General features: G+C 45.7%; 3 protein-coding genes and 1 long non-coding RNA gene across 7 annotated transcripts in view; all 4 read left to right on the forward strand.

Moving 5' to 3' along the window:
• The window catches only part of LOC144111078 (uncharacterized), a 19374-nt gene extending 13477 nt beyond the window's left edge, over window positions 1-5897 (forward strand). Inside the window, exon 3 of one of the 2 annotated variants that reach the window (XM_077644217.1) lies at window positions 2671-5897. In XM_077644217.1, the coding sequence (XP_077500343.1) occupies window positions 2671-2741 (71 nt within the window). In that variant the 3' untranslated portion in view covers window positions 2742-5897. The remainder of the gene's footprint in view (window positions 1-2670) is intronic. The other variant, XM_077644216.1, reaches the window with a different exon arrangement.
• A 26629-nt stretch (window positions 5898-32526) lies between these two features.
• Window positions 32527-80464, forward strand: LOC144109659 (uncharacterized). Its single transcript, XM_077642468.1, has 6 exons — window positions 32527-36626; window positions 43164-44013; window positions 49896-49932; window positions 53553-53810; window positions 53922-54024; window positions 74540-80464. Exons 1-6 carry the CDS (start codon window positions 36494-36496, stop codon window positions 75955-75957), a joined length of 2799 nt encoding a protein of 932 aa, XP_077498594.1. The 5' UTR covers window positions 32527-36493; the 3' UTR covers window positions 75958-80464.
• On the forward strand, window positions 59786-71621 carry LOC144111080 (uncharacterized). Its single transcript, XR_013309977.1, has 2 exons — window positions 59786-60608; window positions 67299-71621. It is a non-coding gene; the product is annotated as an uncharacterized LOC144111080 (long non-coding RNA).
• Window positions 80465-80706: 242 nt separating the features above from the next.
• On the forward strand, window positions 80707-97300 carry LOC144111081 (uncharacterized). Of its 3 annotated transcripts, none has more exons than XM_077644219.1 (3): window positions 80707-81488; window positions 84839-85108; window positions 90822-97300. In XM_077644219.1, the coding sequence occupies exon 3, from the start codon at window positions 95192-95194 to the stop codon at window positions 96056-96058; it is 867 nt and encodes a 288-aa protein (XP_077500345.1). In that variant the 5' UTR covers window positions 80707-81488; window positions 84839-85108; window positions 90822-95191; the 3' UTR covers window positions 96059-97300. The 3 variants fall into 3 exon arrangements, with proteins under 3 accessions (XP_077500345.1, XP_077500347.1, XP_077500346.1); XM_077644221.1 differs by having other exon boundaries at window positions 95145-97300; XM_077644220.1 differs by lacking the exons at window positions 80707-81488; window positions 84839-85108 and adding an exon at window positions 85148-89510.
• The last annotated feature ends 46879 nt before the right edge of the window (window positions 97301-144179 follow it).

The following is a 144179-nucleotide window of genomic DNA, read 5'->3' on the forward strand; positions in this document are numbered from 1 at the left end:
ATGTCCACTCTGGATTAGGCAGTATGGTGAGAATAGTAAACTCAGGTGAACTTGCAAATCAGCAGTAGCAAAGCTACAAACTTTCACCGTTTACGACTCTAATATGCATCTAAATTCATTGTAATCATTGGGCACATCTCTTTTCTGGCTGCTGAGCTCTTATTTATGGAAGTGGGCTTTCTGCGGTTGAGAACAGTGAATCCAGGTGAACTCGCAATCAGTGGTAGCAAAGCTAAAAACTAATATTATTTGTGAATCTAATATATATTAAATTTATTTTAATCATTGGGTGCATCTTTATTTTGGCCTCTGAGCACTTATTTACAGATATGGCCTTTCCTGTCAAATAGGCTTCAACCTATCTTTTTTCAAACAAGGGGAATGGATTAAACAAACATTACCGGGACTAATATACGCGGGCGATATAGTGATAATGGCTGACAACAAGGAAGACCTGCAGAAGTTGTTAGACATATGCAGTACAGAGGGAGATAGATTAGGCTTCAAATATAGTAAGGAAAAATCTGCAGTCATGATATTTAATGAAGAGGGCGGCGAGCATAGAATACAGGAGTTCGTGCTAAAAGTAGTGAATGAGTACAAGTATCTTGGGGTGTGGATAAATAACAGTGCTGAGTATCTGAGAGAGCATGAAAAATATGTAGGGAATAAAGCTAGTAGGAATGCAGCTGTCATGAAAAATAGGGCACTGTGGAATTACAATAGGTATGAGGTGGTAAGAGGGATCTGGAAAGGGTGATGGTCCCTAGCCTGACCTTCGGTAATGTGGTCCTGTGTATGAGGCCAGATGTTCAAGCAAGGCTAGAAATCAAACAACGGGGAGTAGGGAGGTTAGCTTTGGGAGCACATGGCAATACACCAAATCAGGGGGTACAGGGTGATATGGGATTGGCGTCATTCGAGAGCAGAGAGGCTAGCAGTAAGATAGCATTTGAGGAACGATTGAGAAAGATGGAGGAAAAGCAGCGGGCTAGGAAAGTTTTCAGATACCTGCATATAAAGAATGTTGACACGAAATGGAGAAAGCGAGCTAGAAAATTGAGAAGCAAATATCTGGACAGCAGTAAGGGGGCAAATCAGCAATTATCGGTTATGAAAAAGGTTAAAGAAACAGAGAGAGCTCTGTGGAAAACTGGGATGCTGACGAAATCGGCACTGGGAACATACCGGACATTTAAACAGGAAATTGTCAAAGAAATTATCTATGATAATTGTAGGGGAAGCTCTTTGTTGTTTGAGGCCAAGACTGGAGGTTTGCGGACTAAGACTATAGAGTCAGGTACCATGAGATATACACTTTGTGCATTTGTGCGGAGAGGAGGAGGAAACGGCTGAACACTTGATACTTTTCTGTAAAGGGCTTCACCCTACAGTGGAAAGCAGCGTGGCTGACTTACCCAAGGCATTGGGGTTTAGGGATAGTGAAGGGAAAGTGGATTTTAGAGGTTAGAAGCGCTGCCTAGCGGCCAGTCTGCGCAATTTCATGGCGATTGAAATCGAGGTGACGCTTCAGGCATGTTCTTCAGGAGAATTTTCACCAATTGGAGCAAAGCTCTGCAAACGTCTAGCCACAGATGCAAATAATTTTGCCGCGGTCAGAGCTACCCGGGTAACCAGACTTAAGGCAGTTGACTTTGATGCAGGTTGTGTTAGGTACATAATTCCAATCAAAATGGATAATTCATATCGCGTGCACCAGGGGACAAGTAAACGCAACAAGTGCTAAGGCACTGATTGCACTGGCGCCTGGCCGCTAAGAATTGAAAGCATCTTTGTGTTCTTCTGTGACAGTCTTGCTGACACAGTCGTGAATGAGCTTTCCGTTGCTGCTTTCAGCTCTGGCGGCCGTGACTATCGATGCACCATTTACTTTGCTTATGCGGTCCCTTCTGCCTTTCATCGCACAGCTAGCGCAATGCTCCGACTGTCGCGCTGTTTGCTTTTGTGCGGTGGCCGTAAAAAGCGTGGTACACATAGGGGGGGGGGGGGGGGGAGGTATCTAGGTATCAAGGGTGCTTAGGCACGCATACATTTGGGGTTTTTTAAACTAAATTGTTAAGCTTACCTGCTGTGTTGGATCCGGGATGTGTCACGTGGTGGGTTGGTGCGTTTAAAAGGAATGCTCGAAAGCGTTTTTCGAATAAAAGTTGGAAGTCTACGCTCTGTGTGTGTACGTGTTTTCCTGTCTTTGTCCCTGTTTCTTTCGCGCAGTTTAATCATGAACGAGAAGCACCAACTAGCCCGCCAGAAAACCCTTCGTGGTACGCATGCGCCGAGCAATTGTCGTAACTGTCATTGAAAGCACTGCTGTCTCTTCTGGGGCCCGATGGAGGCAATGCATCCGGCGGTACTAGTAGCCAGCTGATCGCGCCGAAAAGTTGAAAGAGCATAGCTTATTAACATTGCTGTTTCAGCGAAGAAACCACCGCACTCTGCTGTAATGGATTCATGCAATGATTAACGATTAAGTGTTTTAATAGCCAGAACAAATCTTTGATACCTTTCCATTGGGGCACTTATATTTCCTTCTATGTGCCTTCGGAGCATCTCTGGTAATTTTGTTAAATGCACGAGGCATATAAACGTTGCTGATAGGGGCCTTGGAATTTTATTTTGATTTGGACTGCTTTGCTTTGTTTCATTTTGCAGGTATCCTAACTGATGGTGAAAAGACGAGGCCTGCGAATTGCCAGCATAATCTTAATGGACTCACTGGTTGATGCTTGTATCCTGTAAAACAGTGTATCCTTTGATCTATGTGTTGAGCATAGTCCAGTGCAGTAGTAGTAGTAATAGTATTTTATTTGGCCATATAATACAAGATGCTCTCGAGTAGAGGCTACAGGAGGAAGACGAAGCATGCCTCCTGACGAGGCCTACACCCCGAATGATACATCTGGAACAACGGTGGCCGTATGAACAACAGAAAAACACTTTAACAACAATAAACAAAATTTATCACAATTTAAACAGTGAACAATGATAAACAATGCAAAACATGCTGAACAACAATTAGCAGTAAATGAAAACACTTTCTTGATATGCACATTCGGGTAGAAAAGTAAACAACACACAAAAACTAAGTATACAGTATACAGAGATAGTTGAATTTTATACAGGAGTAAAAAGAATCTAGGTATTTATTAAATACAGATACGCTATGATTTTCTGCAAGAATCTACAAGAGACTGATTGTACATAAGGTTACAATATCGTTATCTATAGCTTGTTTTCCATAGTTTGTTCCAGGTCTTGCAGTGGATGGGGCAACTGCATGTAAACCGTACTTAATGTTTCTTGAATTATAAGCATTTTGGAAAGAACTGAAATTATGCAAAACTGAAATTGTCGGGTTGAAAAAAATTGCAAACATGAAGTGTTTCGAAAAGATTTCCTTCGACAGCTGGGCTTGAAAATAATGAACATAAACCTCTTTTCTGAAGTGAAAACAATTTATACGACTCGGTTTTGTTGCAGTTACCCCATGCCAGGTACAAGGCCAAAATATAATTGTTTTTTAACCTGTTGTAGGAGCGGACGCTTAATATGACAGATAACACGAACAGACCTGGCCATTTTCAGTCTAATGTAGTTTACCTGATCTGTCCACCTCATATCACTGTGAAAATATACAGCTAGAAACCGACAACTATGGACTTGCTCAATGTTCAAGTCGGTACACGCTAATGTGATGTGATAATCTAATGGTTTGTTTTTTGGATGGAAGAGCAATAAATTTGTTTTGTTCATGTTTTATTGAAGTTTGTTAAAAGAGAGTCAAACCGCTAACTCGTTAAGCCAGGCATTAGATTGTTCTTCAAGTACCTGAAGACTGGAGCCAGAAAAAAAGACAAAAATATCGTCTGCATACAACGTAATATTAGGAATGAATGTAACGTTGACAATGTCATTGATGCCTATAATAAATAAAAATGGCCCCAAAATTGAACACCGAGGGACACTGAGATTTATCGTACCAAGACTGGATTGAATTTTACACCATCAGTCTGAATATACTGAGCTGCACTACGGGAATATTCTGTGAGTGCATAAAAAAAAATGTATTGTATTGTCACGTAGTGGTGACGGCAGTCGAAGCAGCGATGAAGACGGACGAAAGGGTCTTCTAAAAGAAAACTGTCTATTGGGCTGACTTGCACCCAAAATGGACTGAATCACTCGGCGGCAGCGAAGCGACAAGCGTGCTCGGCGGTCCTCGAACAGAATGCTCGCCGCTGTCGGCCGTGCTCAATTTAAAGCTGATAGCGAACTTTCGAGATAAAGAGCGCATAGCTACTAGAACATTCCGGAACAACGTAGAATCAGCTCTGCCTGGCTGCGATTAATCGAGATAAATCTAGTCGCGTCTTGCGTCGCCAACAAAGCGATAAAGTGGTGTGGCGGCAGATTTGAAAAACGAACAAACTCTGCAAATATTCGCGGCATTACTGCCCTCTCAAAGAAGCATCGACCCGATGCATTAAAACAAATAATGCGACTAGTAAGGAAAAAAAACGGATCTTGCGAAAATAGAGCATGGAAATGCAGTGGCCTTTAGCGCGCATAATACGGCTTCAGACGGACTACACGGACAACTTCTGGTCATACGCGGCGTCGCTGGGATGCAGTCATTGCGTCAGGGATGACTTCATAATCCAGTTCACCCAGCCGACGAAGAACCTTGTACGGGCCGAAATAGCGGCGCAAAAGCTTTTCACTCAATCCACAGCGGCGAATGGGCGTCCACACCCAGACTTGGTCTCCTGGCTTGTATTCCGAGTTGCGTCTTCGTAGGTTGTAGCGTCTGGCGTCGGACCGCTGCTGATCTTTGACCCGTAATCGGGCAAGCCTTCGAGCTTCTTCTGCTCGTTGAAGGTAGGCGGCAACGTCGACGTTCTTTTCTTCTGTAACGTTGGGCAGCATGGCGTCTAGCGTGGTCGTGGCCTCCCTGCCATGGACGAGCCTAAAAGGCGTCATCTGGGTGGTCTCCTGCACTGCGGTGTTGTAGGTGAAGACGACATAAGGCAGGATGACATCCCAGGTTTTATGTTCGGCATCGACATACATAGCGAGCATATCTGCGATGGTTTTGTTCAGGCGCTTGGTCAGTCCGTTGGTCTGCGGATGGTATGCAGTTGTCCTCCGGTGGCTGGTTTGGCTGTAGCGCAGGATGGCTTGCGTTAGTTCCGCTGTAAATGCTGTTCCTCTGTCTGTGATGAGCACATCAGGGGCGCCGTGTCGAAGAAGAATGCACTCCACGAAAAATTTGGCGACTTCTGCTGCTGTTCCGTTCGGTAGGGCTTTCGCCTCGGCGTAGCGGGTCAGGTAGTTGGTCGCTATGATGATCCACTTATTTCCAGATGTTGACGTTGGAAAAGGGCCAAGCAAGTCCATGCCAATCTGCTGAAAGGGCCTTGAGGGAGGTTCAATGGGGTTCAGAAATCCTGCTGGTCGTGTGGGAGGAGTCTTTCGTTGCTGACAATCTCGGCATGTTTTCACATAGTGTGCGACATCGGCAGACAGTCGGGGCCAGTAATACTTGTCTTGAATGCGGCGGAGGGTGCGAGTAAACCCGAGATGTCCAGCTGTCAGCTCGTCGTGTGAAGCCTGTAGAACTTCTTCGCGGAGACAAGTAGGTACAACAAGGAGGTAGGCTGTTTTGTTCGCTGTAAAGTTCTTCTTCACAAGGACCTCATTCTGCACACAGAAGGAAGACAGTCCTCGCTTGAATGAAGCGGGGGGTGAAGAAACCTTGCCTTCCAGGTACTCGATGAGGCCTTTTAGGTTGGGGTCCGAGCGTTGCTGCCGAGCAAAAAGAGCTTGCGCTGATGGGTCCCAGGAAGGCGTCCTCATCGTCGTCCGGCGGCGGTGCATCTACAGGGGCTCGTGAGAGGCAATCGGCGTCAGAGTGCTTGCGTCCGGACTTGTATACGACGGTGACGTCAAACTACTGGAGACGCAGACTCCATCGAGCGAGTTGGCCAGAGGGATCCTTCAAATTGGCAAGCCAGCAGAGCGCGTGGTGGTCGCTGACCACCTTGAACGGCCGTCCGTAGAGGTAGGGGCGGAATTTCGACGTAGCCCAGATGATGGCAAGGCACTCCTTCTCAGTTGTCGAATAGTTAGCCTCGGCCTTGGAAAGGGAACGGCTAGCGTATGCGATGACCTTCTCCAGCTTGTCATTTCTTTGAACGAGAATGGCACCTAGGCACACGCTGCTAGCGTCGGTATGAACTTCAGTATCGGCGTTTTCATCAAAATGCGCGAGGATCGGTGGGGACTGTAAACGACGCTGAAGTTCCTTGAAGGCTTCTGCTTGCGGCGCTTCCCATTTAAATGGCACGTCTGTTTTCGTCAGTTGGGTCAGGGGCTCGGCGATGCGCGAAAAGTTTTTCACAAATCGTCGGTAATATGCGCACAGTCCGAGAAATCTGTGCACTGCTTTCTTATCGGCCGGCGGTGGAAACTGTTCAATAGCAGCTGTTTTCTGCGGGTCCGGGCGTACTCCCTCCTTGCTAACGATGTGGCCTAGAAACAGTAGCTCTTCGTAGGCAAAGTGGCACTTCTCTGCCTTCAAGGTTAGGCCAGACGACTTGATGGCGTCTAGTACTGTTCGAAGCCTTTTGAGGTGCTCTTCAAAGTTCGAGGCAAAGACAACGACGTCATCTAAATATACCAGACAAATTTGCGACTTCAGACCTGCCAGCACTGTATCCATTACTCGCTGAAACGTCGCCGGTGCAGAACAGAGACCAAATGGCATCACCTCGAACTCAAACAGCCCATCCGGAGTTATGAATGCTGTCTTCTCGCGATCTCTTTCGTCGACCTCAATTTGCCAGTAGCCGCTCTTGAGGTCCATTGATGAGAAATATTTGGCGTTGCAGAGGCGGTCCAGTGTGTCGTCGATGCGGGGGAGGGGGTAGACGTCCTTCTTTGTTATGTTGTTCAAGCGGCGGTAATCCACGCAGAATCGAAGTGCGCCATATTTCTTTCTCACTAGAACAACCGGTGCCGCCCATGGGCTGTTTGAAGGCTGGATGACGTCGTCGCGAAGCATTTCTTCGACTTGGTCCCGGTTGGCTTGTCGTTCTCGCCGTGACACACGGTAGGGGCTTTGACGGAGAGGTCGGACGTGTCGATCCGTTATAATGCGATGCTTGCAATTGGCGTCTGTCGCACCTTCGGCGGTGTTGAAAAACACTCACTGTAACTTTGAAGCAGATTGCGGATCTGGTCTTGTCTGTTCCGGTGCAGGGCTGGGTTGATGTCGAAAGTGGGCGAGTTCTCTTGCTCAGGCGAATCTTCTGCGGAGGGGTCGGAGAGGGCGAAGGAGTCTCGGACGTCAGATATTTCGTCGAAGAAAGCAATCGTCGTTCCTCTGTTAATGTGCCGGTATTCTTCGCTGAAGTTAGTCAGCAGTGCTTCGGCCTGGCCATTGCGGAAATGTGCGATGCCTCTTGCGATGCTGATTCCTCGGTCTAGAAGCAACTGCATGTTCCCCTCGATGATGGCTTCAGCGTTAATGGCTTTCGCTGCGCCTACGGTCACGATAACGCTTGAACGGGGTGGGACGCTCAGTTCTTCCTCCAGGACACTTAGGGCAACGAGATTTTCCCGAGTTTTCATCGAGGCGATGGCTTCGTCCGTCGAAAGCGTGATCAGCTTGGATCGCAGGTCGATGATCGCTTGATGCTCATCAAGGAAATCCATACCCAAGATCACTTCGCGGGAGCATTGCGGTAGCACAACAAAGGTCGCAGGATATGCATGTCCTTTGACAGTCACTCGCGCTGTACATCGTCCTGATGGCGTAATGAGGTGGCCCCCTGCGGTGCGAATTTGTGGGCCGTCCCAAGCCGTTGTGACTTTTTTCAGATGCGCAGCGAATGTTCCATTCATCACGGTGTAATCGGCTCCTGTGTCGACTAGAGCGGTAACTTTCCGGCCGTCGATAGTCACTTCTAGGTCAGAGGTCCTGGCTCTTGCATTGCATGTCGCTCTCGGCGTCGGGTCACGGCTTCGTCGCGTATGCGAGTCACGGTGGGCGTGTGGTCGAAGCTCTTCTGGGTGGCGGCGTCGATTTCAAGGTAGCTTGCGTCGTGGTCGAGGTTCTCATTGTGTGCGGCGTCGGTGCAGCGAGTGTCGGTTCTTCATGCGGCGTCGCGGGTGCAGCGTCTTCATGGGGCGTGGTCGGGGGAGGATCTTCGGCGTTTCGCTCTTGAGCAACCTCACCTCCAGAGGTTGCTGCCTTCAGTTTCCCCTACGGGGGCTGGGAGACCTTCCTCATACCGCGGCTGCGTAGCTGCGGCGTGGCGACGCAAAGCACGAGGTTGACGGCGATGGTGAGCGCGAAAAGCGGTTCGGCGTGTACTCTTCTCGACGCAGGTACTCGTCGATTTCCTGCGGACGTTGCCTGAAGCGTGGTCATGGGGCGTTAATGGAAAATCCTCGAAGACCGATACGTCGGTACGGGCAGTGACGAAGAATATGGCCGGCCTCACCGCAATGGAAGCACAACGGCCGGTTGTCGGAAGTCCTCCAGGCGTCGCATTTCCTGGGGCTTGAGCGTCGGTCATAGGCTGGGCGGGCGGGGGCTGGGAGGCGGCATTGTGGAACAATTGGCTCATCTCGGGGAGGACGTGGGGGTTGTTGCTGGGGCTGAGCAGTCCTTACTGCAGCGGCGTAGGTCATGGCCTGGGGTTCTGTTGCCGTCGGGGTATCAAGTGCCTGTTGCACTTCTTCCCGTACCACATCCATCAGAGTCGCTGCTTGTGGCTGTGGGGAAGATGGCAGTAATCGGCGTAGCTCCTCTCGGACGATTTCGCGGATAACTTCCCGCAAGCTGTCGCTGGTGGTGGCCGGCGTGTCCGAACGGATTGCAGAGGCAGAGGAAGGGCGATTGTACTGCCGAGCTCGGACGTCGAGGGTCCTCTCAATCGTGCAGGCTTCTTGCATAAACTCCTCGACTGTTTTTGGCGGCTGGTGGACGAGGCTTGCAAAGAGTTGTTTTTTTACGCCGCGCATTAAAAACTGAACTTTCTTTTCCTCAGTCATCCCGGGATCGGCGCGGCGAAATAGGCGCTTCATCTCCTCGACATAACTGCGGACGGGCTCATTCGGAAGCTGGATCCTGGACTCGAGGAGTCGTTCGGCTCTTTCTTTTCTCACGACACTGGTGAATACCTTCAATAGTTCTCTCTTGAATAACTCCCATGTCGTAAGGGACGACTCGTAGTTTTCGTACCACGTGCGTGCGGAGCCATCCAATGAGAAAAACACGTGTCCAATCTTTGCCGCATCATCCCACTTGTTGAATGACGCCACACGCTCAAATTGGTCCAACTATTCTTCAGGGTCTTCGCCTAGGGATCCATTGAAAGTTGGCGGCACCCGCGGCTGCTGCAGTATGATCGGTGTTGACATCTTCGGCGAGGTTGCGGTGCTCGTAGCAGCGTCTTTTCGCTGTCTGGTGCGGTCCGGCAGTTTCCCGAACTCAGGCTCCTCTCCCTGGAGACGTCGGCTGGCTCGCTGAGCTGCTGGTTCGTCCTCGGGTGTGAAGCGCTTAGGGCTGGGTTCACGACTTGAAGGGGGCGTTCGGAACTTGGAAGGCAACCCAGCACCTCCACCAGATGCCACGTAGTGGTGACGGCAGTCGAAGCAGCGATGAAGACGGACGAAATGGTCTTCTAAAAGAAAACTGTTTATTGGGCTGACTTGCACCCAAAATGGACTGAATCACTCGGCGGCGGCGAAGCGACAAGCGTGCTCGGCGGTCGTCGAACAGAATGCTCGCCGCTGTCGGCCGTGCTCAATTTAAAGCTGATAGCAAACTTTCGAGATAAAGAGCGCAAAGCTACTAGAACATTCCGGAACAACGTAGAATCAGCTCTGCCTGGCTGCGATCAATCGAGATAAATCTAGTCGCGTCTTGCGTCGCAAACAAAGCGATAAAGTAGTGTGGCGGCAGATTTGAAAAGCGAAAAAACGCTGCAAATATTCGCGGCAGTATACTAGCCTTGTCACCTGTCACCCTCTAAGTGATCTATGTACATTGCTCTCTGTTTTCTTTTATTTAACTTTTGCCAGTCGGACCTACTCTTAATTACAATTGTTGTACTTTGCTATTACGGCCACGCACCTTTTGTTCTCCACGTTGCACCACAGCTGTTGACGTTTTTGTGCGCTATTCAAATATTTTCTTTTTTTTTCCTGCCGTCAGTGACGTGCAAAAATTGCTAATGTTCAAAGAGTTTCCTTTTCTGTTTTTGATTGTATTTTACATGCAAAAGTTTTAACAAGATGTGTACTTTGCAAAACTGCAACTCCTGCCTTGGCCTGTGCCGGCAGTATGAATAAATAAATAAAAAATAAAAATACTGGATCCGTGCAGTTAGATAACTCTCCAAAAAACTCTCCAAAAGTGCGCTTGCAACTCCACGGATCCCATAAGTCTCTTATTTATAAAGTAGTACTGGATGCTTCACAAAACTTAAGACGTCGCACAAATCAAAGAAAAATTCCAACAGAAAGAAGCCTTTTTTCAAAATTATTAATTATAGCATTTTTAATATCAAACAGTGATGATTGGGTTGATTTCCCGGCCCGAAAGCCATACTGTTGGGGCAGATTAGATGCTTAGCTTGTAAGAAGTTATTTATTGGCAAGAAAAGTACACACTAAGTTTATTTTGGAAACAAAGGCAATATCGAATTAGGACGACAATTGTTTGTGTTATTTTTGTCGGCCCCTCAGAGTAGCGCAGCAACATGCACAACTTTTAATTTGCTGGGGAATACACTAGAGAGCAGCATTCTATTACAAATATGAGTAAAGATTGCAGTGATAAATTAAGAGCACTTTTTATGGAAAAAACAGCAACTTCATCATCTCCAGGTGAGCACGTGCTTCCAAAAGCGTTAATGATAGAAACGTCTACTAATATAGGGGACAAAAATATAAAATCATTATTGCAGCAACGCAAGTATGAGTATGCAGTCAGAGTTATGTGACAGCTAACAGAAGATTGGTATGCTCTGGCAGCTAAAAAGTGTTTGCTGAGTATATTAGCAAATCAGTCTCCGGCACAATTCACCCCACTGATTTTTAGCTCGGAAGGAAGACCATTTTTCCTCTTCCCTATGATGGCGTTAATACCTTGACAAAGTAACTTAGGGTTGTGTAGCACAAAGACTTGTTAATATATAAATTTTTACTGAGAATTTTTAAATCAATGCATGCACCCTTTTTCATGTATCCTTATGCTGGAAACCATGATCAGCGAGCGTGATGGCAATTACGTGTCGGCAAAAGGGCTGTAACAAAAAATAAATATTAATCTTACCTGCCAGGCAGTAGTACGACATTTTTAGTATGTGGAGTAGCATCTATTTCAGTTTCCACATCATAGATACACGTCAGAGAGGTTACCTGATTTGAAGATTGGTGCTGTTTTAGCTTTTTTCCGGTTAGGCACAGTTTGTACCGTGTCAGAAAATTAGGAAAATATTAGGCAAGGGATTTGGCTTGATGAGGATACTGTGCTGTGTTGCAGTTGACATAAGTAAGGTTAACAGGTGTGAAAACAGAAGCGAAAGAGTGTCGGCTCAGTTGTTGGGGTTAATAGGCTCACCACTGGGATCGATTTTTGCAGTTTGGCAAGGTCAAAATGCATTCATTAGATGACGCTAGAACTCTTTGCAGTAAGATTTGAAAGCAAGTCAGGAGACTGGAATTTGGTTTTTGCCTCAGTTTTTAGGCACTGTTTCATGTATAAGCGGTATCGTTCATGTTGCGGGGTTCCACACTTTTACTGCCACTGGCCATTTTTCGCTCTGTTTTTGTTTTTGCGGTAGTCCTCCCACTTTTAACTGAAAAACATGTACAATTATTAAGAAAAAAAATTTACTTACGCTTTAATGGTGTGCGTTGTTAATAGCAATAATTGTTGTTTGTGAGTACACTGAGCAAGACACATAGTGCATCAAATAATACTTTTGCTTGATTTGCCTGCTTGTGTGAGGTTTTTTGAAGAATCCACTGCACCAGAATTATATAAGGTTGCTGCTGCAGCCTTTTAATCAAATGCTAATATCCATATATGCCAAGCAGTTTTTGGCTCCTGTTGATATACAATAATTTATAACGGGTGCTCTAAAAAAGTCTAAAAACACAAAACGTAATATATATGTCTGTAATATACCATAACTTGAGATCTGTTACTCACTATCAGTCTTTGCAGTCTGACTTCTAAACAAAGTTGATGTCTCTGTCTTGCAATTGTTTTTCCTTGCCAACAACTAATTTCATCAAGTTGAGCACTTAATATGTATGTCTGTAATATACCATAACTTGAGATCTGTTACTCACTATCAGTCTTTGCAGTCTGACTTGTAAACAAAGTTGATGTCTCTGACTTGCAATTGTTTTTGCTTGCCAACAACTAATTTCATCAAGTTGATCACTTAATTCGAGCCTCTTTAAAATGCACTAAGAATTGCAGAAAAATGCATTAATTATATGTGACATTCTTCTTAGAATTAGGCACTTAAATTTATGTTAACAAGTCTGCTGGCAAGCCTGAGGTTAATTTGCTCTAAAATGGAGAATGCAAAGCTACAAAGAAGTGCTTTTGAAACCTTTAAAACTTACCTTGCTGTCTGTGATGGTGAGAGAAAAATGTGCACTTTTAATGCCAGCAGCAACAATAATTGCCAATTGCACAATGTAGTTTTCTTAAGAAGTGATATTATCTTGGTTTGGTGGTACTTCAGGGCATTAGAAAGTGTAAACATTTCCACATATTCAATGCAACAAATGTCTGCTTGTGGCACAGGTACTTGCAGCACAATGTCTGGCAATGGTTTATGTATGAGCTTACAGAGGTATCAACAAGACTGTTTATTAGGCCTCGTGCCACATTGCCTGTCGCAGCTGCTTGCACAGGGCTTCCTCGGTCAGCTATGGACCTGAGCTACAGCAGTCCCAAATTTAAATCACTGTGTCGTTCCACTTTGTCGGCGAAACAAGAACTGGCGTTGCCCGTCTCCACTTGTAGCAGCTGCACCTTTTTGCCATCGGCTTCGCATCAGCGGGAGAAGAGGTGGATGAAGAGACAGGTTTGAATATACCTTCTCTCGGGTTCTTCTGAGTTTCCGTGTCTGATTATTTTATGGCTTATTGTTTTGTATATGCTTCTGCATACAGTTGCACGTTACAATATTTTTTAAAGACAGCTCTGCAAACCAGTAGTAATACCTTTTTGTTATGCTATCGGATGTTCTGGGGTGAATATTAATCTATACTGTTTTACCTGATGTCTACAGGAGCTTGTATTGAATGGACTTCAGTTTCATTTGCTGTTGGGAAATATTTATCTAGTCTGGTTCATTGTGGTTTGTTATTAATGGTTCCTGCTTATTTTTAGTTGGTGACACTGCTGACATAATTTGTTTTGTCCTTGTGGTTTCTACTGTAACTGCTTCCATTCTGATATTTAAGGCGAAAGCCTTACTAACCTCAATAGAAGAAAAGCCAGCGGCGTGTATGTGTTAGTGTACTTGCAGATGGTACAGAAAATTCCAGCATTGGCAAGGAACTAAACATCTGAGCAATCGTTTGTTGCACAGCATTCTGGGTAGTGTTAAACAATTTCTCCTTGCATATAGCTTACGTGTTGTAGTCAAGCTGGAGGCTAGCCTACGAACAGGATTCGAACAGACGACGTATGCAGCTTCAGTTGTATGCCTTCCCAGACTTTACCTCTTACCTTAAGATGTGTCCACTGAGATGTGCGAGAGAGAGAATGCGCCATTCCCTTTTCTGAAAAACGTATCTTCTCATTGAAATTTTGACACAACCATTCATAGTACATTATTGCAGCAGTGTTACATGATTTCTCATTTCATATAGCTTGTGTGTCTTAGTCAGGTTGGAGGCTAGCTTGCGACAGGTATTCGAACCGAGTGTTGAAATGTTTCACTTGGAGATTAGTGGATTCGGCGTTTGTTGAATGACCGTTCTGAGCCTCGTCTGTTTTTCATTGCTCAGTGCGCAACCCGAGTTGCACTCAAACGCTCACAATGACGCACTAATGCTTTCGCCTTCACAGCGCGTAAGCAGCCTTAAGTGCGCTCTGAATTTTTTTTTTTTCAGATCATGAGGCCTCATTATGCTAGACTAGCCGCCGCGGTGGCTGAGTGGTTACGGCGCTCGGCTGCTGGCCCGAAATACGCGGGTTGGATCCCAGCCGCAGCGGTCTAATTTCGATGGAGGCGAAATTCTAGAGGCTGTTGTACCGTGCGATGTCAGTGCAAGTTAAGAACCCCAGGTGGTCGAAATTTCCGGAGCCCTTCACTACAGCATCTCTCATAGCCTGAGTCGCTTTGGGATGTTAAACCCTGTAAACCAAACAGCTAAACATCATTATGCTAGACTGAGTAGAAAAGTTTTCTCTGTGTATTTGTTTTGTATTATTTTTCTGCCTTAGCATTCACAGCTGGTTTGTATGTTTTAGTTATTTATTCATTACAATTCAGTTTGCTAATATATCACCCTACACCTATTTTTTTTCAGGAAGCTGTTTTTTCCGAAGCTGTATGATGAAAGTTGCTTCCTGATGATTTCGGCATAATAGCTGAAGAGGTTGCTTTGTTGGTACAACAAGCTAACAAGGCAGCTGTCACGTGTGCATACTGTGAAATGATACCCGAAGTGGTGCAGTATGCAGAAGCTTAATGGGTTAATCGCTATGTTATTTTTCGTTGTGATAGCTTAGCTCAGATGTATATATTGAGCATTTGGACACATTTAGCAGAAGGGAAGTAGTCGTTCAGGAGTTTTTCTCCAGTAGTTTGCTCAAGTTTTCCTGCAACATGCAGAGTAATTAACGTTCAAGCTTTAATAGACAAAAGGAATGCACTCATCAGTAGTGTAGTATGCCATAAGTCAAAGCCACAGACACTGTTACTCATGAAAAATTCTTCGACAGACATGAAAGATCCCACCCATGGAGTCGGGGATCGTATGAGCACTTTTTATAAGCAGCTATGGCTCTTAAGATGGCTACAGAGTATGCTCGTCGCTCTCACTAATTCTTTGAAAGTTTTAACATCACCTCTCCAACTCCATGCAAATTTGTAAATACATGGAAATTTTGTTTTAAAGCTAAGTATTTTTTCGGTTTTTGAGGATCACCCTGTTAACCTTGAAATAAATTTTTTAGCCTCATTATTATGTGAGATTGTCTTCTTCATTTACAAGTTACTGGCCGTACCACAAAATGAGCTGCAATGTGTGGTCATGCATTTCACTTAAAATATCCTGCATTTTTTAATGCAGGCCCTGTCATAACTGATCCCAAGCTCGGACGGCCGCCTGTGGCAAATACGAGCAAGCAGATGTACCAGTCGGCCCACTGCAGTCGGAGCTTCATGAAGAAAAGCCCCACAGAGCCGCACCTTCTCACTCAAACGGGTGGCCATCACTTGCAGTGTGACCACTGTGGAAAGAGCTTTGCACGGAAATGTGACTTCATGAGACACATTCGTACCCATACTGGTGAGCGTCAACACAAGTGTAACCATTGCAGGAGCAGCTTTTCTCAGAAGCAAATCCTGGTGGCACACGTTCACCCCCACACTGGTGAGCGTCCGTACAAGTGCCAGACTTGCCCCATGGCTTTTGCACCGAATGCAACCCTTACAAGGCTTGTGTGAACCCGCAGGAAAGAAAAACCATATCAGTGCCAGTTCTGTACAAAGGCGTTCAAAGAAAAGCACCTTTTAGAATGCCATGAACTCAATACACACTCTGGAAAACCGCACTTCTGTAAAGCTTTGTTGCCTTTTACTGGAATTAGATATCGGAAGCATTGCTAGGTAACAATATAATAACCTGGTTGGCTAAAAGTATGCATATTTGCATGGCTTCATGGTAAATTGGCACAAGACAATATTTCAGATCCTTTATCTTATCCATAAGAAGTGTGATCATACTGAGCTGTATCTGTAATTGACTGGGACTGGCATGGTATGTGCAAGTGAAATCTTTCATTAGAACATGGTATTTTTCAACAAGATTAAAGTTTGGGTATATAATTTAGTTCCAGCCCATTAAATCGAACTTCAAGGGACCTGTAGAAATGTTTGAATTGTTGAACCGCTTCGAAAAAGAATGACGCACACCGCTTATATCACAGCAAGTTTACTTGGTAAAAGATTGGGCAATAGTCGCCAGTGTTTTAGATTAGAACAGTGCAACAACGATTATTTTTAACATTTACATCAACTCCATTTTGCATGTGCTTTGTCGGGGTGGGGCATCAAAGCAGAATGTCTTCAAAATGGGAAGGGCCTCCCCCGAGAGAGGTGTGCGGGCCACTCCACAGGATGCAGTTCAGATTTAAATAGGGCTTTTTTTGTGAACTGCTTGCTGTGCCGGTCATTCCTAGATGCAGCCTCCTTTCGAGAGCCCATTCGAACTAACCAATGCGAGATTCGTAGTGTCCGAATTAGTGCCCATCCTATGCCACAGACTTGCATAGTGACTGGTTCGGACCATGCCAGCAATTCAAAGTATTCAGAGTTTTTAATTAATGAGGGTTTAATTAACGAGCTCTTACGCTGTGCATTACTGACAATATTTCTTGGCCTTCCACCAGCAAAAGCATGAGCAGGTGAAAGAAAAGTAGTGTTTTACAGTGTGTTGTGTTCTCTTTTGTGTTTTATACTACCATGAGTACATAATGCTTGCTGTCTTATTGGGAGAAAAGGACAAGGAGACAAAGCCCAACCTCCAAATGATATACGTTTCTTGCTTTTACTGGTAGGTTTTAAGAGTGTTCTTATTGTTTAAATTTTAGAAAAAAGGAAGAAAACTTCGCCATACCAGTCTTGTACGTTATCGTTTGTCAAAACCGTATTTACACATTTCTAAGTCGACTCGTATTTAAGTCGGCCCCCCATATCACATTTCAGAAAAAATAAAAACTTGGAGGTTGGTCTTTGATAATAAGCTTGGCCTTTGATAATAGAACGTGAAAGCATTTTCCTGCGGTCGCCACTTATCGCCAGCCGCTATCCGCTGCCGTGTGCGGGTGTGCCCGTGTGCACATTGCAAAAATGAAAATGTATTATACTCCGTTTCATACATCAGGTGCAACGCTATGAAAGGTACGGTGATAGTCCAGACGGGAAAATAAAGAGAGGCCTGTTACTCCGCGCTTGTTCTGTGCCCGAGTGGTCTAAGGCACGAGAAAGTTACAGCGTGATGTCAGCAGTAAGAGTCTATTTGATGAAGTTCATGACAAATGTGTCATGTAGTAAGGCTGCATACAAAGGGATCACTGTGTTTCGCTCGCCACAAGGAACGCGCTTCTTTTTTGGTCGCACCCCGCAGGGGGGCGCCTGCAGCTTGCAGGCGTCGCGACGGTGAGTGGCGACACCGCGGGTTCCCGAGCATCCGCAGGGACATCCCCGCAAGGGGATGATGGTGAACTGTGCATCACCACGGACCCGAGCACCCGCGCCTCGCCGTGCGTGGCATCGCCGTGTCCGGGGAAAAGGGGATCCTGGTGGTTGAGCCGATGCCGAGCGTTTGGACCCTTAAGGCCCCTTGGAGGAGGCAACACACCACTTTGGCCCCAGCTTCCTGCAGACGGCACCTCCGGCCTGACCCGACCGGGGGGGAATCGGCAGTCGCCTTTTCCTATCCTCCTCTCCATCTTTCACTTTCCTATCTCTGTCTCACAACTCTTCTATATCCTACTCACTTCTTGGTTTTTCCTGTTTTCCTGGCGGCGAGGGTTAACCTTGTGTGACCAACTACCCTGAGTTGAGTCATATTTGGTTATAGTTAAGGTGTACAGCTGGCGTGGGCAGGACTTGCTTTCAAGTTCCTGTCCCGTCCCCTTGTTGGACTCCATGGTGGGTGGCTGGCACCATGACTGAAAAACTTCATTTTTTATGGCTCCCCCCCTTTCAAAACCCGATCGCTCTCTCAAGAGAGGGCAGAACGAAGCAGCTGATTTTTTCTCAAAAAAGAGACAAACATTTTCAAAGTTCCACGTAATCCACAGTGAAAATGACAGAATACAGGCAAGAATAATATCCCCATTCCTTGTGTCAAAATGCTTAACCGATACCTTGGGCCCTGGCTACAAGGTCTCAAAAATGTCCAGCGGTGACTTACTTCTTGAGCTGCGCGACAGCATCCAGTGTTCAAAACTCTCCAACATTGCGTCTATAGGGGACATCTCTGTCTCTGTAACCCCCCACCGATCTCTAAACACAGTCCGAGGTGTAATCTCGGAATCAGACTTTATCCATATCACAGAAGCTGAAATGCTTGAAGGGCTTACCGACCAGAATGTAATCGATGTTCACCGAATCAAGATCCGCAGGGATAACAAAGAAATAGATACCAAACACATGGTCCTCACATTTAATACCAGTACCTTGCCCGAAACGATCGAAGTTGGATACTTGAAAGTCAACGTCAGACATTATATACCCAATCCCCGCCGATGTTTCAACTGTCAAAAGTTTGGCCACGGCTCACAAAGTTGCCGCGGCCGCAAAACCTGCGCGAAATGCGCTTCGAAAGACCAGCATTCTGAAGAATGTGACGCAGCACTGCGCTGCGCAAACTGCGAAGGAGACCATGCAGCGTACTCCAGGGCATGTCCGTCCTGGAAAAAAGAAAAGGAAATAATTACCATAAAGACAAAAGAAACATTTCATTCAAAGAAGCAAGGAGGCGTTTTGCGCTTACGAACACCTTCTCTTTCACAGCAAAACCCAACTTCGCTGATGTGGTGCGCGGGGGCGTAGCACCACACAGCTCTACGGCACCTGCCGAGGCTGCTTTCACAGAGCCAGTGGCAGGGCCATCCACGCCCCAGGCAGGGACAGCGAAGGCTGCTCTGCCACCCTCAAAGCAGGGAGCGCCGGTCCATGGGTCGGCATCCCGCAGGACCTCCCCCCGTCGGGAGAGGCCTGAAACTAACACAACCGCGGGCCCTCCGCGGTTCTCCAGCACCTCGGTTGAGGTGATGGATACAGCACCCACTCCGCCTCCACTACAGAGGCGGAACAGCTCTCTTGAGCGGAAAAAAGACAGGCCCCTCATAACGGGCCCACCTCATAAGTAAATCTCCTTTTATTTTCACTCAAAAACACAAGCATGGCTTTTTTAATTCAATGGAATTGCAGAGGACTTATGCGGAATTATAGTGACATAACACATATTTTAGAGTCAATGTTACCCATAGTTTTATGTCTTGAGGAGACCAATCTTGGTCCACAACATGTACATATCCTGAAACATTATCAAACTTTTAGACGCGATCGCGAGCAGGCAAATCGACTTTCAGGAGGCGCCGCAATTGTCGTCCAAAGCGGCGTCCCTGCTCGAGAAATCAAGCTCAATACAAAACTTGAGGCGGTTGCAGTCAGCATCGTCAGTTATAAAACACTAACAATCTGTTCCGTATACATTCCTCCACATTTTACACTAACAGTCCATGATCTAGAAGAATTGATAGATGAACTTCCAGAGCCATATCTGGTAGTTGGGGATTTTAACGCTCACTCCCCTTTTTGGGGAAGCGAGCGCTGCGACTCTAGGGGGCAAACAATAGAAGATTTTATCCTCTCAAATAACATCTGTCTTTTAAATACAGGAAAAGCAACTTATTGTTGCCCAAGCTCGGCAAAAATGAGCTTTCTTGATTTAGCTTTCGCATCACCATCGCTTTTTACCGATTTTAAATGGGATGTTTTAAATGACCCTCTGGGAAGTGATCACCTTCCTATTATCATCAGCCTCTCATCGTCTACTGCAGTCATCCCCACAAGACCACGGCGCTGGAAACTTCACCTCGCCGACTGGTCACTTTTTACAGCAAGTGCCACACTAGAAAAAGAATTTTGTGAAGATCTCAGCATAGACGAAATTAATGGAAAATTTACTACATGCATAATATCGGCCGCTACACTAGCCATACCACAAACAACAGGACTCGTACACAAAAAACATAAAGTATGGTGGACACAAGAATGCACATTGGCAAAAAAACAACAAAATAAAGCTTGGGGCTCTCTGCGTCGGTATCCCACAGCGGAGAACTTGATAGCCTTTAAGAGGGCCAAGGCCAGAGCGCGATTCGTTCGGAGAAACGCCGAGAAATCCTCGTGGCAGAAATATGTGTCCTCTATAAACAGCTCAATAACCTAAAAAAAAATGTGGGAAAAAGTTCGAAGATTCAGTAGTGACCATACCCCTTTCACACTTCCTCTATTGACTACACCCGGGACACAAACATCATTAGAAGAACAGGCCAACATACTAGGTGAGCATTTTGCAGAAGTTTCCAGTTCGTCCAATTACACAAACACGTTCCAGAAGCACAAAGCAATAGCAGAAAAACAAAAACTTCCATTTGCAGCAGGTATGCACGAGGACTACAATCAACCCATCACACTCCAGGAATTGATCAGGGCATTATCTTCTGGTAAAAAGACAGCAACAGGCCCAGATAATGTGCATTACGCTATGCTTGCCCATCTCTCTGAGGCTGCCGTGCAGGCATTGTTGAACTTCTTTAACAAAATATGGATGACTGGCAGAATACCTGAGGAGTGGAAGAAAGCAATAATAGTACCTTTTCTGAAACCCGGAAAACAACCAACAAGTCCTAACAATTACAGACCGATAGCCCTCACTAGCTGCATCGCTAAATCTTTCGAAAGCATAGTAAACATTAGACTGACCTTCACACTTGAATCTCGTCGACTCTTAGATTTACATCAATGTGGATTTAAGAAAGCATGCTCGACCACTGATCACCTTGTCCGCCTAGAAAACACCATCCGAGAGGCGTTCATCCACAAACAGCACTGTATCGGTGTCTTCTTCGATTTGGAGAAGGCATATGATACCGCGTGGAAGTTCGGCATCCTCCATGACCTAGCAGATCTAGGGATCCGCGGCAGGATGCTGAACTGCTTGAACGACTTCCTGACTAACCGCACATTCAGAGTCCGTCTGGGAGCAACTCTATCAGCGACATTCACCCAAAAGAATGGCGTACCCCAGGGATGCATTTTAAGTACGACACTCTTTATAGTAAAAATGAATTCTTTGGCCAAAGTAATACCTAAGTCCGTAATGTATTCAGTTTATGTAGATGACATACAGATAGCATACACTTCATCCAACATACTGTCCTGCGAGAGACAAATACAAATCACACTAAATAAACTGGCTGCTTGGGCAGAGAAAAATGGATTCAAGTTCTCCCCTGAGAAAACAATAGCTGTTTTATTCTCATTACGACGAGGCCTACAGGTCGATCCCAATCTGTGCTTGAATCAAACCACACTGCCAGTCAAACAGGAACATAAATTTTTAGGCGTCACTTTTGACAAGAAACTTACATTTCTGTCACACATTAACAACCTGAAAAAGAAAGCATCCCAAGCGCTCAATGTATTAAAGGTACTCTCGCGAAAACGGTGGGGGTCCGATAGAGCATGCCTATTGCAAATATATCGCTCTTTGGTGCGCTCCAAGCTGGACTACGGGTGTGTGGTATATGGTTCGGCAAGAGCATCCTACTTGAAACGACTGGACCCTGTTCATAATCTTGGTTTGCGCCTATCAACTGGAGCTTATAGAACATCCCCGGTAAAGAGTCTTTACGTTGAAGCTAATGAGCCCACACTAGAGGATAGAAGAGTCATACTAACATGCACGTACATCCTAAAAACCCGTTCTCTCCCTAAACATCTCTGCTATCCCATTGTTACCAAGTGCCCATCTAGGAGATTATTCAATAATAAACCACATTTTATCAGGCCACTAATAATGCGCTTTGAAGATAAATGTGAAGACTTAGCAGTGCTGGACGCCCTACCTAATATTGCACAAAGACATGAATATCTACCACCATGGTACAGCCTTCCTTCAGTGTGTGACTTCACATTGACACACGTAAACAAAGAGAAAATACCACACGAGCACATACTGCAAGAGTTCTTTGCATTACAAGAAAAATATGACACTTACACCGAATTTTACACTGATGGCTCAAAAACAGAAAGCCATGTCGGAAGTGCAGTAATTCAAGGAACAAAAGAAAAAATGATACGATTGCCACAGTATGCATCGGTATTTACTGCGGAATGTTATGCCATCTTTATAGCTGTAGAACAAATAGTAAAACAAAACATAAAAAATAGCATCATTTACACCGATTCACTGAGTATGCTAAAAGCGCTGCATTCTACAAACGCTGCTGAACCCATAATAGGAAAAATCATACATAACATAGTTAAAATTACAAAGCAAAAACATAACATCATATTCTGCTGGGTCCCTAGCCATGTTGGAATTTTAGGTAATGAGAGAGCAGATGCTTGCGCAGCACAAGCTAGAATTGGCCATATAAAACAAGTTAACATACCACAGAGGGATTTTTCTAAATTACTGCACAGTAAACTCAGGAATAAGTGGCAGATTGCATGGTACGAACAAACAAACAACAAACTACATTCTATAAAGCCTGTTTTGGGAGAATGGAGATCATGTACACATCAGGAGCGTTTCATAGAAGTTATTTTGTGTCGACTACGCATTGGACACACACACCTTACTCACAACTTCTTACTGACAAAAAGAGGCAAACCTCTCTGCGAAATGTGTGGCGATGAACTCACGGTAAACCACATTTTAATTGTATGCAAAGAACTGGAACAACTGAGGAAAAAATATTTCACAACATTGTACAATGAATACATCCCACTACACCCCATGTTACTTTTAGGAGATCAAGCACTGGTTGATTTTTCCAGCATTTTTAAATTTCTCAGAGAAGCCAATGTTTTATACAAACTTTAGATATAAAAAGCGTAACCTTTAACAAAAGCTCTAACCGTGTGTTTGGCGCATCATAGCCTCAGTTGCTTTTGCGCCATTAAAATCAATATAACTAACTAATCTTTTTTGGTCGCGGATGAAGGCAGTGCAAAGTGCGCTAGCTTTCACAGCATTGCACCTGATGTATGAAATGGAGTATAGTCACTGGACTTCTCCACATTTGCGCCGTCGTCTAACTAGCGCTGCCGTTGTGATCTTTGCTTAGAGAAGTCCCGCGCATCGCAAATAGCCACATCAGGACATTGCATGGAACAGCTGAAAATTTGCCTCGCTGCAGCTGCCACACCTGTATCGCCCGTTGCAAACGTCGAACTTCCGCCCCGCCGCAGTTGTTCGTTTCTTCGGCGTAAAGAATGACAGCAATCTCGAATGTAGCCATGAACGAGCGCCGGTCGGTTACCGGACCCGGAGAACAAATGACGACTGAAAAAGCACTACACTAAAAACTTGTGAAACGCGGCCGGCAGTAGTCAAATGCGTCAGAGCCAAAGAGAAAATATGCGTAAGCGGCGTCAGCTCTTCCGTAGGCTACCAACGCTCCCAAGCACGGCTGCCATTCCGAGTGGCAGTGCCGCCACGATTGGAACAGTGGTCCTTCCATTAACTATCGAAGCTCCCTTGAGCGCTGAGTGCGCAGTTAAAAGTTAAAAAAAACAAAACATGGAGGATGTTTGTTAAGGGTAGGACGTGGATGAGTTATTGGTCCGCTGCCGCTTGTCAGCACCCACGATCTGGAACCACATGTGGGGAGTGGATGGGAGGTGGGTGCCGGTTTCCTGCTTTTCAACAACCGTCACAGGCCGCCGCGCGCGGGGCGGAGATCCCGGTTTTGCACGTTGACATAGCAGCTGCTCAAGGCCAGCACCAAGAGCGATGCGTCGGAGCCGCGCAGCAAAAATGCAACCATGCCGTAGCATGCCAGATATATTGTTTATCTCACCTTTATTTATGGTGTTATGCTTTGGTTTCGATAGTAAATCAACGCGCCAACCTTGGATTTTGAAATTTTGAAAAAAATAGGTCGACTTAGAATCCTGTACATACGATAGACTTCTCTTGAAAGTGGTCGCAATTTTGCAACGTTGATGGATTCAGAAAGCTTAACGCCTTTATTCTAGTTTCCACATCGAAAGAAACCTGTGAGTCCATTGACCCCCGGAAACCCCGCTGCCTTTACAGACACTCTTGCGGGCGGCGGATGCGGTCGGTGGTTTCGTCCGCGCCGTCGTCTGCTATGGTACCTGGTTTGCTTTCATTCGCTTATCATGCCGTTTGAGAACTTTTTATGTAGAGCTGTCTAGGCTGTCCAGTTTGAACGACTGCATCAGTGAGCAAATAGAGTGCTCGCTATATTTGGCTTTGGAATGACATTGTACACTTTGTCATGCCATCTTCAAAGTACTTGCCAACTGTAAACGAATGGCTGCCACCACGAGTAGACTGCGAAACGGAAGAAATTGTTCTGAAGTTTTGTTACGCGTGTGTCGCACTCACCCCCGGCGCTCGCAGCCGAAGGTGACACCCCCCCCATATCGCGGTGCTTTAAATATACATCGCCTTTGAAATGGCGTTTCAGACTCTCACACTCTTTTCTAAGGTGCGCTCGGCTTTTCTTTACGAAGGGGCGACATCTTCAGTGCACTGTGAACTGTTAAAACTGGTCAGAAAATTTTTCTTGACATTTATTCCTATAGGGCGCTGTTAGGATCTGGATGCACTCCAGCTTAAGTGGATTAAGGTGCGAACTCCCTCGACCGGGGTGACCATGGTGACGGCGGCAGCGTCAAGTGGCCAGTCTGCCCTGGGGTTGCAGAACAGAGCGATGCTGTTGAAACGTCGTGCTGGGGATGTTAATTGAAAGGCTGTTGCGACCTCGACAAAGGTCCCATGTTTCGGACAACAGGCGGGGGAGTACAAGGATGTTCATTCACCTGCTGGGACTCAGCGTTCCATTCCTTTCCAACGGAGGCATCGACCGGACCGGATTGGTGACGTCGACGTGTTCGAAGATTTCCCTTTCCATCCACCGAGCTGTGAGAGAGTAGTATCAGCATCGCCTCCTGCCATGGGCGTTACCACATTGGGCATCTTCGTTTATCTGCCTGTGGCTCCCTGCTGGCTCACTTTGGGTTGCAAGGACACGGAGCCAGGCGCTCGATTTCCTCCGACTGCCCCGCGCACTTCCGCTGGCTGCCCAGAACATGTTCGTTTTTTTTTTTATTGTGACAGTGTACCTACTGGCTGGATAAATGGTTTCGGGCTGCCACTGGCCAGCCAGACTTGCCAGGTCGATTTTGTGTTGGCAGTGCTCGGGCAACTAGCAGACAACAGACAGGCGTTATGGTAGCGGGAAGTGGTTGTGGCCATTTTTATATAGACTAGAAGGACCGCGGTTCTTCGTATGATGTTTCTAGATTTGTTCTGCATACGTGTGTGTGATCGAAGTTCAATCATCTCACTACCTCAGAAGCACAAATTTTCGCTTCATATTATGATAGCAAAGATATGCACAAAATATTTGTGGTGTTAATTTCGTGCGCCCAGCGCATATTGCGATGGTGTTCAAGGCCTTTCAAGACAGCGGCCGCAGATTCCTGCTCCCAGTATGCGTCCATATATGCATGTGCTGAACGTGTTCAGTGAGTTGTAGCATTGATACGGCACCGTATAGTATTCGCTGCGCTCAGCGCAGTGGAAAGGCAGATATGTTTTGAGAAATGCTTGATTGATTGAAACATGTCCTTTATTAAAAGTCCTCACCAGCACATTGCTCGAGGCATCCATGCGGGCATATATGTGGCCACACAGTTTTCACATTACGGCAGCCGAGGTGTGCTGGTTCTGTTGTCGTCAACTGTAGTGCATCTTGATGCTTGGGCCTTCTGCCAAAATTGCTTAAAACATCTGAGAAGTACCGTACGCATGCATCTCGTCGTGTTTGGCTAATTAAAGAAATAAAGAGAATTCTCTGTGCGGATCATCATGCAAGAAAACGCGCCACCGACACGCAAGGCAGGATTGTAGCCCCTTTCATTCGAGTGCTAGCCGCTACAGTAAAGCTGTATTGCATACAGATACGATACGCAGCTAAATTTGTACAGTACACCTGCTTGCTCTAGATGCGTTCAACCATCTGATATGCACTTTTGTTGAGATTATGCGTGCATTCCTCGCCGGCAGCTAGCGGCTGACAGACTACATTTGAACGGAACGTATCGTGATTATTTCTGGTTACAGGCTGGGAAATGAGATTTCGGCAACTTTGTGTTTTGTTCGCATCCAGATGAGGCTTCTGTTCAGCAGGCATCAGTGGCACAAGGTGTCATTCACAATGGATAACTTCAGGGTAGCGTTTCAGTACACCCCACTAAAACAAGAGAGGTGATTTTGGGCGTTATGCGGGCGGAGGAGGCAACAGTCGAGGAGGCAGACAAGACTTTGGAAACGATTCTGGAGCGATGGCTCCGCGAAGAGAAAGAACAGGAAAGGCAAAAATTTAATGAGGAACGAGAAAGAGAATGGCAAGCCAAATGTGAGAGACAGGCTGAGCTAGAGAAACTGCACGAACAAGAGCCGCAGGAGCTTACACCTAAATTTCGGTTGCTGAAATGGGAAAAAGTGAGAGCTCATTTGAGAAGTTTTCGAAGAGGAGAAAGTTTTACAACTTTCCTCGCAAATTTCGAGCAAATTTGCACTGAGGAGGAGCTAGACCAAGGCTGCTGGTTAAAGACATTGCTGACCATCCTCCCAGGTGATGTCGGAGGTGCATTGGTGCACCTGACCGATGAGGAGGTCAACAACTTTGAGACAACGATAAGAGCTCTTTACGGGTATTTTGCCATTCGTGGAGAGGCACACTCTAAACTACGAAGTGATGTAAGCGGGCAGCGCTCCCATCTGAGTGTCGTGCGACCAGCCTGGGAACCCCGCTTGGTCAGCTAGGAAAACAGCCGTTGCTCAGGAGAGTAATGACAGCGCAGGTTTAAGCCCAGAAAGGACCTTTGGCGGCTGCAGGGGCAGCATTTGCTGATTTAGAGGCGGAGAAAAAGAGTTGCAGCTACCCCATCAAAAACAAAGCCGAGCGACCTGCTTCGTTAGCGAGCACTGATAACGCGAACAAAGGAAAAGCAGAGGCTGCTTTGACAAGTGGGGCTGATGCTTTCTTTGAAGAAGAGAGTAGTGAGTTTGCAGGCCAGTGCAGTAAACGATACAAAAGAGACCCTCCTTCGATGCGGCTGGCAAACAATAGTAGCCAAGTATTGGAGACAACGCTTTGCTGTAAAAAGAGTGACAGCGAGTCACTTGAATGCACCGCTGAAACCTTGGGCCAGAACACAACGTTGGTGAAAGAGCGTGGTTCAGATCAAGTTGCGGGACAGGTAGTTAGAATCATGGGGTCGGATAGCATATGTCTCAGGAGAGGAAGTTATCAGGCTCAGCAGAAAGTAAAGTGCAGTCAAGACAATTCGGGGGTACAGCGTGCAGTGACTCATCGAAGGCGTGAGGCAATAGTAAGAATTCAAGTGGGGAATGCGGCTCGGTGCTGCGTCAAAGAACAGATGAGAAGGGTGAGGGCACTGCGAGAAAGGGAGGCGCGCAGGACAGAACAGCCAGGGCAGTGTCGAGAAGACAGCTGCGCGCAAGGAGAGCCAAACCATGCCATGGTAGTCTCCAGAGAAAGGACAAAGTACGGGCAGAAAACATTGTAAGGCCGAAGGCCGGCCAACAATGTAATCGTCTGAGACTGTCACCGCGGCTCTCCAGATGCGATAGGCACCGCACTAAGGCCGAACTGACTAGACGGGTTCAGAAAAAGCGAAAGCCACCGGCCCCGTTGTGGCGACGCTGCAGAAGTTCTTACACGGAACGTGAAACTCGCAGCAAGCCACAGAGTAGCATGCACTGCTCGCCAGTCAAAATTCTGGAATCAGCAGGATTACATACAAGCATTTCTTTGATGCTGCTCGGGTGTTGGGGACGTGCGGTCGGAGTGCGAAACAAATAATTGTCGCATGGCGTCTGGAGCTCGCAGATGTCAACACGCTGTTAAGATCTTCGGTATTTGTCTTGTCGCAGCTGCTGAAGCCTGCCTGCAACTGCGCAGGGTGCGGCTCATGAACACGCGACCTCTTCGAAGAACTCCTGTGCTGGAGCCTCACTTTGCAGCATGCACTTGTACATAGGGTTAGCTGGGCATTGTGAGAGTGTCCGCAGACGAGCGGAAGTACAGGGAAGTAACTGATCTTCCAATGGGGCGTAGTTTCTTGTGTGGGCACTACGAGATTACTTTGAGCTTTAATTTTGTCAGCTTTGTTATATGGCTTTTTAAGTAAGGTTACCTGCTGTATTTGTTAGTTGCTAGTGTCTGCTGACACGGAAGCACAACCGAAGCCTCTCTTGGACGTTGTAGCTAAGGTAGCTCGTGACAGCTCCTAGAGATTTGCAGTATGTTGCTGCTTCCGCACTGTCTACATCTGCTCTCTTGATTGGACATCGTATAGGACAAACTATAAGGATATAGTGCCCACCGAAAGCTGAAGCTGTCGGCAGCTTTGCTCTCAAAAGCACTGCGATATTTATTAATTTAGATAATTAAACCTATTTAAAGTATTAATTCATTGCAAAACAAATAAAATTGAATGTGGTGCGCAAAATGGCTGTCATCATTATGCAACTGGTTTCACTCGCCTGTCTCTAATAATTTATGTTTTAACCCTTGGCTCAAGTTAACTGGGACACCCCGTATATATATCTGTGGGTATAACGTCCCAAAGTGACTCAGGCTATTAGGGATGCTGTTGTGGGGACTTCTAAAATTTCGACCACCTGGGGTTCTGTATACTGACATCACAAACTACACGGGCTTCTAGAATTTCGCCTCCATCGCAATGGAACTGCCGCGGCCGGAATCGAACCCGTCTTTCGAGTCAGCTGCCGAACGCCATAACCAGTGAGCCACCGCGGCGGCCGTGTATATATATATATACATATAGTTATGAAAAGTATTATCCTGACAGTTTTATAAAATTATCGGTCTCTTGTTTTCTCTCTTTTCTTTCATCTCCTCACAAATGAGAGGTGTTTATTGAAAATCCTCTTCACTTTCTTTTCCTGAGGAAAGTGAGTCTTGCTACCACAACCTCATGTGACATGCAAGGAACAAGCAATCACCTGATGGAGAATTCCAGTGAAATATCCCGTACACATTGCATGCAGAAGGTTAAAATCATACACCTCCATGGGGTGGCAGCAATATTTAGGTGGTGTTGCTAGTTTAGTTTGGCATCCACATGTTCTTGATGGTTGTAAAAGAGTAATATTGTAGTAATTAGAGACACCTGCATGGAAAGGATGTTATCTGATGGAATGGTACTCAGCTGTACATGAAAATCTATCGAGCAATAAATGTTGGCTTTACACTACTAAGCACAAATTTGTATGCCTGTTCAAAAACCAGTTAGGGGTGGTAGAATATTGTAGAAAATCAACTAAGATGCACATAGGATTGGGCAAGTTGGTCAGACATGCTAAAGGGAAGAATGGCGCAGCATCAAGTAACGAGGACAACAGGAGAGCACACACATGCCTAAGCGTGTGTGCCTATGCGTGGGGCGTGTTGCCTTGTATAAATTCAGTGTAGTGGCAGCCAAACAATAAACTTGAAATTTGTTGCTTGTGCGTGTGTGTACTCTCCTGTTGTCCTCGTTACTTGATGCTGCGCCATTCTCATTCTTCTTTTTTTATTTCCCAAAAATAGTCATGCAAAATTCATGGACGACATGCCAAAAGAAAGGTAAAATCTCAATGAAATGGTGACCGCTGTTGAAGACCACTTGGCTTCACAAATATAGCAGGACAGCAGTGTCTGTGCATGTCTCTCAGTGTCTATTCTTCTTTTGTGTGTGTTTTTTGCGCTGCTGCTACGCCTAAGACAAGTAACCATCTCGTCCAAGAGCTCATTTTACTAAAGGATAGCTAAATTGTGAAAGCTGTAGGCGAGGGATGCAATTGCCATAATGATTCAAGATATTTATGAAACTTGTGTCACACAACTGCGTAGATATGGGCATGCACTTTTTGCCTGGAAGATTTCTAAGTAAGCTGGTACCCGATAACTACATGTAACCTGATACAGTGTGTCGCTGGATAGTAGCCGAGAGCAACAAATGCTCGTTTTGCTCTCAAGCGACATCATCTCTTTTGTGTTAGTTTCTGGTAAACGTAGAAAAAACACAATATTCCAAACGGTCATGGTATTGGGCTTGCGTACTTCCTAATTGTTGTTGGTACTGCTCACGTAAAGAGCAAAAGTGTGACATCTTTCCCCGCCCCACCTGCGGCCCCTGGGTTTCCCCTGCCCAGCGTCTTCCTCCTCGCTTTCCTACGCTGATCTCCTCAAAAAGAGTGGGGAACAGGTTTTTCTGCCCACTCGTTGGCTGCCGGCCACCAGAATGCCCCTTGACATAGTCATCGCATCACCACGAGATGCAAAGACTTGTTTTGCAGGCTTTTTAGTCTTACGCTGTCGCAATTAGCCTGTATCATGCAGTGTCCGCTGGCACGCGCCCACACTGCGTGACGTGGTGCTGCTGCGTATTTCAATGCTAATGCTGGCTGGAAAAAGGAATAACTTTATTTTGCATTCCTTGAAGGAAACGCGATGATCTGCTGATAAAACAATTGCTGATCAACATAGGAAAGACAGACTCTGTCCAGATGAAAAGGACTGTTTTGTGTGAAGTACTGTGTATCTCTTGATGTTCCAGCTTGCTTTGCGGAGCATTTGTGAAATTTAAGAAATCACGTTATTTTTGTCTTCTCACAGTTTGGTTTGTTTGTGTGACCATTTTCAGTAAAGTGGTTGTCCGCGCTGGATATTCCACGGTAGGTTAAGAACATTGAGCCCAGGTGAACTCGCAATCAGCTTTAGCAAAGCAACAAACTTTTACGGTTTATGACTCTAATATACATCTATATTCATTTTAATACATTACTCTGCACAATCAAAAACACAATACATATAACAGGCCTGCCAAAGCCTCGGAGGACTTGACTGGCAGAATCATTAGGCACATCTCTTTCCTGGCTGCTGAGCTCTTCTTTATGGAAGTGGGCTTTCTGCTGTTGAGCACATTACACACAGCACCAAGTCATACAAAACTTTTAGCTTACAAAACCGTAATCCGACCCCTTATAGAATACACCTCTGTTGTTTGGAACCCATATCAACAATTGTACTGCGAGAAAATTAAATCTGTCCAAAAGAAGGCAATTCGCTTTATCTACCACTGCTACGAGAAAAAATTTTCACGGCTGTCTAATCTTAGCACACTATCTCCAACCCCACTTTCAAGACGCAGGTACTCCGAGTGCCTCAGGCATATATACATGCTCATTAGCTCTCTGCACCTCATGGCAATTAGCACCATTGTTAATTTTTCTGCTCCATTATCAATTAGGCGGCATCATAGTTTAAATATTTCTCCAGTTTACGCATGCACTGATACATGTAAATACAGCTTCTTCCCACATACATTTGAAAGCTGGAACTGCCTGCCGGGCGAAATTCATTCACGTGCACTTCCATATTTTTGGATGCCATTGAATGTCGTTAACACCTAAGCTTTGTTCATTTTATACTGTATCTTTTATGTACTTCTATGTATGTACGCATGCATGAATCAACATATATACGCAACTTCTTACCATGTATCTTATATCCCTACTCCTGTAATAGCCCCTTGGGGTTGCAATATGTATAAATAAATAAATACGAAGAATTCGGCAATGAAACTGCTTACATTCATGACTGCCACACAGATTTTTCTGAATGACAAGAAAATAGTGTGTCGTTTAAGTGTTCCTTCTTAAGAAAGCTAATCACGCCCTAAAAATGACAGCATTGCACCCAGTGTAACAGCCTGGATCCTAGAAAGAGGTGAATTATGATTAGTATGGTCGTATACGACTAAGTCTGAAGTGAACCTTTGCCCGTTGATTCACTGCCTACGTTGATAACCACTGCACAGAATTTCTCTGTTAAGAAAAAGCAATCTGTCAAAGCTGTTTTGTATAGAGGGCGCTTTTGTTAGTTGGTATCACGAGCACCATCTACATTCATCTGTATATATACATCGTTGGTTGGAATCACGACCGGCTTTATTACTTGGCGACCTGCTCACTACGCCGGTTCCTACGGCGGCGCGTGTCCGGGTAAATATCACGTGACTCTGCAGGAGGGACGGCGCGCCGCAACAGGTGGCACCACTAGTTACCCTCATTTCGCCAGCGCTCGCCGTACGCTTCTGCTAGCTTCAGTACGCTTGCGCTGGCATGTGGCCGGTAGGCCGAGTTAAACCGCATCGTTTTTTTTTAAGCACGCACCGCAAATACGTGTTTATATTAATCAGATGCAATAATCGTGGACAGCTTTCTGTATACAGTGGTAGTTACGAGCGCGAGCTGCCAGCTAACACGCCTGCTTCTTTGGCTCGTGAGCGCGTGATAACAGCGCAGAAGCCGGCGTCTCGCACTCGTAGCTTCCCCTGCATAGCCACAAAAAGAGGTTGCTAGTGGTAATTTTTTATTTCTCAGAGCAGCAGTTTTGCAGTTAAAACAAGCTCAAAGAGTGGTTGTACTGGTGGGCGCGGCTCCGGCGCGCTACTCGAGCGGCGTTTTTTTTTTTTTTGCGCACACAGCTGCACAATTTCAACACAATTGCTTCTGCTCTCTACCAGCATCCCAGGGCGAAGCCATGCTACTTTCCGCCTATTTACGATAAAAAGCGCGCTATGCACACTTCTTTCTCACTTGTTTTCAGGAGCGTTCACCCGATTGTTAATCATTTCAAGACGCACTCTACATGAAAAATAAATAAAACCAGAGTCGAAAGCTTCTTAGCCAGACACAATAGCCGATCGTGGCCAGAACTTAATTTGACGCCAGCCAGATCCTTACACTTTTGGGACCTTCCGTGATTTTGGTTTGGCATTTATCATTTTTCGTTTGGCGTGCTCTTCCGTCAGATCGGAGGCAAAATTGGACAAAAATAGCCTCATAAACTTGTGGACAATCACCTTTAGCAAGGCCCTTCTGTGAGGCTCTGTGATGTCCTTCGAGCACACAAAAAGCGGATTTTTTGCAAGTGATGGCAGCTAGCACTAGGTCTGCAAACTTCTTAAGCGGCCTTGGCCCCCTAACAAGCACAGGAGCCACACTTGATGCAGCACCTTCCAGGCGGCTGACGAACCCTACGAAAACCAAAGTAGGGTACGACAGCCCTCCCCGTTCCATGCCTGCTATATGATGGGAGTAGTAGTAGACTGAGAGGCTAGCGCCCGCTTGATTTACAGAGCGGAATGCAGCAATACACCATCGCGGGCGATGATTTTTACGGCCTACGAAAGCTAAAGGCTGTCAGATATAATTAAATTCTTAGCACGTCTGCTGGAAGCAAGCAGAACAGCCGGAAACGCGGTGTCATACGCGCACAAAAACACAATGAAGAATCCGCGACTGCTACCGCTACGCCAGCCCGCACTCGGCGTAGGGGTAAGTCGTGGCGCCACTGAGAGGAGCAGCGGTCGAGCGAACTAACATATCGGGGGCTATGGAGGCGGCGCCGGTGAACAGGTCGCCAAGTAATAAAGCCGGTCGTGGTTGGAATAAGCGGGGGATTTGGTGGCACGCCGCCGCCCATGGAACATCACGTCTTTTTTTCACTCTGGCGTTGATACCTCGACGCCACCAGATACTGGCGCAGTCGACAGCCGGTGGCTTCACATTTGCGCATCATTACTCTAGCACTGCGGGCAGTCACGCGCAGGAGGCGTGTCAGGCGTGATGGATTCATTTGAGCTACCGCCAGTGGCCCTTTTTCCGGAAGTGCCTGGACAACCGCCTGTACCTTGGCAGCAGTGGAAGGAGGACTTCGCGAATTTTTTTTGCAAGCAACAGGACTGGACGAGAAGTCACAGGTTTGGAAGAGGGCCATCCTGCTACAATGTCTAGGAGTTGAGGGTCGTCGGGTTTTCCGCACGCTGACTCCGGAACCGAAGACTGCGAGCGCCGCATCGGATTTGCTCGGCCAGAAGTCAGAGCAAGCGAGTGCTACTGCGAACGTTTATGATGAAGCACTCGGCCTGCTGGAACGCCATTTCACAAGTACTGTGAACGTCCTCGATGAGCGTCGCAGGTTCACGCTGCGACGGCCGCTCCCAGATGAACCGATACGCGACTACGTCGCAGCTCTGCGACAATTGGCGAAGACCTGCAACTTCGACGACATTCTTGAGGCAGCTTTGCATGACATGTATGTCGATGGCATTCGAAGTATGGAATTGCGACAGAAGCTGTTGTTTAAAGGGTCGAAACTTACGCTGGATAAGGCAGTCTACATTCTGCGGGCGTATGAAGAGTCATGAGACGGCGTCCGACTGTATGAGGACGGTTATGAGGCTTCCCGTGTCCAGTGAGTGACGGAGGCAAAATGTCAACCGCTGAGGGGCGGTTCCTCGGGTTCCTCGTCAGGTCTGGTGCGCAGGTGCTACCGGTGCGGCTCAGCAGGACACCTGGCCAACTTGCAGGCATCCGCGTACTACCAAACGAACTTGGCATCCGCGTGCTACCAAATGGAGTTGGCTGAAGGCAGTCGAGAAATAACGTTCGTGACGCATGAAGGACTGTTCCTTTTCCGCAGAGTATGTTTTGGCCTCGCCTCTGCCCCGGCTACATTTCAGTGGATGATGCAGATTTTGAAGGGCTATCATTGTTTTCGGCAGGACAAAGAGGGAACAGCTGGACCACTTGCGTGAGGTTTTGCGACGGATTGCTAAGGCTGGCCTGCAACTAAACAAGAAATGTGCGTTTGAGGTGCAAGAACTATCATTCTTGGGCCACCATGTCAGTGCTAAAGGGCTCAGGCCCCTGAAGTCGAAAGTTGACGCAATTCTTTGTGCACAGCCACCGACTGATGTGGTTGGTCTCCGTTCTTTTTTGGAACTTCTGGAGTATTATTCTCGTTTTATTCCACACTATGCAGAGGAAGTGGAGCCATTACGGCGTCTTCTTCGCAAGGGCCAGGATTTCTGTTGGGACCGGAGCGCCGAGGACAGTTTCTGCAAGGCCAAGGCGCTGCTGGCATCGTGCGGGGCCGTGGCCATATTTGACAGGGCGCTACCTGTAAAGGTGACGGCTGATGCCTCGTCCTATGGGCTAGGGGCTGTGTTGCAACAAGTCGTTGATGGGGAGTCGCACACAGTGGCATTTGCATCCAGGACTTTGACATCACAAGAGCATAGGTATTCTACAGGAAAACGGGAAGCATTGGCATGCCTATGGGCTTGCAAGTACTGGCATGTATATTTGTGGGGCCGAAAGTTCAGTCTAAGGACCGACCATCAGGCACTGGTGACATTGCTATCCAGCAGTGGCACAGGACGGCGCCCGCTTCGAATAGAAAGGTGGTGTGCAAGGCTCATGCAGTACAGCTTTATTGTACAGTATACAAAGAGAGAAACCAATATGGTGGCGGATGCACTGTTTCGGTTGCCTGTGCCGTCTGTGGAAGGTGAGCCCATTTGGAGAAGGTAGTCTCTGTGGTGTCAAGTGTGGTTACGAAAAGTCAACTACAGGAAGCAACAGATAATGACCCAGTGTTGTAGGAGGTGATGTAGTACATCATGTCTGGGTGGCCAGAAAACAAGGAGCTCACAGGAAAGCTCTTACTGTTCGCACGCATTCGGGATGAACGTTCTGTTGCGGAGGGATTGCTGCTTCGGGCGGAGCGAATAGTGCCTCCAGTGGATCTCGTATCCAAGTTTGTTGCAATTGCTTACAAATCTCATCCGGGCATTGTCAGGGCAAAGCAGCGGCTGAGAGAGTTGTACTGGTGGCCTAGAATGAATGACGATGTGGAAAATGCCATCAGAAGCTGTGCAGTCTGTAAAGCGGCAGAAAAGTCTGCAAAAACTATGACAGCCCCCCTGCAGCCAGTACCATGGCCAGAGAAGCCATGGGATAAGATGGGAATAGATATTGTGGGCCCAATGGAACGAGCACCGCCCGACTGCAGGTTTGCAGTAACAGTCGTGGATTATCACAGCAAGTGGCCTGAAGTTTTTTTGTTTCATCTATAACTGCACAGTCAGTAGTCAGTCTTGCTAGAGCTTTCTGCACGGGAAGGGTACCCAGGGAATGTGGTTACAGACCATGGACATCAATTTATCTCCACATATTTTCAGGAATTTTTGAAAATAAGGGCATTGAGCATTATGTGACATCGTTGTATTACCTGCAGTGCAATGGCCAGGTCAAACGGTTCAATTGTGTTCTGAAGGGGTACATACAGACTGCGTCAGTGGAGCGCAGGCCATTGAAGGAAGCTATCCTGGAATACCTGAGCATCTACAGGGCTACGCCACATGCTACAACAGGGTTGTCTCCAGCGTTCTTGCTACACGAAAGGCGACCTCGAACTCGGTTGGATGTTGTTGGCCCCCCAGGAGGAGGATTCTTCGATGAGCCAGTGGCGCACATGGCAGACTTGCGACAGTGGGTCAAGAACCAGCATCGAGTGAAAAGCTACACGGATGCAAAACGGGGTGCCATAGATTCCACCGTCAACACAGTGGACTTTGTGAAGATACGGAGGGATACTGGCATGAAAGGTGAGCAGAAGTTTTCCTTGCCATAGGAGGTGAAGAAGCGTATAGGTAGGAATTCATTTTTACTAGCAGACTGAAAAAAATGGAATGCGTCAAAGTTGACTGTAGTTGCCCGGGGAGGTCAGCAAGATGCACCGATGTTATACCCCTGTCACACGGACACTGTAAAGGTACTTTGAACTAATGCTCCATTACTCTAAGGACGAACGCGCGCTGCCACACGGACGCGCCAAAGAACACCTAGCTCAAAGGAGCTTCGAAACAAGGCAGCTCGAGTTCGTCCTTTGAGGCTTCAAGGGAGTACTCTCTCTCCCAGCGAGTTAACAGCATAAATAAATTGAGAAAAGAAACGTTCAATTTTCATTTTATAAATTCACTTCATAAGATTAGTGGTGTTTTAAAATATAAGATCATTCGTTTTGTGGCAGTCTCACCACGCCATACTCTCGTTCCAGATATACGAGCGAGTTGTGCTCAGTGTGGCCAGCACTGTGATGTTATGCTCTGTACTTGGAAAATCATGTCATTATTGCAGTTAAAATTGCATTGCTTTAACTAGAGTCACTAAATAAAGACTTAGAGTACCGGCACTCTTTTCTCCTATTATTCTGTACCGCCGCCACGATCATTGGTCAGTTTGCATCACGTGATATTTGTTTACACTGCGACGGTTCATGGGGGCTGCCATTTTGTGGCTTATGCGTTTTCAGTCGGGCAACTGTGGTAGTCCTAGTGCTGCGACGCGGCGAGTGCTGCCGGTGACCGACTCAGTGACCAGGGATTCCGCGCCTCGCAGCATTTCAGCTGCACAAGAGCATACGAGGATACCGTTTTGCTGCGTTGTTGGCTGTTTCAACTCCCAGAATGATGGAAAACGCTTCGTGCGCTTTCCGCTTTCCATGCCGTACGGCTACGATCCCCGCCGCAGCGCAGGGTGGCTAACAGCGTTGTTTACAAAATGGCCGGGCCAAAGTTAGCGGCGAGGTCGCCGAAGCGGCAATCTGGCAACCATGATAAACAACAAAATGGCCGCGTCTGATTATTGCCGTGCTGCAGTGACTCTAGCTTTAACATAATACGGTTATAAAACTAATTTACTAAAAAAATGTGACATTTATGTATTTATATGTGCAGTGAGGTTTGCAATTTAAATAACGCTTTTCGCCGATGAGGGCGCTAAAAAGTTCTTGCGAAGGTCGTTCAGCGACCGTGTAGCACGAACGAACTCCCTTGAAGTAGTGCTCCTTTGGGAGCGCAAAGGAGCATTAGTTCAAAGTGCCTTTAGAGTGCCCGTGTGACAGGGGTATTAGTTGAGAAGGTGAAGGGGCATCATGGAGGAACAGTTAATCTGGAAACGGATCTGTCCTACTTTGAGTCTTCTGCAGGTACTGGGAACACGACCTTGATGGCAGCAGACAGTACAACAGCGGCTGATGATTGTCGTGAGATTGTAACAGATGCAATGCAGGTTGAATCAAGGCATCAGGAAGCTACATCAATCATTGGTACAGAATGTGAAATGCATAATGGGCAGTAGCAGACCATAGCCAACAGCAAGGAAACACTTTACGGAGGGAAAATGTAGCTGTGGAAGTGCCACGTAATCTCAGCGGCAAAGGACAGTGCCCGTGTGGTACTGGGACTATGTAACCTAAATTGCTTGTTGTGTCTTATTTTTTTTTGTGCTTGCCTGAAACAGTTTGGGACTTTTAGCTTGCATTTCTTTTTCTTGTCATTTCGGGGAGGAAAGATGTTGTGTATAGAGGGCGCTACTGTTAGTAGGTTTCTCGAGCACATCTATATTCATCTGTATATATACATCGTTGGTTGGAATAAACGGGATTTGGTGGCACGCCTTGCGCCCATGTAACATCGCGTCTTTCTTCATTCTGGCATCGATACCTCAACTCCACCACAAAAGATTTTCTTGTTGAGAAGGCTAATCATACACTAAAAGAACAGTGCGGCATGCTGTGTAACAGTGGATGGGACGCTTGGAAGAGATGAATTATGACTGGTATGTTTGGATAACACTAAGCCTTCAGTGCAACTGGTCACATTTATGACCGCTGGACAGAATTACTCTGTGAAGTAGTCTGTTGCTAAAGTGTTTAATTAAGAAAGCTAATCATACGATTTTATTATGAGCCCAAAAGTTTTGATGCCTCTTAATTGTTCAACACAGTACAACATTAGATAGCTAATTTTATTTAATATTGGGATCGGTCAGTGGAGTAATGTGGCACCCTATAGGTAACATACCGTATTTATTCGAATCTAGGCCGATAGTTTTTTCAAAAAAAACGAGATGTAGAACTCATGTCGGCTTAGTTCGAGGATTTCGCTTCGAGGTTTCGTATTCGTAAAATACGAATAAATGTAGCACGCAGGTGGCGCCCCCACAAAACGCCACGAAAGACAGCACTGTAGCCGTTGCTATCCGTAGCCGTTGCTATCCGTAGCCGATACTCATCAAAACACACATGAGCACTGGCTGCCATTTTGGCCTTGTTCTGTTCTCGGGCGGTGGCGTGAGCACATTCGCAGTAGTGAAGTTTTCGTGCGTAGTTTTTATCACCAACACCATGGCACCAAACAGGCGGTGCCATTATAGTGCCGCCTTCAAGCGGAAAGTTATAGTCGCTGCAGAGCAGTCGTCAAATCTTCAAGCCGGGCGGGACTTCGGCGTGGATGAGAAAAATGTTCGCCGTTGGAGGGGGCAGCGTAACGAAAGTTTTGCTTGCGCGGCAACGAGAACGGCTTTCACGGGCCCCAAGAAAGGCCGCCATCCAGAAGTGGAGGTAGCTCTGGCCGAGTTTGTGGAGACGCAGAGGTCAGCGGCACTTCCAGTGACCACGGAAGTGCTGCAAGCCAAAGCAAGAGAGCTGGCGAGAGAGCGAGGCGTCCCCCGGGAACTGTTCAAAGCCAGCCGGGGCTGGTTGCAGAAGTTCATGAAGCGCTTCGGCTTCAGCCTCCGACGTCGCACGTCCATTTGTCAAAAGCTGCCGGGCGACTTCGAAGAGAAGCTGATCTCATTTCAGCGATTCGTAATAAGGAAGAGGATGGAGCACGGCTACGCCGTAGGACAAATGGGAAACGCTGACCAGACGCCGGTATGGTTTGACATGCCAGTGGCGTGCACCGTGAACGAAAAAGGTGCCAAGGAAGTGAAAGTGCGCTCGGCCGGATACGAAAAGCAGCGCATGACTGTAATGCTGGCCTGCACGGCGGATGGCCACAAGCTGCCGGCGTATATAATTTTTAAGAGGAAGACTCTACCAGCTCGGGAAGTGTTTCCAAGAAATGTGATCGTCCGCGCCAACGAAAATGGATGGATGGCGAGCGATATGGTTGAGCAGTGGATCAGAATGGTTTGGCAGCGGCGTCCAGGGGCCCTCTTGGCCAAACGTTCCCTCCTCGTCCTGGACTCTTACCGTGGACACCTCACTGACGGCGTAAAAGCTGCGCTTTCCGAAGCCGGTACCGACGTCGCCATCATACCCGGCGGCATGACAGGCCAGCTGCAGCCTCTTGATGTGTGCCTCAATAAGCCTTTCAAGGATCGGCTGCGCAAGTACTACGTGGACTGGCTTAGTGAAGAGCGGCGCGAGCTTACACCAACAGGCCGAATAAAGCGCGCCTCACTGGGAGTTGTAGCCACTTGGATAGCTGCAGCCTGGGATGACATCCCAGAAAGCTTGGTTGCACGCTCATTCCGCAAGTGCTGCATCTCTAATGCACTTGATGGCAGTGAAGATAGTGCACTGTTCGAGGAGGCCAGCGATAAAGAAGTCAGCGATGATGATGACGAATGAGCGGGGGCTGATCCCGGGCTGGCGTTGCATATGTCTCCTCGCCCAACGCCGCCTCTCCTCCTCCTCTTCTCTCACAGCTCCTTTGGCAGCTTTTTTTTTTCAACGGTCCCTCTCGGGGCCATCAATCACGCTTCGGCAGAGCATGCAGGCACGATGCTTCCCGCTGTGTCTCACTCGAGTTCCTCTCTCTACACCAAGTCTCCTATGCGCAGACACATGGTGCAGTCGTTTCGCGCCACGCACTTTCACGTGCGCGGCGACGTAAGAACAGTCGTGTCGCGTCATAAAAATAATTGTGATAATGAGGTATAAACAGTGTTGTTTTTTCGGCCGGCCTACAATCGAGGTAGGCTTTTTTTTTTCTGTGGCCTTCAACTTTCGGGTCTCGGCTTAGAATCGTGGCCGGCCTAGATTCGAGTAAATACGGTATCTATAAGTTGCACCCTACTACAGTTCACATAAATTGCATAGGCCTTCCCCAGAAGTGTTTCATCCCTATTAACAATTTTTGCATTGCTTTAAGGCCTAAAAACTCAGTAATAAGTCATTATGCAGTTGCCTTCATTTGATCATGTTATCTGTGTTTTGTAGCCCATGCTGTTGAGTAGCTGTGTAAAACTGCTTTGAGTATAAAAATTAATTGCCTCAACGTGTGCCATAAGGCTTCATGTTATACGTTCAAGCAGCTTTGAGGGGATGCTTGTCGCAGATATTGGATGGTAGTTAAAGGAGCTTGGGCAGTTACTTTATTCTAAGATTGGTATTCTTTCTTTTTTCTTGCTTATGAGTCATGTAAGGCACGAAAGAACTGTGGTAAAATCGCTGCTTCCTCATTTTAATTCACGATAATGCTAAACCCAGCTTGCTTCAAGTGACGGATAGACAACGAATGCAGAAGCGGCGATTATATTGCAGTCTTGTCATGTCGCACGTGACCTATATGCACGCGTTGATATCACTGTAATTGTTCAGCTGTAGAAACTGAAGAAGCAGGATTGAACAGTTTGATTATAAATTATTTACCGGCCATAGCCAAATATAAGTGGGGATTCATGCATGATAGTATCTTCTGCATTAGTGTAGAGAAGAAAACCTGCCATCAAAATTAGGTGTTTATACTTTAACAAAATGCTGTGGTTTGTAGCCTTGCAGTTCTTATTGTAATCAACTTTTTGCTCCATTTCATTTTGCAGGCATGGAAACGAATACTGGCGACCAATAAGTACACAAGCTGACCGAAGGACCATCTTCTAAAACCACTGCTTTCACCATTTGCAGGCAGAACTGCTTGATGTTCATGATGTAAAGTAGCATAGCCAGTGATCTCAGACTGTGGTATCGTTGCACAAAATGAGACGCATCAGACCCTGCCTTGTTAACGCCTGGAGCACTGCCTCATTGTTTCAGCAACCAGCCATGGTGTCTCAGTGGTTAGAGTGTTCGACTGCTGACTCAAAAGACACGGGTTCAATCCCAGCTGCTGTGGTCGCATTTTGATGGAAGCAAAATGCTAGGAGGCCATGTAATGTATGATGTCAATGCATGTTGAAGAACCCCAGTTTGTTAAAATTACCTGGATCCCTCCACTAAGGCATCCCTCATAGCCTGAGTTGCTGTGCGATGTTAAACCATATAAACCAACCAACTGTCATTTCAACGTTAACAACGGATATCGTGAAACTTTTCACAGGTGAAATTGTGCATGATTGCTGAGAAAACCTTTGGATCCAGCAGACTACAGCACAAGTTAGACACAAGCTAGAGTGCACACAGCAAAAAAGCTGCAGTAGAAAAAGTGCATGTGTTTGTGTGGCTGTGCCTTTTATGCATCATACTCTGTCTTGCTTTTTGTGCTGTAGTCTTACCAGTTTAGCTCTTCAGTTTCCATTGTGGTTCTGTCACCCTTTTGAGCTTTTGTGTCTCATTATTTCATGGCTTATTGTTTTCTGTATGCTTCTGCGTACAACTTGATAATGTGAGCTCCACACAGCAATAGTAATACCTTTTGGCGTGCTTTCAGATGAAGTGGGGCGAATTTAATCACTACTGTTTTATCTGATGTTTACAGTAGCTTCTATTGCTTGTACTTCTGATCCTATTTGCTGTTGGGAAATACTTATCTAATCTGGTTCATTGTGACTTGCTATTAATGATTCATGTTTATCTTTAGTGCTGTTTTATATTGGTGACACTGCTGACAGAATTGGTTTCTTCCTTGTGGTTTTTACCGTGAGCGTTTCCGTTCTGGATTTATTTCATCAGACCACCAGTCCTCATTATGCTAGATTTATTAGAGGAGTTTCGCCTTCATAACTTTTTACTTTGCTTTAATAGCCAGAAACAAGACTCATTGCCGGTGTACTGTGTCACTGATGAGAGCTCATAGACCTTACGTTATTTGTGAAAAACGCTTGAGCAGGCTTGGAAATCTCCTCCATGAACCCAGGCGTTATACGAGCACTTTGTCTAAGTTGCTGCCACTCTTAAGTTGGCTACAGAGTATGCTCATTGCTCTGAGTAATTGTTTGAAAGTTAAAATATTCTCCCTCCAGCTTCATGGCAAATAATAAATAAGAGGAAGTTTTAGTTAAACAATCTTTTTTGTTTTGGTGGTCAACCCATTGACCTTGAAAAAAAACTTAGTTGAATGTGTAATATTGCCAAATTAGTTATAACACGCATGGTCTCGTATTGACCTGAAAACACCCCGCCTTTCTTGGTGCAGGCCTGGTCACAGCTGATCCCAAGCTCGGAGTGATGTCTGGGGAGAACATGAGTCAGCAGCTGCACGTGTCCCCCCACTGCTATCGGAGCTTCACGAAGAAAAACCGCCAAGAGCAGCACCTTCCCACCCAATCGGATGACCGTCCCTCCAAGTGTAACCATTACGCAAGCAGCTTTGCTCAAAAGGTCACCCTGATGGACCACCCACATACGAACACTGGTGGGCGTCCATACAAGTGTGACCACTGTGACAGCAGCTTTTCTCGAAAGGGCCACCTGGACCGACACCTTTGCACTCACACGGGTGAGCGTCCATACAAGTGTGGCCAATGTGGGAATAGCTTTGCTCTTAAAATCACCCTGACGGCCCACCTTCGTACTCACACAGGTGAGCGTCCATACAAGTGTGACCGCTGTGAGAGTAGCTTTGCACAAAGTGGCCACCTGAAGGAACACCTTCGCACCCATACGGGTGAGCGTCCATACAAGTGTGACCACTGTGAGAGCAGCTTTTCTCGAAAGGGCAACCTGAAGACACACCTTCGCACCCACACGGGTGAGCGTCCATACAACTGTGACCACTGTGGGAACAGCTTTGCTCAAAAGGAGTCATTGGTGGTACACCTTCGAAACCACACGGGTGAGAGACCATTCCAGTGCCAGCTCTGCCCCATGGCCTTTAAACAGAGTACAGCCCTTGCTAAGCATGTGCGAGCACATAAGAGTGAAAGACCTTATCAGTGTCAGTTCTGCACAATGACGTTTAAAGAAAAAGAGCATTTAAAACGCCATGAAAATAACAAACACACTTCAAAAACCACAGTTCCTCAAAGTTTTGATAGCTTTTCCCAGCATTAGATGTTAAAACCATTTCTAGCGAACTTGTCTCACTTTTTAATTTGCCTTCTTGAGAAAAAATCGAAAATTTACATTTCTTCAAAGTACGTCTACACAGAGCAATCCTTAGGTTGCGTTCACTCCTCCATAAGAAACCTGAACATACCAAGCTGGTACTGTCATGAATGAGACTGAAATCGTGCCATGTACGGATATGATCATGTCATTTTATTAGTTTCAGCGCATTGAATGATGTGCATGAATTGTGGCTGCAGTGTTTGGCACTAGCTAGCAAATTGACTTACTTACGTCAAAGCAGTTCTGCGTTCTTTTGCGAATGTAATGTCACCAGAGAAGCATGCTGTTTCATTTTTCCATCCATGCTTGTGTTGTGGCTGTATTATTGGGACTCAAGAGCAAAGAAACCAAGCCTAGCTGCTGGATGATAAACATTGCTCGCTTTTGTTTGCAGGTTTCTAGAGTTTTTTCTTGATTTAAGTTTTAAAAAAATCGAGGCTTTATTGCACTAGACTCCTGTGCATTATCTGGTGTTGAATAATCTGCTATCGTTGCATGTGGTGTATTTTTATTACAATTTGCATTGTCAGTCTTGACAAACATGCTTTATAGATTTGGAGGCAAACAATCACCTCACTGTCTCAACAGCAGTTGTTTTCATTACATTTTACAGTGGCAGTTTTGGGGTATTTAAGGATTTCTATATCAAGCCACTGTATATATGCTTTCTTTACGGAAGCTGAAGTGAACGTGGTTTTGTGACTATTTCTCAAGGTGCCATTGACATAAAAAGTTATTTCATTTGATAAACAACTTGTGGAGTTGCATTTGGTAAAAACCAGTGAGGTTCAAGAAACATCTACTCCATCTTTAGATTCAGCTATGTGTTGTGAGCATTAATACTTTGAAAACAGATGCGCCAACCAGAAAGGTCTTAGTTGACGTTTCTGCTCCCAGCACAGGATCCTTGCTAACAGCGAAGATTCATTCTACTGGTTGACGTCTCTTTGTTTTCAGATGAACCCCACGTGTAGCCAGTATTCTATTGCGCTCTCAGATTTGCGGTTCAATATTATCTTTTTTTTCCATGATGTTGATTAGGTCACAAATGGTTTACTTGCTGCTTGGGAGTGGTTTATCAGTTGTAATTGTGTGCTGTAACAGTTTCCGGGATTTTATAATCAAATCAATAAAATTTTTCTCATCCATGCTAAGTACAAGGATATAGTGTCCACAAAAAGCTGAAGCTGTCGGCAGCTTTGCTCTCAACAGCACCTTGATGCACCATCTTCGTACCCACACGGGTGAGCATCCACACATGTGTGAGCACTGCAGCGAGGTGACTGCTTTTACACATGGTGGCAGCGCAAGCACAGCGCGGACAAGGCATAGACATATGCCGAAAAACAACTGGTCGCTCTATTTATAGTGTTTTTAAATTCATGGGCTGAAAGTAATGGCACTAGAATACAGAGATAAACTAAAAACAGATAAAAATCATTAATTCAGCCATTCTTAGATGGAGCACATATGTTGCAAAGAGCGACGGACCAAAGAACTAAAAGAAAACAAAACCAGGCACTGCTGCGCTTATTGATGGGATATGAAGGCAAGCATTTCCTTTATGGATCCAGAACACTTCGGATTATTTGTGTGCGCACGTCTGCACGTTCGTCGTCTTTGTCTTCACAAGGAATATTTCAGTTTTCTAAAACAGAAATGTAGATTGGGCAGGTTGGTTCATCACTATTTGAAATGGCTGCACTGTGTGAACAGCAGAGCTTTTAAACCTGTTTTAATTACCTTTATATATATATATATATATTGTAGAAAATAAATTAAGAAGCACATAGGATTGGGCATGTTGGTCAGACATACTAAAGGGAAGAATGGCGCAGCATCAAGTAACGAGGACAGCAGGAGTGGACACGTGTGTGGGGCGTGTTGCCTTGTATAAATTGGGCGTAGTGGCAGCCAAACAATGTTTATAAAGTTGGCGTTTTTGTGTGTGTGTACTCTCTCATTGTCCTCATTACTTGATGCTACATCATTCTTCCCTTTAGCTTTCCAAAAATAGTCATGCAAAATTCATTGAGAGCATGCCAAAAAGAAAAGTGAAATCTCAATGAAATGTTGACCGCTGTTGAAGACCACATGGCTTCACAAATATAGCACGAAAGCTAAATCGTGAAAGCTATAGGTTAAAGGATACAATTTCCATAATTAATCAAGATAACATTTAATTAACTCGTGTCTCACAACATCGTCGATACAAGCATGCACTTTTTGCATGGAAGATATGTAAGCTGATTCCTAATAACTACATATAACCTAATACTCTGTGTTGCTGGACAGCAGTCGAGAGCAACAGATGTTCGTTTTGCTCTCAATTGACATCATATCCTTAGTGTTAATTTCTGCTAAACATAGGAAGAACACAATATTCCAAACGGTCATGGTATCAGGCTTGGATTGCATGTTTCCAAATTGGTACAGCGCACGTAATGTGCAAAATTGTAAAATCTTTGCCCCACGTGTCCCCTGGATTTCCCCCGCCCTGCGTCTTCCTCCTCACTTTCCTATTGCTGACCTCTTCAAAGAGAATGGGGAGCAGGTTTTTCTGCCCACTCATTGGCTGCTGGGCACCAGAATGCCCCTTGACGTGGTCACCGTGTCACCGTGAGGTGCAAAAACTTGTTTTGTTTGCTTTTTAGTTTCACCGTATCGAGATTAGCCTGCATCATGCAGTGTCCGCTGGCACACGCCCACACTGCGTGATGTGGTCCTGCTGCGTATTTCAATGTTAAAGCTGGCTGGAAAAAAGATTAACTTATAATTTTGCATTCCTCGAGGGAAACTCGATGAGCTGCTTATGAAACAATGGCTGATCAACATAGCAAAGACAGACTTTGGGCAGACGAAAAGGACTGTTTTGTGTGAAGTACTGTGTATCTCTTGATGTTTCAGCATGCTTTGCGGAGCATTTGCGAAATTTAAAAACCACGTTATTTTTGTCTTCTCAGTTTGTTTTGTTTGTGTAACCATGTTCAGAAAAGTTGATGTCCACTCTGGATTAGGCAGTATGGTGAGAATAGTAAACTCAGGTGAACTTGCAAATCAGCAGTAGCAAAGCTACAAACTTTCACCGTTTACGACTCTAATGTGCATCTAAATTCATTGTAATCATTGGGCACATCTCTTTTCTGGCTGCTGAGCTCTAATTTATGGAAGTGGGCTTTCTGCAGTTGAGAACAGTGAATCCAGATGAACTCGCAATCAGTGGTTGCAAAGCTAAAAACTAATAATATTTGTGAATCTAACGCATATCTAAATTAATTTTAATCATTGGTTGCATCTTTATTTTGGCCTCTTGAGCTCTTCTTTACACAAATGGCCTTTCCTTTCAAATTCTTTGCAAATGGCATTCAACATTGCTGGTAATGTCTACATTATACTAAACTTTAAGAGATGTCTTTTGGATACTACCCTTACAGTTGGATTTAAAAGTTATTTTCAGCTACGTGTATCATCATCAGCAGCAGCGGCAGCCTGATTACGCCCACTTTAGTACAAAGGCCTCTCTCGTATCTCCCCAACTAACCCTGTCCTGTGCCAGTTGCAGCCACCCTATCCCTTCAAACGTCTTAATCTCATCCGCCTGCATAACTTTTTGCCGCACCCCATTACGCTTGCCTTCTCTTGGGATCCAGTCTGTTACCCTTAGCGACCATCGGTTAATTATCTTGTTTTCAGTTACATGCCTGCCCAAGCTAGTTTCTTCCACAAGAATTTGACTAGGGTGTTGTTAACCTTCGCTTGTTCCCTGACCCACTGTGCCCTCGTTCTGTGTCTTAACACCACTACACCTATCATTTTCCTTTGCATTGCTTGCTGCGTTGTCCTCAGTTTAAGCTGAAGCCTGTTCGTTACCCCGTTTGCCATAGTAACGATTGCCATAGAAAATACCTTACGGACAGTAAGCTGATCAATCTGTAACATCCTTTTTTTCCGTTAAGAGTTTTCGGCATTCTCTTCCAAATATGTTACTGTTTTTGTATGCATTACTTTTGTATTTGAAACTGTGTGTTTTAAAAGTATACTGTATACGCCACATCTTACGGCCGTTTACAAGGTGGCCAGTATTGTGACAATAAATTTAAAGATGCTACTCGGGATTGTTTTTCAAATATGTAACAGTGTGTATCAACACATTTGTTTTGTATGTGGAATGGTGTGTTGTAATTACTTTGTATCCGCCATGTCTTACGGTCTTCAAGGGCGACCAGTATTGTGCCAACAAAATCAGATGCTGTTTCACCCAGGTCACTTTGCTGACCAATAGATTTTTGACAAGAAATAAATATGACTTTATTGTATATGCACTACCTCTGATTAGTAGTCGTACGAGCTTACAGATTGCAAGTTGGAAATGAAACCATGCGACACTTGACGCTTTTGTTTCATACATTAGCCAAATGGGTTGTCAAAATCAGCTTGTATATCTTTCATGCACATAGGTTCATAAGATTTCTGAAGTGGCCGTCAGCCCCATTCAATGCCGTCTGTCTGTTACCCAAGACTGATGGCAGCTTAATTTCCTGCTCAGTTTTACTTTCCGTTCCCGATGTCTCACTGTACCTTAGAATGATGCTGAAGTGCAAATTGTTTCTTGCCATTTAGAGCATGCCTTCTGGTTTGTTGCTTAGTTGTCATGATGGATATGTGCCACAACAACCTAACGTAACATTTCAAGGCGATTATATTACTTGTGCATAGCAGTTTTTAAATGAACAGTTTCAAGAGCCAGAACAACACGCCCTGCCATTGACCCTCCGGTGGCGTCTGGTGCATGTAGGCAGGTTGATTGCCGTGCGCAGCGCACCTTCCAGTGGGGGAGTGTAATTCGAGGAGAACTAAGGAGGAAAGCAGCCGAAGGGAGGAGGGTGTCGCTACTTTCACAAAGACAGAAATAGTCAACCCAATCTGCGCCACCTAGTGGAATATAGACTATTTCTGAAGACAGATAAGTGCACACTAGAAAACGGCCCCTGAAAATTCGAAAATTGGTTTTTGAGGACAGGAAATGGTGCAGTAACTACATATCTCGGTGGGCACCCGATCTCCCCCCCCCCATAAGGTAAGGGAAGAAGGTGGGAATTTAAGAAGAAAGGAAGTGGTGCGGTAGTGGAGGGTTCCGGAATTATTTCAACCACCTGGAGATATTTAACGTGCACTGACATCGCAGAGTACACAGGCACCTTTTGTGTTTTGCCTCCATCAAAACGCTGCCGCCGCGGTTAGGTTCGAACCCAGGTACTCCGAGTCGGTAGCCGGGTGCTCTGACTGAGCCAGCACTGCGGCCTGCCAGCTCCATTTTAGTGCAGGGGGCAAAGGTAAGACAGACCTGCTACAACGTGACAGCAGCATGTGGTTGATCGCGAGGAACTAAAAACACTGCAGCAATTTTATGCTTTCGGCAGTATCATTCCTTTTCACTTCGCGACATAGTTTTTTTTACTTGAGAAGTGTGCCATGAGGCATGAGTATATAAAAATGGGAAGAAATGCAGGAGATATTAAGGTAAAAGGAGTGAATACCTGTTTTGCTGAGTTAGCCGCAGAGGTTGGTGATGAAATGATTGTTCATGGTCCACTTCATATAGTCACTTTCGCAGTTCCACCGTAGGCCCACCTCCCAGAGGAGCCAATTTGTAATACTAGCCGTCGCTGGGCACGTCCACAACAAGTGCCGCACATCATAAATGTCCGGTGCAGCGCCGCAGTGAGGGCACCTGTCAGTTGCTGGCAGATCGTTTGCATGCCACCGATGACAGACAGATATGGTGTCAGAGCTGCCCTTGCCCGAACCCGGTGCACAGATGCCTCTTCCTGCTGAGTAAGACTAGCCGGGAGAGGGTGCGAACACGGAGGAATGAGAGTGCGTTTTTGCTGGCGCAGATCTTGGGAATCAGAAACATGAGACAGGAACGGATCTGGGGGAAGCGGGGAAGGTAGCAGGTTGTCTGATGTGTCAAGGTGAGTCATAGCATCCACTTGAATTTTATATGGATCTTGAGCATGGCTGCGAATCCAGTGTATGTGCCCAGGACATAGGTACTTGGCGCAGAGCACAATAATTGATTATATAACTGGAATGTGCACTGCACAGCATTTATCTGTTTAAGGGTGGCAAGGGGGTTGGTGTAAATATGAACTGTATTGAATGTGCAAACGGGGGGAAGGGAAGCAATGGCATTGTAAATGGCTCGAAGTTCCAATGCCTGAGGACAGACACACAGAAAAACTGTGTGTCTGGGGAGTGCATTATCGGCAGTATATGTAGCGCAAGAGTTGAGATCCAGATGGGAGGGACAATACAGAGCAGTAACTCCCCTCTCTGCAGTATGTGATGCATCCGTGGACAATATGCACCCTTCAGTCAGATACGTGGCTGATAATGACGGGGAAACGGTGGGGTGATTGTCTGTGAGCTGGCAGGATGAAAACAGAGTGAATGTCTTTAAACGAAGTTGGAGCTAGAGAATGTTTGCGAGCTCTGTTTGCCACGTGTTGGTCGATGAGTTCACTTAGTGTGTTAAGTTGGGTATGAGTGTTAAACGGGCTAAATATGTTATGGCAAGCATAGCATCATGATTGATTGCTTAATTCAAGGGATTCCCACTGTCTGCAGGTGAGACGTTGAAATTGTGCCTGATATATTATCAGTGGCTGAAGGATGAGTGCACAGCCTAGTGGGCCGTGTGAGCATGCGCGCCACCAGAGCACATAGCTATGCAACTAATCAGACCTACAGTAGCGTGAGCAGATGTACGGGTGGCTGTTAGCCATGGGGTGCCATTCCGAGAATTATGAAGTAGAAGGCCAAAAATACGAACACTTTCTACCTGAGGAATCGGAGAACAATCTTAAAATTTAAAGAGGGAGCTTTCCGTGAGCCGGCTTTACTTCCAATGCAAACGAAACACTTTTTAGTATGTGAGAGGGTCAGACCCAGATGTGGGAGGCAAGATTTCAATAATCCGACGCGTGCTGGAGGATGGACTCATGGATAGACGCATCTGGATGACAGCACCACAAGGTTGTATCATCGGCATATGCAAGCGCACTGATGGAAGGGATTGTCTCTAGGGTTCGAACAAGAGGAATAAAAGCTACATTAAATAATGCAGGGGCGAGAAAGGAGCCTTGGGGAACTCCTCTATTGAAAGTGAATTAATTTACGAAAAGTCTTTCCGTAGACGCACACTAAAAGTTTGATTTGCTAAAAGGCATAAATGGAGAGGAGAAACTGGTGAGGGAGACTGAGTTCGAAGGGAGGCAAAAATGGCAGAGTGAAGGATGTTATCATATGCCTTTGTTATGTCTGTGGCGATCAGATACGGTTCGAACAAGACTCTGCGGAGAGTGGTGAAGCACGTCAGCAGCCAAAGTAGCAAGACCGTCCTCCATTCCATTTTGTGGGCGGATACTGATTTGGGAATCCAGGTATCAATCACAGGATTACAGCCACCATGACAATTGTACGGCGAGAATGAGCTTGCAGATGGTAGGCGTGACGTGAGGAAAATTGGACGAAGGGCCGAGAGAGATACTGAGGCTGTCCTGACTTGGGTATTGGAACCACAATGGAATGCTTCCATTCTCCTGGCATGATGCCAGAATGGCACACTTTGCTGAAAGTATATATCAAGTAGGGCTTGCCAAGCAGTCCTTCCCTTACGGAATAAGAAGTTAGGTATATGCTGTCGTGCCAGGGAGTAGTTACCCATAATAAAACATCTCCAAACAACTCCAAACATCTAGCAACATCTAACTCTAGATTCAAACGTTTAAAATACATCTCAGCAATAAAGGTTTATCCACAAACCTTCTAAAAACGTACTGACAAAAGGTATTTACTCATAAACGTTTTGAAAACTTCTCTAAATACACATTTTCCACGCAATGTTTTAAACTTTCTCTCACGAGAAGTTTACTTGGGAACATATGCAGATATGAAACTGCAGGTATGAAACTTTTCAGTGTAAGAGAAGTTTGGAAGGCAGCCCCTGCAAAACAAGCATCCTGCTACTTCCAGTTTTAATTGGCAAGCATTTTAGTTTTTTTTTGTGGACACCTATATAATAAACTATGTTCAGAGACTGATGAAGCGGGATTTCTTGCCTCATTTGCAACGTGTATTTATGCTGCAAAGGGCAGCAGCCCGCCCCTTGCAGTTCGACCTATACTGCACATATCTGAGCAACCAAAATCTGCAGCTCTAAAAGAAAGCATGAGAACTAAACATAATGATATAGCCCAGTAAAAAAAAACAACCAATGGGTTCAGTTGGGCATACCATTCGATTTCAGTTGGAATCAGTTGGACCCAATTGGTCAGCCAATTAGGTTCATGAACCCAACTGGGTAGTCCATTTGGTTCCCCTAGTTCCAGCTGGGCATTCCAATTGGTTCTGCATTTCTAACTGGATTACTCAACTGGTTTGTGAGGTTCTAATTGATTTCGGCACTCCCAGTTGTATCGCCCAACTGGAATCATTTGAAACCAATTGGGGTTCCCTGTTGTACCCAAGACAACCGATTGGAAGCTGATCTCCCAACTAGAAGCTCTAGTTGTTTTCAACTGAGCGATCGAACTGGAAAATCTAAGTGTAAGTCAATGATGTACTTCACTCTGTATATATATATATAGCTGGCTATAAAACAGAACACTAGGTTAATTAGGTTATTATTGTAAAAGAGATATAGTAGCCACTTAATCTCTTTAATACTTTTCGTTACTTACATCGTCACTGCGTGCGTTCTTAAATTAGATAGCTTTACTTAATGTTCACCCACCACTGCCTCCAGCTAGACGGTATATATAAATGACTGCAAAAATGTGCTCTGTGGATATACATTAATTAAGAACTTGTGTTGGTATACAGTGTTTGACTTCATGTGTGGAATGCACGTTTGTTGGTGTCTCCTGATTTTCATAACGACATGTATTTATAATAGTTCTCTTGTAGAAATGTTGGAAGCAGTCTCACAGCAGTCATAGAAGAAAGGCCAATTGGTTCCAATGCAATTCTAATTTTTTATGCTGACCAGTTCAAACCATTTGAGTCGAATAGGCATGCCAACATAGTTGGTGGGCCATTTCGTCTGGTTGGGTGGCCAATTATTTCTAATTGAAAGCACCAGTTGGGCTCAACTGGTTGAGCGCAATGGGTGCCGAAAACACATTTGGTTTTTGACCCTTTGGTTTCAAGTAGAAATTTTCCAACTGAACCCATTTTTTTTTTGGCTGGGATCCCAATGGTTGATTTTAGAGGGTTCTAAATATATACATAGTGATTTTGAGTCTATAGGCTTCATACAAGGAGCCATTTCCAAAAAATAAAAATGTCTAAATATGTTCTTAATGAGCTCTTACGAAGAAGTTTTCTAGATCTTTTTTGGCGGGGCATTGTGGCTGGGCACGGCACACATCCAAACATGGCCTCAAATGTGCTCATCTTTGCCTGTCTGCAGGTTCCGCTACTGAACGGTGCATTTACAACATCATCCACTATGTTTGGTGAGCTGGAGTACAAGCCGATCGCCGAGCCTTATCTTCAGCCGCCCTCAGTGACGGCAAAGTGCACTGCCTACAACGAAATCTACCCCAGAAGCATTCACCAATCACAGTCGACCACGGTTCCGCCGATTGTCTCCATAAGCAAGCATCTGGATCCTACTCAGTTGTGGGCAGGGCACGCATCAAATGTGCTCATCTTTGCCTGTCTGCAGGTAAGACAGAGTGCACCTTCGTTTCGAATCAACCATTTGTCTCTTATTGTGTTGCCGTGCTCGTGCACACTGTTCTTAGCTTTATGTGATTGCTGGTTTGTATTTCTTAAGCTTGTGACAAGTGGAAATGTTGAGTTGAGCTTGGGTCCCCCTACCATTGATGAGAAGCTGGAACAAATTCTCCAAACACTAAAAGAACACATGAAAACGCTTGGTGATATTAAGCTTGATCGTATTTGGACTGCCCAAAGAAGAAGATGAAACCCCTGATCATCTGTCAAAAGCCGTAAAAATAAAGCTATTCACTGTGGTTGGTGTCAACCCTACCAGTATAGAGTGAATGCATCGCATAGGAAAACGAGGAGCATCATGCCGTCCGGCGATTTTCCGATTATATGACTTCAAAGAAATGATTGCGATTCTGGAAAACTGCAAAAAGCTTTAAAACACGGGCATTTTTGTCGGTGAAGATTTTTCAAAGGGTATGATTTATCGCAGAAAATATCTCTGGGAAAGTGCCAAAAATGACAAGTTGAATGGAGCACGTGTGTGTCCAGTGCACGACAAGTTATTTGTCAATGATAAGGCGTACTACTGGGACAATGATTCTGCGACGCGTGTGGCTTATCAGGCCCCTCCTCACAGCTCAAACGATAACACTCCGGAGCACACAGAGTAGTCTTCCTGACTTACTAACCCTTATAAATTGGAATGTGCAAAATTTAGGGAATAAGACTTCACATTTCCAAAGCATCCTTCTTGAGCATGAACCAGACATAGTCATTGTAACTTAAACGTGGCTGAACGAGTTTATGGATTATACAGAACTTCTCCCACCTAATTACACAGCTTGCCGTAAAGACCGGCGGAACCAGAGGTGGAGGTGTTGCCATTTTTTGCAAATCTAGTATTATCTGCATTGAAATACTGTCACCACTAGACCTAGAGTGCGTCTTGTGCAATATGAAAATTGATAATATCACTTTCACGGCGTATAGACCTCCAGGTAGTACTGAAGATTATACAAAGTCACTAAATGATTTTTTAATACCGGTTTGCTAACACAACAAAGAAAATATAATGGCTGGGGATTTCAATCTGCCCCATATAGACTGGGCAAATTACAAGGAGGGTACGGTTGATGTGACAATATCCCATGCCTTTTTAGATCTCGTATTTTCCCTAAATATGGTTCAGCTTCTCAGCACGCATACAAGAATTGCTGAGTCCGGAAAATCCTTACTTGATCTAGTCTTCCTGAGTCAGTCAGCAACACAATATCATTCACGCTGTGATGTCATGAGTAGTCTTTCCGACCATATGATGATAATCATCCAGCTTTCCATCAAGTGGCAGAAACCGCACCCCGCAAAAACTGCGCTAGTCTCTGCTTTTTCTAGAGCAGACGATGTAGGTGTACTAGACTGTCTAGAAGAAGGCTTCGACGGTTTTAATAATTTTGTAACTCTTGAATCAACATCTGTAAATCAAGCTTGAGAACGGTTTAAAAAATTATAATTCACAAGTGCAAAAAATCCTTCATTCCTATGCGCATCAAGAAAGTTTGCAAGAGAAACCCGTGGATATCGCGGAGTATTATTCACATGAAGCACCACTTGAAACGTATGCGAACAAAACGCACAAATCCAACCTCAGATGCAATAGAAGAAAGGATCACAAACCTTTCCCAGCATTTAAAGCAGAGATTTGAAGAGCAAAACAGCGATTTATGAGTGAATCCTTGACGTAACGTTTATTAGAACATCTCCGGGAAAATTCTGGCGGAACCTAACAGAAATTCCCCATTCCGTTCATGAAAACTGCTACTTGCACAGTTAGTGATAGTAGTGAAATGGCATGCGTTTATAACGAGTATTTCGAGTCCGTATTTACCTGGGATGATGGTACAACACCGCATCTAGAATCGCCCGATATACCGTCTTTACCGGATATAAAAATAAGTCAGGACGGAGTTCTTAACCTTCTCCTTAATCTCGACGCGATTAAATCCGTAGGACCAGATGAAATTCTAAATACCTTCCTAAAATGGTATGCAGAACGGGGTTCTTACTACCTTGTAGAAATAGTTGTCTCTTCTATCTGATGAATCCCCTGGCGACCGGAAGTATGCCAAAGTAATACTAATATATAAGCAAAGAGGAAATCATGTAGCAAACTATAGGCTTCGTGCGCTGCAGTTTGGAGTGTGCGAGTTGCGCCACCTGGTTAACAGCAGTGGCAAAAGGCGGATGCACCCAACGCAGCTCTCTGGTTCAGTTTGCAGTGAGTGAGGCGAGCGGTGTGGTGTTTCGTCCGAAGACAAAAACAAACTTGGACAATTATGGGTGCTCTACCTACTGCTGTGTTTACCCAATGTCATAACAGCTATAAAAACACCGCAGTCAAGGTACCGAATATATTTAAACGCTTTCCTTTGACATCGTGCATACTCGCTCATGCACAGAGGGTCTGCTGGAAATGAGTGCACTGTAGAATTAAATTCGTGAGTGTGAACTGGCAAAGGGTTTATATTGACTGGGGTGTTTTGAATGTGCCATCATTGGTAGGCGCTACTTTGTCTTTATGTAGAGCGAAGGAATGCGCTCACTCAGTCACAGGAAATGGTCTCCGATGAAGTTCTTGGAGCAAGCATCTGAAGTTTAAGTCTTCGTTTGTTATGCTCATCTGTGGTTCAGCATGTCAGTTTTGTTTCTAGTTTTTTTTCGTGCATGTGTGTATGCAGTGGGAGCGAGTTCGTACTTCTGAGAGTGTAATGTCGTTTTTCACATTGTTTCACCTAAGCTTTTGTGTATTTAATTGCATCATTTTATTTCCTTCAGTGGTTTAAAATTTTGTATCTCTATTTGTTGCATTTATAAGATCTCAAATCTTGTTCTGGACGAATAAAAAGAAAAATAGAGAGTGGTTCAAATTTCTCCTATATATATTTCTTGGATTTCACATCACTAAACCCTTAATTTCGGTAATTATTTTTTTTTATTTTAATTGGGTTTATTGTCCCAATGCAACGCAGACTATAAGCAGCGCCATAGTAGGAGGTTCCAGATAATTGCAACCACTTGGGGTTCTTTAACGTGCACTGACATTGCGCAGTACGCGGGCCTCTAGAATTTCGCCTTCACCGAAATGATGGTACAACACCGCATCTAGAATCGCCCGATATACCGTCTTTACCGGATATAAAAATAAGTCAGGACGGAGTTCTTAACCTTCTCCTTAATCTCGACGCGATTAAATCCGTAGGACCAGATGAAATTCTAAATACCTTCCTAAAATGGTATGCAGAACGGGGTTCTTACTACCTTGTAGAAATAGTTGTCTCTTCTATCTGATGAATCCCCTGGCGACCGGAAGTATGCCAAAGTAATACTAATATATAAGCAAAGAGGAAATCATGTAGCAAACTATAGGCTTCGTGCGCTGCAGTTTGGAGTGTGCGAGTTGCGCCACCTGGTTAACAGCAGTGGCAAAAGGCGGATGCACCCAACGCAGCTCTCTGGTTCAGTTTGCAGTGAGTGAGGCGAGCGGTGTGGTGTTTCGTCCGAAGACAAAAACAAACTTGGACAATTATGGGTGCTCTACCTACTGCTGTGTTTACCCAATGTCATAACAGCTATAAAAACACCGCAGTCAAGGTACCGAATATATTTAAACGCTTTCCTTTGACATCGTGCATACTCGCTCATGCACAGAGGGTCTGCTGGAAATGAGTGCACTGTAGAATTAAATTCGTGAGTGTGAACTGGCAAAGGGTTTATATTGACTGGGGTGTTTTGAATGTGCCATCATTGGTAGGCGCTACTTTGTCTTTATGTAGAGCGAAGGAATGCGCTCACTCAGTCACAGGAAATGGTCTCCGATGAAGTTCTTGGAGCAAGCATCTGAAGTTTAAGTCTTCGTTTGTTATGCTCATCTGTGGTTCAGCATGTCAGTTTTGTTTCTAGTTTTTTTTCGTGCATGTGTGTATGCAGTGGGAGCGAGTTCGTACTTCTGAGAGTGTAATGTCGTTTTTCACATTGTTTCACCTAAGCTTTTGTGTATTTAATTGCATCATTTTATTTCCTTCAGTGGTTTAAAATTTTGTATCTCTATTTGTTGCATTTATAAGATCTCAAATCTTGTTCTGGACGAATAAAAAGAAAAATAGAGAGTGGTTCAAATTTCTCCTATATATATTTCTTGGATTTCACATCACTAAACCCTTAATTTCGGTAATTATTTTTTTTTATTTTAATTGGGTTTATTGTCCCAATGCAACGCAGACTATAAGCAGCGCCATAGTAGGAGGTTCCAGATAATTGCAACCACTTGGGGTTCTTTAACGTGCACTGACATTGCGCAGTACGCGGGCCTCTAGAATTTCGCCTTCACCGAAATGCGACCGCCGCAACCAGGATCGAACACGAGTCTGGGTGAGCTGTTGAGCATCATAACCACTGAGTCACCGCGGCGGCCTTTCTATAGTTAAGTATTTACCAAAAGAGAAATATACGACCAAAATAATTCATGTAATTGGCGCCTTCATGGAATTCCTGAAATAAAAGTCCTGTGGAAGATACTTAGCAAGAAACCTATCATCTTTTCGTATGCTTAGAGCCATGCTTCTCTGAGAGGAATACACAAAGTAAAGCAGTGTCGATCCTGCAGGATGTAGAGCACTATCATCTGATATATATGCGTAGTAAGTTTGCGTTTTTCGCAATTCTAGTGACCATTCACATAGTCGATGTCACAGTGGATGTAAATTACATAGCTGATTTCATTATTTGGGTCAGAGCCTTGTTTTTCAAACTGTAAAGGTACTTAATTAATCTCGATAAGCTCAGCTGCGCTGCTGGATATGGCAGTGCCATCGGAACTGCAACACAATCATGGTTGCTCGGAACCGGTGATCAGCCCAACCTGAAAGCAATTGAAACGAAATGTAGCAGTGGTGGCGTCTAGGCTTTCAATGCGTTGAAATCCGCAGAGAAGCAGGCGTTGACTTAGAATGGCATCACGGTCAATGCGCGTCTGCTATGCGGCCGGGCTGGCGCGAACGCATCGGGCATGGAGGAAGGCCACGGCCAGTCTCGAGGGGGGCGCTCGCGCTCTCCCTTCGAGAGACTGGCTGTGACTGAGCGTCCGGTTAACGCGGCGAGTGCCACGAGGCGGCGCTGGCGATGTGGCCACTGCTGGCGCCACCATACCAGAGTACGGAGCCCATAGTACCGGCCAATATCTTTGACAAGTACTTGTTGCAAAACATTTGAACACATTTTAACTAAACGCTTAATGGAATTTGCTGAAGCAAATGGGGTTCTGGGAAGCCACCAGTGTGGTTTCCGACGCGGATATTCCACTATTGTCAAGTGAAATTGTACATGACACTGCCAAATGTATTGACGAAAGAGGGCAAATATATAACCTCCTTATCGATTTTAGGAGAGCGTTTGATAGAATATCCCGCCAAAAGCTACTATTGAAATTCGAAAACTTATGGAAGAATATTATTGTAATAAAATGGATTGAGGCATACCTAGCTAACGCATACAGCAGTTTTTTTCTCTTGACAAAGTTGCCAGTTCAAATAAAACAGTACGATGTTCCACAAGGCTCTGTGATAGGTGCTTTGCTTTTTTCTTTGTATGTTAGCGATATGAGCACCGGCTTTTCGCCAGAGATAACGATTAAACATCACACAGAATGTACTATCATTTATTGTAATATAAAATCTTGTGATGATCACAAGAGACTGAATGACCATCTGGATATAATCAATACCTGGTGCCAACAGTGGCAAATGGACATGAACACAGAGAAGACCGTTTGTATGCATATGACGCGTAAAAACAACCCCTTGTATTTTCTTATAAAATTCGTGATGTCATTTTAAAAGATGTCCCTGAGTTCAGGTATTTGGGCTTGTGTCTCAGACATGATCTAAATTGGTCATCGCATGCAATCAAGTTTGTGATAAGGCGATCAGAAAGCTTTGGGTGCTACGGAAGAAGCTTACTGACGCCACGCCAGATGTGAAGTTGCTAGCATCATAGACCTACTGAACTAGAGACCTGTGACGAGTCTGGATGCCCGCTCGCCTCCGCTTTCAGTAGGTTTTGGTTTCGGTTTTCACAGTTTTGCGATTTTTTGCTGGCAACATGGGTACCTCCGAAGCCAAATCCTCATCCATCCAAAGTCCAAGCGTTTTCCTCTCTCATTCTTTTGTGTTGATTGCGACCTCGGGCACCTCGGACTCATTGCATCGTTGCGTCGTGTTCTTGTGGCGTCGCTCGCGGTGTATTGATTCAGTGCACACGATGGCAACGCGTCGTGGTCAGTGCGACGCTCGTTTTAAGAGAAAAGTGTTCGTGTTAGCTGAAGAGGTCGGGAATTCTGCGGCAGCTGGAAGACTTGACCTCAACGAGTCAACCATCCGCGGATGGCGGTTGCAGCGGGAGGGGCTTTTTAAATGTGAGGCCGACTGCAAAGGATTTCATGAGCCTCGCCACTGCCATTACGTCCAGCTGGAGAAAAAAAGTGGCGGACTTTGTTATCGAGCAGCGCAATTGTCTCATGGGGCTCAATGTCGAGCTGATCCGTTGGAAAATTAGAGACGTTGCTCGGGAGATGGGAAGTTCAGAGCATCTCGTGGTCGGGCGCAGACATTCATGGAGAGAGGAATGGATTCTCTCCGCGGCGAACAACATCGATGCGGCAGAAGTTATCGGGAGACTTCGATAGCGAAGAGGAGGACTTAGTTTCTGAGAACTCGGCCTCCGAAAGCGAGGAAGATGAGTAAGCATGTTCGCCACTTTGTTTTGCGTCCCTATTTTTTCCCGCTGGGCAGCATGTAAAGTCACCCCTCGCGTTACATTCGAGTAAATACGGTATTTTGAAATGTGAACGTGTGCAGAGCAAAGCTCTCACGCATAATGGTTATTCTGGAATGCAGTCAGTGAGTTTCAGAATTTAGAAAAACGGCTGGACTAACCAACCACTGTTAAGAAGAAAATGAAACACAATAGGATTGTTTTCTTCTATCATGTATTGCGTGGCTATTACAAAGTAAACCTCGAAAGGTATATTATAGCAGACAGTTCCACCCAGTCAAGGACAAAACGCACTAAACGTATCAAATCACTGACTTACAGGGCAGACTCTTTTCATTATTCTTTTCTCGTGAGGACAATAGATGACTGGAACAAACTACCCAATGAGGTTATAAATTCTAAGACTTAGGGCTTTGAAGCTGCACTACGGGAATATTCTATGAGTGTGTATAAATGTTTTTGTGTGCTAGCCCTGTTACCTGTCGTTGTTTAAGTGATCGGTGTACATTGCTGTCTGTTTTCTTTTTGTTAACTTCTGACAGTCATACCTGCCCTTAATTATAATTGTTTGTACTTTGCTATTACGGCGCCGCCGCGGTGTCTCAGTGGTTATGGCGCTAGGCTGCTGACCCGAAAGACGCGGGTTCGATCCCGGCCGCTACGGTCGAATTTCGATGGAGGCGAAATTCTTGAGGCCCGTGTACTGTGCGATGTCAGTGCACGTTAAAGAACCCCAGGTGGTCTAAACTTCCGGAGCCCTTCACTACGGCGTCTCTCATAGCCTGAGTTGCTTTGGGATGTTAAACCCCAATAAACCAAACTTCGCTATTACGGCCACGCGCCTTTCTTCTTTTCACATCGCACCACTGCGGCTGACGATTTGTGCACTGTTCAAATATTCGTTTCTGTGTGTACATTTTTTTCTTTTTTGTCAACATTTTGTCATATCACGTGCTGTCAGTGACGTTCAAGAATTCCTAGTGTTCAGAGTTCGTAATTTTTTCAGTTTTTGTTGTATTTTACATTCAAGTTCTAACGAAGTGTGTACTGGTAAAACTGCAACTCCTGCCTTGGCCTGTGCCAGCAGTATGAATAAAGAAATAAATAAATATACCCCTTTTTTTTGCCTCATTGTCTACAGAACATCTGAAAATAGATTTCTTCCAGACATTATCATATACTTTTGCAGACGTTTGTTACACGTTGCATAGCCCTTCTTTTGTTTCGTGGGGTAGTGTATAGGCATTCAGTGGAGGCTAGCAGCTCTGCCATGGTTAGGACAGAAGTAATCCCATCGGAGGGCTCTGTAACTGATAAATCAGCAGGAGATGTAGAGGTGCAGTCATAGTGTGGAAAAAAATTGACAGGCTGCTTGTTGTGCAAATGTATCCTCATCCACATTCAGCGCGAGGCGATTGCTCTCTGTGTAATCTGGAACCTGAGAATTTTTCGCTCCATGTCTATTGCCCTGCGTACAGGACAAGCGGGCATACCATGGAGCCTAGCGTCGCCAGCTGCCTAGCCGCTTTGCAGAGCGCCGTGCACGTGTGGTAGCCCTGTGAAGAGCGGGAAGTGCCAACGGGTCGCTGGTTTGACGAGAAGCATAATGATCCGCCTGTCAACGGTGATTGCACAGATTCAAGGGATGTATTTCCGGGTTTAGGTAGTCCATTTGCAGTAGTGGTGATATATAGTGTGTCGCAAAAACAGCAGAGTACAGTGCTAAGACAGGTTGAGTGTAAATAAATGATTGTCTGCGCGTACAGAGTACAATGATGTTATGCGTACGCTGCGGCATATTTTCCGTAGACTCGAAGGAGTGAGGGAGATAAAAATGGGGTTGTGATCACTACCCCAGTATCTGAATCAGCAGCGAAACGAGGGTTAGCGGGGCCTAACTACCAAGTCAAATAAGGTGAGGGCACCTCAGAGCGGTGTTCGGGTGGTTTAAATGTTGAAAAGAATGATCTGAAAACGTGCCTTGGATGTGTTTACCCCTTGAGGAATTCTATGGGTAACCCCATGCTCCGTAGTTGGCTGGCGCAAGTGCCATGAGAAAAATATTGCCCATTTTACGCACTCTATGATTCAACAGCACTTTAGTTGTCACCCAATAAAGAATTTGCAAACTGGCAGGGAGCTTACAGCTTTCACGAGCGAAATGGTGTTGTTGCCTCAAGTACGATGGCCAGATGTGTGAAACAGATGAAAACGAAATCATAACCTTCGCCCTTGACAAACCACTTGCAAGGTTGACACAGGAAAGAAAGCTGCATCGGTATGAGCATCAACACTGACAACAAATTCGAGTGACGAGGTGCGTGTGCATAGTATTTTTTTGTGTGCTTATACTGCAGGTGTGGCTTCATACCGCTCAATGCATTTCAAGCCGCAGCATGTCGCTAATGAAATTGGGCTTTGCCTTTGCGCGTGCTCTGCGGGTTCCTGACCCGTTCGCGCATTTATTTATTGGAGCAAAGCTCTGGAAATGTCTAGCCACAGATGCAAATAAATTTTCCGCAGTCAAAGCTATTCGGGTAGCCAGACTTGAGACAGTTGACTTTGATGCAGGTTGAATTAAGTACTTCCATTCAAACTGGATAATGAGTATCGCATGCACCAGCGGACAAGTAAACGCAAGAAGTGCTAAGGCATCTCTGTGTTTTTCTCTGACAGTCTTGCTGACACAGCCATGAGTGAGCATTTCGTAGCTCTGGCGGTCGTGACTATCGATGCACCATTTACTTTGTTCCCTTCTGCCTTTGATCGCACGGCTAGTGCAATGTTCCGATTGTCGCGCTGTTTGCTTTTGCGAGGTGGCCATAAAAGTCCTGGTACATATGCGCTGAGCAACTCGTAACTGTCATTGGAAGCTCTGCTGTCTGTTTTAGTGCCGGATGGAGGCGATGCATCTGGCGGTACTAGGAGGCAGCTGATTGATTTCTACAAGAGACTGTTTGTACATAAAGTTACAATTTGGTTATCTATAGTTTGTTTTCCATAGTTTGTTCCATATCTTGCATTGGATGGGGCAACCGCGCGTAAACCACACGTAACGTCTCTTGAATTGTAAGCATTTTGGAAAGAACTGAAATTATGCTTAAATTTATAAAAGTGTAAATAGCCAAACTGAAATTGTAGGAATAAATGAAATGGCGAACATATGAAATGTTTCGAAAAGATTTGCTTCGACAGCTGGGCTTGAAAATAATGAACGTAGAGCTCTTTTCAGAAGCGAAAACAATTTATACGAATCGCTTTTTTTGGAGTAACCCCACACCAGGTATGTGGCTAAAATATAATTTTTTTTTAACCTGTTGCGGGAACAGATGTTTAATATTATAGGTAACACAAACAGACCTGGCCATTTTCAGTTTAATGTAGTTTACATTATCTGTCCACCCCATATCACTGTAAAAATATACAAAAACTGGCAACTATGGACTTTCTCGATGTTCAAGTCATTATAAGCTAATGTTATGTGATGATGTAATGGTTTGTTTTTTTGGATGGAAGAGCATAAAATTTGTTTTACTGATGTTTAAATGAAGTCGAATAACAGAGAGCCAAACCATTAACTCGTTAAGCCAGGCATTTGATTGCTGTTCAAGTACTTCAAGACTGGAGTCAGAAAAAAGGCATTAGTATCGTCTCCATGCAACATAATATTAGGAGTTAATGAAATGTTGACAACGTCATTGATGTATAAAATAAAAAAAAGGGGTCCCAAAATGGAACCCTGAGGGACACCTAAATTTAATCTACCAAAACTGGATTTTACACCGTCAATCTGAGTAATACTGGATCAGGTATCCTACTTTCCAAAAGTGCATTTCCAACTCGGAGGATCCCATAAGTTTCGAATTTGTAAAGTAGTGTTGAATGCTTCACAGATTCAAAGGCTTTGCACAAATCAACGAAAAATGCTAACAAAAAAAAGCCTATTTTCAGAATTATTAATTTCAGATATTTAATATCTAACAATGCTGATTGGGTTGATTTACCAGCCTGAAAGCCAACTTTTGGGGGCAGATTAGATGTTCAGCTTGTAATAAGTTATTTAGTGGCCTGAAAAGTACACGTTCGGCTAAATTTGAAAACAGAGGCAATACCGAATTGGGACGACAATTGTTCAGGTTATTTTTGTTGCCCCCTTTGAATAGCGCGGCAGCATGCGCAACATTTTTTTGCTGGGGAATACACCAGAGAGCAGAATTCTATTACAAATATGAGTAAGGTGTGCAGTGATAATATTAACAGCACATTTGATGGAAAAAACGGCAACCTCATCAACTCCATATGAGCACGTGTTTCTAAATGCGTTAATGATAGAAACGTCTACTCAAATAGGGTACAAAAATATAGAATGAGTATTGCAGGAGGGCAAGTAAGAATCTGCAGCCTGAGCTAAGCGACAGCTAAGAGAAGATTGGTATGCTCTGGCAGCTAAAAAGTGTTCGTTGAGTATATTGGCAAGTGAGTCTCTGGTATAATTCACCCCATTGATTGATTCTTAGCTCAGAAGGAAGATCATTTTCTCTGTTCCCTATGATGATGTTAATATCTTGACAAAGTAATATTTGGTTGTAATATTTGAATGCAATAGCATTATCCTGTGGCCGCCAGTTATCGCCAGCCGCTATTCGCTGCCGCGTGCGGGCATGCCTTTGGGCACATTCAAAAATTAAAATGTATCAGTCAAAAATAAAAATGTATCAGCTACCGACACTCCCAAGCGCCGCTGCCATTCCGTGTGGAACAGCAGCCCTTCCGTCAACTATGTGCCTCTCTTGAGTGCCGAGTGCACAGTTAAAGTGAAAGAAAAACAAAAATCTGGAGGATGTTTGTCAAGAGTAGAACACGAGTGAGTTATTAGGCCGCCGCCGCTTGTCAGCAGCCGCGATCTGCAACCATATGTGTAAAGTGGAGGTGGCGGGGGGAGGGAGGTGCCGATTTCCTGCCAACCAACGGCCGCCATAGGCCGCCGCATGCGGGGCGGGGATGCCGGTTCTGCACGTTGACATAGCAGCTGCTCAAGGCCAGCACCAAGGGCGATGCGACACAGCCGTGCAGTAAAAATGCTACCATGCTGTAGCATGCCTGATATATCGTTTATCTCGCCTTTATTTATAATGTCATGCTTTGGTTTCGATTGTAAATCAACTTACAATCGTGTAAATACGGTAGTCCTCTCTTGAATGTGGTGGCAATTCTTGCTAGACATTGTATCCCCAGCAAAGTCAGTCTTGTCAAATGTTATTTAAATTAGGTGACAGGGTTTTGTGTTGCTGTCACAAGAGCCCTTCTTGTCTTATTCCATTTGTCCTTAGTGGCTCTGACATTTCAGCATTTTCGCTGTCAGCCCTCACACAAGTTGGGCTTATCGAAAACTAGGTGAACTTGATTTGGTGATTAAATTTGTCGGTTGACCATGAAAATAAAAATTATCGTAATTTAAAGCAGCTTGTGAAGGTAAGGGTTTCAAAATCAGAAAATGAACAAAACATTTTCTCCTGTGCATTTAGAAATTCATAAGTGTGCTATGAGCTCCAATACTTCAGCTGCTTTTCTCATGTTTCGGGTTAACCAGTGTTTAACTGCATTGTAGTTCAGGATTATTTTTCAGTTGTAACTGCGTGTTGTAATTTATGTGATTTGTATATAAAATATAAATAAGTCAAATTTTCTGTTCATCCTTGCAAAGTACAAGAATGGAGTAACCCTAAAGAGCTGAAGCTATTGATAGCTTTTTCAGGCAACTACATGTACACGATGACAGTGAAAACACGTTATAGACGTATAAACTTGTGTCATGTGGCATAGAAGGTCAATTAGATACAGATGGGTTTAGTATTGAGGAATGCATATTATTTCTTTATTTGCAAAGAAGTGGTTTAAAAATACTTGTTTTGCAGTGGGTTCTTTCTAGTCAGCCTGTGGCAGGAGGTGACGCTAATTCACTCCCATTTTCAGTTATAAGTTCCCTCACATCGTGAACACTGCTGGATTTAAAACGCTTAACGTCTTTATTCAAGCTCGCACATCGAAAGAAGCCTGCGAGTCCATTGACCGGCTGAAACCGCGCTGCATTTACAAACACTCTTGTGGGCGGCGGTGGAGGCCGGTGGTTTCTTCTGCGCCGTCGTCTGTTACGGTACCCGGTTTGCTTTCGTTCGCTTATCATGCCGTTTGAGAACTTTTCATGTAGAGCTGTCTAGGCTGTCCAGTTTCAACCACTGCATCAGTGAGCAATTATACCACTCGTGGCAGCATGTGGGACACCACTGGAAGATCGGGGTTTGTCCTGCTTCACAACAAGATTGCGGTGTTTTAAAAATAGGTTGCCTTCGGATTAGCATTGCACTTTGTCAGTCGTTTTCAAAGCACTCGCCAACTGTTAACGAATGGCGGCCACCGTGAGTAGACTGCGAAACAAAAAATTGTTTGGAAGTTACCCAGCGCATTCTTTCCCAGCGCTCCCAGCTGAAGGTGACACACGCCCCCATATTGCGATGCTTTAAATATTTAAATATGTATATGTATATATATATATATAAGGTGTACTCGGCTTTTCTTTACGAAGAGACGATATCATAAGTGCACTGTGAAATCATAAAACTGCTTTGAAAACTTTTTTTGGCATGTATTCCTATAGGGTGCTGTTATGGTCCGGATGCACTCCTGCCTAAGTGTATTAAGGAGCGGACTGCCTCGACCGGGATGACCATAGCTGCGGCAGCGACAGAGGCAGAGTCAAGTGGCCTTTTCGCCCTCAGGTCGCTGAACAAAGTGATGCTGGTGAAAGGTTGTGCTGGGGATGTTAATTGAAAGACGGCTGCGACCTCGACAGAGGTCCCATGTTTCGTACAACACGCTGGGGAGTACAAGGACGTTCATTCACCTGCTGGGAATCAGGATGCCATTCCTTTCCCACGCAGGCACCCACCGGACTGCACTCGTCACGTCGACGCGACAGTGTTTGAGGACTGCCCTTTCCATAGACCGAGCTGTGAGAGTATCAGTGCTGCTCCTTGCCGTGGGTGTTACCACATTGGGCGTTTTCAATTATCATCCGCCTCGGGCTGCCGACTGGCTGACTGTGGGTTGCAAGAACACGGAGCCAGGTGCTCAACTTTCTCGGGCTGCCCCAGGTACTTCCGGTGGCTGCCCAGAACGCGTTCATTTTTATTTTTTTGTTATTGTGGCAGTGCACCTACCAAGCTGGCTGAGTAGTTTCGGTCTGCCACCAGTCAGCCAGACTCGCCAGGATGATTCTGTGCTGGCAGTGCTCAAGCAACTAGCAGACACGGAGAGGTGGTATGGTAGCACAAAGTTGTTGTGGCCATTTTTGTCTGATCTAGAAATACCGCTGTTCTTCGTGCAATGTTTTGCGCGATGCGGGCGCTAGTGTCGACAAGACTACGGTGCATATCGTCTGTGTCGCCAGCAGTGGCTCCTTTTGCGGTAGTTCTCGCTGCTCATTTATTTGTTTTGCGTACGTGTGTGTGATCCAAGTTCGATCGTCTGACCAGCTCGGAAGCACAAATTTTGGCTTCATATTGCGATCGCATAGATATGCACAAAATATTTCTGCTGTTAATTTGGTGTGCCCAGCTGATATTGCGTTAGTGTTCGAGGCCATTGGCTAGAGCGGCCGCAGATTCATACGCCCAGTATGCGTGCATATATGCATGTGCTGAACGTGTTCACTGAGTTGTAGCATTGATACGGCAGCGTGTGGTGTACGCTGTGTTCTGCACGGTGGAAAGGCAGATACGCTTTGAGACATGCTTGATTGGTGGAAACTACCTTTATTACAAGCTCTCACGAGCACATTGCTCGAGGCATCTATGCAGGCATATATGAGGCCACGCACTTTTCACATTACGGCTTACGAGGCGTGCTGATTCTGTCATCGTCGACTGTCGTATTGCTTGAGGCTCGGGCCTTCTGCCACAAATGCTTAAATAATCTGTGAAGTACTGTACGCGTGCATCTCCTCGCGTTAGGCTAAAAGGGTAAAGAGTATAAAGAGAAAAGAGATGAGAATTTTCCATCACGGATCATCATGCAAGCAGAAGCGCTGTCAACAAGCAAAGCCAGATTGTAGCGCCTTTCATTCGTGTGCTAGCCTCTACGGTAAGGCTGTATTATATACAGATACGATGCGCAGCTAAATTTGTCCAGTACACCCGCTTGCTCTAGATGAGCGTTCAACCATCTGCTATGCACTTTTGTTGAGATTATGCGTGCTTTCCTTGCCGGCAGCAAAAGAAGTCGGCTGACAGACTACATTTGAACAAAACTTACCCCGATTCATTCTGTTTTACAGCCTGGGAAATAAGATTTCGACAATTTTGTGTTTTGTTTACTTTAAGCTGAGGCTTGTGTTTTTGCAGAGATCAGCGGCACAAGGTGCGATTCACCATGGATAAGTTCAAGGTAGAGGACCTCCTTGAAATTTTGGAAGGAGTGGGCATTTCAGTAGAGCCCACTAAAACAAGAGAATCGATTTTGGGCGTTAAGCAGGCAGAATAGGTGACAGTCGAGGGGTGAGACGAGGCTTGGGAAACGATTCTGGAGTGAAGGCCTCAGGTGGAGAAAGAACAGGAAAGGCAAAAACTTCGTGACGAACAAGAAAGGGAATAGCAAGACAAGTGTCGTGAGAGGTGGGCTGAGCTAGAGAAACTGCATGAACAAGAGCTGTAGGAGCTCACACCTAGAGTTCAGTCGCTTACTTTGTGAGCTAGTGACACAGCCGTTGGTCAGGAGAGTAACTACAGGGCAGGTTTAAGCCCAGAAAGGAACGCGAGATCGGCAGCTGCAGGGGCAGCATTTGTCGATTTAGAGGCGGAGAAAAAGAGTTGCAGCTACCCCATCAAAAGCAAAGCCGTGCGACCTGCTTCGTTAGCACTGGTAACTCGAACAAAGGCAAAGAGCCTGTCTCTAGCCCTTAAGCAGAGGCTGCTTTGACAAGTGAAGCTGATGCTTTCTTTCAAGAGGAGAGTAGTGAGTTTGCAGGCCAGTTCAGTAAAGGATACAAAGGAGACCCTTCTTCAATGTGGCTGGGGAACAATAATAGCTCAGTATTAGAGACAACGCTTTGCTGTAAAAAGAGTGACAGCGAGTCACTTGAATGCACCGCTGAAACCTCGGGCCAGAACGCAACGTTGGTGAAACAGCGTGGTTGAAATCAAGTTGCGGGACAGGGAGTTAGGATCATGAGGTCGGATAGGAAGCCTCTGGAGAGCAAGTTGCTAGGCTCAGCAGAAAGTAAAGTGCAGTCGAGACAATTTGGGGGCACGACGTGCAGTGACTCATCGAAAGCGTGAGCCAATCGTTAGCAAAAAGCAGATGTGAAGGGCAGTGCGATAAAGGAGGCGCGCAGAACAGAACAGCCAGGGCAGTGTCCGGAAGACGGGCTTGCACAAGGAGAGCCAAGCCATGCGGTAGTCCCCAGAGAAAGGACAAAATACGGGGCCCAAAACATTGTAAGACTGAGGGCTGGCCAACGTTGTAATCGTCTTAAAGTGTCACCGCGGCTCTCCAGATGTGATAGGCGCCGCACTGAGGCCAAACTGACTAGACGGGTTCAAAAAAATCGAAAGCCATCAGCCCTGTTGCGGTGACACTGCTGAAGTTCTTGCACAGCGTGTGGAACTTGCAGCGAGCTACAGAGTAGCACGCACTGATCCTGCAGGAAAGAACACAGCAGAATGCGTGCCAGTTAAAATTCCGGTATCGAGAGAGGAATACATACAGGCATTTCTTTCATGCTTCCCAGGTGTTGGGTACGTGCGTCCGTGGTGCGGTACAAATCATTGTTGCATGGCGTCTTGAGTTCGCAGGTGTAAATGCGCATTTAAGACCTTTGGTATTCGTCTTGTCGCTGCTGCTGAAGATAGTCTGTGACTGCGCAGGGTGCGGATAATGAACAGACTATCTCTTCCAATAACTGCTGCACTGGAGCCTCGCTTTGCAGTATGCACTTTTACGTAGGTTTAGCTGCCTATTGTGAGAGTGTCCGCTTACGACCGGAAGTACAGGGGAGTAACTAATGGGCCAATGTGGCTTAGTTCCTTGCGTTGGCACTACGAGGCGCAGGGCATCTATAAGTGAATGACAGGTCGTTGATCTGCTGTAGGAGCATTAAAGACGACAGCACGGCACCCTGTGTAGCAACGGACGGGATTGTGGAAAGAGGATAATTAAGATTGATATGGCTGGATACCTGAGACTTCTTTTCACATCGAACATGTCTTGGTCCAAGCGCATCAATCTAACTTGCAGTAAAGCATTTCAGAGACTTCGGTATCTACGGTGCACATTACGCGCTGCACATCGTCATACAAAACTTTTAGCTTACGAAACTGTAATCCGACCGGTTATCAAATACAGCTCTGTTGTTTGGAACACGTATCGACAATTGTACTGCGAGAAATTTGAATCTGTTCAAAAAAACGCAATTCGTTTTATCTACCGTTGCTACGACAGAGAATTTTCACCCCTGTCTAATCTCAAACTCACTATCTCCAACCTCACTGTCAAGGCGTAGGTACACCGAGTGCCTCAGGCATATATACATATTCATTAGCTATCTGCACCTCATGGCAATGAGCACCCACATTAATTCTTCTCCATTATCAATTAGGCGCCGTCATAGTTCAAATACTTCCAGACTTTACACATGCACTGATACATGTAAATAGAGCTTCTTCCCACATACCATCGAAAGCTGGAACTGCCTGCCGGGCGAAATTCATTCACTTGCACTTCCATATTTTTGACTGCCATTGAATGTCATTAACACGTATGTTTTGTTCGTTTTATTTTGTATCTATTATGCACTTCTATGTATGTATGCATGCATGAGTCAACATATATATGCAACTGCTTACCATGTATCTTATATTCCCACTCTTGCAAGAGCCTGTAGGGGCTGCAGTATGTATAAATAAATAAATACGAATAAGTCCACAATGCAACTCTGCCTACGTTCGAGACTGCTGCACAGAATTTTTCAATGAGAAGGAAGTAGTGTGTCGTTTAAGTGTTTCTTTTTACAAAAGCTAATCACACCCTAAATATGACAGCACAGCACCCAGTGTATCTGGATGGATGCTCGAAAGATATGAATTATGATTAGTATGGTCGTATATGACGAAGTCTGAAGCTAATCTCTCCCCGCATTCATAAGCACTGCACAGAATTTCTCTTTTAAGAAAAAGCAATCTTTCAAGGCGTTTTTGTTACTTGAGAAACCTAATCACACAGTTAAAAAACAGTGCAGCAGCCTGTGTAACACCGGACAGGACGCTTGGAAGAGATGAATTATGACAGGTATGTTTGGATAACACTGTCAGCAGTGCAACTGGTCACGTTCATGACTGCTGGACAAAATTTCTCTGCAAAGAAGAAACAGTTTGTTGTTAAAGTGTTTACTTAAGAAAGCTGATGACATGGCGTTATTTCAGTTCAAAAGCTTTGATGCTTCTTAATTGTTCAACGCAGTATAAGTTTAGATAGCTAATTTTGTTTAATGTTTGAATTGGTCGGTGTGAGTAATGCAGCACCCTATAGGTAATATTTTTCTAAGTTGTACCCTACTACAGTGCACATAAATTGCACAGGCTTTTCCAAGAAGTGTGTCGTCCCCATTAACAATTTTTGCATTGCTTTAAGGCTGGAAAACTCTGTAATAAGTGATTGTGCAGCTGCCTTCATTTCATCATTTCTTCTATGTTTTGTAATTAATACTTTTGAGTAGTTGTCTAAAACTGCCATTGAGGATAGAAATTGCCTCAAAAGGTGCTGTAATTTTTCATGCTATACGTTCAGGCAGCTTTTCGGAGATATTGGATGATAGTTAAAAACTTGAGTGGTTACTTTCTTCAAAGGTTGCTATTGTTCTTGCTTTTTTCTCGCTTGTGAGTGATGTGAGGCATGAAAGAACTGCAAGAAAATCGCTGGTTTCTCGTTTTAATTCACGATAATGCTATACCAAGCGTGCCACAAGTGATGGAATGACAACAAATGCAGAAGCAGCGATTATATTGCAGTTCTGTCATGCTGCACATGGCCTATATACTCATGCTGACGTCACAGTCATCGTTCAGCTGTTGAAACTGAAGAAGCAGGATTGAACAATTCGACTGTAATTTATTTGTTGGTCATTGCCAAATATCACGTGGTGATTCATGCATAGTAGTGTCTCCTGCATCATTTTAGAGCAGAAAACCTGCCATCAATATTAGGTGTTTGTACTTTTTGCTATCTAACTTGTCTCGCTTTGTAATTTGCCTTACAGTTCTTATTCTAATCAACTTTTTTGCTCTGTTTCATTTTGCAGGCATGAAAACGATTATTGGCAACCAATGAGTACACAAGCTGCCCGAAGGACCATCTTCCAAAACCAATTCTTTCAGCATTTGCAGGCTGAACTGTTTGATGTTCATGATGTAAAATAGCATAACCAGTGATCTCAGACTGTGGTATCGTTGCACAAAATGAGATGTATCAGACCCTGCCTTGCTAATGCCTGGAACACTATCTCATCGTTGCAGGAGCCAGCCACGATGTCTCAGTGGTTATGTTGCTTGGCTGCTAACTCGAAAGACACGAGTTCAATCCTAGCCACTGTGGTCGCATTTTGATGCAGGAAAAATGCTAGGAGGCCATTGAATGTGTGATGTCAGTACATGTTGAAGAACCCCAGGTGGTCGAAATTACCTGGAGCTCTCCACTATGGCATCCCTCATAGCCTGAGTTGCTCTGGGATGTTAAATCGTATAAACCAACCAACCATCATTGCAACGTCAACAATGAATATCGTTAAACATTCTACAGGTGGAATTGTGCATGTTTGCTAAGGAAACCTTGGGATCAGTAGACTGCAGCACAAGTTGCAGACACGAGCTAGAGGGTACACAGGAAAAAAAAAATGCAGTGGAAAAAGTGCATGTGTTTGTGTGGCTGTGCCTTTTGTGCATCATGCACTGTCTTGTTTTTTGTGCTGTAGTCTTACCAGTTTAGCTTTTCAATTTCCTTTGTAGTTCTGTTACCCTTTAGAGCTTTTGTGTCTCATTATTTCATGGCTTAATGTTTTCTCTATATTTCTGCATACAACTTCTTGATAATGTAAACGCTGCACAGCAATAGTATTACCTTTTGGTGTGCTATCAGGTGTTGTGGGGGGTGATTTTAATCACTACTGTTTTATCTGATGTCTACATGCGCTTCTAGTGCATGTGCTTTTCATCCTATTTACTTTTGGGAAATACTTACCTAGTCTGGTTCATTGTGATATGCTATTAAAGATTCATGCTTATATTTAGTGCTATGTATTACATTGGTGACACTGCTGACAGAAATGGCTTTCTCTTTGTGGTTTTCAATGTGAGCATTTCCATTTTGTTTTTATTTTGTGAGACCACCAGGCCTCATTTTGCTAGGATTAGTGGAAGAGCTTTGCCTTTGTTATATTTTTTACTTTGCTTTAATTGACAGATATAATATATTCACTGCCATTGTACTGTGTCTTTAGTGACAGCTCATGGATATTACATTATTCTTCAAAAACTCTTGGGCAGGCATAGAAGATCTCCATGAAGCCAGGTATTATACGAGCACTTTGTCTAAGTTACTGCAACTCTTTGGCTGCAGAGTATGCTCATTGCTCCAAGTAATTGTTTGAAAGTTAAAACATTCTCCCTCTAGCTCCTTAGAAATTTATAAATACTAGGAAATTTTGTTTAAAAACTCATCTTTCTGTTTTGAGGGTCAACCCACTGACCTTGAAATAAACAAGTTAAATGTTGTGTAATATTACCACCACCAAATGTTATAACACGCATGGTCTCGTATTGACCTGAGAACACTCCGCCTTTCTTGGTGCAGGCCTGGTCACAGCTGATCCCAAGTTCGGAGTGCTGTCTGGGGAGAACATGAGTCAGCAGCTGCACCAGTCCCCCCACAGTAATCAGAGCTTCACGAAGAAAAACCGCCAGGAGAAGCACCTTCTCACTCAAATGGATGACCATCCCTTCAAGTGTAACTATTACGGGAGCAGCTTTGCTCAAACGGTCACCCTGGCGGACCACCCATGCAAAAACACTAGTGGGCGTCCATACAAAAGTGACCACTGTGACAGCAGGTTTGCTCAAAGTGGCCACCTGGATGAACGCCTTTTCACCCACACGGTTGAGCGTCCATACAAGTGTGAACAATGTGGGAACAGCTTTGCTGAAAAAGGCACTCTGGTGACACACCTTCGCACCCACACGGGTGAGTGTCCGTACAAGTGTGACCACTGTGACAGGAGCTTTGGTCTCAAGAGCACCCTGGTGCAACACCTTCGCACCCACACAGGTGAGCGTCCATACAAGTGTGACCACTGTGACAGCAGCTTTGCTCAAAGGGGCCACCTGAAGCAACACCATCGCACCCACACGGGTGAGCGTCCATACAAGTGTTACCACTGTGGGAACAGCTTTGCTGAAAAAGGCACTCTGGTGACGCACCTTCGCACACACACTAATGAGCGTCCATTCAAGTGTGACCACTGTGACAGCAGCTTTGGTCTCAAGAGCACCCTGGTGCAACACCTTCGCACCCACACAGGTGAGCGTCCATACAAGTGTGACCACTGTGACAGCAGCTTTGCTCAAAGTGGCCAACTGAACCGACACCTTCGTACCCACACGGGTGAGCGTCCATTCAAGTGTGACCACTGTGCCAGCAGCTTTGCTCAAAGTGGCCATCTGGAGGAACACCTTCGCACCCACACGGGTGAGCGTCCATACAGGTGTGACCACTGTGACAGCAGCTTTGTTCGCAAGAGCACCCTGAGGATACACCTGCGCACCCACACGGGTGAGCGTCATTACAAGTGTAACCACTGTGACAGCAGCTTCGCTCAAAAGTCCCACCTGGAGCAACACCTTCGTACCCACACGGGTGAGCATCCGTACAAGTGTGACCACTGTGACAGCACCTTTTCTCGTAAGGGCCACTTGGACGTACACCTTCGCACCCACACGGGTGAACGTCCATACAACTGTGACCACTGTGGGAACAGCTTTGCTGAAAAAGGCACACTGGTGAGACACCTTCGCACCCACACGGGTGAGAGACCTTTCCAGTGCCAGCTCTGCCCCATGGCCTTTAAGGAGAGTACAGCCCTTGCTAAGCATGTGCGAGGCCATAAGAATGAAAGACCTTATCAGTGTCAGTTCTGCACAATGACGTTTAAAGAAAAATACAGTTTAAAATGCCATGAGAACAACAAACACGCTTCTAAAATCACAGTTCTTTAAAGTCTTGATACCTTTTCCCAACATTAGATGTTTAAAGAATTGCTATCCAACTTGTCTCGCTTTGTAGTTTTCCTTGAGAAAAAAAACTGCAAATATACATGCCTTTAACGTACATCTGCACAGAGCAATCCTTCGGTTGCTTTCACTCTTCCATGAGAAACCTGAACATACCAAGCTGGTACTATCGTGAATGAGACTGAAATCGTGGCGTGTGCAGATATGATCTTGTCGTCATTTTATTACTTTTCAGCGCCATGAATCGTGCGTGAATTGTGTTTGTAGTGTTTGGCACTAGCTAGCAAATTGACTTATGTCAGAGCAGTTCTGCGTTTTTTTGCGAGTGTAATGCCACCAGAGAAGCATGCTGTTTCATTATTCTATCCATGCTTTTGTTGTGGCTGTATTATTTTGACTCAAGAGCAGAGAAACAAAGCTTAGCCGCCTGATGATAAACATTGCTCGCTTTTGTTTGCAGGTTTTTAGAGTTTTCTTTTGGATTAAGTTTTTAAAAATGAAGGCTTTACTGCACTAGATTACTGTGCATTATCTGTTGTCGAATGCTTATTTTGAATACAAATTGCATTGTCAGTCTTGATAAACATGCTTGATAGATTTGAAAGCAAACAATCGCCTCACTGTTTCAAAAGCAGTTGTTCTCATTCCTTTTTACAGCGGCGGTTTCGGGGTATGTAAGCATTTCTATAGCAAGCCACTGTATATTATGCTTTGTTTATGGAAACTCAAGTGAACGTGCTTTAGTGACTGCATTTCTCAAGGCGCCATTGACATAAAAAATATTTCAATTTATAAACAGCTTGTGGAGTTGCATTTGTGAAATACCAGTGAGCTTCAGGAAACATCAACTCCATCCTTAGGTTTAGCGATGTGTTGTGAGCATTAATACTTTTGAAAACAGAGGCGCGAACCAGAAAAAAGGTCCTACTTTGCGTTTCTGCTCCCAGCATGGTGTCCTTGTTCATAGTGAAGATGCATTCTTCTGGTTGACTTTTTTTGTTTTCAGATGAACCCCGTCTATATGGTATGCCATTGCACTCTCAGATTTGTGCTTCAGTACTATATCTGCTTTTTTTATGAAGTTGATTTGGTCACAAATGGTTTACTTGCTGCTTGGGAGTGTTTTATCAGTTGCAATTGTGTGCTGTAACAGTTTCCAGGAATTGTAGTCAAATCAATAAAATTTTTCTCGTCCTTGCAAAGTACAAAGTTATAGTGCTCACAGAAAGCTGAAGTTCTCGGCAGCTTTGCTCTCAATAGCACCCTGATGCACCAATTTCGTATCTACATGGGTGAGCGTTCATACAAGTGAGCACTGCAGCGAAGCAACATCCTTTACATATGATGGCAGCGCAAGTACATTGTGGACAGGACACGAACATATGTCAACTAACTGGTCGCTCTATTTATAGTGTTTTTAAATTTATGGGCTGAAAGATATGGCGCTGGAATACAGAGATGAACTAAAAACAAAAACAAATGATTAATTCAGCCATCCTTAGATGGAGTGCAGATGTGTCAAAGAGCGAGAGATCAAAGAACTTGAAAAAGGGGTTCAGTGGTCGCGAAAGAACCAGGCACTGAACAGGCGTCGGCGGTCAGGTTCTAGGCGTCGGCGGTTGTTGTAGAGCCAGCCAGCAGCGCGCGTTCAGCGGTAGCACTGCCAGTACCGCGTTGGCACATCTTCATCGTTATAATTGCCCCCGGGGATGAAAGGAGCCATCCTGGTGACTCGGGGCGTAGTGCAGATCAAGGGGTTATGGTAAGGCTTCAGAGGACTGATGTGCACTGTTTCACGGCCACAATGGCGAAGGTCAGGAGGGTGTGTGAGGTTCGACAACATAGTTCACAGGGGAAGGTTGAGGCAGAACACGATAAAGTCCGTGATATTTGGCTTGGAATTTGGACGACAGGTCAGGAGAGCCAGCAGGGATCCAGAGCCAAACAAGTGAGCCGGTAGGAATGGGCGCATGGGGTTGAGCATCAGAATCCCGGCACTCTTTTTGTCGATTCTGTTCATCAGACGTGAGGGAACGGGTGAGCTGGCAACATTCCTCGGCATACTTGGCAATTTCAGAAGCAGTGGCGCAGTCGGATGCTTCATGAAGGTAGGGAAGAATGCTGTCAAGCATACTTGTAGGTTTACGGCCGTAAAGAAGAAAAAACGGAAAATAGCTGGTGGTGAACTGGACGGCGGTATTATATGCGTAGGTGACGAACGGAAGGACGAGGTCCCAGTTGGAATGGTTGGGACTGATATACATGGTGAGCATGTCACCGAGTGTCCGGTTAAACCGTTCGTTGAGGCCGTTGGTCTGAGGATGTTACGCTCTGCAGGATCTCTGAACGATGCGGCATTCTGCGAGCGCCTGGACAACCTGTGATAAAAACACAGCCGCGGTCACTCAGAAGCTCATGAGGGGCGCAGTGACGGAGAATGAGCTGGCGGAGGATGAAGAAAGCCACGTCTCGCACTGTAGCCGCGGGAAGAACGGCCGTTTCAGTATAGGGCATGAGATGGTCTATGGCGACTATAACGCAACGCTTATCTGAAGGGGAAGAGGGCAGGGGCCTATAAAGGTCGATGCTGACGCGATCGAAGGGACGAGCAGGGCAAGTTAATGGCTGCGACGGTCCAGGAAGACGCTTTGGTGGGGATTTGTGGCGTTGGCAGTCAAGGCATGAGTGAATGTACTTGCGTAAAAAGCTGTACATTCGACGCCAGTAGTACCGGTGCCGAAGTCGAGTGTAGGTTTTCAAAACACCCGCATGAGCAGTCTGGGGGCGGCATGGAAAGATGCGCAGACTTCAGCTCGTAGTTGGGGAGGAATGACGAGGAGCCATTTTCGACCATCGGGCATGTAATTACGACGATAGAGGAGACTATCATGCAGAATGAAGCGGCGGGCTTGTCGGCGAAGGCAGCGAGAGGCCGCCGTAGGGCGCCCAGACAGATGGAGCACGAGAGCTGTAATCCAGGGGTCCTTACGCTGTTCCACAAGCATGTTTGGTGGGCGCAATTAGGATAGCACGGAGTCAATGCTGCAGATGGTCGCAGTGTCGGAAGGCAGCGGAGACCAGGAGAATGCGTCAGCGCTTGCGGCCAGAGCGGTAGACGACTTGAATGTCGTACTCTTGAAGGCGCAAAGCCCAGCGGCCATGGCGACCCGATGGATCCTTCAACAATGACAGCCAGCACAAAGCGTGATGATCGGTGACTACGTCGAAAGGATGACCGTAGCGGTATGCTCAAAATTTGGTTATCACCCACAGAATGGTCCAGCATTCTTTTTCTGTGACGGACTAATTGATCTCTGCCTTGGACAGCGTGCGGCTCGCCTAGGCGACAGTGTATTCTTGAAATTCAGGTATGCGCTGGGCGAGCACTGCACCAATGCCCACGCCGCTAGTATCTGTGTGTATCTCTGTCGAGGCGTTAGGGTCGTAATGGCAAAGGATGGGGGGTGAAGTAAGGAGTCGACGTAAGGTAACGAAAGCTTCGTCGCACTCAGAGGACCATGACGACAAAGAGCTCTGGCCTTGAATCCGCGTCAAGGGTGAAATGATGGTAGCGAAATTTCGTGTGAAGCGCCGAAAGTAGGAACAGAGGCCAATGAAACTTGCAGTTCTTTAAGAGTAGTCAGCTTTGGAAAGTCGGCAACCGCGCTAAGCTTTGCAGGATTCGGAATGATGCCCTCTTTGGATACGACATGGCCAAGTATGGTCAGTTGGCGAGCTCCGAAGTGTGATTTCTTCAAATTTATTTGTAGGCCAGTGGCGGTAAGGCAGGTCAACACTTGGCGCAGGTGAGTCAGATGTGTGGAGAAGTCGGCCGAGAAAACAACAATGTCGTCGAGGTAGCAAAGACACGTCTTCCAGCGCAAGCCATGCAAGACGTTATCCATCATCCGTTTGAATGTTGCGGGGGCATTGCCCAGACCAAATGGCATGACATTAAATTCGCGTAATCCGCCAGACGTGACAAATGCAGTTTTTTCATGGTCGCATTCGGCCATGGGGATTTACCAGTATCCAGAACACAGGTCCAGGGACGAAAAGAATTCCGCACCTTGCAGGCAATCGAGGGCATCATCGATGCGTGACAGAGGATAAACGTCTTTCCTAGTTATTGTGTTCAGGCGGCGATAATCCACACAGAATCTTATGGAGCCATCTTTCTTTCGAACCAGCAGGACCGGGGATGACCAAGGGCTGTGGGACGGCTGTATTATCCCGCGCTCGTGCACTGTCGTCCAGTTGTGCGGTGAGGACTCGACGCTCTGTCGCTGACACGATATCGGCACTGTTGCAGAGGTGCATGGGAGCCAGTATCGATCGCATGGTGGACATGGGAAGAACGCCCGAGGGGAGACTGGCACGCGTCAAACGATGACCGAAATTGGTGCAACAGATGGAACCGCTGGTCACCGTAGGGAGAAGTGAGATCTTGATTGATGGCGCTATACAGGATGTCAGACAGCGGTTGGAGTGACAGGGAATCAGGAGTAAGAGAGTCCAGCGATATAGCCAGGACGGTTTCTCGTTCATCGACGAGTTGCAGGTGTTCAGCCGGTTCGACTTACCCAAGGCATTCACCATCAATCAGGGTCACTGCAGATGATAGAGGGTTGCTGACGAGCATGGCTGTCGTTCCGGAGGTCTCCAAGAGGATAGCGAAGGGAAGCGGCATGTTCTTGCGGAAAAGAAACAACTCGGAGGGCGTAAAGAGTACAGGGACGGCAGGTTGGTCGCTTGGTGAGGCGCACGAAAGGGAGACAAGGACGGAGGAGTTTGCAGGGAGCTCGACATCGTGAGAAAGGATATTGAGGATACCGTGCGGCAGGAGAGGCGTTGGGCAGGGCAGAGAAGGAAACTTCGGCACGGGCGCAATCGACGATGGCGGAGTGCTAAGAAAGAAAGTCCCATCCTAGAATTACGTAATGGGGACAAGAGGAGAGGACCAGGAATTGAATGATGTACAAGACGTCTTGAATAACGACGCGCGCTGTGCATGTTGCGAGTGGCTCGTTCTGTTCGGCGGTAGCAGTGCGAAGAGAAACTCCCGAAAATGGCGTCATAACTTCCTTCAGCTTTTGACAAAATTGCGCGTCCTTAATTGAGACAGCAGGTCCGGTGTCCATGAGAGCACAGGTTGGAACACCTTCGACAAAGATATCAATAACGTTTGTTGGTGAAATCAGAGGCCTTGTACAGTTCCCAGTGGACGCAGCTCTTGCCTTGGGAACTGCGCTCATTAGTTTTCCGCAGCGGAAGGGCTGGCATGATGGTGCATATGAGAGATCGAACGGCGGCGCGGAGAAGAGGAGCGGCGAGAGGTGGCAGCCTGGCGGCCGGTGGAGAAGGCAGGAGGCAGTGGGTCCGCTGGCACGTGGGGTGGCTGTGTAACCCCCATACTCAGATGGCGGCAGGACGTCGGGAGGCGAAGAAGGACGACTGCAGCAGTGGCGGGCGACATGGCCGGCGAACCCGCAGGCAAAGGAAATGTGCCCGTTGTCGTGAGTACGCCACGGACAACAGGCCATTGACCCTCCGGCGGCGTCTGGTGCATGTAGGCAGGTTTATTGCCGTGCACAGCGCACCCGCCGGTGGGAGAGTGTACTTCGAGAACTGAGGAGGAAAGCAGCAGGAAAGCGGTATATGTCGCGTGAGAGTTGAGATGCGGATGGGAGGGACAATTCAGAGCAGTAACTCCCGTCTCTGCAGTATGTGTTGCATCCGTGGACAATATGCACCGTTCAGTCAGATACGTGGCTGATAATGACAGGGAAACAGTGGGGTGATTGGCTGTGAGCTGGCAGTATGATAACAGAGTGAATGTTTTTAAACGAAGTTGGAGAGAATGTTTGCGAGCTCTGTTTGCCACGCTTTGGTCGATGAGTTCACTTAGTGTGTTAAGTTGGGCAAATTCCTGAGGCACAGGTATGGGTGTTAAATGGGCCAAATACGTTATGACGTGCATAGTGTCATGATTGATTGCTTAATTCAAGGGATTCCTACTGTCTGCAGCTGAGACATTCAAATTATGTCTGATATATTATCAGTGGCTGAAGGATGAGTGCACAGCCTAGTGGGCCATGTGAGCTTGCGCGCCACCAGAGTGCATAGCTATGCAACTAATCAGACCTACAGTAGTTTGAGCAGATTTACGGGTGGCTGTTAGCCATGGGGTGCCAGTCCCAGATTAATGAAGGAGAAGGCCAAGAATACGAACAGTTTCTACTTGTGTAATCGGAGAACTATGTTAAAATTTAAAGAGGTTGCTTTCTGTGAGCCAGCTTTACTTCCAATGCAAATGAAACACTTTTTAGTATGTGAGAGGGTCAGACCCAGATGTGGGAGGCAAGATTTCAATACATCCGACGCGTGCAGGAGGATGAACTCATGGATAGACGCATTTGGATGACAGCACCACAAGGTTGTATCATTGGCATATGCAAGCGCACTGATGGAAGGGATGGTCTCTAGGGCTCGAACAAGAGGAATAAAAGCTACATTAAATAATGCAGGGGCGAGAAAGGAGCCTTGGGGCACTCTTCTATTGGAAGTGAATTAAGGTACCAAATGTCTTTCCGTAGACACGCACATGGAAGGTTTGATTTGCTAAAAGGCGTGAATGGAGAGGAGAAACTGGTGAGGAAGACTAAGAGTTCGAAGGGAGGCAAGAATGGCAGAGTGAAGGATGTTATCATATGCCTTTGTTATGCCTGTGGCGATCACGTACGGTTTGAACAATACTCTGCGGAGAGTAGTGAAGCACGTCAGCAGCCAAAGTAGCAAGACCGTCGTCAGTTTCATTTTGTGCACGGAATCTGATTTGGGAATCCGGGTATCAATCATGGGATTACAGCCACCACGACAATCGTACGGCGAGAATGAGCTTGCAGATGGTAGTCGTGAGGGAAATTGGACGAAGGGCCAAGAGAGATACTGGAGACTGACCTGACTTGGGTATTGGAACCACATTGGAATGCTTCTATTCTCCTGGCATGACGCCAGAATGGCACACTTTGCTGAAAGTATATGTGAAGTAGGGCTTGCCAAGCAGTCCTTCTCTTATGGAATAAGAAGTTAGGTATATGCTGTCGTGCCCGGGAGTAGGGGTACCCATGAAACACATAACTTCTATAAAACGTCTTCAAACAACGCCAAACATCTAGCAACATCTAAATCTAGATTGAAACGTTTGAAAGACATCTCAGCAATAGAGGTTTATCCACAAACGTTTTAAAAACGCAGTGACAAAAGAGGTTTATTCACAAATGTTTTAAAAATATATGACAAAAGAGGTTTACTCATAAACGTTTTGAAAACTTCTCTAAATACACATTTTCCATGCGTTTTAAAATTTCTGTGACGAGAAGTTTACTTGGGGACGTATGCAGATATGAAACGGCAGGTATGAAACTTTTCAGTGTAAGAGGAGTATAGAAGGCGGCCCCTGCAAAACAAGCATCCTGCTACTTCCAGTTTTAATTGGCAAGCAATTTAGTTTTTTTTTGGACACTTATATAACAAACTATGTTCAGAGACTGATGAAGCGGGTTTTCTTGCCTCATTTTCAATTTGTATTTATGCTGCAAAGGGCAGCTGCCCACCCTTTGCAGTACGACCTATACTGCACATATCTGAGCAAACAAAATCTGCAGCTCTAAAAAAAGCATGAGCACTAAACCTAATGAAATAGCCCAGTAAAAAAAAAAAACCAATGGGTCCAGTTGGGCATACTATTCGATTCCAGTTGGAATCAGTTGGACCCAATTGGTCAGCCAGTTAGGTTCATGAACCCAACTGGGTAGTCCATTTTGTTTCCCTAGTTCCAGTTGGGCATTTCAATTGGTTGTGCGTTTCCAACTGGATTACCCAACTGGTTTGTGAGGTTCCAATTGATTTCGGCACTCCAAGTTGTATCGCCCAACTGGAACCATTTGAAACCAATTGGGGTTCCCTGTTGTACCCAAGACAATCGATTGGAAGCTGATCTCCCAACTGGAAGCTCCAGTTGGTTTCAAGTGGGCGATCCAATTGGAAAATCTAAGTGCAAGTCAATGATGTACTTCAGTCAGTATATATATATAGCTGGCTATAAAACAGAACACTAGGCTAATTATTATTGTAAAAGAGACATAGTAGCCGCTTAATCTCTTGAATTCTTTTCATTACTTCCATCATCACTGCGGGCGTTCTTAAATTAGATAGCTTTACTTAATGTTCACCCACTACTGCCTCCAGCTGGACGGTGTATATAAATGACTGCAAAAGTGTGCTCTGTGGATATAGGTTAAATGAGAACTTGTGTTGGTATACAGTGTTTGATTCCATGTGTGTAATGCACGTTTGTTGGTGTCTCTTTATTTTTCATAACGACGTGTATTTATAATAGTTCTCTTGTAGAAATGTTGGCAGCAGTCTCACAGCAGTCATAGAAGAAAGGCCAATTGGTTCCAATGCAATTCTAATTTTTTATGCTGACCAGTTCAAACCATTTGAGTCGAATAGGTATGCCAACTTAGTTCAATTGGTGGGCAATTTCGCCTAGTTGGGTGGCCAAATGTTTCTAATTAGAAGCACCAGTTGGGCTCAACTGCTCGAGCCCAATGGATGCCTAAAACAAATTTGGTTTTCGACCCATCGGTTTCAACTGGAAATTTTCCAGCTGGACCTATTGTTTTTTTTAAAGGCTGGGATCCCACTGGTTGATTTTAGAGGGTTCTAAAAAATATCTAAATATGTTCCTAACGAGTTCTTACGACTAAGTTTTCTAGATCTTTTTTGGTGGGGCATTGCGGCCGGGCACGGCACGCATCCAAACATGGCCTCAAATGTGCTCGTCTTTGCCTGTCTGCAGGTTCTGCTTCTGAACGGTTCATTTACAACGTCATCCACTATGTTTAGTGAGCTGGAGTACAAGCCGATCGCCGAGCCTTATCTTCAGCCGCCCTCAGTGACGGCAAAGTGCGCTGCCTACAACGAAATCTAATCCAGTAGCATTCACCAATCACAGTCGACCACGGTTCCGCCGATTGTCTCCATAAGCAAGCATCTGGATCCTACTCAGTTGTGGACACGCACGCACCCAAACGTGGCCTCAAATGTGCTCATCTTTGCCTGTCTGCAGGTAAGACAGAGTGCACCTTCGTTTCGAAGCAACCATTTGTCTCTTATTGCCGTGCCGTGCCCATGCACACTGTTCTTGATTTTATGTGATTGCTGGTTCGTATTTCTTAAGCTTGTGACAAATGGAGATGTTGAGTCGAACCCGGGTTTCCCTACCGTTCTTGAGAAGCTGGAACAAATTCTCCTAACACTAAAGGAACACATGAGAACGTTTGGTGATATTAAGCGTGAGCAGTGCAAAAGCAAGCAGACCAGCGAGCAGTACAAAAGGACGCTGAGGAAAATGGTACTGCTATAAAAAATCTCGGAAGACCGTCTAAATAAACTTGAATCTGCACTTTCTACTGTAACCGAGACACAAAAAGTAGTCAACGACTTAAGAAAAGACATCACTCAGCTTTCCAAAAGGGTTGACGATTTGGAAAATCGCCAGTGGCGTAATAACTTGATCGTATTTGGAGTGCCCAAAGAAGAAGATGAAACCCCTGATGATCTGTCAAAAGCTGTAAATGAAAAGCTATTCACTGTGGTTGGCGTCAGCCCTACCACTATAAACGAATGCATCGCATAGGAAAAAGAGGGGCATAATGCCGGCCGGTGATTTTCCAATTATATGACTTCAAAGATAAGATTGCAATTCTGCAAAACTGCAAAAAGCTTAAAAACACGGGCATTTCTGTCAGTAAAGATTTTTCAAAGGGTATGATTTATCGCAGAAAATATCTCTGGGAAAGTGCCAAAAATGACAAGTTGAATAGAGCACGTGTGCGTCTAGTGCACGACAAGTTATATGTCAATGGAAGGCGTACTACTGGGAGAATGATTCTGCGATGCGTGTGGCTTATCAGGCCTCTCGTCACAGCTCAAATGATAACACTCCGGGGCACACAGAGTCGTCTTCCTGACTTGTTAACTGTTATAAATTTGAATGTGTGAAGTTTAGAGAATAAGACCTTACATTTCGAAAGCATCGTTTTTGAGCATGAACCAGACATAGTCATTGTAACTGAAACGTGGTTAAACGAGTTTATGGATAATACAGAACTTCTCCCGCCTAATTACACAGCTTGCCGTAAAGACCGGCGGAACCAGAGGTGGAGGTGTTGCCATTTTTTGCAAATCTAGTATTATTTGCATTGAAATACTGTCACCACTAGACCTAGAGTGCGTCTTGTGCAATATGAAAATCGATAATATCTCTTTCACAGTCACTGCGGCGTATAGAACTCCAGGTAGTACTGAAGATTATACACAGTCACTAAATGATTTTTTAATACCCCTGTTTGCTAACACAACAAAGAAAATTATAATGGCTGGGGATTTCAATCTGCCCCATATAGACTGGGAAAATTACAAGGAGAGTACGGTTGATGTGGCAATATCCCATGCCTTTTTAGATCCCGTATTTTCCCTAAATATGTTTTAGCTTGTCAGCACGCATACGAGAATTGCTGAGTCCGGAAAATCCCTACTTGATCTAGTCTTTCTGAGTCAGTCGGCAACACAATATCATTCACGCTGTGATGTCATGAGTGGTCTTTCCGACCATATGATGGTAATCGTCCGGCTGTCCATCAAGTGGCAGAAACCGCACCCCGCAAATACTGCGCTAGTCTCTGCTTTTTCTAGAGCAGACGATGTAGGAATACGACTGTCTAGAACGAGGCTTCGACGGGTTCAGTAATATTTAACTCTTGAATCAACATCTCTAAATCAAGCTTGGGAACAGTTTAAATAAGTATAATTCACAAGTACATAATATCCTTCATTCCTACGTGCATCAAGAAAGTTTCCAAGAGAAACCCATGGATATCGCGGAGTATTATTCACATGAAGCCCCAGTTGAAACATATGAGAACAAAACGCACAAATCCAACCTCACATGTAACAAAAGAAAGGATTAAAAACCTTTCCCAGGCATTTAAAGCAGAGATTGCAAGAGCAAAATAGCGATTTATGAATGAATCCTTGACTATGTTTATTAAAACCGGGAAAATTCTGGCGGTACCTCTCAAAACAGAAATCCCCCATTCCGTTCTTGAAAACCGCTACATGTGCAGTTAGTGATAGTAGTAAAATGGCATGCGTTTTTAACGATAATTTCGAGTATTTACCTGGGATGATGGTACAACACCGCATCTAGAATCACCCGATATACCGTCTTTACCGGATATAAAAATAAGTCAGGACGGAGTTCTTAACCTTCTTCATAATCTCTACACGATAAAATCCGTAGGACCGGTTGAAATTCTATATACCCTCCTAAAATGGTACTCAGAATGGGGTTCTTACTATCTTGTAGAAATAGTTGTCTCTTCTATCTGATGAAGTCCCTGGCAACTGGAAGTATGCCAAAGTAATACCAATCAATAAGCAAAGAGCAATAGATGATATAACATTAGTACCGACCAATCTTTGACGAGTACGTGTTGCAAAACATTTGAACACATTTTAACTGAACACCTAATGGAATTTCCTCAAGCAAATGGGGTTCTGGGAAGCCACCAGCGTGGTTTCCGACGTGGATATTCCACTATTATCATATTAAGTGAAATTGTACATGACATGGCCAATTGTATTGACGAAAGATGGCAAATAGATATCATTTTTATCGATTTTAGGAGAGCGTATTATAGAATATCCCACCAAAAGCTACTATTGAAATTTCACAACTTATTGAAGAATATTATTGTAATAAAATGGATTGAGGTATACCTAACGCATAGACAGCAGTTTGTTTCTCTTGACAACGTTGCCAGTTCAAATAAAAAGGTACGATGTTCCACAATTCTCTGTGATAGGTCCTTTGCTTTTTTCTTTGTATAGCATTGTTTACATGAGCCCGACAGTGGCGGGTCGAGTAGGGCTGCGCCAGATGTCGGGCTGACCACCCGACACGTTTATATGAACCCATTTTCTGTCGGGCAGAGATCGCCGCTACCCTTAGCGTCGAGCAAGCAAACCACGCGTGGATGCTAGAAGAAGAGGAGGAGCGCCCAGGCTTACGCAGCGCCGCCATACCAGAGAGGAGGCAGGAGAGGGGGCGCTAAGCCGATGCGGCAGCGTATACATGGTCCTTCCAACTGGGTCGGGCCAACATCGGGACGAGTCAACCCACCCCCTGCAGCCGGGCTGGCCCAGCTCGACTCAATGACCACTTATCTCGACCCCCTAGCGTATACATTAGCCCGACAACCGGTTTTCTGCCCGACAGCCGACTTAACCCGACTTTTGTCGGGCTCATGTAAACTCCCAGTATGTTAGCGATATGAGCACCGGCTTTTCGCCAGAGGTAACGATTAAACATTACGCAGATGATACTGTCATTTATTGTAATATAAAATCTTGTGATGATCACAAGAGACTGAATGACCATCTGGATATAATCAATACCTGGTTCCAACAGTGGCAAATGGACATGAACACAGAGAAGACCGTTTGTATGCATATGATGCGTAAAAACAACCCCTTGTATTTTCTTATAAAATTCGTGATGTCATTTTAAAAGATGTCCCTGCGTTAAGATACTTGGGCTTGTGTCTCAGTCATGATCTAAATTGGTCATCGCAAGTAGATCAAGTTTGTGATAAGGCGATCAGAAAGCTTTGGGTGCTACGGAAGAAGCTTACTGACGCCACGCCAGATGTGAAGTTGCTAGCATCATAGACCTACTGAACTAGAGACCTGTGACGAGTCTGGATGCCCGCTCGCCTCCGCTTTCAGTAGGTTTTGGTTTCGGTTTTCACAGTTTTGCGATTTTTTGCTGGCAACATGGGTACCTCCGAAGCCAAATCCTCATCCATCCAAAGTCCAAGTGTTTTCCTCTCTCATTCTTTTGTGTTGATTGCGACCTCGGGCACATCGGGCTCAGCGCATCGTTGCGTCGTGTTCTTGTGGCCTCACTCGCAGTGTATTGATTCAGTGCACACGATGGCAACGCGTCGTGCTCAGTGCGACGCTTGTTTTAAGGGAAGAGGGATTCTGTTAGCTGAAGAGGTCGGGAATTCTGCGGCAGCTGGAAGACTTGACCTCAACGGGTCAACCATCCGAGGATGGCGGCTGCAGTGGGAGGGGCTCTTTAAATGTGAGCCCGACTGCGAAGGATTTCGAGCCTCGCCACGGCCATTACGTCCAGCTGGAGAAAAAAGTGGCGGACTTTGTTATCGAGCAGCGCAATTGTCTCATGGGGCTCAATGTCGAGCTGATCCGTTGGAAAGTTAGAGACGTTGCTCGGGAGATGGGAAGTTCAGAGCATCTCGTGGTCGGGCGCAGACGTTCATGGAGAGAGGAGTGGATTCCCTCTGCGGCGAACAACATCAATGCGGCAGAAGTTACCTGGGAGACTTCGATAGTGAAAAGGAATCAGTTTCTGAGAACTCGGCCTCCGAAAGCGAGGAAGATGAGTAAGCATGTTCGCCACTTTGTTTTGTGTCCCTATTTATTTTTTCTCGCTGGGCAGCATGTAAAGTCACCCCTCGCGTTACATTCGCGGTCGCGTTACATTCGAGTAAATACGGTATTTGAAATGTGAACGTGTGCAGAACAAAGCTCAGGTTCACTCATGATGCTTATTCTAGAATGCAGTCAGTTTCAGAACTTAGAAAAACGGCTGGACTAACTAGCCACTGTTAAGAAGAAAATGGAACACAACAGGATTGTTTTCTTCTATCATATTCTACGTGGCTATTGCAAAATAAACCTCGAAAGGTACATTATAGCAGACAGTTCCACCCAGTCTAGGACAAAACACACTAAACATATCCAACCACTGACTTGCTGGGCAGACTCTTTTCATTATTCTTTTCTCGTGAGGACAATAGATGACTGGAACAAACTACCCAATGAGGTTATAAATTCTAAGACTTAGGGCTTTGAAGCTGCACTACGGGAATATTCTATGAGTGTGTATAAATGTTTTTGTGTGCTAGCCCTGTTACCTGTCATTGTTTAAGTGATCGGTGTACATTGCTGTCTGTTTTCTTTTTGTTAACTTCTGACAGTCATACCTGCCCTTAATTATAATTGTTTGTACTTTGCTATTACGGCCACGCGCCTTTCTTCTTGTCACATCGCACCACTGCGGCTGACGTTGTGTGCACTGTTCAAATATTCGTTTCTGTGTGTACATTTGTTTTTCTTTTTTGTCAACATTTTGTCATATCACGTGCTGTCAGTGACTTGCAAGAATTCCTAGTGTTCAGAGTTCGTAATTTTTTCAGTTTTTGTTGTATTTTACATTCAAGTTTTAACGAAGTGTGTACTGGTAAAAACTGCAACTCCTGCCTTTGCCTGTGCCGGCAGTATGAATAAACAAATAAATAAATATAACACCTCTTTTTGCCTCATTGTCTACAGAACATCTGAAAATAGATTTCTTCCAGACATTATCGTATACTTTTGCAGATGCTTGTTACACATTGCGTAGCCCTTCTTGTGTTTCGGGAGGTAGTTTTTAGGCATTCAGTGGAGGCTAGCAGCTCTGCCATGGTTAGGACAGAAGTAATCTCATCGGAGGGCTCTGTAAGTGATAAGTCAGCAGGAGATGTAGAGGTGCAGTCATAGTGTGGAAAAAATTGACAGGCTGCTTGTTGTGCAAATGTATCCTCATCCACATTCAGCGTGATGCGAATGCTCTCTGTGTAATCTGAAACCTGAGAATTGGGCGCTCCATGGCGTGAAACACTCTCTAAGGATGTCTATTGCCCTGCGTACAGGACAAGCGGGCACACCATGCAGCCTAGCGTCGCCAGCTGCCTAGCCGCCTTGCTGAGTGCCGTGCACGTGCTGTAGCCTGGTGAAGAGTGGGAAGTGCCGATGGGTCGCTGGGTTGACGAGAAGCATAATGATCCACCTGGCGACGGAGAATGCACAGATTCAAGGGATGTATTTCCGGGTTTAGGTAGTCCATTTGCGGTAGTGGTGATATATAGTGTGTCGCAAAAACAGCAGAGTACAGTGCTAAGACAGGTTGAGTGTAAATGAACGGTTGTCTGCGCGTACAGAGTCCCATGATGTTATGCGTACGCTGCGGCATATTTTCCGTAGACTCGAAGGAGTGAGGGAGATAAAAATGGGGTTGTGATCACTACCCGAAGTATCTGAATCAGCAGCGAAACGAGGGTTAGCGGGGCCTAACCACAAGTCAAATCAGGTGAGGGCACTTCAGAGCGGTGTTCGGATGGTTTAAATGTTGAAATGAATGATCTGAAAACCTGCCTTGGATGTGTTTACCCCTTGAGGAATCCTATGGGTAACCCCACGCTCCATAGTTGGCTGGCGTAAGTGCAATGAGAAAAATATTGCCCACCTTACGCACTTTAAGATCCAACGGCGCTTTACTTGTCACCCAATCTAGAATTTGCAAACTGGCAGCGAGCTTACAGCTTTCACGAGCCAAATGGTGTTGTTGTTGCCTCAAGTACGATGGCCAAATGTGTGAAACAGAAGAAAACGAAATCATAACCATAGCCCCTGGCAAACCACTTGCAAGGTTGACACAGAAAAAAAAGCTGCATCGGTATGAGCATCAACACTTACAACAAATTCGAGTGGCGAGGTGCGTGATCATAGAATGCAAAAACTCTCGCATTTGCAAGTTTATGCTCGGCAATTTTATTGTGTGCTTATACTGCAGGTCTGGCTTCATACGGCTCAATGCATTTCAAGCCGCAACATGTCGCTAATGAAATTGTTCTTTGCCTTTGTGCATGCTCTGCGGGTTCCTGACCCGTTCACGCTTTTACCAGTCGGAGGAAATCTCTGTAAATGTCTAGCCACAGATGCAAATAAATTTGCCGCAGTCAAAGCTATTCGGGTAACTAGAGTTGAGACAGCTGACTTTGATGCAGGTTGAATTAAGTACTTCCATTCAAACTGGATAATGAGTATCGCGTGCACCAGTGGACAAGTAAACGCAAGAAGTGCTAAGGCACTGACTACACTGGCACCTAGCTGCTAAAAATTGAATGCATCTCTGTGTTTTTCTCTGACAGTCTTGCTGACACAGTCATGAGTGAGCTTTTCGTAGGTCTGGCGGTCATGACTATCGATGCACCATTTACTTTGTTCCCTTGTGCCTTTGATCACAGAGCTAGTGCAATGTTCCGATTGCCGCGCTGTTTGCTTTTGCGAAGTGGCCATAAAAGTCCTGGTACATATGCACCGAGCAACTGTCGTAACTGTCATTGGAAGCTCTGCTGTCTGTTTTGTGGCCCGACGGAGGCGATGCATCCGGCGGTACTAGGAGGCAGCTGATTAATTTCTACAAGAGACTGTTTGTACATAAAATTACAATTTTTTTATCTATCGTTTGCTTTCCATAGTTTGTTCCAGGTCTTGCATTGGATTGGGCAACCGCACGTAAACCACACGTAACGTCTCTTGAATTGTAAGCATTTTGGAAAGAACTGAAATTATGCTTAAATTTATAAAAGTGTGAACAGCCAAACTGAAATTGTAGGAGTAAAAGAAATTGCGAACATGAAATGTTTCGAAAAGATTTGCTTCAACAGCTGAGCTTGAAAATAATGAACGTAGAGCTCTTTCCAGAAGTGAAAACAATTTATACGATTCGGTTTTTTTGGAGTTACCCCACACCAGGTACGAGGCCAAAATATAATTGTTTTTTAACCTGTTGCGGGAACAGACGCTTATATGATAGGTAACACAAACAGACCTGGTCATTTTCAGTGGAGTAATGCAGCACCCTATCGGTAACATTTTTATATGTTGTACCCTACTACAGTGCACATAAATTGCACAGGCCTTTCCAAGAAGTGTTTCATCCCCATTAACAATTTTGGTATTGCTTTAAGGCTGGAAAACTGTAACAAGCGATTGTGCAGTTGCCTTCATTTCATCATGTCTTCTATGTTTTGTAATTCATACTTTTGAGTAGCTGTCTAAAGCTGTGCTGTTGAGGATAGTAATTAATTGCCTCAAAGGGTGCTGTAAGGTTTCATACTATACGTTCAGGCAGCTTTGAGGGGATGCTTTTCAGAGATATTGGATCATAGTTAAAAGAGCTTGAATGGTTACTTTGTTCAAAGATTACTATTGTCCTTGCTTTTTTCTCGCTTGTGAGTCATGTGAGGCACGAAAGAACTGCAATAAAATCGCTGCTTCTTCATTTTAATTCACTATAATACTAGACCCAGCCTGCCTCAAGTGACGGAACAACAACAAATACAGAAGCAGCGACTATATTGCAGTTCTGTCATGCTGCACATGGCCTGTATACTCAAGCTGATGTCACAGTCATCGTTCAGCAGTTTAAACTGAAGAAGCAGGATTGAACCATTCGACTACAAGTTATTGCCGGTCATGGCCAAATATCACGTGGTGATTCATGCATATTAGTGTCTTCTGCATCATTGTAGAGAAGAAAACCTGCCATCATTAGGTGTTCGTACTTTTTTGCTAACTTCACTCGCATTCTAATTTGCCTTGCAGTTCTTATTGTAATCAACTTTTTGCTCTGTTTCATTTTGCAGGCATGGAAACGAATACTGGCGACCAATGAGTACACAAGCTGCCTGAAGGACCATCTTCCAAAACCAATTCTTTCAGCATATGCAGGCTGAACTGCTTGATGTTCATGATGTAAAATAGCATATCCAGTGATCTCAGACTGTGGTGTCTGCACAAAATGGGACGTATCAGACCCTGCCTTGTTAACGCCTGGAACACAACCTCATCGTTGCAGCAACCAGCCACAATGCCTCAGTGGTTATGGTGCTTGGCTGCTTACTCGAAAGACATGATGTCAATCCCAGCCGCTGTGGTCGCATTTTGGTGGAGGAAAAATGCTTGGAGGCCATGTAATGTGTGATGTCAGCACATGTTTAAGAAGCCCAGGTGGCCGAAATTACCTCCACTATGACGTCCCTGATAGCCTGAGTTGCTGTGGGATGTTAAACCCTATAAACCAACCAACCATCATTTCAACATGAACAATGGATATCGTGAAACATTCAACAGGTGGAATTGTGCATGATTGCTGAGGAAACCTTGTGATCCAGTAGACTGCAGCACAAGTTGCAGACACAAGCTAGATGGTACACAGCAAAAAAAAAAAAAAAACTGCAGTGGAGAAAGTGCATGTGTTTGTGTGGCTGTGCCTTTTGTGCATCATACTCTGTCTTGCTTTTTGTGCTGTAGTCTCACAGGTTTAGCTCTTCAGTTTCCATTGTGGTTCTGTCACCCTTTTGAGCTTTCGTGTCTCATTATTTCATAGCTTATTGTTTTCTCTATATTTCTGCATACAACTTCTTGATAATGTGAGCTCTGCACAGCAATAGTAATACCTTTGGTGTGCTTTCATATGGTGTGGGGTGAATCTTAATCACTACTGTTTTATCTGATGTCTACATGCGCTTCTAGTGCTCGTGCTTTTGATCCTATTTGCTGTTGGGAAATACTTACCTTGTCTGGTTCATTGTGATTTGCTATTAATGATTCATGCTTATATTTAGTGCTATGTATTACATTGGTAACACTGCTGACAGAAATGGTTTTCTCCTTGTGGTTTTCAATGTGAGCGTTTCCATTCTGCTTTTATTTTGCGAGACCACCAGGCCTCATTATGCTAGGTTTAGTAGAAGAGTTTTGCCTTTGTTATATTTTTACTTTGCTTTAATTTACAGAAATAATACATTCACTGCCATTGTACTGTGTCTCTAGTGAAAGCTCATGGATATTACATTATTCTTCAAAAACTCTTGGGGAGGCTTAGAAGATCTCTATGAAGCCAGGCATTATACTAGCACTTTGTCTAAGTTGCTGCGACTCTTAAGTTGGCTGCAGAGTATGCTCATTGCTCCGAGTAATTGTTTGAAAGTTAAAACATTCTCCCTCTAGCTCTATGTAAATTTATAAATACTAGGAAATTTTGTTTAACTCATCTTTCTGTTTTGAGGGTCAACCCACTGACCTTGAAATAAACTTAAGTTAAATGTTGTGTAATATTACCACCACCAAATATTATAACACGCATGGTCTTGTATTGACCTGAGAACTCCCCGCCTTTCTTGGTGCAGGTCTGGTCACAGCTGATCCCAAGCTTGGAGTGCTGTCTGGGGAGAACATGAGTCAGCAGCTGCACCAGTCCCCCCTCTGCGATCGGAGCTTCACGAAGAAAAACTGCCTAGAGCAGCACCTTCCCACCCAAACGGATGACCGTCCCTCCAAGTGTAACCGTTACGCAAGCAGCTTTGCTCAAAAGGTCACCCTGATGGACCACCCACATACGAACACTGGTGGGCGTCCATACAAGTGTGACCACTATGACAGCAGCTTTTCTCAAAAGGGCCACATGGAGGAACACCTTACCACCCATACGGGTGAGCGTCCATACAAGTGTGACCAATGTGGGAACAGCTTTGCTCTCAAAAACACCCTGATGGCCCACCTTCGTACTCACACAGGTGAGCGTCCATACAAGTGTGACCACTGGGGCAGCAGCTTTGCTAATACTGGCACCCTGGTGCGCCACTTTCGCACCCATACGGGCGAGCGTCCATACAATTGTGACCACTGTGGCAGCAGCTTTGCTCGAAAGGGCCTGCTGGACCGACACGTTCGCACCCATACTGGTGAGCGTCCATATAAATGTGACCACTGTAACAGCAGCTTTGCTCAAAAGTCCAGCCTGGTGAAACACCTTCGTACCCACACGGGTGAACGTCCATACAACTGTGACCACTGTGGGAACAGCTTTGCTGAAAAAGGCACACTAGTGAATCACCTTCGCACCCACACGGGTGAGAGACCATTCCAGTGCCAGCTCTGCCCCATGGCCTTTACAGAGAGTGCAGGCCTTGCTAAGCATGTGCGAGCCCATAAGAGTGAAAGACCTTATCAGTGTCAGTTGTGCACAATGACGTTTAAAGAAAAAGAGCATTTAAGACGCCATGAGAACAACAAGCATGCTTCAAAGACGATAGTTCCTTAGAGTTTTGATACCTGTTCCCAACATTAGATGTTAAAACCATTGCCATCTGACTTGTCTCGCTTTGTAATTTGGCTTCTTGAGAAAAAAAACTGCAAATATACATGCCTTTAACGTACATCTGCACAGAGCAATCCTTCGGTTGCTTTCACTGCTCCATGAGAAACCTGAACATACCGAGCTGGTACTATCATGAATGCGACTGAAATCGTGGCGTGTGCAGATATGATCTTGTCGCCATTTTATTACTTTCAGCACCTTGAATCGTGTGTGAATTGTGTTTGCAGTGTTTGGCACTAGCTAGCAAACTGACTTATTTACGTCAGAGCAGTTCTGCGTTTTTTTGCGACTGTAATGCCACCAGAGAAGCATGCTGTTTCATTGTTCTTTCCATGCTTTTGTTGTGGCTGTATTATTGGGACTCAGGAAGAGAGAAACAAACCTTAGCCGCCTGATCATAAACATTGCTCGCTTTTGTCTGCAGGTTTTTAGTTTTCTTTTGGTTTAAGTTTTTAAAAATGAAGGCTTTACAGCACTAGATTCCTGTGCATTATCTGTTGTCGATTGCTTATTTTGATTACAAATTGCATTGTCAGTCTTGACAAACATGCGTTATAGACTTGAAAGCAAACAATCACCTCACTATCTCAACAGCAGTTTTTGTTCTCATTCCATTTTAAAGCGGTGGTTTTGGGGTATTTAAGCATTTTTATAGCAAGCCACTGTATATTATGCTTTGCTTATGGAAACTCAAGTGAACGTGCTTTAGTGACTGCATTTCTCAAGGTGCCATTGACATAAAAAATTATTTCAATTTATAAACAGCTTGTGGAGTTGCATTTGTGAGAAACCAGTGAGGTTCGAGGAACATCAACTGCATCCTTTGATTTAGCTATGTGTTGTGAGCATTAATACTTTTGAAAACAGAGGTGCCAACCTGAAAAAATGTCTTGGCGTTTCTGCTCCCTGCACGGGGTCCTTGTTCGTAGCGAAGATTCCTTCTACTGGTTGACGTTTTTCTGTTTTCAGATGAACCCCCTGTCTTGATGGTATGCCATTGCACTCTGAGATTTGCGTTTCAGTACTATATCTGCTTCTTTTCATGAAGTTGATTTGGTCACAAATGGTTGACTTGCTGCTTGGGAGTGTTTTATCAGTTGTAATTTTGTGCTGTAGCAGTGTCTAGGATTTGTGGTTAAATCAATAAAATTTTTCTCATCCATGCAAAGTACAAAGATATAGTGCGCACAGAAAGCTGAAGCTCTCGGCAGCTTTGCTCTCAATACCACCCTGATGCACCACCTTCGTATCCACATGGGTGAGCATCCATACAAGTGAGCACTGCAGCGAAGCGACATCCTTTACATATGATGTCAGCGCAAGCACATTGTGGACAGGACACGGACATACGTCAACTAACTGGTCGCTCTGTTTATAGTGTTTTTAAATTTATGGGCTGAAAGATATGGCACTGGAATACAGAGATGAACTAAAAACAAAAACAAATCATTAATTCAGCCATGTTTAGATGAAGCGCAGATGTTGCAAAGAGCGAGAGATCAAAGAACTAAAAAAACCAAGCACTGCTACGCTTATTGATGGGATATGAAGGCAAGCATTTCCCTCTTTATGAATCCAGAAAACTTCGGATCATTTGTCTGCACGTTCGTTGTCTTCGAAAGGAATATTCCAGTTTGCTGAAACAGAAATATAGATTCAGCAGGTTGGTTAATCACCATTTTGGATGGCTGTACTGTGTGAACAGCACTTTTAAACCTGTTTTATTTACCTTTATATATATATATATATATATATACAAACACCTACGAAGGGAGCCAAAAGTCACCGAAACCAAGGTGCATAGGGGAACGTTAATTTTTTTTATTATTATTAATGTGTTATGCTTATCAGTGGGATAATATTACTTAGATTAATAAATCGCTTAAAGAAAATTACTTTTACAGCAGAAAAAACAACCATGCCGCCGGTGGGATCCGAACCGACTACCTCCGAATATCGCGTCGGTGCTCTACCAACTGAGCTACGGCGATGGATGTCCAATCTGCTGCTCTCGTGGGTATTTATGTTTGTTGGGTGTAAGCGAACCTTGAGAGTCTTCACCAGCGCCACCCTCGTCCATAGCGGCGGACGTAGCACATCCTGTAATACCGCGAGTGTGATGTAGAATGTCATCTAACGGCGAGGGCAAAAACTGTGCGAGAGCCCTCTTATGCTAGCTATGGCATCAAAACTGCATCAAGACTATATATATTAATACTATTATTCCAACATATATTTAAAATTATCAGGCCCTTGTTTTCATTCTTTTTTTTCATCTGCTCACAAATGAGATGTGTTGATTGACAATGCTCTTCACTTTCTTTTCTTGAGGAACGTGAGTTTTTCTACCACAACCTGATATGGCATGCAAGGAACAAGCAATAAACTATCAGAAAATTCAAGTGAAATAGCCCTACTATTATTCCAACAGATGTTTAAAATTATCAGGCCCTTGTTTTCATTAGTTTCTTTCATCTGCTCACAAATGAGATGTGTTGATTGACAATGCTCTTCACTTTCTTTTCTTGAAGAAAGTGAGTTTTTCTACCACAACCTGATATGGCATGCAAGGAACAAGCAATAAACTATCGGAGAATTCAAGTGAAATATGCCTAACACATTGCATGCAGAAGGTTAAAATCATACACCTCCATGGGTGGCAGCATTATTTAGGTGGAGTTGCTAATTTAGTTTGGCATCCATACGTTCTTGATGGTTGAAAAAGAATAAGATAGTAATTAGAGACACCTGCACAGAAAGGTTGTTATTTGGTGGAATGGTACTCGGCTGTACATTCACATCTACTATCCAGCAGTAAATGCAGGCTTTACACTACTAAGCACAAATATGGATGCCTGTTCAATAACCAGTTAGGGGTGGTAGAATATTGTAGAAAATAAATAATAAGTGCTGAAGATTGCTCAAAATGATCAGACATGCTAAAGGGAAGAATGGCGCAGCATCAAGTAAAGAGGACAGCTGGAGAGGGGACACACGCTTGAGCGCGTGTGCATGTGTGTGTGGGGCATGTTGCCTTGTATAGATTCGGCATAGTGGCAGCCAAACAATAAAGTCGAAAGTTGGCACTTGTGGGTGAGTGCTCTCCTGTTGTCCTAGTTACTTGATGCTGTGCTATTCTTCCCTTCAGATTTCCAAAAATAGCCATGCAAAACTTATGGAGAACATGTCAGAAAGGTAAAATGTGAATGAAATGGTGACCGCTGTTGAAGACCACATGGCTTCACAAATGTAGCACGAAAGCTAAATTGTGAAAGCTATAGGTGAGGGATGCAATTTCTGTAATGAATCAAGATAATATTTAAGAAACTTGTGTCACACAACTGCGTCAATATGGGTATGCACTTTTTGCAGGGAAGATTTGTGATTAAGCTGATTGCCAATAACTACATATAACCTAATACTGTGTGTCGCTCGACAGTAGTCGAGAGCAACAAATGCTCGTTTTTTCCTCAAGCGGCGTCATATCCTTTGTGTTAATCTCTGCTCAATGTTGGAAGGACACAATATTCCAAGCGGTGATGGTATCGGGCGTGCGTTTTTCCAAACTGTTATTGGTACAGCGCATGTACAGAGCAAAAATGTGAGATCTTTGCCCCCCCCCACGTCCCCAGGATTTCCCCTGCCCAGCATCTTCCTCCTAGCTCTCTTACACTGGCCTCTTTAAATAGAGTGGAGAGCAGGTTTTTCTGCCCACTCGGTGGCTGCAGGCACCAGAATGCCCCTTTACATGCTCACTGCGTCACCATGAGGTACGAAAACTTGTTTTGCTTTTCTTGTATTTTTACACTGTTGTAATTAGCCTGCATCATGCAGTGCCTGCTGGCACGCAATCGCACTGTGTGAGGTGGTGCTACTGCACATTTCAATGTTAAAGCAGGCCAGAAAAAGGATTAACTTTATTTTGCATTCCTCGATGGAAACGCGACGAGCTGCTTATAAAACAATGGTTTCACAACACAGGAAAAATAGGCTTTGTTCAGATGAAAAGGACTGCTTTGTGTGAAGTACTGTGTAAAATTTGATGTTCCAACTTGTTTTGCGGAGCATTTGCGAAATTTAAGAAACCACGTTATTTTTGTTTTCTCGTAGTTGGTTTTGTTTGTGTGACCAGTTTCAGAAAAGTTTATGTCCGCGCTGGATTAGACGGTAGGTTGTGAACAGTGAACATAGGTGAACTTGCAATTAGCTTTAGCAAAGCTACAAACTTTCATTGTTTATGACTAATGTGCATCTAAATTCATTTTAATCATTGGGCACATCTCTTTTCTGGCTGCTCAGCTCTTCTTTATGGAAGAGGGCTTTCTGCGATTGAGAGCAGTGAACACAGGTGAACTCGCAATCAGTGGTAGCAAAGCTACAAATTTCTATCATTCGTGCTTCTGATGTGCATCTAAATAATTTTAATCATTGGGCATCTTTTTTTGGCCCCTGAGCTTACAGAAGTGGCTTTTGCTCTGAAATTCTTCGTAAATGGCATTCAACATTGTTGTTAAAGTCTCAATTGTACTAAACTCTATGAGATGTCTTTTGGGCACCAAAAACTCTTAGTTACATTTAAAAGCTGTTTTCCACAACATGTATCATCATCCACAGCAACAGCATTCTGATTGCGCCCACTGCAGTGCAAAGGCCTCTCTCATATATCTCCAACTAACCCTGTCCTGTGCCAGCTGCGGAAGCCCTATCCCTGCAAACTTCCAAATCTCATCCACCCACATAACTTTCTGCTGCGCCCTACTACGCTCGCCTTCGTTGACCTTCGTTTGTTCTCTGTGCTTTCTTTCTGTCTCTTAACGCTACACCTATCATTTTCCTTTGCATACCTCGCTGCGTTATCCTCAGTTTAAGCTGTGGCCTTTTCGTTACCCCATTTCTGTACCATAAGTAAGTATCATTAAGATGCAGCTGTTATATTCTTGAGGAATATTGGTAAACTGCCATTCGTGATCTGAGAGAACCTGCCAAATGCGCTCCATCTCATTCTTATTCTTATAGTTATTTCAATCTCGTCATCCAGATCTGCAGTCACTACATGTCCTAAGTAGATGTAGTCCGTTATTACTTCCAGCACATCGCTACCAATTGTAAACTTCTGTTCCCTTTCGAGATTGTTGAACATTACTTTGGCTTTCTGCATGTTAATTTTAAGACGAACCGTTCTGCTCTGCTCGTCTAACTCATTGATCATGTTTTGCATTTCATCTCCCGAGTGACTTAGCAAGGCAATGTTATCAGCAAATCGCAGATTACTATGGTATTCTCCACTGACTTATCTCAAACTATTCCCAATCCAGGCCTCTGAATACCTCCTGTAAACAGGCGGTGATTAGTATTGGCGTGATCGTGTCTCCCTGCCTGACATCCTTTCTTATTGGAGTTTTATTGCTGACTTTATGGAGGACTGTGGTAACTGTGCTCCTAATATAGATATCTTCCAGTATTTTTACATAATGCTCTTCTGCACCCTGTTTCTGCAATGCCTGCATGACTGCTGAATTAGTTTTGACTGAGTGAAATGCCATTAATCCATAAAGGCTATATATAGGGGATGATTAAACTGCGCATTGCTCTGTCATTTGATTGATAGTGTAAATATTGATACGGGAATAAAAGAAGAGGCGGAGAGCGAGCGCGAGCGGCGAGCGCGCGGCTCTAGCACGAGGGAGATAGAACGAGAAAGCTCGGCCGCCGCCGGTCGTGCTTCGCCGGCTCTCCTCCGTACTGCTGCTATATTTCTCTGGGCGGGCCCGTGGCCACCCCGTGGCATCCCACACCGTAACATTTTGGTGGCAGCGGTGGGATCATGCCGCTCACCCGCTCCCAGAATCAAGCACCCGACGTGCCAGACGACAGGAGTCCACCACCAGCCGATAGCGCCGACGACGCGGCGGCCGGCGCCGCTAGACCTAGGCGCTCGGAGAGGCTCGGCTCTTCGCAGCAGCCGGACGCCGGTGTTGAGCGCCTCCTGGATACAGTCACCCAACGGATGGACGCATGGGAGGCCCGTCTGACTGCCCAGGCTGGGGAGATGGAAGCTCTCCGGCGCGAACTCCGTCGCCTGGTGCCAGCCGAGCCGAGCACAGGTCAGGTGCCTTTGGGCGTCCCCGCCGCCGCTGTTTACGGCTCTGCCGTCGCTGGGCCTGCGGTCGTGGCCGCCAATGGCGTGCTCGGCGCGGGTGCGTCCTCGCCGCAGTGTTCGTTGGACGTTGTGGAATTGCCCACATTTGACGGCACCATCTTGTGGGATGCTTACCGCATCCAGCTGGACGGTATTGCGGCGGCGAGAGGCTGGGACGAGCAAATGAAGGCATGGATGCTCGTTGCAAAACTGAGGGGCCGCGCCACCGAGCTGCTGCAGAACGTGCCGCCCGACCAGCTGGGCTCTTACACTGTTCTGGCGGGCCTCCTCGCCGACCACTGTGGTGCCTCAGGTCAACCCCGTGTGCAGTACCACCGCCTGCGAGCCCGCCGTCAAGAGCCCGGGGAGACGTACCAGGACCTCGCCGCCGCCATTGAGCGCCTGGCTCTGCAGTCGCTGCCGGGAGCGCCTCAGAACGCCGTGGCCCTGGTCGGCACCGAGGCGTTTGTCGACGCCATCCGACTCCCCGAGGTGCAGCGCTTGGTCCGCTCTGGCCGTCCTGATTCCGTCCGCGCCGCCATGGCGCTCGCCATCGAGGCGGAATTGACTTTGCTGGCCACGCGGGGGTCGCCACCGTCTGCCGAGCGCAGCGTCCGGGTGCAGGCTCCTCGGTCCGCAGCCCCAACTGCGGCCTCTATCCGACGCCTGCGTAACGACGTCCGCATGACCTGCTTCCGCTGCGGCCTGCGGGGACACTACGCGAGGGACTGTGCCGGCCCTCCAACGTCGGGAAACGATTTGGCGGAACTCCGGGGGCACCGTTCCGCCGAATCCACGTCCACGGCCACGTCCGTCCCCACACTCCTTCGTTCTCCGCGTCCCCTCCTTTCGTCGGCTCCGATTACCACTGATGCTCCTTAAGTGCTCGTCGACGTCGCCCTGCTTGACCGGCACGTAAAGGCCTTGGTTGACACTGGAGCGGCTGTCAATGTACTGCACAAATCGTTTGTTGCTAACGCGCCCCACCTGCTTCTGCCAGCCGCCAAAACCCGGCTCTTAGCTTTTAACGGCACCCATGTGGAGCAAGTCGGACGTGTCGTCGTCAACCTGACAGCACTCGGAAATACCATCTCCACCGAGTTTGTTGTCGCAGACAGCCCTATTTGGCCAGTGGTCCTCGGGTGCGGGTGGTGCCAGCAAGCCGGAGTCGTCCTTAATTTTACTAGAACCAAACCACGGGCGAGCCGAACTCTCTGTGGGCCGGGCTGGCTTAGCCGGGTTTCCAGCCTCGGTGTCGCCCTGTGGCAGTCCCTGGTGTCGGCGACCAAGCGTGCCTCAGCATCTCTGCGTGACCTCGCGACGAAGTGGCCGTGTCGAGTCAAGCCGTTCGACGTCACTACCTTGACTGTGGCGTCCGCCGTGACCCTGCCACCGGGTGCGGCAACGTGGGTGTATGCCAAGCTTGACAGTCCGGTCACAGCAGACGTGCTGTTCGAACCCATCCGGTGTTCAGCTCCAGCTCGTCAGATGACCTCCCCTCGAAGCCTTCTGCCTGTGCTCAAAGGAGAGGCCCACGTATTTATACTCAACATCAGCAGCGTACCTCTCGCGCTGACTCCCGGCACGCAATTGGGTACAGCCTCAGTTTTGGACCCCGGGTCACCAGTGGCGTCTCTGCAACCTGAAGCCCCGCCTCGCCACCCTCCAGCGCCGGCGATCCTATCATGGGAAGAATTTAACTTTGGACCCAGCCTGACCTGCGCGGAGCTCGCCCCTCTGAAGACCTTGCTGCTCGAGCATCGCAGTTGCCTTGCTCTCAGCGCCGGTGAACTCGGGTGCACTTCCTGGGCTCAACACCGGATCAACACCGAAAACCGCGGGCCCGTTCATCACCAACCTCGCCGTGTAGCGCCAGCCGAACGGAGAGTCATCCAGCAGCACGTGTGCGACATGCTTGACCAGGGAATCATTGCCCCTTCTTGTAGCCCTTGGTCCTCCCCTGTCGTCCTTGTGCGCAAGAAGGATGGAACATTCCGCTTCTGCGTTGACTATCGGAAGCTAAATGCTATTACTAGTTGCGACGTGTACCCGCTGCCTCGCCTCGACGATGCGCTTGATCGCCTGAAGGGGGCCCGTTATTTTTCCACGCTAGATCTGCTCTCGGGCTACTGGCAGGTGCCTGTTCACCCCGATGATGCGGAAAAGACGGCTTTCGTGACTCCGGACGGCCTTTACCAGCTCAACCGTATGCCCTTCGGTCTCTCGAACGCTCCAGCCACCTTCCAGCGTCTCATGGACCGAGTCTTAGGCCATTTGAAGTGGACTATGGCGTTGGTCTACCTGGATGACGTAATTGTCTACGCGGCTACATTTGAAGAACACCAGAGACGCCTCAAACTCGTCCTCGAAGCCCTTACCTCTGCTGGGCTTCGCTTAAAACCAAAAAAATGTTTCTTCGGTTTCGCGGAGGTGACGTACTTGGGTCACGTTGTGAGCCGGCATGGCATCCGTCCCGACCCTGAAAAGCTAAAAGCGCTTACAGCTTGCGAAGCTCCCACCACCGCCAAGGAGCTCAAAAGTTTCCTTGGATTTGCTTCGTATTTCCGTCGTTTCATTCCGGACTTTGCCAAGCGCAGCGCTCCATTGACCGCCCTGCTGAAGAAGAATGCACCGTGGAGTTGGACGCAGGCCCAACAGCTCGCGTTTCTTGACGTCAAGCACGCCCTCCTCGAGCCTCCTACATTGGCCCATTACGACGAATCGGCCCCCATCGTCCTCCACACGGATGCCAGCAAAGATGGGCTCGGCGCTGTCCTCCTGCAAGAAGACGAGTCTGGTGACCACAAAGTCCTAGCTTATGCCAGCCGCCAGCTTTCCGACGTTGAGCGCCGCCGCCACTCTTCAGAACTCGAGTGCCTCGCCGTTGTCTGGGCCGTCGAGAAGTTCCGTCCCTACCTGTACGGCCGTCACTTCACCATAGTCACGGACAATAGCGCTCTCACTTGGCTGCAGTCCGCCAAACATTTGAATGCCAAGATTGCACGCTGGTCCCTGCAACTTCAAGAGTAGAATTTCACAATAGTGCATCGGCGCGGCTCTGCCCATCAAGATGCCGATTTCCTTTCTCGCCACCCTTGTTCCGTGACGGCTTTGACGGACCTGAGGACTGCACAAACGCAAGATCCTGCAATTGCTGCCATAATCCACTCCCTTGGCACCGCCGCCGGCGCAGGCCTCCGCCAACTACACCGGGTCTATCGAATGAAGGACGACCTCTTGTGTCATGTGAAGCGGCTCCGTGGTCGACCACCCGTCTGGTTGCCAGTTGTGCCGGCAACACTGCGGCCGCAAATCTTGCGCGGCTTACACGACGCTCCCACGGCTGGTCACCTTGGTCGCGGCAAGACCTACGCACGAGTGTCGGAGCGGTTTTGGTGGCCTAATATGTCCAGACATGTCAAGGAACACGTGGCGTCCTGCCAGACATGCCAGTACAGAAAACCGTCCACAGGTGTAACCAAGCCACCACCGCAGGCTTTTTCGCCACCAAGTTCACCTTTCGAGCTGGTTGGACTGGATCATTTGGGCCCGTTTCCGAAGACGCGTGCCGGCAACCGGTATGTTCTGGTTGCGATCGACTACTTTTCCAAGTGGGTCGAAGCACTGCCCGTTCCAGACACGTCGTCCGCTCATGCCGTCGCGTTTGTGGAACAGAATCTCGTTCTCCGGCACGGTGTTCCCCGGCGCCTCATCACGGATCGTGGGAGCTGCTTTATGTCCCATGAATTCGAGCGAGCCCTCCGCTCCTTCTGCAGTGCACATTCCACTACATCTGTCAATCATCCGCAGTGCAATGGCCTCGTGGATCGTGTTAACCGTACCCTCACGGATATACTCGCATCCTACGTCGCTCCGTCCCACACAAACTGGGATCGTTTTGTTTCTGCTGCAGCTTTTGCAGTCAACACTGCAGCGCAAGAAACAACGCATGTGACGCCGTTCTCAGTCGTCTATGGCAGAACGCCCTCCATCCCTCTCGACGCGCAGTTGGGCCTTCCCCATCCTACTCCGTCACCAGCTGAATCTGCTCAACGACTTCATTCCGCCCGCCTCGACGCCCAGCGCAACCTCCTCACGGCTCACGCGCGTGTGCAAGCGGCCAACGCGGCAGCACCACCACATCCCCCCTTCCGGCCCGGTGACTTGGTCCTCGTTCGCCGCACCATCCGTGCGACTGGCAGTGCCGCAAAGCTCTTGCCCCGATACCGCGGCCCTTACCGTGTCGTTGCCCGACTCGGCCCCGTGACATACCGCCTCGAAGACCTGCCAGAGCATCGACCATGCGGTGTGCACCACATTTTCCCCGAACATGTTTCAAACATGAAGCGATATGTCTACGGCGCCTGCGGTGACTCCGACTTAGCTACCGGGTCCTCATCAGTGCCGTCGTCGCCTGCTGGCTCCATGCCTTCCCCACGCAATGCAGTCCCATAAACGGATCGTCGCTCAATATGCATAAAACTCCCTGAAGTTAGCCTAACCGGTGTGGGACCTTCTTCGGCGACTGCAGACACCTTCGCCCAGCTCACACACTTTGAATTCAACGAAGAGTGTGACCGTTTCCTATCTGCGAGCCCACATTGCATCGCCCCAGGAAACCCTGCATCAAAGCACGGCCTGACCTCCCCCCCCCCCCCCGGTGGAAAGGTGATACGGGAATAAAAGAAGAGGCGGAGAGCGAGCGCGCGGCTCTAGCACGAGGGAGATAGAACGAGAAAGCTTGGCCGCCGCCGGTCGTGCTTCGCCGGCTCTCCTCCGTACTGCTGCTATATTTCTCTGGGCGGGCCCGTGGCCACCCCGTGGCATCCCACACCGTAACAATATGGTCTGTTGTCGAGTGCTCTTTACGAAAGCCAGCTTGGCCATTTGGTTGATTGAAGTCTAAAGTTGTCGTGACTCTATCAACGATTACGTTAGTAAATGCCTTATCAGAAACGGATAGTAAGCTGGTCAATCTAACATCTTTTCTTTCCGTTAAGAGTTCTCGGCATTGTTTTACAAATGTGTTACTGTTTTGCTATGCATTACTACTTTTCTATTTTGAACTCTTGTGTTTTGGAAGTAATCTGTATGCCGCATCTTGGAGCCATTTACAAGGCGACCAGTGTTGTGACAATACAATTAAAGATGCTACTTGTAATATTTTTTCAAATGTGTAACAGTGTTTATCAACACACGAGTTTTTTATTTGGAACTGTGTGTGCTGTAATTATTTTGTACACGCCGCATCGTACGGTCTTTAAGGGCAACCAGTATTGTGCCAATAAAATAAGACCATTTCGGCCGAGTCACTTTGCTGACCTATAGATTTTTGAGAAGAAATAAAAATGACTTTTTTTGTGTATGCACTGCCTCCGATTGACAGACTTGTTGGTGCTTGCAGATTGCAAGTTGGAAATGAAACCCAACATATATTAGCCATATGTTTCATATATTTACCAAATGGGATATCAGAATCAGCCTGTGTATTGTTCATGCACATAGATTCAGAAGATTTCTGAAGTGGCTGTTGGCCCCCATTCAGTGCCGTCTGTTTGTTGCCCAAGACTGATGGCAGCTTAATTTCCTGCTCAGTTTTACTTTACGTTCCCGATGCCTCAATGTACCTGAGAATGATGCTGAAGTGCAAATTTTTTCTTGCCATTTAGAGCATGCCTTCTGGTTTGTTGCTTAGTTGTCATGATGGATACATGCCACTGCAAGCTAAAGTAACCTTTAAAAGGTGATTATAATACTAGTGCAAAGCAGTTTTTAAATGAATGCTTTCAAGAGCCAGAACAACACCTCCCATTGACCCTCCCGCGGCGTCTTGTCTTTCTCGCTCACGTTGGCGGGTTCAGATTGTCGTGCACAGTGCACCTTCAGGTGGGAGAGTAATTTGAGGAAAACTGAGGAGGAAAGCAGCCGAAGGGAGGAGAGTGTCGCTACTTTCTCAAATATATAAACAAGAAACCCAACTGCACTACCTAACGGAATATAGATTATTTTGGACAACAGATAAGTGCAGAGATGACAAGGGGCCCTGAAAATTGGAACATTGGTTCTTGAGGAAAGGAAATGTTACAGTAACTATCTCACATATGTCTGTAGACACCTGAACCGCACCCTAAGGAAATGGAGGAAGGTGGGAAAGAAAGCAACAAAGGTGCCGTAGTAGAGGTTTCCGGAATTATTTCAACCACCCGGAGATATTTAACGTGGATCGACATTGGACAGCACATGGGCACCTTTCGCGTTTTGCCTCCATAGAAACGCTGTCACCGTGGTCAGGTTCGAACCCGGGTACTTCAGGATCAGCAGCTGAGTGCTCTAACCACTAAGCCAGCACGGCGACCTGCGCGTTCCTTTTTGTGCAGGAGGTGTAGGGAAGACAGACCTAATGCAACGTGACAGCGACACGTGATTGATCGCAAGGAGCTAAGAACGCCGCAGCCTGATTCGTACGCGCAGCAATTTTATGCTTTCTGCAGTATCAATCCTTTGAATTTCGCGCTGTAGATTTTTTTTAATTCGAGAAGTGTGCCATGAAGCATAAGTTGAGAAAAAGGAAAGGAATGCAGACGATAAAAACATAAAAGGAGTAAATTAAGACCCATTTTAAACTTAAAAGGAGTAAATTAAGACCCATTTTGTTGAGGTAGCCGCAGAGTTTGCGATGAAATAATTGAAATAAAGCGGGAATTGTCGATGTATCGTCGGGTTGACGAGAAGCATAATGATCCGCCTGGCAACGAAGAGCGAACAGATTCAGGGGTGTATGTCCGGGTTTGGGTCGTCTTCATTTACAGTAGTGGTAATGTGAGTCGCGAGAACAGCAGAGAGAGTAGACAGTGCTGAAGATGGGTTGAATGTTGACAAACGAGTGTGCACGTACAGAGTCCTATGATGTTATGCGTAGCTCCGGCAGGGACCCCAGAACAAGGGGAGGCCAAGGGAGGCGGTTGCCCCCCAACGTTTTTCCAGAGGGGGCAGATTTCTGACAATTGAAACACTTCAGTTCTAGGACTCTTTATGCAAAGCACAGCGGGGCTGAGCTACTTGGCTTTGTAGCCAGTTCTAATGCATTTTGTATCAAATCAGGCATTCAGTTCTTTAGTGGGCGCGAGTCAGCCCCTTAACCAGTTTCTTTTGGAAGCCTTTTCATTGTCTTCCTGACTGCTAGAGTGTCGTCACCACAACGTGACAGTTTGCATCAACCTTTCAACATTGAGAAATGAAAAAATAAAAATATAAAATTCATTATGTAAATGAGAATTAAATGAATAAATAACGAAATAAGCTGAAGCCTTGCCCCCAACTCATAAAAAGTTCAGGTGTCCCCGAGCTCCGGCATATTTTTCGTAGGCGCGAAGGAGTGAGAGAGATAAACATAGGGTTGTGATCACTACCCCAAGTATAGTGCCTAGAATATCTGGGCACTAGACCCCAAGTATCTTAATCAGCAGGCAGACGAGGGTTAGCAGGGCCTAACCACCAAGTCAAATTAGGTGTATACGGGCCACCTCGTGGCCGGGTAGGGGTATAGAGAAGTTGAAAAATGGCATCCGTAGCAGCGACATCTATGCACAGCTACACAAAGCTCATTGCAGCCTCCATTTTGAGAGAGAGAAACTATTGTTGGGGAGGAAATCGGGGCATGCCCCTGGGTCCCCGCACGACCCTACTGCACTTGAGTGTTTGTCCCTAAGGTCCATAACACTGGCAGTCCGGCTGGTGGCGATGGTCTGCACGATGAAGGAAGAAAAAAAACTAGGAGGGAGGTTGACGTCATGCGCTCAGCCACTGCAAGCCATCTTCCTCTGACGCCACTGCCGAGGGCCTTTGCGCGCTGACTCTTGTGAAATAGGCCCTCCACAGTTACCAGACGGCCAACCAGCTTGGATAGCGGTGCTTTTTAGTGAACGTCCGTGATCCGATGTAGCGCTGCGCCTGTCTTGCAGCTTAGGCGGAATGCGTACCGAGGTTGTCTGAAGGCTCTGCGTCTCAACACTCCTGTGGATTACGCTTTTTGAGTTTTTGGGTGCACTGTAGAAAACTGCAGGTAAAGTTTTCATCTAAGGGTTCGTCGTGGGCACTGCGCATTTGAACTAACGTCGCTGTATGGTTTACGTGTACAGTACTCCAGTACCGACATGAAGGGGCGTTTTCATGGCCTTGCTAGAAATACAAATTGCACATGCCCGCTTTGAACATCGCTATAATTCAGATTTTCTCCCAGCGGCGTGCGGCAGCGACCTCATCACTGTTCAACTGTGGTTCATAAAGAGAATGCAAAGAAATTCCTTTCGTCATTATACACACATACGGAGCATTTATTTCAGCGCATGCTATAGGCGGAGAATAGGCGAAGAAAAAGAGCCTCTAAAAAAGGAGGCTGCGGCCGCCAGAGCGCTCACGACAGACGTACGTGTTTAACGAACGGTCCGGCGCGCTGCGCAAGGCTCTATTTCTCGGGCAGGTGGACTTCAGCCCGCCCATGGGCCCGCCGTCTCCGCTACCCTCGGGGCAGAAGCAGCGTCGATTCCGACATGAAATCCAGCTGTAAAGTTTTTCTCTCGCTGTCAAGAGGGAGTGCCGGCGGCTTTACGTCTGGCTGTCTGCACATGCACGGGGTCTCCCGGCCCTCGGCGTTAGCTTGTTTGTCGGTATTGGAGCCGATGCTCGGAGTTGACGCGGTGCTGTGGGCTCATGCAGTTGCTCGAGAACTGGCTGCCTGTGTCGAAAGACGACGGAAGATGCCGTCCTATAGAATAATGCAGCTTTCGTTACTGCAACCTGAGATGCGCTGCCGTTAGTGACAGTATCAAGTTTTCTGTTTGTGATTGTGGTGAGGCAGTTGCTGTTTGGAAAATGCACATATATGAAAACATTTATCCCAGCAAGCAGGTCGTCATACATGAGCCACTCATAGCGTGACTGCACAATGACACAAACAGATCATACGGTACAAAATATTCACAAGGTGGACACTTATGCGACCAATCGAGATATGTATGAGAATATTTGTACACACAACCAGGTCATCATACTTGAGTCATAGCTATTAACATAACTGCAAAAGGGTAAGAACAAATCATATCTCACAAGATGTTCATAAGGAGCAGAAAGACGATTTATCAAAGCCAACACGTGAATGCTCATGCAAACAGTCAGGTTAGCATCAGCAAAACTCATCTACATAGCTGCCAACAATATTAGTAGCCTGCCAACACAATCAAAACATTCACAAATACGATGGGACGGTAAGCTTGCCAAGGTATCATATGAGTATGTTTATCCAAACAGTGGAACCATCATGAATACCAAAGTGAGCTTGGTCCATGCAGCTATTTACAAATCTTTGAAAATACGACATTCACAGCAACGTTCAATGCACTTTAAAAAAGAAACAAGTGACAATATTTTGCTGCCCCTCAAAAAAGGCTTTCTGTACAGGCTATTGATTTGTCTGTATTGAATCATCCTTATCCTTGTGTATCGAAAGTCGCCTCATTCATAGTATATAACTGAAGGACCCACTCTTAACTAGTAGAACAGTAAAACCATTGTGAGACCACAAAACAAGCCCCGTCTGTACAGTCGGTAAGAGGCTGTTCTAGGCCCCAGAATGAGCACATCAGTTAAAGCATGTGGGACAAAACTTATTTACCCGGATGTGACTTTGGTGGCTGTGTCATCCGAGGTTTTGCTAATTTAATTATTTACAGAGGTGCAACCTATCACTCTAGTTTCGTGCTGGCAGCTGAGAACTGCTTTTGTATAACCTGTGATCAAGAGCATAGTGGCCCGCATATCTGCAATGCCTTTTGCAACCCTTTCATGATGTAGCCTATGTGTGATTGGCCTGGCAACCTGATGCATTCTCACATCCAGATACTTGTCAACTATTGCCCTCATTAAATGAGCTGAGTGCCTCTTCAGCACATAGCTATCAAGCATATGCTCATCTAGACACTTAAGTCTCTGCCAATGATTGTTGCCATTGTAATAAGGGCAACCTTAGCTGAAAGTGTTTGTGATGGCAGTGAGGAATATGCAAGAGCTCTGCGCAAGGGCTTCTCTGTTTCTCGGCAAATCATTAACACATCTCCTGAAGGATAGTTAAGTCCACCGGATGACTTTCTTTGTATGAGAGAGTGTGCAGTGTATACAGGGCCTGAAAAAGTCAGTGCAGAAGTGCAATTGGAGCACTTGATATGGGCCTGCAAATGATGAGCAACAAAACCAGCAGTGTATGCTATGATAGAATCACCAAGGTCCTAAATTTTGCCTGGATCTGCGAAGTACGTGTTATCTTCCGAAAGGGTCTCTGTTGAAAGGGCTTCACTGTCGACAAGGCTTCTTGAGGTGCTCAAGTTTAATAACGTCGGTAGAAGGAGGCTTTGCTGTTGAACTCGCATACAAAATTTGTTCTAGTGGAAGACAGTTACCAGCAGCAATATCCTTCAACTCCTTTTTAATTATTAGGCATTAGTATGCTGCGGCAAACTGTCTTGCTGTAGGATTGTCATTGCATCCCCCAAATGAACGAATTGCACCAAAGAACAATTCCAAGTGATCTTGACTTAGTTTTATTGTAGGAAGTTACGCCAGTACCTGATTGTCCTGGAATAAATGATTGCATAGAGAGAACACTTTCAATGCAGATAATAAAGCCAATAAATCCAGTTTTCCTGTTAGTTTCAGTTATTAGCTTTGCATCTGCTGACTCTCTCGGCAAAGAAAAGTAGGACTTCATTTTTTGCAGGTATGCAATGACAACAGTCGAGTTTTCAACGGTTAGTGGCTTCTTACACCCATACTGTTTTACGTGTCGTGAGTTAAGGGTATCAAATGTATCATGTACATAACTCAAAAATTTTTCTCTTGTGGAAGTTTGGCAGTCTTGGAATATTCTGTGCTCTGTATGCTGCTAAAGCGTCAGCTACAGACTTGCTGTAGAGCTTTGCAGCAAGAGACTTTCATCGGCTGACTTTTCCAATCTATGTGCGACTGCCTCAGCTTATTAGCTAAACAGCGCCCTTCTGCATACTGAACCTCATGGAGGTCCTCAATATGCTTCCAATTAACCACTCCACCATCTTCATCTAAAATGATTCTTTTGTCACAAAGTGTGTTGTGCAGGAGCTTCAGCATATGGCATGCATCCAGCATTGCAAAAACCGGTTGTTTTGTAACTGGATGTGGGAAAGATGCATTCAGTTCAGCAAGGTCAAGCTTGCAGCCAAGGCTACGAAACGTTGATAAGTTTGCTGCAGCACCATCACATGTGAGGTTCACAACATGTACTCGTTTTTCATGAGCACGAGAGAGAGCCTGTAGAACCAGGCTGCTCCTTTGCTCTCCCGTAAGTCGATCAACTAAAAAAATAACCAATTGGGAGTTTCCATCGTCCATTAATCGCTACCAGCATTAAAATGAATGCGCCTTTAGCGATTGGGAGGCAGTCATCGTTTACCTCAGTTCCCGTATCGACATACTCATGAAATCTTTTCCCATCCCACTCTACATGCCTTCAAATTGCCATTTCATTGACAACCAAGTTACAAATTGTCGGGTGGCCTGTGAATTTTGATTAACTTTAATTTCTAGTGCAGCCAGGGCTTCATTTGTGAAACCAGCAGCACCATCAATGCTCTGCTACCATTTCGACAAGGTCTTTGGATGCAGTAAGCAGGTGTCAAATACAGCTTGCACATAGTTGTAGGCCTCTGGTGAATAAACTTGTAACTTTAAGGCAAAGGCCCTGAGTTCCAATGAATAATCAGTCTGCATTGCTGCCCCTGACTTCTGTGCGATTTGACACATCAATAGGTCTTTGTTAGGTGCTCCAAGGCTTTCCAGCATTGCGATGCCTTCATCGATAAAAATGTGGTTTTTGGTTAAATTCTTGACCACATCCTCTAGACGGGCGACTTTGCATGCAAGCCGGCATCGGGAATGCTGCAAACTTTTAGTTTTGTTTTTGCTTGCAGTTTGTAGATTCTTGTACGGCTTAACTTCGCTTCGCAGAAAAGGCTCTTCGGGAGTATCGTGTCTGGCCTGCAGCTGAAAATGAGGTTTAACACAAACTAAACACTAACTCATCACACATTTCTAAGAAAAACGTAAACAGCTAAATAAATTAGCTCATTTCATGTCTAAAAGTTGCATAGTACATCATGCAAAGTGGTCAGTGCAAAAGTTACCAATTTACATGCCTAATCCTCTAGCATTCAAGTTTTTGTGTAGATATAATGTAATTTTATGCATGAAAGCAGATCAGGCAGCCCCACAACAATGCGGTACAAAAACAAAAAAAAGTTTAGTTCATTGTGCTAGGACATAATTATTTGATATTGGCAAGTGTTTCAATTGTACAAAAGTAATCCTTAGGAACAAAAGGTATCTGAGCAAGGTGGTTCGTTACTTTCTAGACGTTTTTTAGCTACATGGCTTGACAATTCATCGTGAAACAATTACAGGTGAAGCCCAAATAAAGCATGTATTACGAAATATTGAAAAAGCTCGCATGGTAATGCTGAATTTTTTTTTGGGATGCACAAACTATATGAGGAAGCAAGTATGTAGAAAGCTCTCTGAGTCTGTGGACCGTCATTAATGGAGAAAAGATTAGAGCTTCTAGCAACAGGGCTTTCTTATGCTTCCTTTCAATTTCATATTGAGACGTTGATGGCCTTTCTGAGATGTGGCTAGCTTGCAAGGACGGAGGTGAAGAGGCATCCATATTTTCATCATGCTGCCTTGAACTGCCTGGCTAGAGAAAAGATGACCACAGTGCATGTAAGCAAAGAAGTTTGTTTTGTTAAAGTAGTCAACTTAAGGTTCTTACTATAACTGGTGCAAAATCGAGAAAAAAGTTTGGTAAACCACTCAAACCATGAAGTGCACAGAAGAAAATTAGATGTTACCTCATTTTTCAAGTGAAGTGAGCTTGCGGTGCTCGTAAAACTTGAGCTTACCTTCACTGCTTTGTGTTTATGGTCAAATAGATTGTCACTTTTGTCATGTCATGGGACATGATGGCATCACAAATATGGTATTTGCATAATATGTAGTAAAATCCTTTCTAAATTAAATTGTGATTTCCTAACAGCACAGTTTGGGATGCAAGTAAGCCAAAACAAACTTTTAAAGAGAGCCGTAAAAGTATTTGTCGACACATACATGTGCGAAATTACTTAATGATACCTAATAAATTGTCCCTTCCCTGATTAAGGTATTTCACTGTTTTCAAAAGGATTGTTTTGCAACATTTGAACACCACTAAAGTGTGCAGATGAGTATGCCCTCTAAGAACAATGTAAAGGCCATTTGTGTACACCCAGTGCCGCTACAAACTGTGGCCACAAGCTTTTTCTATATCTGCAATTTTGCAGCCCTTCCAGAATGCAGCTGCACATATAACTATCAACAACATAAACTCTCTTGTTATATTCAACAGATATTATATAAACGAGTAGAGCATGCAAATACACAAAAGTATAGTAGAAATCATAGTAGACGTACCCTACGGGTAAGCCCACCACGTTGACATAATGTAATAGCAAGCCTCCGACCTAAGACCTATGACTTGAGCACTATGCATAAGTTTTACCCTTAATAAACCACAAATAGGTCACGCAAATATCTTGACATTTGCAGGATATGAACATGCACATGCAAAGTTTTTGGGGGTGCTTGACTTACCAAGACATCTTGCGATGCTGACAAGTCACTTCGCACGTGCACAGTAATAGTAGCAGACTGATCCGAGATGTCCATATCTTCTGAGGCCACTTGAGAAACGGCCTGTAAGGGTGCACACAAGAAATGAATCCTGTCCACTGCAGGTGTGTGTTTTTTTTAAACAGCATTGCCTAGTGAGAGAGACTGAAACAAAAATTCAACATATATACTGTATCATCTTGAGGCGTTTGCACCTCTCGATTAATGGTGCTCGTGGATTTTGTTATCAGTGGCTCAGTGCTTTCTCCCAAAGAACGCTGGCAAAAAATGAAACAATATCAAATATATTTTTTTCTAGCCTAAAGGGGAAGGCATTCTGTCGCTCAGGTTCAATAAGAGGAGTAAGAAAGCTGTTCTAATTTTCAGCGGTTGCCTAAGAATAAATGTACAATGCGTACGTTTGTCATCAAGAAAAGCCAATAGAAACAGTCACTTAATATTATATATTAGGGTCGCATTTTTCCTTCGTATTAAAAAAAATGCAGCCACAAGTCAGCAGCTGTCTCTCAGTTTCGTTCCATTGCAAAGAAAAAATATAAACTCTTCCGCATCTCGTTATTCTTGAATGCAATTAAGAAAAATAAAGATAAGTACACAGCAAAGTGTACGTATTTGTAGTCATATAACAGAGAGGATGGCCTTATTGTTTTATCTCGCGCACGAATAAAACCGGTGTGTATATTCCAGGACATTATGAGTACAGATGCACAAGCAGCAGTAAAGAACAACATTTTTTGAAAAAGATAAGGTACAATTGCCATTCTTGTCACGTTGCAAGAGCAATGGTTTCCGCTTTGAACCCCACTATATTACTCAGCCAGCTTGGTAATTTCTTTTCTGAGGGCTGTTTGACGCGTTATTTTCATATTTCACAGACTTGTTCATATCTCTGAATAGAGGAACTCTAGCATGCAAAGGCAAACATATAGTCCAGCAAAAAGCAGAGGACCGGAGTGTATACATTCGTGCTCAGCCGAGACTTGGAAACCTGAGACGGCGCGCACTGTTGCTCCCTCGAAAACCGCCGCCGTAAGAGTCAAAAGTGACCTCGCAGCGGAGCGGCGGTGCCGCTGAAGGTGCATATATGTAAAGCAACAAAGGTGCGCCATACGTGCGCCTAGCTTTGACATCGCCCATGGCGAAGCGCCAGTTGCCGCAATTGCTTATTGAAAAATTAACTATTTCACTGTTTGCTTGAAATAATCGTGGGCACAAGTGAAGACGAACACAATAACGTAGATTCTACAAACCTAGCTGTGAAACTGCACGGCACGGCTCTGTTTCAGCCGACCTGAAACCATAAAATATTCACATTTGAAGTGAACAGAGCAGACACAGCTCCATTTCGATGGCGTCCATGTTTCGTCGCGTTCCAGCGCTTCTCTCCAAAGAGTTTTCAGCTTAGGATCTTTTGGAAACCTGTTGTTAAAGGTGCAGCATGTATCAAGATATGTGAAATTGAATTGGAATTCAGATTAAGTAACGTCATTTCTGTCCTAAGTCAAACTAACTTGAGTTTCGTATTAATCATTACATAGGCATGCCCTAGTCGGCAATAGTTTCGTTTCTCAAGGAATGAGCGCAGCGTATTTGCTCACCGATGAAACGAGACCCCAGGACTGCGTTCTTCCGTGGGGCTCCTAGCTGCATCCCGGCACGCAGCATTTCATTGCGCAGCTCAGACGAACCAGCCACACTTCTCGAAACACACAGGCGCTGGCCTCTCGGCGCATACAAATCTCCATGCTCCATGGCCTGCGTGCGCTTCTCAAATTTCGAGCGCAGCCGTGTTGGTCGTCTGACGCAACACAGCGAGAGAGCGAAACCGAAACCGAAATCCAGCTAAGAGCTACCACTGCCTTATCGCGTGAGGGCCTAGTTCCCATGATGCTTTCCATATTTTTTATAACGACTTCAAGATTATGAGGTCACGCTCCCTCCTACTTTTTTCTTCCTCTATGGTCTGCATGGCCAGGGTTTCAGTGGCTCCCATAGATGCGGCCACCGAATACGTTGGTTAGCGGTTAAGCGCAGGCTCTGTTAAATGCGCGTTTATACTCCGGCGTAACGCGCGCGATGCACGGCGACGTCAGGTCGGCCAAAGCGAGACCCTTTATATCCCAACTTCGCCCTGACCGCACTACGGGAGACTTGGAGCGCGTCTCTATTTCGCGCCGAGTGCGCCAGCCACCGCCGGCCCGGCCAGACCGGTTCGGCTCCGCGGTGAGGCGCGCGTGGTGACGTCATGTGCCTCCTCGAAGCACCGGTACGGCGAAATCGCAAGTTTGCGGCCAGTAAAGCTTTCGCTTTAAAAACATGGGATTGCCTAAGCTAAATGTGCAATAGGTGCACATGTGGTGTACTGCATTTTCCTCTCATGATGGCTTCATACGTTGGCCAAACTGCGCCGCTGGGTTAATGACCGGCTATGGGAGCATGCCAGAAACAGAAAATAATGACACTATAGTGCGCATTTCGTGCGGCACCTTGCCTCGTGCACGTGTAGGGCAAGATTGGAGAAGGCCACGATTCTTGGCAAGAGCGGTAATGATAAGGCTATAGGCTTGTTCTAGAGTCTTATTCTATCAGAAAGCGGTTCGAACGTTGTGTCAGTGACACGTCTGTGCACATATAATCAGCTGCCCTTTTTTAGATTCGTATTTTGATTAACTTATGCGCTTGACTAATGTGCGATCTTTGTGCCTTCCCTACGCGCATGCTCGACATTCTGTGCTTTTAATATATCCCCTGTACTACAGCATGAATAAACAGTTGGTAGATAGCGCTCGCGAACGTATTTTTGTGTCCTCTACTCTGTCCCTCGTCCGTTTTTTTTTCGCTTCCTTCTTCACAAGGGTAATATACGCTGGGATCGCTGCGAACGTTATCCTTGGTGCCTTTTGGTGGTTAGTGACCTCGCTTCAAACACGGAAGACTAGGGTTCGATTCCCTGTCAACGAATAATTTGTTTTTTTTTTTAATTTTATTTTAAATCCCGGTTTGTTGTGATTTTTTGCGCTGTGCAAACAAGCTGTGATGGCTGAAAAGGACAACCGAAACTGAAGTTTGTGCAGCGCCATCTTCCTGTTATCGTGGACTTCACCTTGTCGAAATCACTATTAATAATAATAATTGGTTTTTGGGGAAAGGAAATGGCACAATATCTGTCTCTCATATCGTTGGACATCTGAACCGCGCCGTAAAGGGAGGGAGTGAAAGGAGAAAGGAAGAAATAGGTGCCGTAGTGGAGGGCTCCGGCATAAGAACAACAACAATTTCGACCACCTGGGGATCTTTAACGTGCACTATGACACAAACACAAACTCGGAATACGGCCCCAGAAACGGGCCGAGCGGGCGCAGGTCTGCCTTGTTCGTTTACCTGCCCAGAGCGTTCGTGTTTTATAGACTTCGGTCTTTGTTTTTGATCAGCCGGCTGCATTTAATGATGCGACATCATGTCAGTGAACTGCTGGGCGCCGCTATTCGCGCGGTACGGATGCTTCGACAAATGTGAATGAAAACTATAGTGCTCGCCTTTTCTTTCCCCGCGTTCATGGTGCACACGTGTCAAAGACGGGAGCTCAGATTATCTAACGCATTCATGTCATGTTTATTTGCACGCGTCGTTGCAGTTGTCACTGACGTCGATCAAACATGCTCGAGGATAAAAAGTGCTAATTGCAACTGGATGCGGGCGTCCAGTGAAAGCAAATCGAACTGATGAGATTTGCCGCTTGCTCGGTACAGCGTACGTGTAGTCTGTTTAGTTGCATCAATGATCGTAGCTGAAACAACATGGCCTTCATGTAAAAATTAAGGCTGCAGTGAATGACTTGGGGCGCATTTGAAGAAGAGGTGGTGATGGAATGTATTTTGTAGCGTGAGCTACACTGGCCGAGATTGAGCAGTTTCACGTAATTCCTGTAGAGCCGTGCTGCGCATGCGCGAGGAGCCCTCCACTACGGCACCTCTTTCTTCCGGAGTCCCCCCTTTATCCCTTCCCTTATGGCGCGGTTCAGGTGTCCGCCGATATGTGAGGAAAATACTGCGCCGTTTCCTTTTCCCAAAAACCAATTTAACCTTACGGCCGTGGTATGCGGTGTCGGTCTCCACGGCAGGCGTCGAATGGATATCACACCTACCGTTCCACTGAAAGCATCAACCAGCGCCGCCGTTTTATAATAATTAATAATTGGTTTTGGGGGAAAGGAAATGGCGCAGTATCTGTCTCATATCTTTGGACACACGAACCGCACCGTTAGGGAAGGGATAAAGGAGGGAGTGAAAGAAGAAAGGAAGAGGAGGTGCCGTAGTGGAGGGCCCCGGAATAATTTCGACCACCTGGGGATCTTTAAAGTGCACTGACATCGCACAGCACACGGGCGCCTTAGCGTTTTTCCTCTATAAAAACGCAGCCGCCGCGGTCGGGTTCGAACCCGGGAACTCCGGATCAGTAGTCGAGCGCCCTAAACACTGAGCCACCGCGGCGGGTATGAAAATTTGTTTTTGAGGGGGAAAAATGGTGCAGCATCTGTATCACTGTATCGGCGGACACCTGAACCGCGGCGTAAGGGAAGGGATAAAGGAGGGACATAGAGAAGAAAGGAAGAAAGAGGTGCCGTTGTGGAGGGCTTCGGAATAATTTCGACCTCCTGGGGATCTTTAACGTGCACTGACAGCGCACGGGCGCCTTAACGTTACGCCTCCATCGAAACGCAACCGCCGCAGTCGATTTCGAACCTGGTACTCCGGGTCCTGGACCGGAAGGATTGACCTTAATTGTGTATCTGAGAGAAAGCAACCAGTCTAAATACTGCGTAAGGAGCATTTAGACAACTGCGTGTTACCTTACCGATCATCGGGCAATGTTTATCTCTCAAAACAATTGAATAAATAAACAATGTGTCTCACCGAATACTTCTTCAATGCCTATAACATTTTAGTCGTAACAACAAACTCGACAACATGCGCAACCGGCTGGGAACTACTGCTCTCGCTACGTATATCCTGGCATAGCTGAGCTAAGCCACTGCCAATTTTTTTAAGCGTGCAAATAGTTACGTGTCTACGTACGTTAGCGCTGGGATAAGCAATGTGTTTAAAGGGTGCAGTGCATTGTAACTAAAGATTAGAGGGCGTCGGGGGCGGGGCAACAAAAATGATGCGATGTTGGTTTGCTGTACAAACGATTAACGAAACCATTCTCATATCTGGGGACCCGCCACAGCTCGACGCAATAAAGTGGCATCCGCATATGTCCACGATGTCCAGGTCAAGGTTCTTGGCAGGACTCATTTGGATTGCTAGTATTCCTAAACCATTTTGGACACAATAGCTTTCCCTGTGGTACATGACATAAAATGCAGCTGGGGCGAAAATGGCAGTCCTGCATTTTCAAACTATATGACAGGGCTAATTGTAATATTCACTTTATACCCAGGTGTCCAACCATAGAATCCCAAAGGATCTGGACATTTACAAGAAGTTGACTGGCCATCAGAAGGAATGAAGAACTTTTTAATGCGTCAAAACCGGCCAGAATGTGCTCGCTCCTCTTCGTTGAGAGCGACTTCATTGCTAATGTTGAAAATTCTTACCGGCATTTGCACCAAGCTGCGGTGCCTTCAGTGCTTGCATTTAAACAATCTCACGCTGCAAGGAAACTATCAGCTAAAAGGACACCGCTGCAGCAGTGAGGTGATTATAGGCAAGTTTTCCGGCTGGGCAGTCGGACGTCTCGTCGACGATGTGCTCCGTGTCGTTCTCCGCGATCATTACGGCGTTTTTGTTCTTAGTGCGAAAGCATGGCGCTTTCAGGAAGACGAGATCGCCATTGTAAATAAACATTACGTGTTTATGGATGCTTTCAATGAGCTGTCGATCAGTTGTTTTACACGCTCTGGATTTTGAACTTCATTAGGTGCCACAAATAGTTTCACCATTTTGCTGGTGGGTGTTACTTTAAAAAAAAATAGCACATGCTAAGTAAAGTTAGCCAGAAATTCGGACGAGTTTGTAGATTTAAAAAAAAAACACAAAACGGCGTAAAAACAAGGGACTAGAAAGCGGACGACGCAACGCGCCAGCTTCTGCGCTGTATTTCAGCACGCGGACTGCGCTTTCAAGGAGTCAATCAGCACGACAAATTACGTACTCTTACTGGCTGCTTTAACGATACACAGGTATTTATCCATTGCACATTTGTATAGAGGCGCCGACTTGTTAGCGGCACGCAGTAATTGTCTAATAAAGTATACAGCGCAAACCGCGGCAGCCTGACCTGCTATGGCTCGTGTTTGTATTTAGAGCAGCCACATTGGCGTATTATTCTACGCGGCAGCTGTAGCTACGGTCGTAAGCACGCTCGGTGCACGACTTGCTCTCGCAAAACTCCCGGAAGCTCTGGTCCGAGAGCGGCGGAATCGCCGTCACATGATTTTGCCTTTCTGTAATGGGAGAAATGAGCGACTGTGACATCGCTGCGAGCGCTACGTTGAAGAGTAGTCTTTCCCTACTAGACTGTAATGAAGTGTAAGCGACACAGCAGCTGCTGTTTGCAAGTCAAGAGACGATCTGATGCGGGGTATGCACACCGCGGCAACCAGCGGCAACCGCGGCCAGAGTCGCTTGCCTCGCACAGTGCCTTGCTTGCAATGCTTGCCTGCACTAGGGTTACACTAGGGTCCCTAGAACCTGCACAATGGCGGCGCTGCGCAGTGTTGCCAGTGAACCCATCTAACGTGGCCGTCGGAGGTGGACGCTTTTCTGGGAGCTGCAGCGACTACGTCCGAAGCTAAGTGCTTTTGGTATTTGCGCTTGTATACATGCTGTCAGGCGTTAGTTTTAGACCGAGTTAAGGGTAGGGAGGCCAGCGGAGGTGTGTGAGAATAATTTTTGGCGGGCTTTTACGTTGCGCAGTGCCGATCGAGGGCTATCTGCATAGGAATTTTGGTGGGCTTTCACAAGGCGTAGTCGGCCGGATGATGGGTCAGCAAGCTAGGAAAGTTAAGGTGGATGGGGACGGGGAGTTAGTACAGGGCCAGGAGTGCGACCGTTGGTGTTATTTAGATGAGACTGGGTTCAGGAGCTTACCCGAGGCGGATGAGGCTAGCTTCGCGTGAAAGATGTGTAAGCGGTTTGAGGACGCCGTTCATACGTTAAAAGGGGAATGGGAAGCTGGGTTTAGTGAACTTAGTGCGGACCTGAAGGTAGAACGAGAGGCACGGATTAAGCTGGAAGCTCAGGTCGCCGATTTGATTAAAAAGGAGGAGGATAATGCCGCCCTGTTGAAGCGAATTGTGGGCGAGATGAAAGAAGAGCGGGAAAAGCGGACCCAGCTAGAAAAACAGGTTGAAGCGCTCAGGTCGCGGCCGGCTGGGCACCCAAGTTCGGAGAAGTGTCAGGTGGGGGACGAGGCTCGTCGATCCTACAGTGCTGTAGCGCAGTGAGAATTGAGTGAGAAAAATGAGAAAGAGATGAAAGAGGTTAAAGCGGGCATGGAGACTCGCGACAATAGTGTACAGCGGCAGGAGTGTCAGCTAGAGCGATCCGGAGGCCAACAGATGGAGTTAGGAAGCGAACGGTTAGAGCGCAGGAGGGTTCTGGTGGTCGGGGACTCGAACGTAGCGAGGGTTGAGGGAGGCGTTCTGACGGCAGTGAAGGCAGACAGGCGGGTGCAGGTGGAGGCTCAGTCGGGGAAGTGCATGGTGGATGCAATGGCCAAAGCCCGGGAGGTGGTGGTGGGCAGCATGGATGGCGAACACCTTGTCGTTATCCATGCTGGTCTCAATGATGTGCTGCAGGGCAGGAGCCAGAATCTTGAGACGGAGTTGGAGGTGGGGATGCGTAGGCTTAGAGAGGCCTCTGAGAGTGTGCATGTGACCATATGCACAATCCCAGAGGTCCAAAGGCAGGCTCGCGAAACGGAAAGGAGGGTCGTTGAGGCTAACCGTGTAATTAGGCTATTGAGTCGACGACTAAGATATGGGGTGATGGAAGTCAACAGGAAAGTGTACGAGGTTAGGCCCCACCCTTTTGCACAGGATGGCATCCACTACGGTGGTGCCACTGGCAAGAAGGTGGGTAGTAGGATAGGTCGCCAGGCAACAGCTTTCTTGGGGGGACCCAGAGCTCTGAAGGAACCAGTGTAGAGAAGGAAGAATTAAGATCAAAGGAACAATGGAGCCATAGGGTGTGGGGACCTGCCCTGTCAACTCAAGAAAGGGCTTTGTTCACTCGAACTTTGCGTTTGCACAGCCGCCGACAAGTTTTGCTAGCGAGTTAGGCATTGTGCCACGAGGCCCTTGCGGATGCCGTTTGCCCTCCCGTGACCTACGTTAAAGGCACGCCGAGAGCGTTTCGGCAATTTTGGAGATCCGGTGGAACCACCCAGGATTGCTGTTCGGTGCACATCGTCTCGCTGCCACCTGCTGCGACGGAGCGGCCTGTATCCTGTTCGCCGCATCCATCCGGGGCAGCTGCGGCGAGACCAGTCAGCAGTCACCTCCGGCTGCTGCTGCCCTGGCGACTACTGCAGGATCCTGGCCTGCAGTTTTCTCACCGGCCTTCGATTCGCGGGCCTGCGGACACGGTATAGTCCGCGGGACATGCGAGTCGTCCCAGCGGAGACCTTCAGGCCGCCTTCGGAATACCGCGGAAGTCTGCGTGGACGCTGTCGGCGTGACCTCCGCTGCAAGACGTGCCTCAAGGACATGAAGACCAGGAGACTCCTCCATAACATGTACTTTCAGGCGCGTGGGTCTATTTAAGGTTGTTGGGATGTGGGGACCTGCCCTGCAGCCCCCTGAGTTTGCTTCCCCGCGAGGCACCGTGCAGCGGCAGTCTCACCTCGAGGCTGAGCGCATTCCCTTGTCAGTTACATTAACTGGCAAGAGAGGGCGCCAGCATCGCTGCGCGCGAGACTGCCAAAGCCCGCGCGCGGGAGAGGGTCTTCGGCTCGGATAATCGGCGCGAGCGGACGCGTCGCTCGCGGCTCCGCTCTTCGCCGGCGGGGCGAGGAAGCGACGTGGAGACAGGCTCCCGTACTCGTCCCGTCCGGCTTTCGGAGGATATATCCCTTGCCCCAGCGCGGGCGAACATTCGCTCGGAACCTTGCTGGTGAGTCGGACGTCCTCGATTCATTAGCGTACCTTGTTGCTAGCTGGCGTTATTGTTTCTGTAGCAATAAATGCCTGTTTGTGTCTGCCAATGTGTCGTTCCTTTGTTCCCTCAGAGCAAGGCCCGCCGTGGTCGGCGAGCGCTCGGTAGCGTACGTGATCACGGGGTGGGGTTCGGGCGGCTTTGAACCGTGTCAGCCGCGATTGAGTGGGGAGAACGTACTTATCTTCCCCATTCAAACCCACAAGGGGAAGAAAGAGACGCAAGCGCCAGGGCCAAGTTAATTCAGATATAGGTTTCATTAACATGCAAGGTGGCAGGAATAAACTGAACGGGAGGAAATAGAACAGTTAAGGCAGGAGGAATTAATGGTATATGGTTGAGTGGAAACACATCTTAGAGACATGGAGCAACCACCCTGTAACCCAGACTACGCATGGGAATATTGCAATAGAACAGAGGGCAGCAGAAAGGGGGATGGAATTGGGGCATTCATTCATAAAAGTATGAATTTTCAAAGGGTTACACTGGGATGCAAGGAACATTTATGGCTAAAAGGAACAGTGGCAGGCAAGCAAAAACTCCTTGGCTTTGTATACCTGTGGACAGGGGCTAATGCCAAAGAGGAAAACAGGAAAATGTTAGAATGTATTGCAAGCGACATTGATGGGCTGGGAGGACAGGGCGAGATAATTATATTGGGCGACATGAATGCACACATAGAAGACCTGGATGGCTACACGGATTCGACAGGAAGCATGCTGCAGGACATGTGTGACAGGCATGATTTAGTTGTATGCAACAGCACCGAGAAGTGTGAACGGCTCATAACATGGGAGGCGGGGAGTCTGCACTCGACGATAGATTATGCACTAATGTCACAGAGGATGTATAATAGATTAGGGGTAATGAACATAAATGAAGATGGTTCCAGAAGTCTAGGTAGTGACCACAAGCGTATCAAGTTGAGCTTCAGACAATGTAGGACTGAAGCGAGATGAACAATCAGGGGGGAATTTTTACCCAGAAAAGCAATTGGAAGCAGCAGCCAATAAAATCGAGAAAGTAATTTTTGAGGATAGTGAAACAAAATGGACTTATACCAAATTAACTCGATTACTGGAGCTAGAGCTAGCTTAGGTGCGAGTAAAACTTAAAGGGAAAAGATGCAAACCGAAGAATTTGTAGGATGAGGAGGTCAAGAGGGCAATAGAGAAGCGCCAGGAAGCGTCCAGGGAACACAGATATTCCAAGAGGTGGGAACCAGAACCCGAAGTAGACAGAAAATGGGATACCTTCATAAAGTGTAGAAGGGACGCATCCTATTTGATTAATGAGAAAATTAGAATAAAGGGTGCCCAATGGATGTCAAAAGTAAATAAAGAGGATATAAAAGCAGCCCAAAAATTCTGGAAACATCTAAATGCAATGAGTAATAAGACTAGGCTAGAACAAACGTTTATTGTTACAGATGAGGGTATTCGACTAGAAGGGGCTGAAGCAATAAAACACATAGGAACAAGGATGACGGAAAAATTTACAGCAAAGCACGTGGTACATAATTTATCGAAGGAGGATAGACCGGTTACAGCAATAGCTTCACTTGAGCAAGGAGAGTGGGAAAGGGCAGAGAAGAAGGTTCCTAGTGGCACATCAACAGGACCAGATGGTATCCCGATTATGTTGATAAAGAAGTTAGGACCAAAATCCAAGCAAACATTAATGCAGGTAGTGAACAAAATGATAGTGGATGAGAAAGTCTCCGATGAATGGCGATTAAGTAGAATGAACATGATATATAAGGGAAAGGGGGAAAAAGCAGACGTAAGTAACTATCGTCCCATAACAGTGACATGTGTGGTTTACAGAGTGGTGATGCAGATTATAAAGGATAGACTGCAGGCTTGGGTGGAGAACGAGGGGGTGTTAGGGGAACTACAGAATTGGTTCCGGAAACAAAGGAGGTTGGAGGACAATCTATTTTCATTGACACAGTGTATAGAAATTGCGGAAAAGGAACACAGGCCCTTATGGCTAGCATTTCTGTATCTTAGGGGAGCCTATGACAACGTTACTCAGGAACATTTGTGGGACATACTGGGCACATTGGATGAGAAAAATGGAGTTATTAATCTTTTTTAAAGATATATATAGAGGTAACAGAGCGCTCATAAAATGGGAAAAAAATTTATCAGGGCCCGATTTAAAGGGTTCAGCCGTTTCCATCCATCCATCGAGACTTCGCTGGAGCATTTTACAGTGTTGCTGGCATTTATGCCACTTTTTCTATTGGAGTGGTTTAAAAGTTGAAAAGAACCTCCTGAAAATATGTTATGTGTGAACCCTGTGAGGATTCCGATGGGTAACCCCACGCGCCGTATTCTGCCGGCGTAAGTGCCATGGGAAAGACATTGCCCAATTTTTGCGCTGTATGATTCAACAGCGTTTTAGCTCTGACCCAACCAGGAAATTGCAAACTGGCAGCTAGCTTGCAGATTTCACGAGCCAAATGTGTCAAACAGAAGAAAACGAAACCATAACCACCGCCACTGGTACACCACTTGCAAGGTTGACACTTAAAATAAAGCTGCATCGCAATGAGCATCAACACTTGCAACAAAATCGAGTTGCGAGGTGTGTGATCATAGGATGTAGAATCTCTCACATTTGCCAGTTCATACTCGGCAATTTTTTGTGTGCTTATGTTGCACGTCTGGCTTCATACGGCTCAATGCATGTCAAGCCGCAGCATGTCACTTATGAAATTGTGCTTTGCCTTTGCGCATGCTTGGCGGGTTCCTGACCCGTTCGCGCTTTCACTCATTGGAGCAAAGCTCTGCAAACGTCTAGCCACAGATGTTAATCATTTTGCTGCAGTCAAAGCTGTCCGGGTTACCAGAGCTAAGGCAGTTGACTTTGATGCAGGTTGAATTAAGTACTTCCAATCAAAGTGGATAAAGCATATCACGTGCACCAACGGACAGGTAAACGCAACAAGTGCTAAGGCACTTACTGCAGAGGTGCTTGGCCTCTAAGATTTGAATTCATCTCTGTGTATTTCAGACAGCCTTGCTGACACAGTCGTGAGAGAGTTTTTCGTAGCTACTTTCAGCTCTGGCGGGCGTGACTATCGATGCATCATTTACTTTGTTTATGCGGTCCCTTCTGTCTTTCATCGTACAGCTAGTGCAATGCTCCGATTGTCGTGCTGTTTGCTTTTGCGCGGTTGCCATAAAAGGCCTCGTATGCCTCGTATGCGGGAGGTGCGGGGTTCGATCCCCAGTGCCGCCGGGTACCCACCGGTGATACAATGGGTACGAGCTTTCCCCTGGTCTGGTGCTCGGCTTATTTAGGGTGAAATGCTTGGGAAATGGGTCTTTGACCCCACCTTGAGAAAAAGAAAAAATACCTTGTGACATGGCGCGCTTTGGCCATAGCTGCCCTTGCGCCATAAAAATCCATCATCATCATCATGACTTTCATTCAATAGCTCTGCTGTCTGTTCTGAGCCTGATGGAGGCGATGCATCCGGTGGTACTAGTAGCCAGGTGGTAAATTTCTACAACAGACAGATTGTACATAAGGTTACAATTTGGTTACCTCTAGTTTGTTGAAAGAGAGAGCCTAGCATATCAACATTGCTGTTGCATTCTGCTGTAATGAATTCATACAATGAGTAATGATTAAGTGTTTTATTAGATCGTGACAGGCCAGAACAAATCATTGGTACCTTTCCATTGTATTTATTTTGCCTTCTATGTGACCTCGGGGCATCTATGGTAATATTGTCAAATACACGAGGCCTATAAACATTGATGATTGGGCCTTGTATTTTTCTTTTATTTGGGCTGCTTTGCTCTGTTTCCTTTTGCAGGTATCCTTACTGATGTTGAAAACACGAGGAGTGCGAATTGCCAGCATAATCTTCGGGACTCATTGGTTGATCCTCGTATCCTGTAAAATAGTGTATCCTTTGATCTGAATATATGTTGAGGATAGTCCATTGTAGGAGTAGTAGTAGTAATAGTAATTTATTTGGCCATATTATAGAGTATACAATATACCCTCGAGGTGAGGCTAAAGGAAAAAGACGAAGCATGCCTCTTGACGAGGCCTACACCCTGAATGATACATCTGGAACAACGGTGCCCTTATGGACATTAAGAAAACACTTTCACTACAACAAACAACATTTATCACAATAGAAATAGTGAACAATGATAAACAATGCAAAACGTGCTAAACAACAGTTAGCCATAAACGAAATCACTTTCATGATATGCACGTTCGGGTAGAAAAGTAAGCAGTGCACGAAGTATACAGAGTTAGTTGAAATTTATACAGGAGGAAAAAGAATCTAGATTTTTCTAAAACACAGATACACTGATTTTTTCCAGGAATTTCCAGAAGAGACTGCCAGTACATAAGGTTACAATTTGATTATCTATGGCTTGTTTTCCATAGTTTGTTCTAGGTCTTGCAGTAGATGGGGCAACAGCATGTAAACCATACGTAACGTTTCTTCGATAAGCCTTCTGGAAAGAACTGAAATTATGCTTAACTTTACAAAAGTGTGAGCAGCCAAACTGAAATTGTAGGAATAAAAGAAACTGCAAATATGACATGTTTTGAAGAGATTTGCTTTGACATCTGGGCTTGAAGATAATGAACATAGAGCCCTTTTCTGTAGTGAAAACAATTTATACGAATCGATTTTGTTGCAGGTACACTGCACCAGGTTGCAGTGCACAAGGTAGAATTGAAATGCAGATTGTTTTTTACCTGTTACGGGAGCAGATGCCTAATATGATAGATAACACAAATAGACCTGGCCATTTTCAGTCTCGTACAGTTTACATGATCTGTCCACCCCATATCACTGTAAAAATACACACCTAGAAACCGGCTAGTATGCACTTGCTTGATGTTCGTCATTAAAACCTAATTTGGTGTGATGATCTAATGGTTTGTTTTTTGGATAGAAGAGTATAAAATTACTTCTGTTGATGTTTTATTTGAGTTGGTTAAGAGAGAGCCAAACCGCTAACTCGTTAAGACAGGCATTAGATTCCTGTTCAAGTACTTGATGACTGGAGCCAGGAAAAAAGGCATTAATATCGTCGGCATACAACATAATATTAAGAGGTAATGGAACGATGACAATGTCATTGATGTATAAAGTAAGTAAAAGTGGTCCCAAAATTGAACCCTGAGGGACACCAAAATTTACCATACAAAAATGGATTTTACACCATCCATCTGAGTATACTGTATCAGGTGTCCAACTCTCCAAAAGAGCATTTGCAACTCGGCGGATCCCCTAAGTCTGTAATTTGTAAAGTAGTTTTGAATGCTTCACATGTTCGAAGGCATTGCACAAATAAAAAATAATTCTAAGAGAAAAAAGCCTTTTTTTCAAAATTATAATTTGAGCACTGATTGGGTTTATTTACCAGCCTGAAAAGCCATACTGTTAGGGGCAGATTAGATCTTCAGCTTGTAATAAGTTTAGTGGCCTGAAAAGTACACGCTCAGCTAATTTTCAAAACAGGCAATACCGAAACAGGACGATAATTGTACCGGTCATTTTTTGTCGCCCCCTTTGAAGTTGCAACACGTGCAACTTTTAATTTGCTGGGGAATACACCAGGGAGCAGCATTCTATTACAAATATGAGTAAGGAGTGCAGTGATAATATTACCAGCACATTTGATGGAAAAACAGCAACGTCATCAACTTCAGGTGAGCACGTGTTTCTAAAGGCGTTAATGATAGAAACAACATCTACTAAAATAGGGGACAAAAATATAGAACAGTATTGCAGGAGGGCAAGTAAGAGTATACAGTCTGAGCTAAGCGAGCTAATAGAAGATTGGTATGCTCTGGCAGCTAAAAAGTTCTTTGAGTATTTTAGCAAGTGAGGCTTTGGAGTAATTCACCCCATTGATTTTTAGCTCAGAAGGAAGATCATTTTCCCTGTTCACTGTGATGACGTTAATACCTTGACAAAGTTATGTTTGGTTGTGTAACACAAAGACCTATTAATATACAAATTTTTACCAAAAATTTTTATATCCATGCATGCTCCCTCTTTCATGTATCCTTATGCTGGAAGCCATGGTCAGCAAAATGTTTTAGCCTAATTACTGTGTGAGATTGCCTTGTTTATTTACAGGTTACTGCCCACACTACAAAATGAGCTTTAACACGTGTGGTCCCACCTTTCACTGAAAATACCATGCCTTTCTTAAAGAAGTGCAGGCATGGTTACAGCTAATCCCAGGGTCACAGTACTTCCTGGGGAAAACATGAGCAAGCAGCTGCACCAGTCCACCCACTGCAGTTAGAAGCCTCATAGAGCCGCACCTTCTCACCCAAACGGGTGACCATCACTTCCAGTGTGACCACTGTGGAAAGAGCTTTACATGAAAATTTGGCTTCATGAGACACATTCGTACCCACACTGGTGAGTGTCAATACAAGTGTAACCATTGCAGGAGCAGCTTTGCTCAGAAGCAAATCCTGGTGGCACACCTTCACGCAAACACTGGTGAGCGTCCGTACAAGTGCCAGCTTTGCCCCATGGCTTTTGCACCGAACGCAACCCTTTCAAGGCATGTGCGAGCCCGCAAGAAAGAAAAACCATATCAGTGGCAGTTCTGTACAAAGGCATTCAAAGAAAATCGCCTTTTAGACCACCATGAACTCAAAACACACTGTGGAAAAACCGCGCTTCTCTAAAGGTTTGTTGCCTTTTAATGGAATTGGATATAGGAGGCAGTGGTACCTAACAATATAACAGCCTGATTGGCTAAGTGTATGCAAATTTGCTTGACCTCAAGGTAAACTGGCACCGGGCAATTCTTCAGGTCCTTTCTCTTATCCTTAAGAAATGTGGTCATACTGAGCTGTTTCTGCAATTGACTGGGGCTGGCATGCTATGTGCAAGTGAAATCTTTCATTGGAACATGGTATTTTGCAGCAAGATTAAAGTTTGGTTGTATGATCTAGTAACAGCTCGTTAATTCAAACTTCAGGGCACCAGTAGAAATGTTTGAACTATTGAATCGCTTCGAAAAAGACTGACGCGCACAGCTTGTATCACATTAAGTTTACTTGATGAAAGATTGGGCAATAGTCGCCAGCTTTTGAGGTGAAAAGAGTGCAACAATGATTATTTTTAACGTTTCCATCAACTTCTTTCTGCGCATGCTTTGTCTGGAGCATCAAAGCACAATGTCTTCAAAATGGGAAGGGTCCCCCTGACAGGCCTCCCCGAGAGAGGTGCACGGGCAACTCCACAGGATGCAGTTCAAGTTTAAATGGGGCTTTTTTGTCAACTGCTTGCTGTGCCGGTCATTTCTATATGCAGCCTCCTTTCGGTTCGGGAGCCCCATTCGAACTAACCAATGCGAGATTCGTAGTGTCCGAATTAGTGCGTATCTGGTGCCACAGACTTGCATAGGGATAGGTTCGGACCATGCTGTAATTAAAAGTATTCGGAGCTCCAAATTAATGAGAGGTTAATTAACGAGCTCTTACTGTGTGCATTACTGATGTTATTTCTTGTCCTTCCACCAGCAAAAGCATAAGCAGGTGAAAGAAAAGTGTTTTACAGTGTGTTTTCTTTTTTGTGTTTTATACTACCATGAGTACATAATGCTGGCTGTCTTATTGGGAGACAGACAAGGAAACAAAGTTCAACCTCCAAATGATATACTTTTCTTGTTTTTACTGGTAGGTTTTGAGTGTGTTCTTACTTTTTAAATTTCAGAAAAAAGAAAGAAAACTCCGCCACACCAGTCTTGTGTGTTATCATTTGTAAAATACCGTATTTACATGATTGTAAGTCGACTCGTATGTAAGTCGACCCACCATATCACATTTCAGAAAAAATAAAAACTTGGAGGTTGGTTAAGCTTGGCCTTTGATAATAGAATGCGATAGCATTATCCTGCGGCTGCCACTTATCACCAGCCGCTGCCGCGTGTGGGCGTGCCTTTGGGCACATTCAAAAATGAAGATTTATTAGTCACTGGACTACTCCTCCACACCTGCGACATCATCCGACTAGCGCTGTCGTTGTGATTGTTGTTTAGAGGAATCCCGTGCTTTGCAAACAGCCACATCACCATATTGCGTGGAACAGCTGAAAATTTTGCCTCGCTGCAGCTGCCCCACCTGTATCACCCATAGCAAATGTCGAACTTCCACCCCGGCGCGCAGTTCTTCATCTCTTAGGCATAAAGAATGACTGCTATCTTGAATGTAGCTGTGAACGAGCGCCGGTCGCTTACCGGACCCGGAGCACAAATGACGACTGACGAAGCACTACATTAAAAACATGTGAAACGCGGCCGGCAGTAGTCAAATGCGTCAGAAGCAAAGAGAAACTACGCGTGAGCGGCGTCAGCTCTCCCGTAGGCTACCGACACTCCCAGTTGCCGCTGCCATTGCGAGTGGCGGGGGCGGCGCGATTGGAACCGCAGTCCTTCCCACCAACTATCGACGCTCCCTTGAGTGCTAAATGCACCGTGAAAAGTTAAAAAAAAAAGCTTAGAGGATGCCTATTATGAGTAGAACACGAATGAGTTATTGGGCCACCGCCCGCTCATCAGCAGCCGCGATCTGCAACCACACGTGGGAAGTGGAGGGGAGGGGGTGCCGGTTTCTTGCTTACCAACAGCTGCTATAGGCTGCCGTGCGTGGGGCAGCGATCCCGGTTCTGCACGTTGACATAGCAGCTGCTCAAGGCTAGCAGCAAGAGCGATGCGACGGAGCCACACCACGCAGCAAAAATGTAACCACGCTCTAGCATGCCTGATATATCGTTTATCTCGCCTTTATTTATGGTGTCATGCCTTGGTTTCGATTGTAGATTGACCCCCACTTTGGATTTTGAAAAATAGGTTGACTTACAATCGTGTAAATATGTTGAATGTGGTGGCAATTTGTTATACATTGTATCCTCAGCAAAGTCAGTCTTGTCAAATATTATTTCAGTTAGGTGACGAAAGTATTGTGTTGCTGTCACAGCAGCACTTCTTGTCTTATTCCATTGGACCTTAGTGGCTTTGACATTTCAGCATTTTTGCTGTAAGCAATTACAAATGTTGGGCTTATCGAAACTCAGTGAACTTTCTTTGGTGATTAGATTTGGCGGGTGACCATTGACATAAAAACTATCGTAATTCAAAGCATCTTTTGAAAGTAAAGGTTTCAGAAACAGAATTTGAACAAAGCATTTTCTCCTGTGCATTTAGAAAACAGCAGTGTGCTCTGAGCTCCAATACTTCAGCTGCTTTTTTTATGTTGCGGGTTAACCAGTGTTTAACTGCATTGTAGTTGAGAATTTTTTATCTGTTGGAACTGTGTGTTGTAAATTATGAGATTTGGGTATATATAAATAGAATTATCTTTTTATCCTCGCACAGTACAAGAATGGAGTAACCCTAAAGAGCTGAAGCTATTGATACCTTTGTCAGGCAACTGCCTGTACACGGTTACAGTGGAAATACGTTATAGACATATAAACGTTTGTCGTGTGGCATAGAAGGTCAATTAGATACCGATGGATTTAGTGTTGAGGAGTGCATATTATTTCTTTATTTGCAAAGGAGAGGGTTAAAAATACTTATTTTGCAGTGGCTTCTTTCTTGTCAGCCTGTGGTAGCAGGCGACGGTAATTCGCTCACATTTTCGGTTATAAGTTCTGTCACATCGTGAATTTTGCTCGATTCAAAAAGCTTAACGCCTTTATTCGAGTTTCCATATCGAAAGAAGCCTGTAAGTCCATCGACCAGCTGAAACCCCCTGCCTCTACAAACACTCTAGTGGGCGGCGGAGGCGGCCAGTGGTTTCGACCACGCCATCGCTGCTACGGTACCCGGGTTTGCTTTCGTTCACTTATCGTGCCGTTTGAGAACTTTTCATGTAGAGCTGTCTAGGCTGTCCAGTTTGAACGACTGCATCAGTGAGCAAATATAGCGCTTGCTATATTTGCCTTTGTAATGGCAAGGCAGATATGCTGTGAGAAATGCTTAATTGATTGAAACATGTCCTTTATTAAAAGCCCTCACAAGCGCATTGCTCGAGGCATCTATGCGGGCATATATGTGGGCACGCAGTTTTCACATTGCGGCAGACGAGGTGCGCTCATTCTGTCATCGGCCACTGTCGTGCAGCTTGATGCTCGAGCCTTCTGCCACAAATGCTTAAAACATGTGAGAAGTACCGTACGCATGCATCTCCTCGTGTCTGGCTAATTAAAGAAATAAAGAGAATTTTCCAGCGCGGATCATGCAAGCAAACGCGCCGCCGACACACAAGGCAGGACTGTAGCACCTTTTCATTCCAGTGCTAGCCTCTCCAGTAAAGCTGCATTACATACAGATACGATACGCACTAAATTTGTACAGTACAGCCGCTTGCTCCAGATGCGTTCACCGCAGCGGTGGCCAAGCGGTTGAGCATCCGCCTCGCTTGCGGGAGGTGCGGGGTTCGATTCCCATTTCCGCCGGGTACCCACTGCTGATACAATGGGTCCAAGCCTTTCCCTGGTCTGGTGCTCGGTTTCTTTAGGGTGAAATGCTTGGGAAATGGGTCTTTGGCCCGACCATGAGAAATGAAAAATACCTTGTGCCATGGTGCTCTTTGGCCGCAGATGCCGTTGCGCCATAAAATACCATGGTCATCATCATCTAGATGTGTTCAACCAGCTGATATGCACTTTTGTCGAGATAATGTGTGTATTCTTGGCTGGCAGCAAAAGATAGCACCTGACAGACTACATTTGAATGAAACGTATCCTGATTATTTCTGATTACAGCCTGAGAAATGAAATTTCGGCAATTCATGTTTTGGTCGCTTCAAGCTGAAGCTTGTGTTCAGCAGGCATCAGCGGCACAAGGTGTCATCCGCGATGGATAAGTTCAAGGTAGAGGACTTCCTTGAAATTTCGGAAGGACTGGGCATTTCAGTAGACCCCACTAAAAAAGAGAAGCGACTTTGGGCATTATGCGGGCGGAGGATTTGACAGTCGAGGAGGCAGACGAGACTTTCAAAACGATTCTGGAGTGAAGGCTCCGCAAGGAGAAAGAACAGGAAAGGCAAAAACTTCGCGAGGAACGAGAAAGAGGATGGCAAGCCAAGTTTTGTGAGAGATAGGCTGAGGTAGAGAAACTGCATGAACAAGAGCTGCAGGAGCTCACACCTAGAGTTCAGTTGATAAAATGGGAAAAAGCGAGAGCTCGTTTGAGAAGTTTTCGAAGAGGAGAAAGTTTTACAACACTCCTTGCAAATTTCAGGAAAATTTGCGCCGAGGAGGAGCTAGACCATGGCTGCTGGTTAAAGACGTTGCTGACCACACTCCTGGGTGATGTCAGCGGTGTATTAGTACACCTGACCGACGTGGAGGTCAACAACTATGAGACAGCGATAAGACTTCTTTACGGGTATTTTGCCATTCCTGTAGACGTACACTCTAAAGTAAGAATTGATGGAAGCGGGCAGCACGCCCATCCGAGTGTCATGCGACCAGCCTAGGAACCCCGCTTGGTCAGCTAGTGACACAGCCGTTGCTCAGGAGAGTAATGACAGGGCAGGTTTCAGCCCAAAAAGGTATGCCAGTTCGGCAGCTGCAGGGGCAGCATTTGTCAATTTAGAGGCGGAAAAAAAATTTTTTCAGCTACCCCATCGAAAACAAAGCCGAGCGACCTGCTTTGTTAGCGAGCACTGATAACGCCAACAAAGCCAAAAAGTGCCTTTCTCTAGCCCTGACGCTGAGGCTGTTTGCACAAGTGAGGCTGATGCTTTTTTTCAAGAAGAGGGCAGTGAGTTTGCAGGCCGGTTCAGTAAAGGATACAAAGGAGACCCTCCTTCGATGCGGCTGGCGAACAGTAGTAGCAAAGTATTCCAGACAACGCTTTGCTGTAAAAGAGTGACAGCAAGTCACTTGAATGCACCGCTGAAACCTCGGGCCAGAACGCAGCTTTGGTGTAAGAGCGTGGTTTAGATCAAGTTGCGGGACAGGGAGTTAGGATCGTGGGGTCGGATAGCAAGTCTCAGGAGAGCAAGTTGTTAGGCTCAGCAGAAAGTAAAGTGCAGTCGAGACAATTTGGGGGAGACAAGTGGGAAATGCGGCTCGGTGCTGCGTCAAAGAGCAGATGTGAAGGATGAGCGCACTGCGAGAAAGGGAGGTGCGCAGCACAGAACAGCGAGGGCAGCGTCCAGAAGGCGGCTGTGTGCAAGGAGAGCCAAGCCATGCGGTAGTCTCCAGAAAGAGGACAAAGTACGGGCCCGAAACATTGTAAGGTCAAAGGCCGGTCAAGAGTGTAATCATCTAAGACTCACCGCGGCTCTCCAGATGGGATAGGCACCGCACTAAGGCCGAACTGACCAGACAGGTTCAGAAAAAGCGAAAGCCGCCTGCCCTGTTGTGGCGACGCTGCAATTCTTGCACGGCAAGTGAAACTTGCAGCAATCCACAGAGTAGCATGCACTTCTCTCCACCCACGCACCGGCCCATCGCCGCCGCCGAAGCAGTTATGGGGAAGCCATGACGCTCGCCAGCGCCACCTCTCAGCTCGCAGCAAGCAAGTTATGGGTCACGTGAGGTGAGCTCGCACTGTGACTGGCGTGTTTTTTGTGGGGCGGGGCTCCGTCGCCGCCGCTCGACGGAAATGTAGAGCAAGGCCCAGCGGCTCCGGCCGCCCGATTTTGGGGGGAAACCGGTCCAAAAACATCCCCCTCCGGTGGCGGCACAGGAAGCGAAAAACCGGCTGTGAGAATGTGGCCTAAACCTGTGCTCTTGAGGATAGAAATTAGTTGCCTCAAAGTGAGCCAGAAGGCTTCATGTTATACATTCAAGCAGCTTTGTGGGGATGCTTGTCGGAAATATTGGATGACAGTTCAAGGAGCTTGGGCAGTTACTTTATTCAAAGATTGGTATTGTTCTTGCTTTTTTCTTGCTTATGAGTCATGCAAGGCATGAAAGAACTGCGATAAAATTAGCTGCTTCCTCGTTTTAGTTCAATATAATGCTAAACCTAACCTGCCTCAACTGATATAATTACAACGAATGCAGAAGCAGCAATTGTATTGCAGTCTTGTCATGCTTCACGTGATCTAAATGCACACGTTGAGTCACAGTCAGCATTCAGCTGTTGAAACTGAAGAAACATGACCGAACAATTTGACTATAAATTATTTACTGGTCATAGGCAACTATCACATGGTGATTCATGCATAGTAGTGTCTTCTGCATCATTGTAGTGAAGAAAACCTGCCATCAAAATTGTGTTTATACTTCTTTAACAAAATAATGTGGTCTGGAGCCTTGCAGTACTTATTCTAATCAACTTTTTGCTCTGTTTTGTTTTGCAGGCATCGAAACGAATATTGGCGACCTATGAGTACAAAAGCTTCCCAAAGGACCATCTTCTAAAACCGCTGCTTCCAGCATTTGCAGGCTGAACTGCTTGATGTTCATAATGTAAAATAGCATAGCCAGTGATCTCGGACTGTGGTGTCATTGCACAAAATCGGACGTATCAGACCCTGCCTTGTTAACGCCTAGAACACTACCTCATCCTTACAGCAACCAGCCATGGTGTCTCAGCAGTTAGGGTGCTCGGCTGCTGACTCGAAAGACACGGGTTCAATCCCAGCCACTGTGGTAGCGTTTTTATGCAAGTGGAATGCTAGGAGGCTAAGTAATGTGTAATGTATTGTAATGTGTAATTTCAACCCTAGGTGGTTGAAATTACCTGGATCCCTTCACTATGCTTAAAATCAGTTGCTGGGCGAGTTGGTACTTCATGCTAACATTCACAGCGCAAGACGAACACGGACACGAGGGGGGACACCACGAAGCGCCGACTTCAACAAAAGTTTATTGCTGTGCGAGCGACTATATATGGTGTACAGCGGGCATGCGCAGCAACGAAAAGGTACAATCATGAGCATCTGGTAGCGGCGCCACATCGCAAGCGAACACATCATTTTCTGCACACGACAAAAAAAGGAAAAACAAAGAGCTAAAAAACCTAAAAACCAGTACGCGCACAAGAACGTCGAAGCCATAATACTCATTCCGAAATTCGCAAGATATGACGCTCCTTATCACTTAACAGCAATGATGGAGTGCTGACACAGTGATCCCTTTTTTTTACAATTTCTGCAGCCTCAGCAATCTCCCTGGCTGTTTTGCTTATGTACTTGTGAAGGATGGTGGTTCCTCCCAAAGAAGGACCACGTTCCTTGCACTGTTGGCAATCACGGCAGTGTATGCCGAGATGACGAGATGCCCCGATGAAGCTGTTGTTATGTTCCATGAGCCTCTCGTTGAGGCACCTGCCTGTTTGGCTAATGTAGGCTCGTCCGCAGGGCAATGGAATCGAGTACACCACGTTTCTCGCGCACTTCACAAATGGCTGCCTGTGCCTAACAGCGCAGGAGTTGCTGACAGAGACGGCGGAGTTCACCTTTTTGCATAGTTTAGAGAGTTTCTCAGGAGCGGAAAAGACCGCATGAACTCCTGCTCTTTTTCCTATTTTTTGAGCTGGTGAGCGATGATGTGCATGTACGGCAATACCGTCATATTCTTTCTCCAATCTCTGTCAGCTCCGTCTTGGTTACGAACCACTTCCCTGCTCTCTTTGAGCAAGCTCTCTGCAACCGCTAACAAGAGCGTGCTTGGATAGCCAGAGCTGTTCAACCTGGTCACCTGGTTAAGGAACGCAGACTCCAGTCTATGCTCGCACGATTTCTCGAGAGCACTGCAAAAGCATGACTTAACAATCGCACGTTTCACTAGTTTTGAGTGGGCTGAACCAAAAGGAAGAACAGGTTTGTTTCCTCGCGGTTCATAAGCCCAGCACACATGGTTAGCAGAAAAAATAAATACCCAAGTCAAGAAATCTGATGAATCTGTTCACAGCCAGTTCATGCGTCAAGATTAGTGGTTGAAGGCATTCAGAAAACAAACACAGAACACTAAACAAGTTTGCCTGATTGGACATATCTTCTGTGCCGGTGAAAACGAGAAAATCATCCACATATCTGAAGATGCCAACAACACTGGACCCTTCACTTCTACGCTTCAATTCCCGGTCCCGCTCCGCTTGAAAAATGTTGCTCAAAACCGGAGCAACGCAGGAGCCAATGCATATTCCGTTTTTTTGAGTGACGATGGTGCCTTCCCAAACTGCGAATGTTGACTTAAGGTAAGTTGAAAGCAATTCCAGGAAATTATCGACAGATAAACCACTACTGTTTTGAAACGGAATCACCCCATGTCTGTCTATGCAGTTCCTTACACTGGTCAGTAGGCTGTCCTGCGGGATCGAATAATAAAGGTCTTTAATGTCGACTGAGAAAGCCGACAGGTTCGCCTGGGGCCTGTCCTGAAGAAATCGGATTACCTCGTCAGAGTTCTTCACCTTGAAAGGGTCGTCAACGGTAAGAGAATTTAAATTTTGCTGCAGAAACCTTGCAAGCGACTTCTGCCAAGTTCCATTTTCAGAGATAATTACCCGCAGAGGGCAGTCCACTTTATGAGTTTTTGCAGCAAAGAAAAGGTCCAAGCTTACCTTTTCCGCCTTGTCTATGGATTTAACAAGCTTATCCAAATTCATGGAGCTGCATAACCTTTTTGCCGCACTCTTTACACGCTCTAGACGTACGTCATTTCTTGTATCGAACACCGAGTACACAGCTTCCTCTGCTCTCGCTTTATACATGACCTCCGAAAGCACCACAAAGCCCCCTTCTTTGTCGGCGGTAAGGAGTGCTAAGTAATTATCCCGCAAATAAGAGACAGTTCTCTGGATGGGCAATCTATGAGGCTGGATTTTACACCGAGATATAACATCTACACCCTCCGAGAGGCATCTCCCATCCTCCGACCCAGAGGCAAGACTTGACACCTGCCTCACCATGGCCAAACGTTCCGCGGTTGTCTTCCTTGGCTCCACAGCGAACTTGGGTACGCAGCTGAGCACTTGTCGCACATAAGACGGTAGCTGGATATCACCGACGATGTGGACAGTATTCCCGTGAACCGGCACCCTTGGTGGAAGCATCCTGCGAAGCGAAGGAAGCGCTTGTTGCCGTAGAAATTCCGTCGTCCTGTCAACTTCGAGGGAGAGTCTCCGCCAACGGAAAGCAGCGCTCGCAGGGCTCACGCCTGAGGCAGACCACAACCGAAGATGGTCTTTGAGGAGACGGGCTTGTCGTTGCACAAGTGCTTGTCGTTGCACGGGTGCACAAGATTATGCAAAAGATAATGTTTCACCCAACTGGCTTAGTATCTTTACTGAAAAGTAATGAGGAAAGAAAGCATGTGACAAATGCGAAGTACACAAACTTGAATCCACCATAACCTTTAGCCTTACCAGAGGTAAGACTAAATCCAGACAGGGGTCTTAGAGTACAAAGATCACATGCAATAGCCTGAATGCTTAACATGAGAAAAGGAACCCAAGCTCAGCAAACAAACACAAGGACAACAACCAAGAATTTCAAGTACATATAAGCAACCATATTTTTGTGATGAGATTAAAAGAATTTAGAATGTGCAGAGCAATAGTGAATAATGTTGGCTTGCGACTGCATTTGGATAAAACTCAAGAATGAAGTGGCAAATGCCTTCTCAAAGCAGGCCCTCCATCCACTAGCATCAACGGATTATCATCACATAGGTGTTACTCCCTTATCACCAGCTAGTGTGACGACGTTGATGAAAGGGAATTAACCACTGTGTCATGATAATCGATCACCGCCTTTGGATGGAGGGACATCTGTCGCTTCGTTCTTAAGCTGTATCCAAAAATACTGCAGCAGGACAGTGGCACAGCATGCTTTCAGCAGGAATGAGCATCCGTATATCACCATATTGGGTGACGTATGCTGACTTCATGAGGGTGGTTGGTGCATGCACATATGAGGCAGGAGGTGTGACAAAGTGCGATCAGAGCCAGTTGTGGCCTTTTGAATAATACAGAAGACACCTTACGGTGAAGAGTTAGGGGGGATATTTGCAGTATGCTAAGCATTCTTGAGGGAATTTATAAGGAGACCAGCTATGGCCCACATAGGACAAGGATATCGTAGACTAAGCCAGACATAGGTAGGCTTTTCAGTTTCGCTGGAAAAATTGTGTAATAAATGCACCAACATGCAACTAGATTTTCATGTTAGGTTGTCAATATTAGATTTCCATGAATTTTTGTTAAAGGTTGTAATATCTATGCCAAAGTACTCGTATGCTAGGGAGATGTCACGATGACGATTTTTTTTAATAATAGGGACAGGGTGAGTAGTTTTGAGAAATGATCAAATTTAAAAAGTAAATCTCTGAACTCTAGAGAAAGCATTACACAGTGTTATTGAAATCAGCCCGAAGTGATGAAATGTCAGAACTATTAGAATAATTAGCAGTAAAAAATAGTAGAACTATAAAAAACAACGAATGAACTGCTAATGCAGGTCACAAACAATAACCATGCTAAGGCACATTCTTGACGCATGCCTGAAAGGGTAGGAAAACCATGAGAGTTGGTTGCATTAGCAGTGATATGTTGTGTAGTTAAAAAGAATCCATGATTCTGTTGAAACCCAAGTAGTCAATGTAAAGGTGCCTAAGTTTTATTATAGAAACCTGGAGCTTAATTAACAGTGAGAAATGCCTTGAAGACATCTAAAAACAATGCTGTTTCCAAACCCAGAAGCTACAAATGTATGTTAACCATTGCTGAACATTAGAAATTGTGTTTCATGAAAGGATTTGCAGAATCGGAGTTGGGACAAGTGGGAAAAATAGGTTTAACTGAAGGGATTCAATATTTAACAGAGTATACTGTGGGGCCAGTTGGTCAGACATAAACAAAAACGTAACATATGGATGGGACGAAGAAGGGCGAAGACAGGACGGTTGCTACACTTAAAACTGAATAGAATGAAATGAGACAGTAAACAAGAGCTCCTGTTACGACATATCACACCAGGTGACCAAAAGAAAAGGAAGTTTGAGGTCATGCCATACATACACTGGCTCTCCCACAACTTGAAGAGTGGCAGTGAAATTTGGGGTTGTGTTTTTACGCCCCTCAAGCTGGCAATGCTATGTGCTTTAGCAGATCGAGAGAAGGAAAGAGAACCAGGTTGTGGCACAAAACAGAAAACCATACGTCTCATCCGCAACAGATATTGTTTATTAGTTCCTTCTTCATTGTAGTTCTGTGTACATTGGGCAGACGGGCAGGTGTATAAACATGAGGCTGGGTGAACATGCCTCCTCACTTTGCCAACAAACTGGGGAACACATACCAGTGCATTGCAAGAAGTGCAATGGTTGTTTTCCCCTGCTTAATCGTACTAAGATTGTAGGGCGTGGTAAAGGCCAATTGGCAAGGGAACTCTTGGAAGCCTAGGAAATTTCGATATGCAGAGAAGGCATGTGCATTAGTACCCCATCTGTGTATCTGATGGAGAAGGAATTGAAGTTTTTAAAACGCACTTGAGTTTTCTTGCACCTTTTATTATCCATCGTTCTTTCTCTTTTCTTCTTTTTTGCTCGTTTTCCACACGTTTTAAGATTGTCAGTTTCTTTTTACCTTGTTTTATGTCATGCGCATGCATGTTGTTGCTCTGAGATCGGGTGCGGTTTACCGTCTCATTTCATTCTATTCAATTGTAGGTGTTGCACCCGTCCTGTTTTCACCCTTCTTCGTCCCGTCCATATGCTACGTTTTTGTTTATAATATAGGGAGTCAATAAGGCTAGTAAAAATTGATTGCTCCAATTTTTTGTGCTTTATGGGATGAAGAAAGATGTGGCAGTAGTTGGTAATTAGCCTGTATTTAATGAAGAACTAAAAAGTATTCGGCAAAAGCTATTTTCTTTCCATAGTAATGATTATAATTACTTAAATATAAAGTACAAAAAACAGTTTCTTGCGAGCTGTTTGTCTTCATGGCGCAGAATGCATCTAGTGAGTGACAAGATGCATGAGACTATCGTTTCCCTGAACATGTTCTCCAAAATATCTGAAAAGGAA

The sequence above is a fragment of the Amblyomma americanum genome, chromosome 11 (assembly GCF_052857255.1).
Source record: "Amblyomma americanum isolate KBUSLIRL-KWMA chromosome 11, ASM5285725v1, whole genome shotgun sequence".
NCBI lineage: Eukaryota > Metazoa > Arthropoda > Arachnida > Ixodida > Ixodidae > Amblyomma > Amblyomma americanum.

Coding starts and splice junctions, on each gene's coding strand:
- LOC144109659 (XM_077642468.1), top strand. CDS start 36,494: ATGGCAGACTTGCGACAGTGGGTCAAGAACCAGCATCGAGTGAAAAGC. Junction 44,014..49,895: donor AGTTTTGATAGCTTTTCCCA/GCATTAGATGTT, acceptor CCCGGTGCACAG/ATGCCTCTTCCTGCTGAGTA. Junction 49,933..53,552: donor GTAAGACTAGCCGGGAGAGG/GTGCGAACACGG, acceptor GCCTGTCTGCAG/GTTCCGCTACTGAACGGTGC.
- LOC144111081 (XM_077644219.1), top strand. CDS start 95,192: ATGAGTCAGCAGCTGCACCAGTCCCCCCTCTGCGATCGGAGCTTCACG.